Consider the following 144,179-nt stretch of genomic DNA (forward strand, 5'->3'; position numbering starts at 1 on the left):
GGAAACCATATATATGCATTGTCTAAATATGTAAATATGTACTGCAAAAATTTGTGGTACTTAATGTAATCCTCCACTTAGCCGGATAGAATTTAGTTTAAAAGGGCGTGGTCACGATTTACAAAATTTATTTTTCCGATTTTAATATTTACAATGCTTCAGTAAGGCATTTTTAATACGCAACCAAAATTTGAGTATTATTTGTTAATTTAGGAAGTAATTTATTCAAGTATATAGATACATTGAAATGGATTGAACAGCAGGCATAATGCCTATTTATGTTCTTTCCTGTAGTCAAGGTACATGTATAATATGAGTAATTATATATATAATTCTATATAAGATATATATACATATATATTGCAACTGAATTTTGTATAATAGATTAATATTATAAATAGCATTGGAAGGAGGTACAGTGCAAAAAAAATAAACAAAACAAATAGCTTATGATAGGAAAATGAAAATCAAAAAATAGAAAAATAATGGTTTATTGCTAAGGTTGAAAAAAAAGTATATGTAGTGTAGGGAAAAAATGAGAAAGAAAAGAAAAAACATGTAATAAAAACAGGACAAAAATTGATAACAGAGTAGAAAAAAATGGAAAGATTGGGGGAGGGGGGTATGAGGGGGAGGGGGAGAAAAAATAAGCAATAAGTAAATGAAAGTAAGGAAAGTCAGTGGTATCCATTTTGATACATTTTTTATACAATGTGTACATTTTTACCTATTGACTTACTTAAATCTGTTTGTACTTTTTATGTAAAAATGAATTTTATCAAAAAATAGTAAGTTATTTTGAAATGTTAGTTTATCACTTCCAAAAAGTAGATTCTTAATTGTGATTGGTATGGAATTGTCGTTCATATAATCAAATAGAGATTTTCTTTGGGAGGCATATAATGAACTATAAGAAATAATGTTTAGAGTCTTCCACTTCAAGAAAGCACTTCTGACATAGTGGAGAAGCAATAAGGTGGTGCGAGTAAAGGTCAGCATTTAAGTTACTACTGTTATTTCTCAACTGACAATGCCAAATATTTTCTAATTTTTTGCCATGGTTAAATAATTTATGCATATTCAGTTTTTTACTATCAATATTTTTGAGGCTGTTCTTAAATGCTGAAACTGTAGTTAAATTTTTGTATTTTAAGGTAGATTGTTCCACAATATAATTGTAGATGGTATAATACAATTGAAGTTAGATGTTGTTCTTGCAACAGGAGTGCGATAGATGAAATTGTTACGAAGATTGTAGGTATTATGCGGGGGGAAACATTTACCAACAATATTAGATAAGTATTCAGGGGTATAATTGTTTAATATTTTGAACAATAATATTAATTTATGGTTATTTCTACGTTTCTTAAGTGTTTCCCAGCCTAATTCCTGATATAGGTATTGTTTAGATGAGTTTCGTCTAAGACCAGTAATTATTCGTGCAGCTTCAATCTATATACTTTCCAATAAATTACTTTGTTCATCTGTACAATTGTCCCAGACTACATCACCATACTCTAACACAGGGCGAATAAATGCAAAGTAAATTTTAATCAATGATTCCCTATTTATTTTATATTTAAGAATGCGTAGCATGTTCAATCTTTGGCATGCTTTTTCGTAGATATTTGATATATGATGTGACCATCACCCATTTGATTTCAAAGTAAGTCCTAAGTGACAATGATAATTGTTATGGATTATATTGTTTAAAGTGTTACCAAAAGAGACCTGGGGATGGGTTTTTTTCTTTCTAGAAAAGTTAACATTTATTGTTTTGTTTGGATTAAAATCCACCAGTCATTGATTAGACCACTGTTTGATTTTTTCAAGATCAGCTGTTAATGGTTTAGCTGAATTATTATCATTATCATCAACTACTACAAAAAGTGATGTGTCATCTGCAAAGAGTCTTATTTGGTTGCATATATTTTCAACAATATCGTTAATGTAAATAAGAAAGATGAAAGGTCCCTAACACTGACTTCTGGGGTACTCCTGCGTTAGTGGTTTCAATTCCATATAGCCCTCGATGACAACCTTTTGTGTTCTATCAGTAATATATCAGTAATATAGTTTTCTATCCATCCAAGGATTTCTCCTCTGATTCCATATTTTTGTAATTTATAGATGAGACCTTTATGCCAGACCTTATCAAATGCTTTTGATATATCACAAAATATAAACATATCTTTACCTTTATCAAGGTTAGATATTATAATATAAATTTCAGTAAGCTGATTAATAGTGGAATCAGAGGGCTGAAATCCTGATTGGTTTTTAAATAAAAGATTGTGGTCCCTCATATAATTGTGCAGGTTTTTGAAAAGAATTTTTTCCAGTATTTTGCATAAGGTGCATGTGAGTGCAATTGGTCTATAGTTTGAGGGGTCCTCTGGGTTGCCCTTGTTCTTATATAGGTGTAATATGTGACAATTTCCATATAAAAGGTAATTCTTGATTTTGAATTGTAAGGTTAAATAATTTAGCGATTGGATGCTTGATTGAAGGTGATATTTTTAAGAATCTTAGGTGAGATACCGTCTGGGCCTGGAGGTTTGGTGATATTTAGATTCGATAATTGATCAACAACATCTTGGGCTGTGATGTTAATTCTTTCTATGCTGTGAGGGGGCCCTGGGCCCTGAGGTGGAAGCCTGGGTTCATTAGTTGTTTCTATATGTGATATGCTTGCAAAATGTTTGTTAAGTTCTGATGCTTTATCTACTGGGTGTTTATATATTTTACCATTTGATTTTGTTTGTTGAGTTTTAATGCAATATATGAGCTGTATTTTTTAGAGTTTTATTTTGCTGCAAAAACCTAGTAGTATGATAAGTCAGCATGTAACTTAAACGTTCATTAGAAATAGGCTTGAAAAAAAAAATCATTAAATTTTGTCAGAAGAAATATTACTCGTTTAAAGAATATATAGATGATCAATTTTTGTACAAGATGACAATAATTCAATTTTGCTCCAACTAAGGCTTCTTAACGGCTTTTTCCACACACAAAAAAAGCTGACAGAAATTTAATAACCATGATATTTTTGGTCATTTTAGTAGAAAAAAAATTAATAGGAAAATTGCAGCTCATATTGCTTTAAGCGGGTTACAGAGTTTTCTACTCTTTGCTATGTAAACAACGTTTTTGTTTATATTTTGAATGTTGAAGTGAAAATTCCATTTCCATATCTAAAATGTATGTATTAAACGTAAGAAACTGATTATTTATTCTTCAAATGAATAAAAAGATAGACAAATCAGCTTGAATGATTTTAACTGGTATATTGAACCTATGTAATCAAAAACAGGGAACGAGCCTTTTACATGACAAAAGGTTGTGAGCGTTGTATCTTGCTCATATCACCAACCTCAACGACTGACTTTCAAATTTCACTTGATCATTAGAAATACATTCCTTATGTAAATATCAAAAAAAGCAAAATTGAATTTGACCGAAATCGTGACCATGCCTTTTAATCGAGGTGAATACACTCCGGATTGAAATGTTTCAAGGGAGAATACATACCGAGCGAGATAAATCACTAAGATTTTCGAAACACACAGTATTATAACTAATTAAGAAGTTCATACTTTTGGTATTATTCATCAACGCTTTAAGCGCAATATAACCATTATATAAGAGATAATATGATATCTATTTGCATGTAAGAGCATGTACAGATGAGCTCTTTGTAATGATAAATATATTTATAAAAGTTTCTGAAAACACGTGTGTTTGTTTTGAATGAAGTGGGCGTGTCGATATTACATATCGATTGGCTGTTTACGGGTGAATAGGGTGAATTATTCCGTGCTACGCATGAATTGTACACATATAAAGTAGAATTCGGGGTTTTTTAAGTTATTCGAAGTTCGATGCCACTTTGCAACAGACTATCCCCACCCACCCCTCCCAAATGATAACATTGAATTTCTGTCAGTTTTTTTGTATCTACATGATTTTTTCTTCTTTTGTAGAATGAGTATTCTTGTACTTGTTTATGAAAGTAAAGAGACTGAGAGTCGTTTACTTTGTACTATATTATACATTATACGATTATTAAAGTCTGTTGCATTCGCGCATGCGAGCTTATCCTATAAATTATGTGTTTGTGTTTTATTTTATAAATAATTTATGTTCGGTTGAACTGGTGAATAAGAACATAAATATAATACGTATACGTGTTATTTGCGCGAATTGCGTACCGTATTTTTTACCTGTGTTTGTTCTATTAATAGAGTTTCTGTTCAGCGCAAATTCGTTTTTTGCCAGTCTAATTACCGATATATATATATATATATATATATATATATATATATATATATATATATATATATATATATATATATATATATATATACATTCTGTGTAAATATAAATGCAAATAAATATTAAGTTATGGAGGAAATACCATTTATTTGTATATAAAAAGCATACAGATGATCTTATTTAGAACAATTTGATGTCGCTATGATACATGTTTTCAAATCCCTGATTTGATTGGTTAATTTGGATATTGAATCTCGAATTTCGAATTCGAAATCTCATATCTCGAATCTCGTATTTTGAATCTCGAACTCCGATGAAGCCTTCTGGGCTCTCGTACGAATGAGCCTTCTGGACTCCGTCTCATCTGTAAAACGTCAAATATTGGTTCCATAGGTCTATAGTCAACTTTCCTTACTTATGTAGCAATATACCTTCATCACCTGCATATTGTGTTTTTGTCTCTCAATTAATTCGATATACCAGGGCATGCTCTTCGTATGAACATTTTCTAAGGTGAGGCAAGCTACTGACAAACAAGTTGATAAATCAGGACAATTAGCAGACTCGGTTGAAGTCATCTTTTCGTTAGTTCTATGGTCGATACAACGACCTTGTCACCAAATACAATCTTCCACTGGGTTGCATGCTGACTGACGTTTTTCATACTACCTGTAATTTTTAGACCATAATTAATCACCTAATTGTCCATGGAATTTTCAGGTTTTTTTCCGATTACGACAGAGAGCTCACGGTGGGTGTGACCGGAGAGCAGAGGATGCTAACTCCTCCTTGGCACGTGGTCCTACCTCTATCTTTTCAGAGGTCCGTGTTGCTCTGCTTTGAATTTGTACATGTATTTCGTTTTATGGAGTTTTGAGATGGTTGACAGTTTGTTATTGTCATTTTTCATAGCACGTGATATTAAAGTCAAATGCATTTAATGTACGAAAGTACTTGCAACAAATGAGGGTTACAATAAAAAGTTGACTCTCTCCCTTTTACTCTGTTTTTGTTAGAGATGTTTTATCTACACACATCAATCAAACCATTTTTCTGACAATGTTGGTGAATCAATATTTGTGTAAAATATTACATATCAGTGCAGATTTCCTTTTCTCCCTTTTAAGGTGACTCGTGAAATGGAAACAGACAGACAATCCCTGGTATATCCGGTACGGAAGCAGACGACACTTCGAGAGAAAAAAAAGTTTCCTAGGAGCGATCATCGGTTTATGTTTTTCTGTCTCTTTATCATAAACCTTTTGACAGTGGCTGCTTTACTGAAGATCTACCAATCTAATCAGTATTTGAACGAACTCACTGTCATCACACAAAACCTCAGATCAGACGTGGAAAACACCGCCAATCTTCATCGACTGTTACTTACCAAGCTACAGGAAAGTGACAGGCGGGACAAACTAGTGGACGTTTGGAAAACCTTTAACTCTACCAGCAATAAAACCCGAATGAATTTGAGTGTACGTAACTGAGAGAAGTTGGAAACTACCGCTGGAATATCATGTAGTTCCATAAAAGACAATACCAGAGCTTGATTCCGAAATTCGTAAGGATTGCTCTTCCATCCAGATTGGTGCGGAAAACGACAGTTCGTCTTTCGTCATTCGTCTATGGTCGATACTTGTGAATATTTTTGTTTTGTCAATATTTAATATATGTATGAGTTGATGAGGAATTTCAAATTTCGACCACTGTACAACAGTTTGAAATGAATAGTGCAAGAAAATACATTTACTATGCCTATCCTTGAATTTGTATTACGCAAAATAAGAAAGTTTGTGATGAACTCATATTACTCATTTCTCAAGCATATCTTGACTGTGACTTCTTTGTTATCAATATCATTCATTGTGTCTGTAAAACAAAAATCATCATTAATTCCATATAATTAATAGAAATTTAAACCATTAAACTAAATTAGCAAACTAAGAACACGAATGAATGCCATTGTTGTGAACACGAACTTTCAGCTTCGGATTGGTGGTGTCAAAATACCAAAGAAATACATCTTCAAATCTCCCAATAAATGTGAACATGTGAATATTTTCAATTAAAGATATATTTTAATGACCCTGAAAATTTCATGCCACAAATATGAATTATAAATTTTGAATTGCGAACTGCGTTCTAGACACTGTTCAATTGCGAATTTCTTGGGGTTTTTGTCAGTGATAGCGCTCGAATTGAATCTGTAATGTATGGTCGAATACATTTCATCAATGGCTGTTTTAATATTTAATCGTACAAATGCTAGAAATTATATACATATAAGCAATAAAGAATCATTCTTTGTATACCATGAGGGGATTAAGGTATTCGATGTATAACGATTACCTTTTATAATATTATTATGAAGGTGTTATTAGATAAAGATATTCAATAAAAATATATTGCATCAAAAGCTTTGAGGAATCTAGAAGGATACTAAAGTAACAGTCACATCCACTTAACAATTTGAACTGTGATTTTCTATTCATGATGAATATTTTAATGACGTATCTGTTACAGGAGAAATACAGCTGACGTGTCGAAGTAGTTTGAAAATCAACTTTTACACAATGTTTGCAATACATTTCAGTCTTTGTCGGAAAAGGATAATAGAATACAAATGACAAAATAATACAATACAAATGAAATATGTACAATGCAAATGGAAAACTATACGATACAAAAACAATTTATAAAATACATAGACATCTTTAGAAATGTGATATTTAAGTAATGTAGGTCAAATTTTAAGCAGAAAAAGTTTTTCTGTGTTAATTGAAATATACATTAGTAGAACGATTTTGCGCATTGTTAAGCTGTAGCATACTAATTTTTGATGAACATGTTTTTTAAAAATATGCAAAAATATAAATCTATAGATTTGAAACTCAAACACAAGAAGCATGATTTGCATACAAGGCAAACATCTATCGGCACCAAAATGGTTCCCTCTTAGAACAATATATTTATGGGAAGATTGGAACGCAACGTGTTCAATATCATTTTGCTTAGGACTTTCACTGCGACTGAGAGAAGTTGTTGCAGTTCGAGAAATCTTCTTCTTTGGTAGCTTAACTATTTGGTCTGTTTTCCAGAAAGTTGATGCCTCTTTTGATTGACTGATTCCCATATCTTCTGTAAAATGTTTTTCCAGATGGAAAGTGTCCAGAGTTCCTTGGTCTTAAGAAACTCTGCATTAATCTGATCGATGCCTTTTGTTTTTCCATTCTATAGCCTTGCTGTTGCGATTTTACCCTCGTCTATACTTGGTGGATCTCTACTTACATGTATATCCAAAATGTTTACAGCTGATGTTATATCTGCTTCGTTTGGATCTTCCATATTAAACACCTCTTCGAAATGATCTTTCCATCCTTTTAAGGTGTCTCCTCTTTTGATAATACATTTCCAGTTATATCTTTAACTGGTAAATCTGATTGCTTGAATTTAGTGTTTTTGCTATTCAATAGAGGGTCTGCATATCTTGCATAGAAGCAGCTTGTACTGCTTTATTGGCTAGTTTTTCTGTATATGCCTTTTGTCTCATTGATTTAGTTGACATGATCAGACTGTCCAACCAAGCAATTTCAAATGCTGCGTTCCATTGTTCTAATACCTCTTTATGTAAAATAGATGAACATAAGGAATTCATCGAGAGAAATTGCCTCCTTATTTGATTAAATTTACGATTTTATCTTAAGGACGTTGTTTACTCAGGGTTTGAGTTCTCAAATTCGGATTGTTATAAAGTTCAATGTCATAAGTAAAATTTGTTCTAAACACTAAAATTATTTATGAAATGAATTATTGTTGACAAACCATTCGATATTTTTACTAAATTATGGAATTAGGCTCAAACAAAGTTGTACTTTTAGCAAAACAGAGGAAATTCGGAATAAAATTTTCAGATTTTGTTTTTCACTGCAATATTTTTGGTAGTATTGTAATATTCAAAGTCCAGATTTAATTTGTTAGTCAACACAGTTTTGCATATTTTATGTTGTTTTATCTCACTTTTTCGTTTAGATATTCGAATGGCACCCACTACAAAAATATTGAAAAATGCTTAAAAACGATAAAAGACACCATATCTCAAAATTTTGATCATTGACCTCATATAACTTTTATGCCTGCAGAGTAAGGTCAATATACCTAGTTTAATGCTATAAATGTTTTAGTATTATTATCATTCAGTTTTTTTGTAAACTTGAATCAAAAAAGGGTAAAATTGATACAGGAAATTCGGACTGGAATATTCATAAAATTGTGAATGAAAACTTAATGCTTTGTGTCTGTTTAGTGTCACTTCCTTTCATAACCTGTATTTCATTTTAAAAGAGTTTAGCAATTTGTATTTTCTTTTCACAATTAAGAAACTTTCAGTCATAGTGTAAAATTTTTTAGGGACTTCTCTTAAATTTTCAAAAAATATTCAATGGCCATTATCTCAAATGTAGGTCATTGACCTACTTTTTTGAAAGTGAAAAATAGCACTACCATGATAGGTCTTTAACACACAATAGATGATTTTTCATTATCATCAGTGGAATTTTTTTTCATTCTGGGTAAACATATTCCTTAACAAGACGTCCATGGGCCAGATCGCTCACCTGAAGAACAATAGGTATGATAAAATCAGCTTAATAGAGTCTTAATACAAACTATCTGGACAATGTTCAATAAAACATCTAGATCCTGTATAAATAAAATGCATTTTCCCCCTGGCTGATTAATTTCTGAGCAGAAGATTTTTTAAAGATTTACTCTATATATTCCTATGTAAATTCCTGGCTGATTTGTTTCTGAGAAGAAGATCTTTAAAGATTTACTCTATATATTCCTAGGTAAAACTTCGACCCCCCCCCCCCCCATTGTGGCCCCACTCTACCCCCGGAGGTCATGATTTTCACAACTTTGAATCTACACTACCTAAGGATGCTTCCACACAAGTTTCAGTTTTCCTGGCTGATTAATTTCTGAGAAGAAGATTTTTAAAGATTTACTCTATATATTCCTATGTAAAACTTTGACCCCCCATTGTGGCCCCACCCTACCCCCGTAGGTCATGATTTTCACAACTTTGAATCTACACTACCTGAGGATGCTTTCACACAAGTTCCAGCTTTCCTGGCTGGTTAGTTTTGGAGAAGAAGATCTTTAAAGATTTACTCTATATATTCCTATGTGAATTCCTGGCTGATTCGTTTCTGAGAAGATTTTTAAAGATTTACTCTATATATTTCTATGTAAAACTTCGACCCCCCCCCCCATTGTAGCCCAACCCTACCCCCGGAGGTCATGATTTTCACAACTTTGAATCTACACTACCTGAGGATGCTTTCACACAAGTTCCAGCTTTCCTGGCTGGTTAGTTTTTGAGAAGAAGATCTTACAAGATATACTCTATATATTCCTATGTAAAACTTCGACCCCCCCCCCCCATTGTGGCCCCACCCTACCCCGGGGGTCATGATTTTCACAACTTTGAATCTACACTACCTGAGAATGCTTCCACACAAGTTTCAGCTTTCCTGGCCAATTAGTTTCTGGGAAGAAGATTTTTAAAGATTTACTCTATATATTCCTATTTAAAACTTCGACCCCCCATTGTGGCCCCACCCTACCCCGGGAGGTCATGATTTTCACAACTTTGAATCTACACTACCTTAATTTCCCGCGATTCATTTAGAGGTGGATCAAGCATCTGTATTGGATGTGACGTGTAGGAAGTACTCATTATCAGTGTTAACGGTGACTCTTTGGCTGATTAGTTTTGTTTTGATAATTTTTTAGCTTAGTAAATACACATGCAAGTTCCATGCTAAATTTACTGTCATATTGATCCAATCATATATGCATACGTTAGGTAGGTGACAAAAATTATTAAAAAAGAAAAGTCCAATCATTATTAGATCTACGTATAGCCACGTCATTTTGAAATGAATAAATAAAATGAAAACAATTGAACTGTTAAAATATCTACATGTATTTGTTATAGTTGCATATGTGGTCAAACCTTTCAAAAATATTGGATATCATACACTAAAAAAGAGTGATGGCACATGTCTACAACGCATATAGAGCGTAAAAAATTGATGTCACTGAGGAAAATAATTAAAACACAGGTAACAGCAAGAAACAGAATGAGAAATAACACAGACACACAATTCATTGTTTACTGATTTTAATGATCATTATTAAAAGGTAAAGTAATGATAAAAATAATTGTATTTACATAAAAAAAACCAAACGGCTTTTTGTTTATTAAAATATTTTAGTAAGTCTGTTTAACATTGTATTAATGCTCAGTTGTAGTTTGTTAAGTGTAAAAGCCTAGGAAGGGACCATTGGAATAAAAGTTTGATAACTTCGGGTTCCTTGCAGTGGTAAAAGTTTTCGAGATAAAGCCAAAGTTTTTTGGTTAGGGCAAGTCCACGGGTTGCATTTAACAACGATGACAAATGTGTGGTTCCTTCTGCGCTCGCCCCAACGGTCACACCGTAAAACATATTATATTCATTAATACTGAAATAAACTTAAAATGTTAAAAAAGGAGTAACATCTTTAACAAGGGCACCGCTAAGCGGAGCATCCGCTCGCGATATGAGTTATTGTGTGGGGAATGCATTATTTAGGAATATATAGTAATGTAAATGAGGAGATCACATTCTACTTAAGAAATAAAGTACGAGTTTTCGTGAATGTTGCAGAATAACCTCCGAGGTCGAGAAATGTTGTTTTGAAATATAAAAGCCGAGGCGTTAGCCGAGGCTTTTATATTTCAAACAACATTTCGAGACCGAGGAGGTTATCCTGCAACATTCACGAAAACAAGAACTTTATTTCTATTCTACTAACAGCCCAGTATTTCAACAGATCGTTTCTCCTATAAAGAGACGATTTAGGTCATTTTGACGGCTGTTCCGTGTAACCCCAACGGTTTTGTTAGTAATGTTTACATGTGTATCGATCAAAGGAATCACATGCAGACGACATACTTTTTTCTTAGGATTTTAATACTCTTCACTTATTTATAAAATATCTTTGAATCACATTCCTAATATTTTAAAGGCAATTTAATACGATTATTACTACAACACGTTAAATATTTTATGTAAAAACACGCCGTGAAAATGTGCTAGGGAGGTTCTAGGAATAGCCGCATTGATCTCTTAAGAATAAAGATTTGAGGCAATACACATTGTTTTGACTGGTGAAATTGACATGGTTTTAAAACTTTTTACGGTTTGAAGTGGTACTTCCATGATCAGTGCGAGACAAATAGGTACTTCTGATCTGAAAATTTACTGATGACGTTCGTGGTATATTGGAGAATAATGTCCGCGGCATCTCTTTGATCTCGGCAATAACTGTAGTAGAATAACCCTCCATGACTACAAAAACAACTGTTTCTTTACCTATACTAGATCTAAATCCAAAAATATCAAGTTGTTAATTTGAAATGCTTACTTTCACTTTGGTTTCACAGAAGTGAAGCGGAAGTACATGTAGTTCTTCTTAAGTTTCTTTCTTCCCTCTTACCATTCGGATTGCCCTCTTACCATAGTCCAATGGAACAGACTGCCGGACAGTGTTGTCGCACTTCCAGATGTTGATCATTTCAAACTGGAGGTGGGCAAATTGAACCACCTTAGGCCTTAATTTTGCAAAAGTGTTTTTATGTCTTTTAATTGTAAATACTATTTATCTTATCTTTTATCTTCACTAAAATGTAATAATATTACTATCCCCTTTTCATTTTGTTGAAATCTTACTTTACTCACTTCTCTTTATCTTTTAACAAGCAGCGCACCCTACTCAGAATTGAGGGCGAGTAGTATCGAGAGATAGATAGATAGTTATTGTCAAGTAGTACATAAAATTGCTTAGTTATTTTACAGAAGTGTGCAATCTATGATAAATATTTTTAGTTTTGAACGAATTTTGTCATAAAGTATGCCCCCTCCTTTACAATGGTGTAATTTTATCGAAGTTTTTGCATAAAAATTTGACCAATTAATATGACATTGCATTTGTTTTAATCTTTTACAATGAGGCATATTTGTGCAAAGGATGAGGAAATTCTATTGAAAGGTTTTTTTTTAATTTACTAGAAAATTGAAATGGAGTGCACACACACATACGAACACACACACGCACGGTAGTGATGCTATATACCCTTCGCAACAAGTTGCGCGAGGGGATAATAAAATGCTTATAAAGTGTTCTAATGTATGTGTTTAATTCAGTAATTGTGTAATATCTGGCTTTTAGTATCTTCAGTACTTTGATTCTGATCTTTTTTTTTTAAATTTTACTAAAGACATACCAGTTTTTACTAGGCCTTTTGGCTACATTGCTCGCATAGGAAACAATAGCCACCAGACGTAACTCTAACGAAGGTACTTCATCGAAATCAAACGCAATACAAAACAAGAGTACATGTAAAAATAAATTTCATCCTTCTTCAAAGTGATTTGATTCACCCCCAAGTCATCATTTTCCACCCAAAAATGATCTTTTATTTCATTAATAAACTAAGATCTCATGGAGTCCAAAACAAAATTCTAAATGAGAAAATGAAAACTTATTTACAAGAAGGCATTTACGAGATATGATTAATATTGTTCTTCGTAATCAAATTTTTATACAGAATAATTTTTTTTGGAAATGAACCAAGGTTTTATCTTTGACTGTAACAACTGCTGTATCCCATCTTATCATCAAAAACGTTAATGTTTAAATATGTTTCCATGAAATGTGTTAAAAATATCTGTTTTATGGTATATATAAAATGAATAAACTTTTCTTGTTTAGTAATTTCATAACTTTAGATATCTCACAGCCAAATGTGCCTCGCAAGAAATTCCTGTGAAATTTTTTTTGAGATTTTCACTTAAACTTCATGAGAATTTCAAACTTCATGAGAATTTCCTGTGAAGTGAAATTCACAATAACACATGAAATATTTCATGTGAATTTCATGTGAAACTAATGTGAAATCATGTGAGACACAACTGCATGTCTATGTAAGGAACAAAAAAAAAAGCAACACTTTTTCATTATAAACATTTATTCGTTCACATACTTCTCCAGCATTTTTTGATTGTGCGACATTTTTTCTTGTCCACAAGATCATTAATTTTTATAATCATCATAAAATTCTTATAAATGCAAGAAAACTATTAAACTGGAACTGAAAGGGCATTGTGATAAGGAAATGTCCCTACGGGACTACCACTGTTGTACCAGCACTATAACATCTACTGTATTAAAAAAAAAAAAGAACATGAGTATTTCTCATTCATAAAAATATCAACATCCTGCCCAATATTTCACAGGGTTCGTTGTGGAACAGATAACTCTCTTATGCCTGTAATATAATTTGAAAAAAAAACATGCTCAATCAGAAAGCTAGTAAGTATTTACTTCTCTGTACAAACAAATCTGTTGTCTTTGGCAAGTGGTTCACAATTATTCTGCAGCAATACTGCGAATACAGTATAAGGCTAATATCTGTACCAGTTTCACATCAAACACATACACATTCACTATGACAGCCACTCACAACCATAATAAACAATTGGAAAATAAATATGAAGATGAAATCTAATATGATACTAAACTGATATGCATATTTATATTTGAATGAAGTATACTTTTTTCATTATCAAACAAAACAGAAATGTTGAACAGGTAGCCGATACATCTAGAACATCATAAAGCAGACTCTTACACATACTCTGTCCATTAAAGTAGCCACTTCATGTATCTCACAGAAAATGACTCGTTCACAAGTCAGGAATGTTCTTTTTCCATTATCACAAAAATGGAACCAAAGTTTTTTTTCCTTATTGCACATTTCCCTTAAAAGGAAACACTCTTTTGTAAAGAAAAGTTTGAGACTTATAAAACAAGTTCAAGACTTGTATGACAAGTCAGAGACTTGAAGGACAAGTTTTTGTGCTAAAACTTCCTCAGAACTGCAGTGCTCTGTCTATATTTGGTGAAGGACCCTCTATTGAGAGAACCCCCGTTGTCTGAAGGAACACTATGTTATCCTAGCTGCATTGTAATCACTCTCACTATCACATAATACTGGAATTCTGAATCATCACACAAGATGTCCTCGCATGTCGTCAGGCACAACGTTTGTCCGCGACGCATGCATCGGAGGTCCATCATAGTTTGGATTTGTGATCACATTGGGGTTGTTTGAAAATGATGCAATGGAACCTATAAAACAAAACAATATTTTTGCAAAAATTATTCTATAGGAAATAAATTCAATACTTTTAGTTTAGTTTAATATGTTCTGGGAAATAAGAGGACTTGTTATTAATAAAATTAATACAATAAGCACCAGTATATTTTACATGACCTGAATGATAAGTTGAATAACTAGATGAAATTGCATTGGTTTTATTGATTCAGATCATGTAAAATATAATCTATTTTACATGATCTGAATGATAAGTTGAATAACTTGATGAACAAACTCCTGCTAGCATTGGAACACTGAGATTAAATGGTATGTTTTAAATTTCATCATCTTTTAAAAGAAATTGCAGACATTCATTATCAATTTGAGTAGTATCTCTGGCTTTGTCCAGAACCACTAATATCAAGTGTACCTGGAGACGGCGTGTATCGAGGATTGTAGTTCTGCTGAACCTCCTCAGCGTCGTAGTTTCTGTCTGGCAGTGGTGGAGCTGTATGATTGACGTAATTCATGGCGGCACCCTTGCTTGATGATCGGACGGGGGGTGGGGGAGGGGGTGTGGTGCGGTAATTGACGCTACGACTGGGAGGTCGACTGGACCGTTCCGACAGGTCAGTTATACTCTATCATGAATAAAAATAATTCAATACCTTACATTCACATCATTGACAAGTGATAATGATATTTCTTCAATTAAAATAATTTTATGTCACATAACGGTAGTAACATGTTAGGGTGATATTTTGGGTGGGTACCTTTGGTCTGGTCTCCTCATAGTATCTGTCATTCTCTGTATCTAAGACAGTTTGTGATCCATGGTCATAAGCTGGGTCAAACGTTCCTTTTCGTCCTTTAATTCTATAAGGATCTAAAACGAAACAAGTTCATTATGTACATGACTGTTTTTATGCAGGAAGTGTTTTCCCTGCACAAAATAAATTATATTAAATGGACTGCGTACCCTCGTACTGCCAGCTGGTCTCCCTGTCATCGTCTATATATGAGCGCGAGTCTGATAAGTATGCTTTATGAGTGCTGAGATGAGGCGAGTCAAGTTTGTTGGGTGTGTATGGGCGGTAGGCAGGGGGAGGTAAAAACACTCGCTTAACATCTTCATCCTGTTTGAAAAAAAGAAATTAGTTTGAAATCGTAAAATTCCTAAGATTTTAAACAAAATATCCATCAATTTCAAATAAGTGAATTTGCTGTTATTGCAGTGCACACCTAAGCATAGTTGCTTAAAAAAGTTTAAAAAAAACAAAACACCCCATCAATATTATTATTAAATGTAACACTGCAGAATAACAGTGCATTCAAAAATTGTTAAGAAAATTAAGCTGTTTAGTGCATGTGCAACCTGAGCTTTAGAAGACAAAATACACAATTAAATTTTAAATATTTCTGGTTATTGTCAAACACAAATCCTTTGCTTGGATCCTGTGTCCATTTATCATTTAAAAATGGACAAAGAAAAGGATTTTCCGACACAACTTTGTATTAATTTTGTAGAATATTCTCCATGTTTTGCCCTTTGTAACCAAATTCTACCACACCGGCAATTAGTAACACCATGCTGCACTAACTGTCCTAATTACAGGAAACATCCATTTCACCAACACATGCAAAGCAGGCAGCATTTAGCAATATGATACATTGTTAAAAATTATATAGTGTTTAACGATTTAAAAGAAAGAAATGGCATATTTTTACAATCTAATTGGTTTCCTCAATGGTTTCCATTTTTAAAAAACTTTTTCCTTTCGCCATTGGTTGCTACAAAGAATAGGTTAAAGTGGTTACCAGTGTAGAAGTGAGGGTGATGGAGGACAGAGAGAGGGGGGAGGTGACCTACTTACCCCCGAGGAGCCCGACGACTCTGGCACCAGACAGCAGCTCCCTCTATTAACGCGGGAACTCACTCGCACCGTATAACAGTTGCATTGTATATTGGAGCTATGGGTACTTGTGCTTTTTTGGTCAATATGCTAAAACGGAACCAAACAAATGCAACAAAACTCAAACAAAGCATGCAAGGTATTCACACCCGGATCCCAAACTGACCTACATACCGTATTCTACCTACTGGGTGTCTCTGTGCTTCAAATATACAAGGGAGATCATTTAGGCAAAGAACTATTTATAGAAATGTGAGTAAGAAAGAAATGTGTTACACAAATCAAGCTATTATATAGAAGATGTGGCATTGTTTGATTTTTGCATGATATAAGTTTGAAAGTCAAGAAATTTTTAGTATAAAGTGCATGCTTTTAGAATGCTGGGATGAGAATAAAGCTAGATTTGAGTTATTTGAGGGGTATGAGGTTAGCACAGGTGCAGTAGAATACGGTACATATCATCACAGAATAATCTGCAATATCTCCACAACAACATCAGGAATTTCATCAATCAATACAAAACTCTAAGCTCAATCAAAAATGCAAAACATTAATTGATGCATCATCAAATTATAATAATTGATGCATCATCAAATTATAATATTCCATAACTGCAAATTTTATCAAAGTTCATGCATATGTCTAGGAATAAGAAATGTTTATGCTTTCCAGTTGTTGCAATACAAAATAATTTTCACAAACATTTTTGAGCTCAAAGTTTGTTCTACAACTATAAGCACAATTACCAGTATACTATCAAATGCAAATTTTCTTCCTCCGTCACCATAGAATAAACCTAATTTATCTGAGCTCACTCTAGCAGCCGTTTCCACACAAAAGATGGAGGAGAATGACTCTCTCTATTCCTATCTTCATTTTATATATCAATTTGATAACCATGCTACGAACTTCTATCAAAACATGCAGCCACAGCTTTGAGCAGGAAGACTCACAATACGGAAACATTGGGAGTTTATCATAGACACGACATACCTCATAGTTGCGGAAATCATCTGATAAGTCATCCATGTTCTTTTCGTAAGTTCCATAACTGTTGTACTCATCCGAGGGGGTCTTGGGGTACATGGGGTATGTGTTGTCTTTGCCTGGGGCATACAATTCTAAGGCATTAGTGTGGTTACTGGTACCATTGTGGCCTGCAAACCAAGTCAGGATTGTCATGTTGTTTTACTCATGAACATTCTTTTCATAGAACTTTTCAACACATCTAGAATTATTCCTGAATAATTAGGAACATCTTATCATTAATTCATTTTAAATCGTCTCAGACATACACACATTTCTTTGTACATCTCCTTTTGTTTAACATATATTTAACACTGAATAAGTCCTGAAACAGAAACGCTTACAGAAATTTCTTTGAAGTGTTATCACAAATCTATTAGGTAAAATCAAGCTACAAACTGAGTATTAACAAGTATTTGTTCTGGTTTAATAAAGCCTGACTTAAATAATACACACTGAGTCTCTTTCTCCTTCGCCTGACAAAGAAGAAGATGAGAGCGATGTTGAGAGCGAGGAGGCAGATTCCGACAATGCAGACGACGAGAATGATCATGACGGGGGTGTCGTCCCCACTCTGTCTGGTGGCTGGGGTCGCTGAGTCCCCAGTGTTCGACCCTGAGGACACTGTCAACAGAGAGATTGTACATAGCTTAGTGAAGGTAATGCCAAGTGGTTTTCTATAAGTATGTGTATAATCTTAACACAGAATGCAGATATAGAATACACAGATCAATATATGAACATTGAGCTCTGGGCCAGAAATGCTTAATGAATCTACTTTTTAAATTTCATTTCCCCGAAATACCAGACAATCCAACTGTAAAAGAAAAAGTAAGTTTTTTCCACTTTGTCCAAACAACTTTTTTTACATTTTGCGATGTTGATGAAATGAATATGACAAATTGTCTTAAAAAAAGGCCTAGGATGCCATCCAAGGAATAATATCCTGAACTTACCTGCTGTTTTGGCTGAGAATTGTTGCTCATCCCAAGTCTTTCCCAACTCATTAATTGCCAACACATCTATTTTGTATTCATGACCTAGCTCCAACCCTACAAAGACACGATATCATGACATTTCTGAATATTTGAACATCCCTTATATAGTAGCATAAGCTTTTTAGTTCGAACAGATCAAATGCTAAATTATTTCCCCACCCTTCATTTTCTGCACAATTGCCTAGGTGTTTAGGCCAAGGAATTAACAATGGCTGAATCCATTCTGTTTACCTTTGATTGTGTGAACGATTCTGTCCGCACTCTTGTCAACATCTATACTTGTTGTGGTGACAACCGTGGAACCCTTTCTCTGGTACTGAATTTGAAATTCCTGGTCAAGCCCACCATTAAATCCAGGCTTCCAGGAAAAAGTGATACTGTTCTTAGTGGAGTTCACAAACGTCATATCATAGGGGGGATCAGGTTTACCTAAAAAAACAAAATGCCAAAGTTATTCAAGAATTTAATCATTTGGTAATAAATACATGGGCTTATATTTTGTATTTCTTGTAATACACTGGTGTAAAGAAGTCCCCTGATGTGCACTTGTTACAATGAATAAGCACTGCTTAGTGTGTAAAGTACTGATAAAGTCGTACTTGTGCCGTTGAGTTGGATATTAAACTGGTCCTCCCCCCTGTCGTTTCGGGCTTTACAGGTGTATGTTCCGTAGTCTGCCTTGGAGATTCCCCTCACCGTCAGTTTACTCACAAAGTGAGTGTCGAAGATACTGGATGCTGAAGTCGATCTGATGGCAAACTTGCTGTCTGTCTGTAGCTGCTCCCCTTCCTGTGGAGAAATCATTTTAACATAGTAAACTCTGCTACTTGTCAATATTCGGATCATCTAATAGTCTAATCATTTGGTGATACATAAATATATCTTTGCAATTCTATATTAATCTTTAAAAATATTTCTTTTCCTTTTTTTTTATTTATCAAAGATTGAATTTCTTTTCTATTTTTATTTTGTTTTACACATGCAGAATATGATGCAGTGAATAATGTTTGGTAGATGCAAGAAGAAAGTGATGGCTGCTCTGACCCTTGACCAGGTGAAGGTCATGTCTGGGGTCCCCTCGGCTTTACAGGTTAGGGTCACTGTATCGCCATGTTTCCCGCCAGCCTTGGCATACTGTCTTGACTTGTCAATTCCAGCAAAATCTAAATATAAAATTGAAGTCTTATATAGAGGGGCTGCTTTTTAAACAGGTGTAAGCTATACCCTCAGGTATCAAGATTTGTATTTTTAAGTAGAACAGCTTTCTATTTTAAAAAAAGAGATTATCAAAAAGATTCTTTTCATGTATACTCATGTAAATAAGAAGAAATTTTGTAAATAATGATGAATGCTTTACAGTTATAATGACCTTGCAGAATTTTATCATAATTTCACTACCATGGATAGGATATGGAACTGTATAATTTAAAATCTCCTTACAGTACATTGCCCAGTAATCTGTACATGTCTTGCCTTAATAATAATCTTAACATCATGCATAAATTTTAGACTTTATGTGTTGCTTTACTGAGGTTGGAAACTGTTGACAATGAACCTTTTTAAACACTCACAGTGGACAACCTTAAAAAACCATAAAAGAGCTCTGCAGTTTTAATCTCAGTCCTATAATATCAAAAGAAATACATTTTGGAAAAGTAAGACTGAGGTCAAAATTGGGCTGGCTTAAGTTTTATGGCCCCTGGGTCTGGCCTTTAAATACTTACATCTGACCACAAGACTGGCCTCTCTGCGCTTGGGCGGTGACACTTTATTATCCGCCGTACAGATGAACTTCCCCGAGTCTGTTCGCAGCAAGTCATGTATTGTGATCTGGCTGAGTCTTTCTGAGTTACTATAAACCTGATTGGTCTTTGACATGTCGAACCCTGGTCGAGACCAGCTCGCCATATTGTCCACCACGGGATTTCCGTTAACCCCACAGATTATGGAGGCTGATTCTCCCTCATTGGCATACACTGTTCCTTGAAACCTTGTGATTTCAGCTGGGACTGCAATGCAAGAGTTATCTTTCATAGTCTATTATCAACTGCTTTAAACCTTTAACAAATGGGTTTCAAAAGGTACTGTGGTTTCATAAACATTCACTGAATACCTATTTTCATGTTTTTCGTTGTTGAGTGTATCCAAGAAATTAAAGCTTAATTGAAGTGCAATTTCTAATAATATATTGTACTGACAGTTTCATTATCCACAGATTTACTGAACTTAAAAACTGTGATTTTCATTTAATCCTTGGAAATAGATGCCCACGATAAATGAAACTACAGTACTCTATTTCTATCTACACTAGAACTGATCCTTCTGCCTTACACTTGACTTTGACTTGGAAGTGGTGGTACGCGCTGCCTATGGAGTTGGTAGCCTTCAGTGAGTAGTTTCCTGCTTCCTCTCTCCTGACATTACTGATTACCAGCTTGCCGTTATTTGGCGTGAAGCTACTGGACTGCTGGCCGCCCTTGTACAGTGTGTAGGTGATAGAGGTTGGGTTGGCCACTGCCCTCATCTCAAAGGTCTTGGATTCTTTTTCGATCATTTCTATCAGGGCAATTGACGGTTCAAACACCGGACCAACTGAAAAAATATTTCCGAATAAAAACACAAAATATACCACCATATATACCATAGAATGCATTTCATTTGAAAATTCATCCATCACTTGTTCTGACATGTGTGGACATATCTTATGCAAGTATAAAAAACTTTATACTGAATTCTGAGGCACAGTTGGACTTACTTGAAAACTTCATAAACATTCAATACTGACTGTTGAGTCCTTTATTTGCTGTCTTGAATACATGTACGTTTTGATAGACATGAACTTACACTGAATGCTGATGCGCAGTCCATCATTTGTTGATGTATTGTATGTTCTGATGAACATGGACTTACATTGAATGCTGATGCGCAGTCCATCACTTGCTGACTTGTTGATGTATTGTATGTTTTGATACACATGGACTTACATTGAATGCTGATGCGCAGTCCATCACTTGTTGACTTGTTGATGCATTGTATGTTTTGATACACATGGACTTACATTGAATGCTGATGCGCAGTCCATCACTTGTTGACTTGTTGATGTATTGTATGTTTTGATACACATGGACTTACATTGAATGCTGATGCGCAGTCCATCACTTGCTGACTTGTTGATGTATAGTATGTTTTGATACACATGGACTTACATTGAATGCTGATGCGCAGTCCATCACTTGTTGACTTGTTGATGTATTCATTCTTCGCCTTACAGTAGTATGTAGCATTGTGGTCGCTGGAGGAGGGCATGATCTCTAGACGACTGGTAGTACTGGAACCACCATTGGGGGCGGGGCGGGTTCCCTCCGTCACCCCACGGATCTCTCTCCTATAATTGTCAAACATCAGTCTATATATTCTATCTTGCAACACAGTGTATTTATTCTAATTATATTTGTAACTCCTTGTATTTCTCTTCAACAATCATTATACATGTCTAAATTTAAGCAACACATCCACTTTGATCTTTTAAAATCACAATAAAGGTTTTCCTCCTCATTTTCTGTTTCATACATCAAAATCATTCAGTGCTAGTAAAGTGCCCAGTGATTGCAGACTATGTAAAATACATCTATAGAAGCTCTCAGTGACACCAATCATCATACATACGTTTGGTCGTGATTTTTGATCCAGACAATGGTGGCGGGTGGGTTACTGGACTCCGATGTACAGTAGAGATTGAGGGGCTGGCCCGATACAGGCTGAGCAGGGTTCATAGACACATTCACACTCTTCGGAGCAACTGCAGGAAATAAACAAGACGTTTTTTATGAAAACACTAAAAAACCCTTACATGGCTAAGATATGGAGTGAACTAAGGTTTTTGGATATGGTATTTGATAATACAAGATTTAAGTTACCTATTGGGTATTATTTTTTAACAGGTGTCCAGAGTTTGGGATTATTTTGTGGTGTGGAACTTCCTACTTACAGTAAACATTGAGCTTGACCACGGCGGTCAGCGGCAGATTGATGGCAGAGTTGGTGGCCTCGCATCTGTAGATGGCATTGTTGTCGCCGGGAGTGGGCAGGAAGGATAACTCTGATGTCACCATGTTACCACTTGTGCTGGACACCGACACCAAAGGCTCATTACCTATATATAACATACATCGAGGCATTCAAAAATATCATTTATACTATACCAGTTTTTGCTATGTGGAATATCATTTCATATATTACAAGTAAATAAAAGTGCAATAACTGAATTTACAATATCTGGTTCTCTTTTGTTGTGTATTAAACCTGTTTTGGTGACTCAATTTTTCATTTCTTTCATTTGGTATAAAAATTAAAAGTTGAAGGAGCAGCGTTATATCTATCAGCTGCTGAATGCCAGCCAGTGTACAGCTGTTGGTCACTGACCATCTGAGTGATCTCCCTTACCCTTGAACCACCTGAGGGTGGCGGTGGGATTACCACCCACAGATTTACAGGTCATCCTCGCTGCCCGGTCCTCAACCACATGGTCACTGTCACTGTAGCCCTCTATTGTAGGGGCTCCAGGAGGGTCTGTAAAATAGTAACATAGTCTCAATACAACAAAATGATAACATAGTCTCAATACAACAAAATAGTAACATACTCTCAATGCAAGAAAATAATAACATACAGTAAAACATACTTATAACAAAGTCTGAGGGACAGGTAATCTTAATTCTTTATAAGTTCAACTCATTATATCTGTCAAGTTTACAACATGTAATAAAGTCATGGGGAATGAAGATCACTTCGCTGTAAGAGTCAATTCACCATAAGCGTGCTTGCTTTAACCGTGTTTTCTCAGATCTCATCATCTCAGTAACACAAAACAGTAGCATTTTATCAGATCTCAGTAAAACAAAACAGTAACAAAGTCTCAGATCTTCTGACAGTGTCATACCCACTCAGTAAGCAGTATAACAAGGTATGGGTGTGTCCAATGATTGTAGCTACTAAGCTTACATTCTAGTGGTGAATTTAATGTAGAAATTAATAGGAAATTCAGCGATCATGCAAAGTAAATTGGCCGGTCTCCGAAACTATGCTAACACCTTATTTTCCTTATTCCCATAAAAACTTAAATACCAAATGTAGTTTATAATATCAAAATTAAAATCTCTATGGGAAACCAAACAATATTGAAACACTTTAGTGAAAGCTCAGTGTAAGCCAGGCCTCAGACTTACCGGTACTGCTATAAGTGATAGCCCATGCATTCATCAATCTTGAAAGAATTTAATTTTTGCATAGTTTAGTAACTACGTGAATCGATTCACGAACCCAAGTGTCCCAATTCAGTCGTTCGAATTACAAAACAATACAATTCTGTATTGAATTATTGCAGAATCTGAGCTGCCACATCAATCAAAAATTATCTTTTTCAATTTTTCATCAAACACCTGACACAGGTGTATCTGTTTAGTGCACTGTTTGTTTTATATCACAAGCAAGAAACCATTCTCCCAATACAGAGAGATTTTATTTATGCAATTTGCCTCTACTTCTGTTGCACACAAAAAACTCTGATTATCAACAAAGAAATGGACTGATTAAAACGGAAACAAAAAGTACAAAGAAGATAAATTTACAGAAATGACAGGTGCTCTTTTATCACAGACATGATGTATACTTACACAATGAAATGAGAGTGACATTGGCGGTGGTTAGAGGTGCCCTGTTATCACTGACAGATAGACAGAAGATAGACTGGCAGAGACAGACAGACAGACATGGGTACTTACACAACACACTGAGGGTGACATTGGCGGTGGCTACAGGTGCCCTGTTATCACTGACAGCATTACAGATGTACATGGCATTGTTCTCCTGTTCCGACATAGTCACTGTGACAGAGGACCGCGAGGTGAATCCCCCATTGCTCCCCGGGGTGTACACTGTGTCACTGTTAGCAGTGATGATCTTCCCCCGACTGTACCAGGTTATCACAGCCTTGGGGTTGCTGAGGGAAGACTCACAGGTCAAGGTCACCTGCTGTCCAGCCTTCACTGGAATACCTCCTCCTCTTATTGTAGCTGACTGGGGAGGAACTGTAAGAAAGAGAGCAGAAATTACACAATTGCTAAATCATACCATTGCAAAGTCCTAAGAGAAAAAGCATTACTGCATCCAGGGTTATTTTTTCCCCACGTTATTTTTGCCTTTCTTCACTTGAAAATGGTTTCGCCCCGTCTTGAATTCGCCCAGACATAGCTGTTTCAAGAGAGATAATGTGAGACATTGAAATTTGCCTAGTCTTAAATTCGCCTGCTGGCAACAACGGTGTAAGGGGTGAAAATAAAACAAGGCGACTACTTCCCTGTATTCAGTATAAATGTTACAGCATTAAAGCATACAATTTTAGGCACCATTTTCAATGACGCATACAAATTTAAGCTTCAGTACTTACAATAGACATTGAGGGAGACCTCGGAGGTGAGAGGAGCCGCGCTGGCAGTGTTGGAGGCCTCACATCTGTAGACGGCGTCATTGTCCACCCTCCTGACAGAGAATGTGTACTCGTTCAGAGACCTGGCGTCCACTGAGTCAGTGGTATACGATATGTCAATCTGTTCACTGTTCCTGTACCACTTCACCTGAGGTAGTGGGTTTCCTCCCCTTGACACACACAGCAGCCTCACGGTGTCCCCCTCACGAATCACCTGACCTGACGAATAGCCTGTGATTTCTGGGGTGCCTGGGGGAGCTGAGGTATAAAACATTTTAAATATCTAAATTACAAGCTATCAAATCCATTTCTGGGTAAGTATACATTATTCAATCTAGCATTGTTGATTTATTTTTGTATATAAAAACAGATAGTTTTAGACAAACTCTTACACAGAACATTGAGTTTAACAAAGGTTTGCATCCAGTTGTTTCCCAATGCATCATTTTTGGCGCGACACATGTATATAGAGTTGTGGTGGTCTGCGATGTTGGAGATGGTAATGGTACTTCTGGCTGTCATCAGCTTACTTCCACTCGTTGTCGGCTCCGATGAGTAGCGAACATTTTCTACCACTAGATTACCGTTGCGGTACCACTCAATGGTGGCTGCTGGATGGCCATTCCGTACCTCACAAATCATGATCAGCTGATTGTCATCCGGACTGAGGGCAACTGTGCTTGCATTACGATACCCAAGAATTTCTGGTTGTTCAGGGGGTACTGTAAAAAGAGAAAAAGTCTACAATCCTTGTCATAGTTTGTATTGTAGTTTTGATAATATATCTAACAGCAACTGTAGATTGAGCTACATTCGGTTGGAGCACTGGGCATATACCTTGCACTGTGAGGTAGGCCTTTGCCTTCAGGGGTGGGTTCCCTCCAGCAGGAGAGGCCTGACACTCATAGTAAGAATCGTCGGACAGCCTGGAACTCTCTATCATTAAGTTGTACTGAGAGGGTGTGTTACTGATGATGGAATATCTGGCAAATCCAGGAAGATTAGGGTCCAAACCTGCAACAGAACACATTTCTTATGTTATATCTTGTTATCTGATCATTAAGGAAGTATGTAACTAAATAAAACATATTACCAGTATATAATTAGACAAGAATAAATTACAAAAAGGGATAATGTGTAATATTTTTGGGTTCTGCAAAGCTAAGATTGAGCTCTTCGTCAAAAAAAGTGTTCAAGTGCATCCGTTAATTAAATGAAATATGTGCTCTTATCTCTCAAATCAATCACAAAAAAGGACAAAACAGAAATGAAATATTATATAACTGACAACATTATTCTATTTTTTCAAAAAAACTTTCTATATAACAATGTTTCTTTTTCAAGATTCAGAGATTTATATATAGAAGAGTTTCTGTAATAAATGTGTCAGTCGTATCTACAAAGTCTGACTATTTACATTAAAATCACGGGGTGTTCTAAGCGGCATCTTTTTCTGACAACTCATTATTTAGAGCTACTCCTTGTCATGCTAGAGGCTTTTCATCTATTTCGTTGCTGCCTTTTTCTGCTGTTTTTTTTTTGTATGTCAAGCAGCATATATAAAATGAGTCGTCACCCTGGTTGGTCATTTATATTCCCCAACAGCGTATCACTCACTCCTGCTAAGACCTGTACCACTGAACTATGTACAGTAAACTGCAACTAAATGATGAGATGAAGGTTAGAAATTTCATGTCTTTACAGACGCTTTACAGGAACCTTCTGCCAAGAATAACTGGAGTATCAAAGATGTCAATGAGATACAAGCTAATACTCTGACATATCCAATACTTTCTGTGTATAGACCTTGAGAGATCATGCCAGGTTCTTGCAGTTCAGCTGCCAAAACCAAATGTACAACCAGGGAGCCGGGTGAGGACTAATTCCTTGCAATGCCAAGACCTCCATCGGTGACCCTGCAGTCTTACTGCTTCAGCCACTCCGGCCACAGTTAATCCAGAAAGACCAGCAATAATAGCCAGCACCAACCCACAAAAACAATGCTTTCTTGCCACTTCTCTGGAGTAAAATTAGGATTTATGGTGAAGGTTTCGACTGAGTGGCCAGTAATTCTGTCTGATTTACTTTTAGAGGCTGGGAAGGACAATGAAAAATGATGATTCCTGTCAGTTCTATGATCATCCAGACCCCTGATTATCCCTGTATCATATTGTCTCGGCCCCAATAGGCCAATAAAAGAAAGAGAAAAATCATAAACAGATTTAAGAACTTAAATCTTTACTCATAGCCAAAACAATGCATATTACTCTACTTTACCAGATAACACCAGTGACTAGCTTCTTAAACTATGGAGGATGTGTACAATGATGGTTACAATGTAAGTATATGCTGGCCAGTCCCTTCCTCCCTAGTATACAGTGATGGTTTACAATGTAAGTATATGATGCTGGCCAGTCCCTTCCTCCCTGTTCTGTGTGAGGTTATAAGCAATACCCCTTCTCCCTATACTGTGCCTGCATGCATGGTTATAATGTGCAGCAGCTTCCTGTGGCTGTCCGACTATGATACGCCCTGACTGTTGTGACATAGTCGGCATAGCTAACCTGGATGCCGTACCATTCCTGAGACAGTGCCAGCGTATTAAACCACTGGAGATCCTGTCTCTCATTATCTAATGTTATTTCCACACAGTTTTTGTCAAGTCTTGGTAAACGGAATACACATCTAATTCGGCTCTAATTACTACTGTGTGCAGGCATTGCTTTAGCATTAACACAGCAAAACCTTGAATGCCTAGAACATTAATCTGGAATCTAACAGAAATCTCAAAGCCTATTTACATGTCAGTGACACAAAACACTAAAATGTTCTATCCAGGGGCATACCAAGCTCATGTTAAACATTTGTCCAAACAAACTACACCCTTTCTAATCACAATATTTTTACTGGAAGATCATTTCCTGCCGAATTATCCCTTCTGAATACACAGCCCTATAAGACTTACAATGATTTAATTAAAGATCACAGACTAAGAAAAGCTATCTTGTGTGGTGGTTAAAAGACATGGTCTGAGCGGTGATAGGGTTTATCTGAACACCATCTACTCCAGAGTCGGCTGTGCTGGGTTCTTTGGTACCCCTGTCCCCTGTCCTATTAGACATGTTGCACATCCTTCTACATCTCTAACAATTCCAGTCAATGCTTCACATCTTCTAACTGCACACAGCACAACATACATGTCATAGTTGTGGCAAAAAATGCATGACATGCCGCAATCAGTTATGACAATGTGCAGAAAATTCTGCAATTCCTAAAGCTCTTGATGCCCACTGTTCCAGACATCTTACATGCACCAGGTACGGTCCAGGTTTTAGGCAGAGCAGATGATAAGGACAGCGTTTTTGTTCCACAATCCATTGTAACTCCAGACAAAGGCGCATTTTGACAGATTTAAACCATTTTTATTCAATCTCGGCTCCAAGTTGGTATTTTACCTAGTTTCTCCTTGATAGCAGTTATCTCTAATGTGTGATAAAATGATTCAATTCAATAAAATCCCCATTTTCAGTCTGTGGAATATATTATTTTTAAATTATCTTTGTTCTAAACTCAGAGGGAAAAACAATTACCTATGCTACTTTGTCTTTCTGATAAAGATATTGATTACATATACTTTGCCTTTAATCGTGATCTGCAAGTAAACTTTCTGAACCATAATCTAGAAGGTACTATGAAATAAAGGTTTTTAATGCAGATATTGTTACCGGCTGCCCTTTCTATGTAATAAGGGCTGTTAACTAGCTGCCCTTTTAAAATTTTTATGCAACTAGGGTAGTACAAGCCAATGAGTACCTATAAAGAATCAAATGAGAAACAACAGCATTTCTTTTTCATGGAGGATGATATTAAAATTCAAAAGCCCTGATTGGCCATTATCTCCAGCGTTAATTTTTTGTAGCTAAAAAATGTACAGATGATGCATGTTAGAAGAATGTGAGTGTGAGACCTAGCCAGATGGGGGATTGATGGGACATTAAGATGTATCTGTGAAGAGCTACACCTCCAGTGAGCACCCAGCCACTGCAACTGTTAACATCAACAAGTTTATCTAACACAGGCACAGCCAAAATGCTAGCGACCTGTTGAATTGTAAAGTTTTTGTTGTTATGACAAGATTTCGTTTATCTGATTAGCTTGATCTAATGAGCAGTGTGGCTCATCCCAACCTTAGCATTCAAACTCCTATCAATGAAGAAAAACCTTTCTCTGGGGAACATTGATCAGAAATTATTACCGAGCATGATTCCTCCTTTGGACCACTGAAGGGCTCCAGCCAAATCTCGGACAGAACACTCAAGCATGACATTCTGTCCCTCAATAACGCTCTTGTTCATTGGACGCTGCTCAAATTCTTGAACACAATCACCTGCAAAAATGATTACCATTATTGTCTTATAAATGAATGAAAAAAAATCTATTATCACAAAATCTACTCAAATCATGAAAATTTGGCAGATTTTACAAAGTTCTTTTCCAAATAATTTGTCAATTAAATGAAGTTTAAAGGACGTCCCTACAAATGTTACTATTCAGCTGTCAATGCAGCTTCTCGAGTTTCTGGAAGTTAGAAAATTATCAAACATTTCGACAGTTTTGGGTGACTAACTGTTATTATCACACAGTTTTGGCCTTTGTAAATGGTAATATAAACCATACAGTAATTCATCCTTCAAAATTAAAATCCACACAAAATGTCTAATCACCAACAATTAGAAAGGTCTTCCTTGACACACTTGGTAGTTGAGAAGTTTTGCACCAAGAACAATCTTAATTCAACAAAATCACATCTTTTCTAAATTGTCCACATTCAATATGAAATAATAGGAAAAAAATTAATTGTCAACAATTCTTAGGGATAATAATTGCACAGCGCTTTTAAGTGGGATTTAAAAAAATTCCAATTGTACAGATGAATGGATCACTGTAATGAAAATTTTATGACACATTCTAAAAACCAAAATGAGAGAGGTATGGTTTAATACCCTATTCAAATACAACATCTGAAATAATTTTACTGCATTTTATATCCACAATGCAGCAAGTTAAAGTAGAATTCAAAGAAACAAGTTGGATTTGATCATTAATGAATACCCAAATCTACAATTGAAATGTTGTACAAGAATTGCATGGAATATAACAGTGAATGGCACATATATAAGTTAAGATCTATTTTCAGAGCATTCATGACTTTTTAAAAAAAATTTCTGACTTTTTGGCTAAGTAACGAATCGGTCACTTACCGACTGGAATATAGAGGGCCAGGACTCCCAACAAGGCAGCTATTAATTCCTTCATCTCAGCTACAGGGCTCCTAGCCTGTAAATAGATCATCAAATAGATCATCAAACTGTCAGGGAGAGAACAGCTCCCCCATTCCTGTAGGCATTACACTCCTCCCCGTGTGAACCAGAATTACACACCTCTGATTGTGTGACTATTACCTGTTATACCTCCACCCCAATGCCTGCTGGGTGCACTAACACATCCACTTTCAAGTACTTTGTGTCCTCTCCCAAGACTATAATTAGTACTGTGTCACCTAGAGTAACTATTACCACCGTTTGGGACAGTCAATATCATTAAACCAGAGCCAGTGACAAATTACTGTTCCAAATCTTACAAGTTTCCAAAAAAACACTAATTGAATTCCAACCAGAATCCCGACATTACAACAGAAACATCACAGAACAGGGACACTGCGTAGGACATATATCTCACTTCTTCATTTTTTCCACTCCTTTTTTTTTATTTTCTGTCAATCTAAGGAAACAGGATCTGTTTGAGAGTGATGAAGGAATGATGGCGGTACAATATTACAGTTTACCATATACAACCCTACGATTATTACACAGAAGGCCCGGGCACCCTGCAGTTTATTGTTTCTTTGGAATAACAAGACAATTGATAATCTATGGTGGCTAAGTATTGGTCTGGAATGACAACTTTTTGCCTCTACGCTTCCAGATTTCATTTTTTATTCTCTCCCTCCTAATAATTTTGGCACCCTACCAATGGCAGCATCAATAATGCTACACTTAAAGTTATCAGAAATCTACAATAGTATAGTACATAGTCTGAATATTGTTTCAGAGTGTACATTAACATACTCCCGATTACAGCATACCGGTAATGATGACATTTAGCAACAAATATATGTACTAGATTTTCAAGTTTTTGTACAAGCCGAGTCTTGATAGATTCATTTGGTCTTACTGAAGAGTGAAGAGTGGTAAAAAACACTGAAACTTTTAAAAATAAACTCTCACCTGAGAAAACAGAACTTTCTGAATCCTGATAAATGATATCACATTCATATAACCCAGAAATTGGAGACAGAAGATAGAGGTTACTTTTGGTGGCAGCCATTGAAGAGAAAAACAATAGCTACAAAATGTTTACACCATGATGTATGATAAGGTAGGCTGAGATTTAGAATTACTCTCAGTGGAAAAAAAATCTTTGCCTGATAGTTATTTTGGGGGAACATCTCAAAAGCACCTCTTAATCATCTCTCCAAACCATTTCATTTTTTCAAGACATAAATACTTCACACAACTAAAATACAAGCTGCCTAATAAATAAGTGTATTCTACTAGCGTAAACATGATAATTTATCCCTACAAGCAAAGGTTTTAATGCACCTGGGAATAATCATTAAAAAAAAATGGGGAAATAAAAATAAACTTTTTACAGATTTTGTGCCAATCCATAGAATTTCTCATTTAATTAGAATATTCCACTTTCATTAATTCCCCCTTCTGTCTGCCTGACTGGTGCACACATTTTTTGGGGTGAGTTTCTTGTGATCTCACAGCATTTAATTGATTTTTTTCCTTCACTGCAAGACTACTCCAAAATAAGTTCATAAATTAGTTTCATTAAAACCTATCATAATCCAATCTCGTGTCAAACAAGAAAGTGCATCACACAATTAATGAGCATAAAATAATGATTTTAAAACATTAATTAAATATAATGGCCTCTTTTTTGGTACTTACAAATTAATTTAAATCAACACGAACACTGCATCTTCCTGGGTAGCTTCTTCGGCATTTTTCCTGTATTCTACACATATAAATATAGTCCCCGCTGTCCAGTAGCTTTGATTGGAAATGATTTCAACAGGGTCCTCGGATGCTGGCAATTCTCACACAAATCTAATACACAATAAATCCTGAACCACTGAATTTTCTCCTGGTTGCTTTAATTTCCCGTCTCTCGTTCCAGCATTACAGACATCCAAGGAACAGGTCTTCACTCATCCTAACCTGAAAGAATATATATGACAAGTCAAAAGAAGAAAACATTGTTTTTCACATAATGTCCATCAAAAGAGAAAGTTTAGACATTTAATTATGAGTGATAACAACTCCAATGACTGTCACTGTGCCCCCCTCGTAGTCCTCCCCTGTCACCGTGTACCTGGCTTACCATCAGACCGCTAACTGGCTGTCAGGCCGTGTATATAAGATACACACACATTTGTTTATTGTCATACAAATTAAAACAACCTGCCAGATAAACATCAAATATGCAAATTGGTGCCTCCCTCTGGACCCCAGCTCTCCTTCACTTAATACAGCTGTAACTGATGACAAGTTCGTCAAATTAAACTGACCATAAATAATTAATGCAGCATTAACTTTATCCACACCTCTGACCAAGCTATAGACCTACTGCCTAGTGTTCACCCCCAGAGACCAGACCCGGAGACCTAACCACACTGAGTCCTAGGCAGGAGAGACTACTCATTTAATTGCTTGCAATTGAAGCCCTTTGTCAGCTTGATTTATCTACTTATAACAATATTGCAGATAATTCTGTAATGGGCAGAGGTGATTAAATTAAGCCCTTGTAGATAAACTTCTCAGACTCTATAATTGGAGTGGAACCATTTCTTACATAGGCAAGCCATTAGTGACTGGCTATTTTTTATGGCTATGTCACTTCATTTGTATAAATAGTTACTCTCCAATATGCAAGGTATTCCATCTGTTTATACATTTACTCTAGAACACAAAAAAAATCATCAGAGAAATGCTGCCATGTTCCCAATGCATTTGCAGACAAGAGATAACAGAGTACGTAATACAACATTGTTTTACCAGACATTACAACATCTGTGAGGATAGCTAACTCAAGCAAGTATCAAAGTTCTCAGACAACTCACGTGTGTAATAATGCACTTCAATATCCAACAGAAAAAGAAGAAAATCTTTACAATAGCAACACAGGCATATCTGTGGATCACAGTTTCACACACAGGACAGATTCAAAAGACAGGAAGTTTGAAATCTGCGCTTTGATGACCCAATATATGAACAAATGACAGTTTCCCAGCACAATCAGATAGTAAAGCGAGACATTCTTAAAATATGAACTGCTCTTCAACAATTCACTTAAACAGAACTGATAAAATTCTATCTGAAATGATTTTATATGAAGGAAATTTAAAGCCCTTGAGACGAAATGAGTTGGTATAGAAGTTTTATGAGGCTGTAATGCAGGAGAAATATCTCAATTTAGGTAGGGTGTCATTTCTGAGGTGTTTGTGTAAAAATATTAATGACCTAGTTTCAAAGTCAACCATCAGGCTTTGATCTGCATCAATAGTTCAAATGATTTTAAAATTGAGTGTTCCTTCACAAAAATTGATTCTACACAATACGACCCCCTCAACTACTAAAGAGTTCCAAATGATTGGGTCCTCAAAGTAATAAGTGCATACAATTGTACAGAAGTGTGTCAGCAAGAATTTGATTTTAAAAGATTTTAAAAGATGACAAATCAAAAAAATAAACCTGCTCCAGGTAAAAAGGTAGGATGTAAGAACAAGTCCACACAGAAAGTTAGTCCACAGGTAAAGACAGGTATAACAGTGTTCAAGAACGAAGTCATGGATATTACCTGCACCAATGCATAGAATTATGCAATCCACAGATTAATTTATTTCATGTCCTTTGAAAGTTGTTTAGAGAGTGGGCAATTTATTTCTTGAAATATGTCAAACACCTGAATTCACCTGTTGTTTATGACTGTAGGTACACATGACATATCTTATATGACCAGTAACGCAAGATGGAGTGAATGCAATTTGTTATGCAATGCTGATACATCTGGTTTGATTGAGTGTTACATTTGACATGTTGGCATAATATTAATGATATGCAGAAAGAAAAAACACATTAATGAAGCAAAAATTCCAATGAGTTACACAAAAATTCCAATCTGTTTGCACAAATTCTCCATCCAAATTGAAATCATTATGCATGCATAATTAATACTCAGTTTGAGCCTGGATATGCTAATGAGCTGATAACCCAATCAGTTAATTAAATCAATAGATGTGACTATCAGGAGGCTCACACCTCTCTCCTAACTCAATGCAGCACTTTCTATGATATGTGTATGTATATATAGAAAACCTGGGTCATTTCCTAGGAGGGGGGTGCTCAAAGATAAACAGATATCAGAGACTGATGTAAATGAACAGATTAGCCTCAGGGTGGTACCACTGGATATGCCCCAACATGTACCAGTTCCCCCAACCATCCATTCAAGGTCACACTTCTACTACTTAAGAAACAACTGCAAATTGCTCATTAATTAAACAGCACTGAAAGCGAACATGCAGGTGAAATATACAAGTACTAGAATACTCATGGTTACCTCTTCATTAAAGATAAGTCACTGATGTGTGTTTCTCACAGACAAAATGAGCATCTTCAGGACACACTGCCAAATCATCCAAATAGACAGTTTCCATCAATACTCACATCTAGTCAAGCATTCCACAGAGCTCCCCCCACACACAACAAATGGCAGACTGGTAGGTGTAACACACTGCCTCCTTGTCTGCTGTTCTGTCTGATCAGACCTCCCCTGGGAACAACTAGCCACAGGTATATCCTCACCTCTGTCCTGTGGTACCAAACACTTCTGTATAAAAACACCCCTGAAAACGACCAAATAAACTCCCCGAAGAAGACCAATCACAAAAATCAATGTCACAAACACTGTCAAAAAAATTAACAGTTATGTGAAGCCAATTGTAGTTCACAAAAAACAACCCCCAAACTAAAGGGGTTTATGACCAATGCAGGCAATCATTTATCCATTCATTTTCATGAAAGATGACAATTAATGTTAACCAACACCCAAACACTGATGATAACCATGAAATTCCATTCAATCAACACGCGAACATTATAATGATCATTGTCAAGTAGGTGGTTTTAAAAACACTAAATGATTAGAAAGAATTTAGTATATTCATTCCAAAAATTATGGAATTTAAAATACTCAATCACTTACATTCAAAGGTATAGCTCCTCATAAAGATTCAATCTTGTCCAAAGGGAACAAGCCTTACATAAAAAAAGATTTCCTATGCAATTCAGTGAATACTTTTCATCAAACCACATGCTCCCCCTTATAATCTATGCACAAATGGCATCAATTACCAGCCAGCCCCTTCCAGATAGCAGCATCACATGGCCATGTGAACGGTTGGCATGGAAATGCAGCAGTATACACTTCCTGTCGAAAAACTGCTCACTGATTACCTATATCAAACATTTCTCAAGAATAGTATTAGGCTTTGTACATCCATCAAAATGTCCATTTCTAATGTGTACCCCTGCAATCTGGGCAGAGTGATCCCCAGTATCGCAGTACATCAATCTTCTTCATAAAAAAAGTGAGTAAGATAGACCTATAAATCAAAGTGATCCTCATTTCTTGTAGCCGGCATTACATCAGTAAATCTTAAGTGTTTGCAAGATGACATCATTCTCTGGAGATTATGATCAAACTTCACCATGTCACACAAAAACTCCATAAAAACAGGGAAGCTGTACCGAAAATTGCAGAGGGTGACCATTAACAGAAAACAGTCAGGAATCATCAATAGCAGAAAAAATTCTTACTAGTCCCTGTAGATGAAATATGGTATATTCTCTATTTCATGGGAAAGCTTTTAACAAGTGAAGTGTCAACGTAAGAAACAATTTGTTCAAATTTTTTTCACCTCAATAAACGAATGAAGCTATACAAGCAATATTTATAGCTTCCCATGACAATTAAAGTATTTTGTTACTAAATAAAAGTAAAGATTTCGGTGAAAAAAAAAAGAGTCTGACTTCTTAAATATCTATACATTTGACCGTTAAAGATAAATTAGCTAGAATACAGAAAAAAATTAAACATTCTGGAAATAAAATTGAATTAAAACTAGATTGATTACACTTGTTTAGTTATATCAAGTGTGTAATTGAATAGGAGAAATTTTACACTATCTGATATCAATGAAAAAGGAACAGAAGTCGGAGTTTTGACACAGAGGATCCATCTAACATTTCATTTTCTAGACCCCCCAAGCACCTTGATTCTAATCTACAGAAATCAGAGTAAATCTTAGAGAAACTCGACCAGTTCTTTATCTGTCAGAATCTGTCCACACTGTCGTTTGTCAGCACAAACCAACAACATGTTGTTTTTATGGCATATTAAAAGATCAAAAGGAAAAAACTATCTAGTCTTACCTTATAGTAGCAAGCAGCACTCCAAACACAATTATAGTCCAAGATATAAAAACTCAGAAAATTTGGGTCCAAAAAGGTAGAAAGATACACGTAATATTTAATGTCTGTTCATGTATTCAAACATTTTTACCTTACTTCCATTTAAATAAGCTCAAACAGAGAATTTTAGGCTTTTAACAATAAAAATTCAATGGCCCAATAAATAAATATTACATGAATAGATTTTTTTTACACCCGCAGCTTTGGGAAATATTTGTCGATCAGGATGGGTAAATATGTGGTCATTGATCGTTTACAAAAACCAGTACAGAGGTACACTCGGCACCTCAATGCAAAGTCAATACCCAAACTAACCAACTGGGTACCGAATTGTGCAAAACTGACAATGAATGTGATTTATAATATAAAGTTTGAACAATAAACACCCAAAATGGTATTGAGACAGTTTCCAGTCTAAACAGCTCACGCCGCGACTCCCACTAAATTACATTTCCTACTCCGCATCCCGTGTAAGGTCATGTGGGCCAGGGGTATGAATTGTCTGCAAATAACTTGCTTTTATATGAGTTTTTTCAAGAAGGGAAAACAAATAATAAGATATACAAATCAAACAACTTATCTTCGTTCTGTTGAAAATAATACAATTCAAAGAAAAATAGTATTGTCGGGATCTTTTATGTACCCAGCATTTTCATTCACAGAGTTAATTCTACCTTTACACATTGACTGTATGTACACTATACAAAAGGAAGCATGTTCATACAATGTCATTCTGGCTTTTATTAATCCTGAAAGAGTTTTTCCATGTATATTGACAGCATTGATTAACTATGACAAGACATATTTTATAATAAAAAAAAAAAAAGATTTCGGTAATAGGATCAAATTTCACAAAATATTCTCAAAATCTGGAAATATGAATAAAGAGCAGCGATTCTGCAGAGAGCCAACTTACCTATCTTATTTAAGCCCACTTACCAAACGAGGAGGTGAAATCTCAGTGCCACTGTGTCAACATGTAACACTGTACAAGGGCCATTTAAATATAATTTGTATGGGTTCCCCACTAAATAAGGCTTTTTATGGCTGATTATTGGCTACTCTCAAAAGCGGGATGTATCAATATTTTGGTAATGCGTTAACATGACACACAGGTCCACACAATAAATCGTGGAGAGGGATTAAGGAGTCAATTTGATCCCTGTCTCTGTCCCCTCTCTGTGATAAAGTCCAATACCATTTACTCTGGGCAAATACAATCTACCTGATCCTGCAATATATGATGACCCTCCACACACACCCAAATCAACCATTGTCAATCTTCTAGGAGATCTTCACTTTTATTACCCTTTCCCAGCATTTCATCTAGGAGAGGACACCATTGAGATGACCGTGAGGTACTTTTTACTGCATTTTGTTGATCAAGACTCCCTCTAATTAAGACATGCAGATCATCGCCATTTCATGGCCCACAGAAAATTTGTAAGACATTTGACGGTAATAAAGCCTGCACAAGACTGATGATGATGTTCTGATCAATGAGAACACAATAGAAATTTTATCTGTGAAAAAATCCATCAAACCATTATACTAGGCAATGCTGATCTCTCTCAATTCATTTGGTGAAACTCCCTGCAACATAAAACCCCAATAAAGGTGCAATAAACACCCTGTAAGTGTTCTCCCTTGAACATTACAGCTCCAATTTTATTTGCATGTTTCTAAAAAATTTCAAGACACTAAAACCTTGAAGGCACCAATTTGTAGAAATATGAAGCAGCAGAAACTCTATTTCCACCATTAAATTAATACCAACACTCAAAGCATACTTCTTATTAAAAGTGCTTAGAAATAAATTCTCCTTTTTTTTACAAGAAGAAACAACCGCATACCACAAACAATCATAATTGCCATCAGAGGTTCTTTGAATAGTGAACGTTATTTCTGGAGAAAGCCAAAAAGGAAACCCAGACTAAGCTCAAACAAATTGATTTCCATCCTGGCTGCTTGCAATTGAGCATTGGTTATACAGCAGACAGAAGGTGAAAAGACTTATAGATTAGCGTTTTCTGATCAGAGAGGTATTCAAAAGGCCAAGTTAGGCATCAATAGTTGTCACCATAATGTATTCTAGATCCTCTCGATAGTTTCACCAGATTCATTCTGCTCCTGGACAAGATCAATTTGTAGGCAGCAGTTGGCATCTCTACAGAATAGGAACACTTTCCCCAAAGTTGCTGTTATGATAAAGAGGCTTCCGCATTGTGATTTTGAGAAATGAACAAATGTTTTGCAAAGAAACCAAAAACAAATGAAATTGCTCCAAGTTTATTTAGAGTTGCTGGAGAATACAGAATATAATAGGTGTGCATCTTTGTGCACGCCATGGTTAACTGAAAAGAGGTTAACAAGAAGATAACGAATGACAGAATGAATTACTACACCTGGTGAGAGAGACAGATAGAGGATAGATTGGGCATAACAATTACACAGGCAGCTGTAAGAGAGCTGAGGAAGAATGTGTTGGAGCACTTATTGCAGGACAGAGAAAGTGTGCAATGCAATGAGTTGTTTGCTACAGACAGATAAATTGTCCTCTGCCTGAAGGTCTGCCTTTGAAGTCGCTGGGTCTGATGAATGTTATCACTGATGGTTGTAAACAGTGGCACTATAAAGAGGACAACAGTGTAAGAATGTGACAGTGGATTAGGCTTATCTTGGGGGATCTGGCCATCAGAAACACCTGTGAATTCACACTACAATCCAAGAATATGTACATCATTTGTACTGCAACATAAGCTACAAATGAAAATCACTTCAAGATATAATCCAGATCATGTACAATTTTTTGTACTGCAACATAAGCTACAAATAAAAATTAGGCTGTGAATTTCATTTAACGTAATTCCTTCTACAAGCATAAGGATAATTCCTGATTCTTATTTATTAGCAGAGAGCGGAAATTATTAGGTTAGGATTGTGTGAATCTGTATCAATGCCATATAGAAAATTCTAAAGAAATGAGGCTGAACAACAGAAGAAGCCAATCTCGTGAGGCCTCCATGGTTATTTAATTAAACTTAGAAAGGGTGCTTAGAGAAATCCATCTTTTGGGCAAGCCATGACGGACACTCATGAGAAAAGCAATTTGGTTTCTGTATGGCCAGAGAAGCAAACAAAAAATAAATGAGTGCAACAATGGCTGGGAAATTTTTCTGCATTGACTTCATCTCCTTTCTTCTCTCCCTTATTGACACAAAGGAACAAATTCTAGCTCTTTGTGATTGACAAGAAAATTTACAAAAAGATTTTGCAGAACGAGGGGTAATGATAAATCAAAATGTTCTCTAAAGATTCTGTTTAGCAGAGCACAGACCAATGAGCCCGAATCTCCACTGGACGAACAGACAGTGATTGCCTTGGTGTATTTGATGGGGTTCAAATCAACCATGGAACACCAATTTAGGCATTATCATATCTCCTAATGAGTAATGATTTGCCTTTTATTGCATTATCTTGAATCATAAAAGATGACATCTCGCTGGAATAAATTGGTCTTATTTTCTTTGCAATCTCCATCATTTGATGGAATCTGATGGATTTTGAATGTTTTCCCCTGTCTTTATTATGTAAAGAGACTAGTGTTGAAGTTCTGTGCAGTTGCACGAGACAGATTTATAAGCTTGTCACATCTTGTCGATCAGCTACAATTTCTTTTATATCTCTGCCTGTCTTAACTGCAATATTCTCATCACACTCCATAGTTCTTCAAAGTTTCAATTTCAATTAACACTGCAGCCAAGAAACTAGTATTATGCTTTAATTTAATTACACCGAATGGATGAAGAAACAAGATATATTTGAACACTAATTAAGAAGGCTAGTTCTGACGGATCTGGTGCAATGTTGCACCCCCAGACTTCACCGTCTCATTGAAATCTTTACGATCTCTGGCGGAAGCTTAGTGCATTATCCTTCCATACTGTAATAAAAATCTCAGAAATTCACCAATATGATGATCCTTAATCAACCCTCCGATAACATTTCATCTTTTGAAATAAAAAGTATCCGAGGATTAATAAACATACGCAGGATTTAGTTAGCCACTTCCATGTACAGATTCTGATAAATTGGTTCTCAATCGGCACAAGAGGCTCAGCATGTTAGATTTATACATAACCTTCAATATGATAATGCATCTTTCATCTTCCATTACATTGCCCTGATTAATAGATATACACAAACAGTATCTCTACAGACATGTTTCGGGAATTCCTCACTGACAAACAAACAGAGCACTCCTCTGTCTAATGGTCAGTAGCAGACAGGATAACGTAACAATCTGTACATGTTCTACTAAATACCTACATACAGATACAGACATATATAATTATATACTGTTTACAGAATCAGAGAATTCTAGCAAATACTTCTAATTTATTAAAATGTTGAGCACAAGATCTGATGGATATGTACATGTATTGTCCATCGTATATCTTTTATAAAGCTTGATGTAAACCATACAATGTGTAGAAAACATGCAATTTTATATAGATTTGCAGTTGTTGTAATAAAAAACAAAAACCTCTACATGGCAGCATCAAATCAGTAAAATCTTTGTATAATCTCTCAACACACATCTTGCTTTCAGAGGTCAGGAAAAAGAAAGATATCAATGAAAACGAAATGATGAACGACTGAATGTCTTCTAAAAGCTTGCATGCATGGGGAAGCCCTGGGGAAATCAAAGTTTCACCCGCTGTCTGTAGTAAATCAACAATTTTGTTTTGTACTGTTTTTTAAAAGACAAAAATAACAACCACTAATGAATGATCAGTTACGACATATCAGTGTCGCCACATTACCTAGCTGTCAGTTACTAGCGTGCTGAATATAAAATAATACGAAACTTACCACATGGCTCTCCGAAAGAATAGACTTCAAGATAAATCTCTTAACAAGATAAGAAAACAGAGTGGAAAAGATAGTTCTAAAGATTAATTTGTAGTTGCACCCATTACAAACTCATTCTAAAACCATGAGTCATCCTCCAAATTTCATTCATACAAGAAGAAAGACAAAGTCAGCTTCCGCCTGGATTTCTCTCTGTTCCGCTAAATGGACCAGTGCCCCCATCACAGATGTCCTTAGTTCAGGTTCATCCCCTTAATACGGTTTTCTCCTCTTTCCCCTCATCAACAAGAAAAATAACTTTTAATAGGTTCCCCACGATGGGAGTGTATCTCCATCTTGTAGCTTTCTACCACAATAGAGATAACTGAACTCCTATGGACAATTAAACTCCAGAGATAGAAGATTAATCATGTAATTCTTGTCCAGTTATAGGCTGGATTACAAAAAAATTCCTTCATTTGCACTTCCTTAATCCTTGCTTATATTGAGGTCTTATTCTATCTCAATCCTTGCTTATATTGAGGTCTTATTCTATCTCAATCCTTGCTTATATTGAGGTCTTATTCTATCTCAATCCTTGCTTATATTGAGGTCTTATTCTATCTCAATCCTTGCTTATATTGAGGTCTTATTCTATCTCAATCCTTGCTTATATTGAGGTCTTATTCTATCTCAATCCTTGCTTATATTGAGGTCTTATTCTATCTCCAATAGAAGTCACTGTTAAGAAAGGTCTTCTGTTGTGTAGAATTTGTGTTCTTACAGAATTATATTGTTACAGCCTACCAACTTCTGTACATGTTTACAAAATAACATTTGATAAAGAAAAAAATGATGAATAAACAAAAAGTTTTACATACTGGTGAATTTTAAAGAATTCCTGAAATCCATTTATATAAGTTGATCAAACGTATTTCAATGTCCAATGAAGATGTCTGCCATCAGAGTGTGTATGGGGTTAAGAAGCTATTAATATGATTGATAATTCCAGTCTGTGATGGATGGCCTCACTGCCACAGTCTGTCAGCTATACAAGTGAAACTTCAATTCTACCTAATCAAATTAAACTATCAGCCTCAAGTCAACAGGTTTTTATAACAAATATTAAGCGCATTCAATCAATTGATTTTGTCTTCATTTTTTGTCATGAATGATCAGTCAACAATGATTAAACAACTGGAAAATAGAAAATCAAAAAGCTTTCATAACTGCTTGAATTAAATACAAGCCAATATATCTATCATTTGGATAATTCTGACACAAATCTAAGTTATTTTACAAATTTTACAAACAAACAAAAAACCAAACAAACTGACCGAGACTAACCGCGAGTTGACCTGGGTACCAGTTCAGATTGATACTTGCCTAACTAGTCAAATGTGTCAATATATCGTGACTGTTTGCTGAACAAACAAATGACTGTACTGCTCAGGTACACACAATTTCACTTTGATCTTTTCCGCTTCAGCCTCAGTTTTTCATCAAGCAAGTAGAGAAGCAAATTGCTCCAGCAGCTCTACCATTTCTCAGTCGGTAGAGATTATCCGAACAGGAAGTGGCTGATTTCTGATACACACAGCTCCTTAATGAAAGTGACAGCCACTACAAACACTCTATTTGTTTCCAGAGTCAGCCTTTTGCCCTTTTTCTCTCCTGTAATAATATCCACTTACAAAGCAGCTCCTGAAGCTGAATTGATCGAATACACCTAGTAATATGTCCGTGAAGAAACTCCACCTGTGGGAATTACATAAAAAGATCTACATTGGTACAACAGAGTAAGTTCTTAGAGAATAGAAAATGATGCCTTTTACACCTGACAATTGAACGTACTGAAGTTGTTTACAATATACATAACCATTGCACTTTCATCTAAATTTCATTTGATTGTGAAATCATGAAATTTAAACTTAAGATAATATTACTAAAACCGATTTGGTTGGACTTTTCCGATGGCGTCGCGTTCAACTCTTTCAGCTACGTCATACATAAACAATACCCGCACCTTAACCACAATTTTTTATTGGTGGATTCAGCTCACCGCTGATTGGCTGCTGGTTAACTAAGACTAAATTATGCACGGACAGAACAACAACATATCAGAGAATGAAAAAGTCACATGGGTACTCGTGACTGTCGAAATTGGGCTATTTTTCGAAAGTGTACACTTGTGATAAAACAATACATAAGGTACATAGCATAATATAGCTGTAGCTCTATGTATAACTTTTGGGTTAGAACATATAAAGCTACAGTGCATACATTACTTACATGTACAAAAAAAACTTTACGGCAATTTGCCGCGTATAAAAATAACCCTGTTTTTAAAAAAGATTTACATCATACCATACCACATTTTGTGCAAATAATCCATTTTAATATTTCTTCATTTAGTTTACTACTGTTAATAATTGTATTTTACTTGCCCCAAACTTTCTCCTATTAAACAACCTTTAACCGTACTCGGAAAGCGGATCAAGAACTGTATTTTTTATGTATGTAAACAAACCAGTGTTCATGTATGGAGCTGGTGATCGGTGGTTCAGAGACAGGTAATTAAAATAAAGAAATCTGCAGTAAATGGTTTGTGGATATTGTATATATATTTACACCGAAAGTGATAGGGCAACAGAAGAGAAACGAATCGGACACTTGCCTAATGAAGACGCACATGTACAAACCCCCTTGCACTCTCCACTTCCGTCTTGTTCTTTCACACCATTGTTCAATTCTTTTATTGACTGTCGATTGCCGATCGAAAGGTGTAGAAATCGAGGAATTCATATCTATCACTTCGACTGGCAAGTTAGTAGGTAATACATGTACATTATACATTTATGGTATTTACATGAAATGAACGCTTAGCACATGCAACTTTTAAATATTATATTTATTATAACGCCGTACTCTGGACCGTAGCTTGAGGCTATGGTTTAACGCCCGTTTACACAGAGAGAGAGAGAGAGAGAGAGAGTTTTGCACAGAATTTAAACTTAGGGGATAGTCGATTTGAATGAATAATATTTAGGGGAAATGAACTGTTCTGAGAAATCCTTCAGCTCTGGCATTGCATAAGCGTGTACTGATATCTCCGCCTAAGAAAAGGAGTTAACCAATCATAAAGTTTTCACCAAGGCGGCGTGTATAATTTATGCATGACGTAGCTGACAGAAATGATCGTGACGCTATAGGAAAAGTCCAACCAAATCGGTTTTGATAATATATGTTGATCACTGGAATTTGTTAACTTGGCAATATTAGTAGAACACAAAATGTTAAAAAAGACAAAATATCTTTTCCTTTTACAAGTATTGTTCTTTTGTCAATTATCAAACTCCCAACAGTAAATATTTGCCAGATATCAAGAAAGACCTCAGCATTAAAAACTCAAAGTAATTTTAAAAATTGTTTTTTGAAGAGGGATCTTAGTGTGGCTGAAGATCTTTCTGTGTAGTAAGAGAGTAGAAAGGAACACATGTTTACTACAGCCAACATGCAATGTTTCCTTGTCAAGAATTTTCTTTGTTTGTCAATGCCCGAGAACAACTTCAATGCAGAAAAAATGTTGTAATCTAGCTACCACTTTGTGTACCTAAAGCACAGAGATGGAACAAAGCAGCGGCACGTGAGCCTCAGACTTATTGTCCATCAGACTCAATCACTCAACACACACTTCTTCGCACTCAACACTTGAACCAAATTTACAGATGTATTTTTGTAACATCCAACTTTCAAAGTCTCCTAATTACAGGATTTAGCAGTGTCTATATTGTTTGTATGTATGTTGTACGCATAAAACATTTGTTGAGGAGCATAACATTGCCAAAAAACCACCCATAATGCTTCAGAATAGCAAAGATTCTCCTAATTTGAAATTAGGTTTGAGGCAAGATTTTATCCTTATACTAATTAATAAACCAATTAATTATTTACACTATGGAAAAAAATTGATTTTTTAAGATGACACTTCCAAGAAATTTTTTGAACCCAAAGCAATTAAAATCAAGTGTCTGGGTGACTTTCATGTTACTTCTCAATAATAACATTTCATCTCTTCATTATAAGCAAATCACTACTGCAGATGGGTACCAAACCAAAACTATTCAATTGCTAATGGACAAATATGAAACGAGCAAATGACAAATGAAATATAATAAGGGGGAGAAAGCTCCAGTGGGGTTGAACAAATCCAAATAAATTCCTGTCTCGCAATTCCTCGCAGATTGCCTTGATCATCGTCTAATAGAGACAAAATTATGGAAGATTCCAAACCATTCCTGGAAGCTTCCTCTGTGTCTACAATGGCCGGAGGACAGAACTGCCCAGCCAATTGCTCCCAAATGCCCGATCAAGTGTGAAATTAACACCATTAGTTTTTCTTGCCGCTCTGTCTTCCAGCGAGACGTTGTGACAGGGGTATGAAGTGTATGTCAGGTGCTCTCAGCGACTATCATCTTTTCTACACTTCCTTATTCTGTATCATTAACTAGTTCATGACTAACTGTCTTAAGACTGAACACAAGTTTGCAAAAACTGTTGGCATTCAATTTAACAATGAAGTTTATATAAGCATTCTCAAAATTCTCTGACACCAATGATTCTGCCAGATTGGCTTTAAACATCATGTCATTACATCCTAATTCTATTTTATACGACAACAACTTTGATACCTCCCATCTCTTAACAAGAACCTCACTGTGTTGTTGGAAGCGTCCTGTGATATTTCTCTTGCCCTACATTTTGTTAAGATAAGAAAATCATTTAAAACTTTTCATTAAAAAATCATTTTGTTAAAGTTACATGAACCTTGCCTATCATCTTTAATCAGATGAACTTGGATGGTGCATCATGTCCCAATTTGTTTGTAATAGACACAGCTTGTACCAGCTTCCTTCATTGAAGGTAAACAGATACTGGGTTCTTTTAAATCACATCATCCCTCTTTAACAATATCATGTATCATTGTGTATATCATCGTAACACCAGTTTAACTCAATTCCGTTTCTCTGAGCGTCTGGTGTCAAGGAATCAGTTACCAATACAAGTTTTATCATATCATCTTGGAAACACGTTATTTTGTAAACATATTCAAATTACATGTATGTTTGACTCTTGATTCTAAAATTGATTACAGTTGTCAATCTTCCTTTAGAAAATAGCGTAATAATTACCAAGTAAACCAAAATCATTTGTTCACTACATTTGATGTTCTGTAAATATATCTTACACCAAGGGTTAGTGCATAGCATATACTATGAATATCAAAGAGAAACACAATATTCCATCAACTACATGTACAAGTCCTGACAGAAATTATTGCTGCTTTATTCATTATCACATTTTCTTGTTTTTTCACCCTTAGGTGTAATGATTTACACCTTTTTAATTGATATGTCTGTTTATATAAGCAAGAAATATGACTCTTAGTAAGACATCGTTTTTCTCTGAGTCATGCGTTAGACTAATTATGAGTTATATAGTTTAGACAAATTTCAAAGGAAATGCTACAAAGCTAAGGAACATAAATGGAGCTCAATCCATGATTTCTTCAGTCCTTCAAGATACCGATCTACATCTGATGGTATATATAGAATCAAAGCAAGTTTCCATTAACATTCACATTTTTTCTCGGTTTAATTATCCCCTAATAAAATTAAACCCACGTGCAAGTCTAAAGAGAGAAGTATTTCTTCCATTAACTGAATATTTTTACTCTTTTCATCATGAAGAAACTTTTATGTCTATAACCACACTCAATAATCAATAAAATTGCACTTAAATTATTCAAAATAAAATCTCTATAGACTTCATATAAAATATATATTTGATTTCATTTATATCTTTTCATTCTTTTCGAGGGCTTGTTTTTGTTTGCTTTGGTGCATCACCTACGTAAACTTAGTTGGATCCAATATTTCTGGTTTCAATTATAGCTGTTTAATTAGTCTACATTTTGTCATTCTTGTTTTTTCAGACTATTTTTCTTCCCTGTCACCGATCTAGTTTGAAGTCCTTCTCCTCAAGAATCTAAATAACCACTTCAAAGTTTCTTAAAATGTCGGCAACATTTTTCACTTTACAAATATTGTGTAACATCGACATCAAACGCATTTTAATGTCCCTGGTAATTTGTATAGATGCTGAGAGGGCCACATAAAAAGAGCTATCTGTTTTACTGACCAGACTGTTGTGGGATTAACTAAGTATACCTTTTTACCTTGCTTGACAGTTTCTTTCAAATCAAAGCTACCAGTAATAAGGTGTCAATTTACTATCATGTGCATACAGTTTCAACTGTAATAGTTTCATTGGAGGCTGACTGCATCATTTAAATAAGATGAAAAATTGATCAAAAATTTTTTAAAAAAATATTTTTTACAATATTTTGTTTTTAGAAAAAAAAATTATACATGAAATTACAGCAATATGTTGATATTGAAATATCTTCATTAAAGTTTCAAATTTTAACTCTGTGCAACATTTATTGTTTAAGATAGTTTTAAATAATATGAATTTTAAAACTTTAATGTTACATTATCTTATTAACTGAATTACTTGTTGCCTGGACACAAATGGAACAAGCCAAGCACTTCTTTACTCATCTCCTTTAAGTTTGATCTATGAAGATCTTTCAGCACAAAGACTTTGACTTTACAACTATTATCTGTAACCTGAAAGAAGCTTTCCAAGATTACCAAAAGAATAATAAAACATCTACCAAGGGATACAAAGAATTCAGGGGGGCTGCACCACAAATAGTTCTATTGTGATGAAGACTGGTGCAGAAGAGGTTTATCTAAGATCAATGCCTCTGTCCTGATTTATTGAATTTGGGCTTTTCAATAATTAAGTGTAGCACAAAAGTTCACATCCCAGAAAAAAAAACAGGGCACCCTCCCCATGCAGTGGTAAGTATACATACATTGCAGATTCAAACTGTATAGGAAGCCTGCTGATTCATTTACACATCACTTTAAGTTGCATTTAAAAATTTTTTCGTAAAAGCCATACAAGAATTTGATAAATACGAATAAAATGACACATTAATGGGCTATAACAATTTTATTTTCCTAATTTTTCCATTTAGGTTAAACCAATAAATGTCTGGTCATGCAACAATAGCTCCCGAATTTAAACAGTTTTCTCTCTCTCTGAACTCTGATTTGTGGGCTATTTTCGTTTTTAACTTTTAAAACGATGAAAAATCAATAGGATGTATATCTACGGAAGTAGATAAAGCCAACAAAACTCAGACATTATACGCTTCATACTCATCTATAGGACACTTACCTGATTTATGAAGTACAAGATTTAGTCTTCTTTTATGAAAATTTGGTCAGTAGCTGCCAATTACTTTTTATATTTGCCTAGGGATTGTAAAATTGTTTTTGAAATGTGTTCATCAAAAGATAGGATCCATCTCTAGATTTCTAATTATGACCTTTGAAATCTGCACCTTATCTCTGATTAAACAAATATCACTCTAAATCAATATTTTGGGGATTTATGGGGCTTCCAACTATTTTGCCCTGCTAACAAAAAAATACCCATAATCTTGGACGGCAAAGAATGATTTTTTCATGTACAAACAAATCAATCCTTTCTGTTACCCTCTAAAAAGAATTCAAACAAATATTTTATTTTGGATTGAAATCAATAGGGATTTATTCTCACACGATCTGGATCCCGATTCTTGAGCATTCACACTTTCCTAAATCCCCTCCAAGATGTCCTAGTGTCTGCCTCGTCTTGTTTGTAATGACACCACAAAAGACGTCTAATAGGATTGTCCATCTGAACGCTGCCAAAAACACAGATTTCTACGGAGTCCGTCATCATCTCGCACTACAGAAATGTCTGTCGCCGTGTCATCTTTACAGTGGACACCAAAAGTATGAAATCAAAAGGTCACTACCAATACTTTTTAAACCCAAATACCCGGTGTAAAACTTGATAAATGACACCGTATGAATCAACTGTGACAGAGAAGATATCAATGTGATACTGCACCCAGGGGTGTCTGTAACATTTATATAGCGTGATAATTCTTTTTCTTCATGTTTATATTTTAAAATAGAAAGTATTAAAGAATCCCCTGTTGCTCTCTATTTACCCAGAGAATGTTGAACATTGTTAATGATTTTCACAAACCACTGAGTATAATATTGCTGCGTAAAATTCTGTACATCACCTAAAACCATCATAAGCCGTCGGAATAGTTATATCATATCATTCTGTTGCATGATGAGGAGATTTTAAGGTATCTTTATTACAGGTAACAAAGGGGCAGGCTTCAGGAACAGAAATTAGTAAACATAATTAGCTAATATTGAGCAATTAGACCCCGGTAATTCACTGTCAGCATTCTACACCATCCAGTGATGGATGGAGTTTCCACATGCTCCAAAATACCCGACAAAACAGGGCCACAGATCAATACCCTCCAAACATAGACACAGACTACTGCTACCTACATCAGGTGAAACAAGTCAAGGTACGCCAGGGGCTTTGAACATTTTCCCAGACTCGAATTTACATTTTTTGTTGCTATAAAAATACGGGATCACAAAAAGCTATCAGAACTCACACCAGTGAACAAAGTAGCAAGACAGTAATCCCCAGGTATAAATAAATATTATCCTACTATTTATTGTCAGAGTAAGCTTCAAACTTGAGCAATTACTGTATCCAATGTGAGGGCTTCCCCCTCACCGATTTGTTTGCCTGTTTACTGAACACACACTACTCAGTCTTTCTCTGCCACTCCATGAGAATCCAATTCTTCTTGACCCCCCAATCCACCTCTCTCAAAAGTGACAACATTTAAACATTGTAAAACAAATTTTACACAATTAGCTCTTCATTAAATATCAAGTTACAAGAAGATTTATCTCAAACTCTTGTGGTTGCAGAGGTACCTGGTACATGCAATGTAGAATCACCACATTAAATAATTGCTAAGGAAAAATAATTTGTTGAAATTTTTTTTACTTATCAGGGCTAAGATTATAGTAATATTATGATAACTACTGCAAACCAATTTTAAGCTAGCTGGAACACAAACTTCATTTTCTTTTAAAATACATGTACTAGTATTAGCTTTGCAATGAGTCTAAAAATTCAGCATCTTTTACATTATCACAAAAAAATAAATTGAAAGAAAAATTCTTGGAATTTTTTCTTTAAAAAAAATGTTTTAAATTAAAACAAATAAAGTAATCAGGATCTAAATTTTAAACCTATTTCTTTTTTTAAAAAAACTATTCTTAAAGTCTGTGAAATTGAAAATTCTTTCCTTATAAACTAGATAAAAATTCACTTGCCTGAAAATTGGATGAACCAAGCAAAAGAAATCATTACTATCTTTGAGGATGTTGCAAGAACAAAGAAGTGAAAAATAAAAAAAAACCAGCCAGGAGTAAAAGTAAATGGATGAAGTGTTAAAGTGGAGTATTGATTAATGCTCTAGAAACAGCACGCAGGTAGATCGGGCTGACTTCAATAAGCCACGGTGTGTTATTAAAGGTATCGCCTGGCGCTGGGTTATAATACCCGAGTCGCCAGCAGGCTATCCGAGAGATCACAGGTCCCTGTCACCTTTCGATAGCGTTGGATTTTAAATATTAACATTGGGATCCTTTTTTTTCAATTCAGTTTGTTTTAATTTATTAATTGCTTCATATCCGTATCTGTGACAGCCTCAAGTACTCAATAAAATGCATACCTTGATTAAAACATTGGGAAATCTATGTAAGGGAGACAAAATAGTTATTGCTCTGCACTTACCTTTCCAAGAACTTCTTTCTGTGAGATGCCTTTTGATGCAAGCTTCGAGAGCAAGGGTTTGTTGTACACTTTCCTCTTGCCACACAGCAATATTCCTATACAATTACAGCGCACGTCCTAAAAAATATGTGTAGAATTTTACAGATCTAATCAAGAATCAATTGCCATAGATTACACATATGAATTTGTCCACACACTATCAAGAAAAAATCCACTCAATTAAGATTAGGAAAACATCTTTAAATCTGTGCTATACGGACCCGGGTCTTGGCAAATGAAGTGCGACCAACCTGATTGATTCACTCAGGCGTGATTCTAATATCCAGCATTACCTGTAAAGTTCTTCTCATCTCTCCATGGTTGGGATGAGTTATCAGAAATATCTCACAAATAAAATAAAGACTGTTATTCCACCAAATCTGATAGAAAGCTCACAGCGTACCTGTAATTTGTATTACACCAAGAGGGAGGAATGTTACCCAGTACAATCCTACTGCAGTGGTGTAGATACACAAAATACGGCGAGCATGAGGGAGAGCACACTTCTACACTCGTCTTTTTTTTATCAATTGATATATTTAAACAGAAGATAGCGTATATGATTTTTGGCAGATACTTGTATTGGATTGCCACTGATTTAAAGTTAGTGCAAGTGGAGATTACAGACAGTAATGTTTACCCACAATCCTTCAATTGTACTCTAGTACACATGTGAAAAAAAAGAAAATATCCAGAAAAAAGATAACAATTATGAGAACAATTACAATACTCAATCCAGATGAAGAAAAGTTACGCAATTAAAAAGAAATTATAAAATATGATTCATCCTGTCAGAGAACTCCTTGGAGCAATTAATATCTGAGAATACATGTAACATCTTCCCACACTTTTGAAACTTTTATGCAAAACTTAATTATAATCCATTAAAACCACTCTGTCTTTCATCAGATTTGAAAAATTAGTTTATTTCAAAAGAAGCATAGCATATTTTAATATGACTTTCGCAGACTGATTTTTTGACAAATTAAAAGGCCATGCAGTGTTACCAGCATTTTGCACTGATACCCTGGACTGGGATACCATACAAAAAGAACACACTAAAAATGAGAAAGATATTGGATGCTTTCTACCAACATTTTATGAAATTTACAATAAACTTACATAAAGTTGGAGACTAGGGGCTTCCTCCTCCGCTCCTACTGTGTTCACACATCCGTAAAGAGCGTTTAATTAACACAGACCTGTTCATTAACTCAGCACTGAGTGCGATTAGTGGACAGTGGGCATGGAGGGGAATACATTAGGACTCCATTCACATCAATGTGTGACATCTAGCCACGGGCAGCCTCTTTCACTTTAATTATAAGGTAGTTTTACATCACATTAAATTCCAGCAGTCCACCTAGCCTTCCTATGTTAGGTGGTCACTCACGGCCCCACTGGCATAAGGTTAAAGGATTTCCAACAGAGACCCATGTTAATGTTTTGTTCTGAACACACCCTAAACTTAATGGCCAAAATTAACTTTGACCTTCACAAAAGGATACACAATTTCATGGCTTCAATTGAATCATTTAATGTGGTCAGTCTGTTACAATGGACATGAGTGGCAAATCTGTCGATTCTTGGGTAATACTGTGTAAGTTACAGAAAGATTTTGACTTTCTATTAACCAACCCATGATTCAATTATTGGCAGAGTCCAAAAACTGTCTTAATGCTTTAATGGCAAAATCTTAAGATCATCAAATTAGATATAACTATCTTTAAAAAGGATGTAAGGGCTCATTTTTATGTATGAAAAAGGGTAGCGCAAATGCTCCTGCTCAATATAATACAATGACAAGATTTTTAAGCAAACTGAACGATCAAACATTTTCATAAAGTAATCTATGTACAAGAGTAGAAAAAGGCAGGAAAAATCAATACACTTGACTCAACTTTAAAAGCTTTCAGTCCCTTATATAACCCAAAGCACCCTACTGTTGTTACATTATCACCAGGCCTGTTCCCTAGGGTCTGAGGAGACAGGGGCCGAAAGCTCAAGGTGTCACAAACATTACCTTCTATGGAAGGAAGCCAGCGGGCCGCCATTCATTATGTATGTCCTCAATAGCAGAAACAAACACATGAACAATATCAACCTTAAGGATGTAATCAGAGGTAATTAGCACCTTGCCTTTGGAACAGACACCGAGAGAGAGGGCTCTGTAAGCGAGATGAATGTAGGACTGCTCCTTAAGAAACTGTTGGGATTGGTAAAAAGACTGCTTTAGCTGTGGTTAAAGAAAACCAATAGAACAAGTCTGCCTCAACTGACATGAGCTGATGGACGTGCATCAGAGGGAGCAGTAACCATAAGTACCTATAGTGTCTCCCGGTCTATCCATAAAAAAAGTCCATCTACTTACCGATTGATCCTCTATGTATTAATAGGCCCATCTACTGTCCTAACTCCTTCTATGTATTAATTGTTGTGCAATAACCATTTGTAAAAGGCAACTATTGATTAAGATACAAGACCTTTATTTTACGTCTTCTACTTTGTTAAAACATAAACCAGATGAACACTTTACTGCACGTATATTTTACAGGGAAAAATTTTTGTCCTGGAAATCATACTTCTGGATTGTAAAATTTTTTAAAATGTCCTCATTTCTCAGGGTTTTTGCGATACTAAGGGGATCATCATGTAGTGATGTCACATTGCCAGTCAGTGCCCAGCAGGAATGCCCGTCTCATTTATTACACTTAAAACTTGATGAATGTGGGTGACAAATTATGAACAAGAAATATCTTAACCTGCATAGCAATCTCATTTTATTATGAACATGGACAATTTTAACATTATTTTTAAAAACTAAATTAATTTTCTTTGTTCAAATAGCCAGTAGCCATTGCCTACAATTCTACTTAAAATAACACTTAATGATTAAATAAATACAACTACTGTCTAAATAGAAATAAAACAATACTGATATTGCACACATAAAATTTCCTAAAATATCTGTTTATTTCTAATACATGTATCATTTTATGTATATAGGGTATAAACAGGTTTCTTTTTTACCTTCAGTGGGTTACAACATGCAGTTTCATTTGGTTCAATTTAGAAATCAAATTTTTTTTTCAGCCTTAGTAGCTTCCTCAGAAAGGAAAATTAATATTTCAAAGAACTTGAAAGATGAGACTGTTTTCTGCTCAAGTAAACAAGCTATGTACACAGTACCATATTTCTTTAATATCTAAAAACAACATATTCAATGGATAATAATAATTTCATATCTGAAGGAAAGGCAAAGTTTATGATTTAGCAGTATAGATTTAATAAATCTTCCATTACTAACAATCAAACAATTTGAATATCTGGGTCATTAATTTTGCATTCAATACCTCACCCTTTCAAAAGTTGATAAATGACTTTTGGATGGTTTAAAATCATGAGTTCAATTTAGAAAAAAAAATGAACACTAAATGTCGAAATTATTACCATCTCCCATTGATTGTAATCTCTGTTATATAGATTTTGTGGAGGAAATCAAAGTTAACTTCAAACAAGCACACACCCGGGCTCTAGCAGATTTCAAAAAGCATCAAGTTGAATCAGATGATACTTGTTCATGGGACATTTAATCATTCCCTAATATCAGAGGGAATTTCTATAACCACCAGAATGCTAAAAACATTTATTGAGGACAAGCCGAATTAGGAGTTAGCGGAGTGACCACAATGTGAAAGCATTTGAGCCCCGACTAAGTAATCGAGACCACTGCTATGTTTTCCCGTTTTTTACTATAATCTCCCGTTTTTTTTTGCCGATGATGCCAAGAGATAGGGTACACGTAATCCCCATCATTATACACCTTGATTAACATTTTCACCCAAACGCCTCCACTAAGACTCCATAAATTGTTACCTGTAGGGTGAGTCTTTTTTACCCGACATTCAGACATCTAAATAACCCTTCATTACCTACATATCCTATGTCAGGACCAGACTCTTGGGGCCAAAGGTCATCATTTTCTCATGCCAGTGTGAAAAATATCTCCCTTCTTTCTATTCACTAAAATCACAAGTACAAATTGAGTCTTATTAAATCCGTCATCCCCTATGCTTCTAATCAGAGTTCTAAACTGAGTTATACCTCTATCTACCTGTACATGTCTATGGCTTTATCTATATGTGTGGCATAATGACACTATTGAATATATATTCTTCCAAACAATTTCTAACAAGAAATAGCTATGCTTATGTGCAGATGGTACAAAGATCTGCAGTCTGACTTTATTTTTTCTAACAACCCAAGTTTGCAATATGGTTTCTTGGCATTAATAAAATTCTGTCAATTTCCAAGTACGGTCATATTTGACATCTCTGTAGGAGAATTGTTTAATACCACAAAGAGACTTGCAGTGGTGCATGCCATTGGTTTCGTGACCAAAATGAGTCACTTTCTGTCAGATAAAGTTTTTTTACACTTTCTATATAATGTAATACTGTTTGGGTAAAAAATCACTTTATCACATTGATATTTGATTCATTTCAACTTATTTTTAACTCAATGCATGCTTATTTTAACTGTGCTTCACAGAGAGGAAATCTGGTCATGACATGAAATGTAATGTCATCTTTCGTATACACATGAACTGAACCTTGACCTATTCTTGCATTCCACCCGAAATGAATGGCATATTTTTCTAAAAAAAAATGAAATTAATGCTGGCTTAAAATAATCTAGAGGAAGATTTCCTTGTTAAATTCATTCCACTAATGTCTAAAATGAGTCAACTGCTTACGGTACCACTTTGTTCAATCCTACAGTTGGTACCAGAAGCCTTGCTTTATATCAGTCAATAGTGTCACTGTTTTTGTTTGTACAACGTATTATTCTGGGGCATCACCACATTGCTTTTGGTAAAGTTTGATGGTTTTTGATTTCTGATTCACCAGGTGATGATAAAAGGTACACACTACATCTTTATACTCCTTTTTCAGATGACCTTGTAATTTAAATTATCATGACCTTGTTTCTGATTATTTTGAGAAAAATCAATCAGATGCAACATTGAGCCCCAGAAAGAAAGTCATTATAATCATAAAATAGTTTTTACTTCCTATTTCATTTTATTACCATAATGTAATATTGTTTAAATACAAACACATGAAATTAATATAAATTTCACACATTGCCTTTGATCCTACTGAATGAAAATGTATATAGTGATTTTGAAAAGATTCATAAATAATTCATGTCCTGGATAATGATTTAACAATCTACTGGCTAACTTTGTACCTGCTAGCTTTGTTCATAAAATTGCTGTGTCTGCTAGGAGAAACGATAGTTCATATTCTTTGATAAGAAAATAATAGGGAAATTCCTATAGAAAAATTAAATGGATTGTCACCAGGCAGCAAAGAATGAGAGAGGTAAATTAGCGTGCAAATAAATTGCCAACATTAAACATGAATGAGCTTTGCACTTATTACCAACAGTAAATTCAGAAATCATAAACTGTGCATTGTTCAGTCCAAAGAGATTTGTCAGCTTACTCAAAACAACTCCTAATGTAATCAGTCAAAGGATATAGTTCTACCAATTTCCGAACCATTTTCCCTGTTAAAAAATCGGAGTGGTCGATTTAATCAGATGACAATCACGATAGAGGCGCAAGCAGACTATGTACCATTTCCTTGTCACTCGAGTCAAATAAAACACCGAAAAAGCACTGGCCACGGACAATAGGGCGGATCATTTTCTGGTCTAGAATTACCTGATACAGCGAATTATTAAACTCCAGTCAAACTACAGGCAGATAAGATTCTGTGCTAGTGACACCTTGTTAGCCTTGCCTTATCTAATTATATAATGAGTTTTTTTCAAAGCCTGATAACATTTATCTGTATAAACATTCTCAACCTGTGTAAGGAAATTATTTTCAGTTCAGAACGATGTCTGCGAGTCACATGTAATTAGAAATTAAGTTGAGCAAGCATGGAACAATATGTGCACTGGAATAGATGAACTATGCAAATATCTGGAACACTTCATGGGCTCTTTTCACAGTATCTAGAATGTTAAATTTGTGATAGCAAATTATAAAATCAATAAAAAATACCTCAGCTGCGATCAATTTTATTGCAATTCACTGACAAAATCAAGACAATCAGTTCAACGCCTAACAATTACAAGATTGTCAAACATTTTCGTCAATCAGTTCCATCACAAAACTGACAATATTACAATGCTTTTCTTAACTCATTTTATCTACTTCAGCACTGTCAGACAAACTTCTTACAAAAATTTAGCTTAATTGTGCTACTATTTCAAATTTAATTTCCAAAGTTTAAATGAAGCAAACTAGCAACTATTTCAAATAATCTAAGTATCTTGTAATGAACAGATTTTTTTTTTTAAACTAGGGTGTTAGATACCAGAAGGCCAGAAGATTGGAAGACCGATCATACATGTAACACTGTATGCCCTGGCAATGCATTCTTCTTTCCCCAACTCACCAAATTTTTAAGTTTTGTAATCATCTATAGTGATGTTCCATGTCCTTCATACATTAAATATGTAAATTGTGATAAAAAAGCAATTTCACTTAAGTATCCAGGATTTCTCAAAAGTTAAAGCATATTTGTTCGTTCAATTATGATGAATTACATACGAAAATTCCAGATTTTGATCAGGACATCATACGGTTGTCATCCATGATGTATCATTGGACTTCATAATACTTGAAGAGCCAAGGTTAATTCTGACTGCCAATATCCAATATTTATGAACAACATATCATGATTATTATACAATTTTGAAAAAAGACACATTTATGATATGAACATATAACTTCAAAATATCTAGGAGTGATCTGACAAACAAGACAATACATGTATAGTTAAAACAAAAACACATTCCTTTAGACCTTAATATTATTTATTTGGAATTTTTATCCTACACACAAACACAACAATGAAGTTATGCAGAAAATTATACATAATAAGGTACTAAAGTTAAAACTCGGAAACTTTATAGCTTAATACACAGAAAAATAACCTTGATTACAGTCTTTAAATGAAATCTGAAATTTACCTTATTCTTGTCGCTTGGGTACGTGAGAGAGAAACTCAGACAGAGATTTACTTCTACTGCATTCACATCATAAAAATGAAATCTGAATTTTATATCCACAGTCCTCCAACCTGTAAAATCAGAAAAAGCACCGAGGGATAAGCTTATTCATTCTGCTAGGACTAAGAAACAGAAAGGCTGCATTGAAGAGCTAGCTTCGTCATTGACGGAGGTATACAATGCAGGATGAATGGGGATCTCTTGGATTCTTGTTATTACCAACAAACACCCCATGTGAAATCGGGGTGCAATTACCACAAGCACAAACAGACTACCTGCAAATTCCCATTTAAATATGCACAAAATCTCCATAAATATGACATAACTGTAAAGTGACGTTCATTTACTTTTGTATGATTTATGACTTTACAATCCCCAGTGTCTGTTTATCAATAGACTCCTAATCTTACACTTGCTTGCATCTAGCTATCAACAAAACCAAATAGTTTTTCTATGACTTAAATTGGTTCTTGCCCATACATTTTTATAGTCCGTCTACACATGCAGAACAAACAAATTGCATATGTTTACAACATTTAGTGTCAAAAAACCTGTTTGCCTGTTTTACATCATTTTTATCTGGATTATGGCTCCTAAAACAAATGCCTTGAGTTGAAGAGGATGCTTCTGATTTTAACATATGCAAATTAATAAATGTAAACTGCTTACCTATATAGTATATCACTCACAGACATTTACAAGAAGGTAAAATGCATTAATTTCTCACTTACCACTCAAACTCCAGATATAATCCTATAAATGGGAAAGCGACAAAAAAAGCCACTTACAGTATATTGATGTATATGTAATTTTTTACATTAAATAAAATTCCACATATCAACTCATCCGAATAAAGACATGAAATATTGAGAAACCATTTGTGATTTGATAAAAATTCAATACACCTTTCAATGGTGTAAAATATTAACACTTATTGAATTCTATAATAATCCATACACGCTTGCTGCTAAACGTGTCAGATTCATATTTCTGTTCTTTGTTACAGATTTCCCATATAATTATTTCAACTCAAATTTATTCACACATAGAAAAGATATCAGACTTTTAATCAATAAAGTAAACATGCATTGTTACAGAGAATACAACATAGTAGTATTTGTGTATCATTCTAAATTCCATGTCAAAGATGAGGCGTGAATAGATTGCATAAAAGTCCGACCCTGGAGATCCTCGAACTCCAACAGAACAAAACACTTGAAGGGACAAGAGGGAGGGCTTATTCGCCTCCCGTTTCCATTCAGAGCACCGCTTCCTTTATGTTAAGCACACAAGGGCTGGATCCCAAGGATTTGATGGCTTTTATATATGCTATCATCAAAAAATTCAATTACAGAATTTCTGTTTACATTCGTGTTAGTTTGTCATTAAATTTTTAAAAAATCTTTCAAGGCCTCTACCTAAGAGTATCTACAAGGAAAATTTACTTTGCTAGTGTGACAATTAGCAAGAGAATTTCATGTATGAACAAATATAAATTTCATCATATGATTTACTAAAAATCCATTGAATAGGTGCCAAATAGAGCTGAAAAATTCTAATATTTAGTACATGTACCGGTATTGGAGATATAAACTTTGGGAGAAAAAGATAATTTTGTGCTTGAATTCTGGGCCTGATATTTATTTACATGTATAAATAAATTATTATATAAGCACTAAATCCTGTAGAGTGACAGCACCTTCATCCTTCCATTCCTATATCTATATAAAAAAAATTATATAGATATAAGTTTATAACATTGCTATAATAATGCTTAATGACTAAAGAAAAGAGCTGGCCCCAGGATCACAAATCAGTATTAGACTATGTCAAAACTTTTCTATTATAATTAAGAGCATTGAAAAAATGAAATGCTATCATGATGTGTCTCTATATTTTGTTCATAGATACAAATTTCAAGCATAATATTATAATAAATATTCATGTTACGTTAGATGATCGATATTTGGATGGGGGAATCTGAAAATGAAACCATGCTAATTAAAAGAGGTCGAATTTTTAAGGGAGAGGGGTTAGACCCTTTCAACACCCAATCCCCCTTTAGAATTATAATTATCTATGATGTCAACTTTTTTGCAGCTTCAGTGTCTAACTCAGGCATTAGGCCCATAAATGTAGCCTTAAAGCTTATGTCTAGGTGAATTCTAAGCCAATGGTATGGTGAATAAATTTTTCTCGTATCATCAGCTGAAAATCACATGATCGCCCAACACTGGTATTGGACTGCGGAGCAGTCACATTGTCAATAAGTGTTTGTTGGCCAACTTTTAAAAAAAATTCTAATGCCTAAATGTTGACCAATCTACAACAGACATAACAAACTATCTTCCAATGGTCGGACGATGACCGAGTGTTGCTCGACAAACTATTTAACGACTGCTTTAACTGAAGAGTCAACTACCGACGCAGAAAAAATTATAACTTGGACTGATGGACACAAAATTGGTCAGCTGACAAAAAAAAAGGTCGATATCGGCGGGGACTAGGCTGATGAACTGCTGACTGTCGCCTCAATAATCCTATTTTAGCCTCAAAAACCGTCAGCCATTCATATGTGTTTGAGGTATTAAATCTATAGTTTGACTGATCATGCTTGTAAGTTGTGTATATGTCCCAGGTATGATTTATCAAATATAAATCATAATTTTAAAACTATCCCCAAAAAATATCTTACAGTGATAAATTTTGAGAACAGCGTTAAAATTTCGCGTTTGAGACAGTTCGAGTAATACGACTCCTCGTTGCAAGATCAACGTGGGCATGCATTCATCAACAAGCTAAAAAAACCCAGGTATTTCTTGTTATAACTAATCTAATACATGATACCAAACCTACAAAATATGCATGGCTTTTACCTATATAATTGCATGACAACTCATATTTTTCTAGACACGAAAAATACGCCTCCGTTAAAAAATGTTCCTTCGACAGTTTTCCAAACCCGACATTAATAAATTTTCGCGCGCTTTTCCCCTGGATGGAACGGTGTAGGAGATAACAGTTCTATGTGACGGTTCTTTCGAGCAATAAGAAACGGCTTTGGAAAAAAAAATATCTGCTTTTAAAGCAAGGCGGCGGTGTCAGTGACAAAAATTGTTACCATTTTAGTATATAAACGTTGCAAGATAACGGCTGAAGAGAGATAACTGGGATGTATTTCAGATATTTTTTTTACAAGATCAAAGAGCGACAACTCTAGAATTCAATCTGACAGGCTTTGTTTCTTGAAACTTGTAAATATTCGATCAAATGCCACAATTTAATTTTTATTGCAGTATCTCTAATTCTGTAAGAGACTGGTCCTGTGCACAGTACATAGCTGATAATAATTTATAAATGTTTAGATTAATATGTATAATAAATGTATTGTAACGGGGAGAAACAATGACGGACTCGATCGGCCGGTAATCAAACCCTCTAGTCAGGTGCTTTACTCACTGAGCTATCTGGCGCCAGTATTCGAACCAATCTGACCGTCACATTTCTCCCCTTAAAATGATCTTCGTCCTCAAAAATCATCCCAGGCTCTTGCCGCAGAAGTTATCATGGCATCTAGAAGATGGTCACAAAACTGGTTTGATTTATATTATTTGTTAAAAAGGAATATAAAAAGAAGTGGTACATGTGTATGTATCAAAATGATAAATTTGATTTAATTTTCAATTCAAATCTTATAGTATTATGTAATTTTAAGTATGATGACATCTAGAGACCCCATTATTTTTTTCTCATAGAAAGAATGATCTGTACAGGCATACAACAAATGATTAATATATATATATATATATATATATATATATATATATATATATATATATATATATATATATATATATATATATATATATATATATATATATATATATATATATATATATTTTAGAAATGATATGGGTGAAATAAATGTAATTCATATTTAATAATTGCTGTTTTTATGCTACCAGTGGATTAATATTTATTAAAAATGTTTATGCTGTTTAAAAGTGTACTGATGCTTTGTATACAACATGTCAGGCTCATGAACTCTGCAGCAGATCGACTTACAGAAAAAAAAAATTCAATTATTGAAACTCTATATGATATAATAATTGGTAAACTTGTCTATTTGCAGTGCTAGGTTTTGCTGCTTACAGTAGATGATCTTGAGCTGTATAGCCTCTGCAGACTATATGTCGGAAAGTGGTCGGTGTACATGTCCTAATGAAGCAGTCCCCCCTCACTGAGCATGCTGACGACTGCGGCTTGTACCAGTATTGGATTTGTCCCCAGGTCTTCTTGGGGTCTGTGCTTATCTGTGTTAACCATCAAGACCTCTGCCATTAGTGGAACCACTGAAGTGGAGCTTTTAGAAGAGATGAATAATTAACACTTGTAAGATAAAAAGTGTCTGATCAGAGATACAGAGAAAAATGGGCAATTTGAATTTAATTATCTTTTAAATAATTAATAAAAAAAAAAGTGTATTAGAAATTGAAGTACAGTAAAACTTGGTTATAGCGAAGTCCTAGGGATCAATGGATTTACTTCGTTATATTCATAATTTGTTATATCCGTATAATGAATTCGTAATAATATCTTTAGCGAATTCACTACATACATGTTTTCTTTCACCAGACTATAATTTTTGCTAATTGAGGCTTAATATATAAAAAAACATTACTTTGATACCTTTAATAATCGGATTGTGAATTGAAAAATTTATATGAAAATGAATTCATTCAAACTATTATGCTAAATGGTTGTGCAAACTTTTAAATTTGTAAAGAAGTTTGTTATAAAATAGTTAAATTTCGTTCTTATTCACCTCTACGGGACTCATAATCAGTTTGCTGTATCCATAAATTCATTTGTAACAATCAGTTTTACTCCTTTTTGATTCTGATTTTTATCTTTGGATCAACCCACTAGTTTTTCACTTATCATTTTTTTCAAGATTGCATAACCTGGACTATTGATTAAAAATATACCGCTACAGATCAGGATCAATTGATGGTGCATGGTGATTCAATCATGAAGTTTTTACAGAACGACAATGATACCATGGCATACTTCAACAAGATACTGAGTTTGAACTTTTTTATTTTTTTTTTATTCCCTGTTAATTACCCTACAGATGATGATAAATTGATTTGTTATTTCACAGTCGAAGATCAAAAAGGCATAGTTTGTATTGGGTCAGAATAAAAACTGGCACTAGAATCCACAAATCAAATTCAATACCAATAGAACCTCCCCACAAAACACGTGGGCCTGTGTGGAAAAGTTATTAGATACTTTGTATAGATTAACCATTCTTCTGGGAGAAAATATGGTCAATGTTGAGAGAAGATGATGTTTTTATGGCCTTTTTATTCATACTTGTTATTGCTTTTGGTTTTTTCTCTCCAGATCTTGGAAGATTGTGTGATGTTTTTCACTCACCCATCCATCCTACCCCCCATTCTAAACAAATACAGGTAATGTGCATCCACAAACATAGATGTCAGTCATGCAGAATTAACGAACTGATCTATGATGTATAATTATGAATTTGTCCTTGTGAATATATATGTCCAAAGGCTATCAACAGTTATGTTTTTGTTGGCCTGTGCAGTACTTGTCTCATATATATACAGTGTATTAACACACTTTGAGTACACTGTACAGTAGATTTGATGTTTTGTATGGTACATGTACCTGGTATTTTTATTAACAGGTAGGTCAATAGAATGTTGCATTATCGAAATCAAACAAGGAACCTAAAGATCTCTAATTAATCACATTGCTAAAAACTCTCCATTTTCTCCAATCCCAGCTTTCCCACTTCCTGGTATTGATCTGTTAGTTAAGTTACTACCTGATATTGACGACTATGTTTATTTCTCCGAAGGAAGACCAAAACTACTTGGGATTGTTACGTGATAATTAGGTTATCTTATGAATTACTAATGCTGAATTTGTACATCTTAAGGTATACACCGACTAATGGCAGGGTAGCATGCAAAGAGAGAGAGGAAACAGGAGAAGACTGCAGAAAAACAATAGGATTTTGAGGATGGTGACTGTATTCAGAGTATATAACCCCACAGGAATAGGACTAACGGAGTGCTTTGATATCTTAAGGATGTGAACAGGACAATTGAATGTTTAAAGTAAGAAAACTTGAACTGGTCTTAAACATGGGTTATTAAATCACCCTGACTAACATTCAAAACCAGTCAAATTATTTGACTGGTTTTGAATGTTAGTCAGAGTGAAAAAGTTTATTTCAAGTACTGGTAAGTATACTTGGGTGCTATCAGTTTCTGAATCTGGGTTAATATTGTTAATGCACAAAGTGAAATCTCTCAAGAGTCACCAGTCTTCTGATTTATATATGAATGAAAACCTGTAATTAAATTTCCTCTAATGTAACATTCATATATAATCCAATAGGTAGATTTATCAATAATAAATTCGTTGGATGTCATACTGTGTAATAAGACAAAATTCTGTCCCACTGAGCCAACTGTCTTAGATCTGTCATATGTCTGTATTACCAGCAGAAAGATAACTATATAATTCAGTGGGCAAAGGAAAGTGAATAGGAAATGTGAAAAAAAATAAATAAGGAAAATCTAAGTCATAATATTTTGTGCATTAGATATTACTCATTCTCAGATCTTTATTTTATTATGAGAATACAAGCAGCAAGCTAAATATTAACCCCCCTTCCCCCCCCCCCCCCCCCCACTCTTTCCACCCAAAAAGAAGTTGAAATGTCATCTTTTCCTTTTTACTTCAAAAAGAACTTTTTTTTCTCTTTTTACTCTGCAACATGTCTTGTTAAGATGTCTCAGTAAATTTTTTTATTTCTTTCGATATTCTGTTTTATTTTACAGAGTGTTTGAAGTTATGTAATTTTTTGTGATCATTATTTGTTTTAACCGATACAGGAAGTGAAATGTGTTTATCATCAGCCTCAATGTGAGGTTGTGTATTCATTGGAAGAACTGACATTCCCCGGCATCTACATGGTTAAAATGTTACGTTTTGCCGCTGCGTTATGTTCCGTTATTTGCATTGTTTAACATTTCACCATCAGCCTGATGATTCCACAGGAGTAGAATTAGTAAGCTCAGTAGGCAGGTAATAAAAGAAGGAAAGGATTTCATTTTGACATGTTTATTAAGTCAAGTTATTTCTTCTGTTAATTTGAGCATCAGTCACAGTTGATGCTCTGTTTGAACTGTCTTTACAGTGCTGAGATTTAGCAATATGACTGTTGACTGAGTCTTCAGAAATTGACCCCCTTAAGGTTTGGTAAGGTAGCAGTGTGGGGATTATGTGGTATTGTTTCATGGTGACACTGGATAAGGAAAGGCTAAGGAAATCCTTACCCTATCAGAGGCCATCTGTTGGCTTATTTTCACATGGATTTCCTTAAAATTTTATTATTATTTGCAATTAACTACTATATAGCTACCTATTGGTACAAATTGCTGTAAATATTTGATGATCAGCATTTGTCAGTAGATAAAGAGAACAAACTGCAAATGCTTTTCATTGAACATTGATGTTTATTTTTGATTGATGAACAAAGATAAAATAAATACACCATTAAAAAACTTGATTCTTTTTATCAAATCTATTTTATTTACACATCAATTTGTGAGTCCAACATTATCTAGCTGGTCAGTATATACATGTACTTTTACTAGGTCTGATCTGCATCTGAAGTTTAAACTTTCTGTCTCTGCTGCATAATTCTTGTTTGATTTTCCAATGGATTTTCAATGTATTAACTTTGATTTTGAACTAATGTGTGTTTGTACTTAATATTGTGTTGAGTGGATGGAAATAGACATAAATTGGGTATTTGCATGATGTGGAGATGTCCTTTTCTGACCCAGCCGATTCATCTCATTAAGTCCCAAGTTTTAAGCAATTGCTCTCCAGTGATTGGCTATTTATTACATAAGCAAGCTTTTCAAGTACTATAATGAGAATTTCAAATTGATTTGGTGTCAATTTGACTCTGAGATTTCTGTGTTTAATGATCTGTGAATTTTCAGTGAGGAGTGATCAGTGAAGATCATACAAGAGAAATCAAGCAGATTGACTTGAGAGCCCAAAATATCCCCAATTACTGATGTGCCTTCCTTCACCATAGCAACTGATTGCTGCTTAATTACTTATTGAAGGTATATTACATATTTTGGAACTAAAGAAATTTTGTTAGTCTTCCTTATTGGGAGTAATGTATATTAGGTATTAGCAGGGGTTCATACATTGATAATATTTCTCTGCATGCTTGATAGGAAAGCAGAAATATTGTAGTATCCTTCAGTTTATAGCTCTGATTTTTGTTTAAATCATGAAACATCTGCAATTTACTGTGGTACCTGTTGAAAAATTAATTTAACCAAGGGCCTTTATAGAACAATGTTTGAAGAGAGCCCCTCGTGATCTGGAACCATCTTCATGGAGAGAGAGAATCACTAAATTAAGTAATTCTCCTGTCAGTTACCATTTCATAAAGCCCCTTAATTCTCCACTCTTGCCTTCCTTTTGAGGAGATAAGTACTCGATAGTGATGTCAATCATTTTAATGTTGAAAATTATTGTGAACTCTTTTATGTCTAAAACAGAAAATTGCTTGCTATTCTTTGACTTTAAACTTCCATAAAATGATTTGCGTATAATTGCACTTTGGTAGGGGGTTTAATAATGATTCTCTTTTGTTCTCCCTTTCTTGGGAGCAAGGTTATGTGAAGGAATCAAAATGGAGAAAATTAATTAGCATTTCTGTACATGGGAGCGTGAGATTTTATGTAGTTGCTTGATGTACTACAGTGTGCTCAATATCAGTAATGGTTTGCCAATACAATTCACAAGACGCATGGAGTCTTCCAGCTCAGCTAATTAAATTGTTCTGATAATTGTATAGCCACTATGGACAAAATATATGACGAGAAAATACACAAAACGCACAGATGAAAAGGAGGTTCATTTTCCCTGGAAAAAATTGATTAGCCACTTCAGGTACAGTGGGAGATTGGGCTATATCAATATGAAACGCCAGCAAGTCAACAACGCAAAATTAAAGGAGCTGTCACCTGTTTGGTGTTTATAATGAAGCTGATACACAAAGTCATTTGTTTGACTCTGTAAACTAAGTTCCTGTATTGAGTGATCATATACTTTACAGGTTTGACTAAAGACGGCTCTCTGTCCAACACGCCAATAGACGGAGTATTGATACGGACGCTGCCGATTGATGACAGAAGCCACGGATCATTTCTGATGAGGTAAGTTAATGATTAAATAAACAAATGCATCCTTCACTTTGTGATCAAGGATTTCATTATACAGCAAAAATGGGATCATTTTACAGTCTTTCCTATACTTGGTATCAGCTGTTACATTAGCCTGACACTTGCTGGATCAGGGAATGTTTCTATCTTTTTGTATGATGATGCATGCTTTGTTACTTGTATTATGAAGATTTGGGAAACACCAACTGGTTTGTGCATAGACATTATCTTGTTTTAATTTAGATTCTCACCATATTTAAGAATCTGAAAAGGCATATTTGGGGTTTTTATTTAAAATTCATCAAGTTGTTAACTATGAATTGATCTAAATATTTTGAAAGTGAATTAAAAATGGAAAAACAGCAATGTTTTTTTTAATTTTATTGTTTGCTTTTTTATTTCCTCCAATAGATTACATTATCATAAAAGCGTATGTGAGATATTGCAAGTTTTAAAGAACTGTAATTACGTACATTGTTTGCTGATTTATATAGTACATTATGTACTTCTGTTGTTGTGAAATTTAAATTGATAGGGGGTTAATGAGAAATCAATGAGAAATCCATTCAGGGAGCGGGTTGGAAGAGTTTTGATATTTAAAGATAATACATTATAGTTTAAGGTTAAGCAAAAAGAAGTAGTAGATCATGTTTATGATATGTAACTGGACTTTTGTGAACACACTGCCCACAAGTTGCAAGTCCAAAACCAGCAGGCATATAAGACATTGACTATGAAATATAGTTTGGCAGTTTCATAAACACACTGCCCACATGTTAAAGTCCGAAACCATCAACTTCAATTCAGTGCACACACATTGTCAGTTTGGTACTATAGCAGCTCTCTCTGATCTTTCTATCTACATACATCAAAGTTGGTCTCGAGACATGGCCGTTGGTAATAATTCCCCTCGGACACCTTTTTCTCTGATATGTACCAACTCCTGTGTCTGTATTATAAGGAACAGTGGCAGGCATAACCCCCTGGAAGCCATATTTAGTCATTTGCTTATTGATTTAGACTTACTCTGGAGAGGGTACTAGGAGATGCCTTATTTTTGTGGGAGGCCTCATCACGATTATCGTGCATGACTGGACGTCTTTTTAATAACACCTGACTTGCCGAAGGAAATTGACATACTGCTTAATTTACTGACAATATGATAAACCATTGAATACCCCAATATAAAAAAAATGTGTGGAAGGGAAAATTTATGATTATAGTCAAATGTGATGGCCGAGCTAGCTCCCCTTTTTCTCTAACTATCGGTATTACATTTACTTTTGTTGTCTTTTGTTGGCAATAACACACACAGCAGCTGAATTACTCTAGACATCATCTGTAGAAGCTACTGATGGATTTTTCAATACATTGTTTCTGAAACAATTAAAAAAAAAAATTCTTGCCATCATCGTGAAGAAATTAAACAGTCAGTACAAGCATTTTCATACATCATCACAACATTCAGATATTAAATAATACATTTAACACCTGTCAGAGTCTCATACTATTTTAGTGGACGGAAGGTTCTTTAAATTTTAGGGATAATTCATAGAATGCAATGTTAATGATATTTTGAATTTCTATGCATTTCTATTTAGGTTCACTAAATATTGACAGTCGACTAAATTTTTCCAATTGAATTTAGTCCTGCTGTATTATGGGAGCTTGTGGGACAGAAACAGTCTGTTTTCCTTGTTCCGTCTTTTGGATCAAGGTCACTTTCTGTATTTGTTAGCACCTTGATGAAGTCTCCAGAAAAAGTTACAACAAAAGCAGGATTACTGAGCAAACAGTATTTAACTTTTAATGTGTTTCTCTAGTAACAGCTGCCGCATGGGGCTGGGCTGTCCATTATTTAATCCCCTCCCAGTCCACAATGACAGGGTTCCCGGTCACCATTGCCCATCTATTTCAGTTTATTAGCTCTTCTGGAAAATCCCTTCAATGGAATTTTTTCCCACTTTCTCCCTAATTTGTTTGAGGTTCTCATTTTTTTCTGCTATATTTGTTCCTCTGAATTTAATTTGAATGGTGGGTGCTCTTTGTTCTCGCGGACTGGAGGTTTTCTGACTCCTTGTTTACGCCATTTACGGAAGAGAATTTCATGAGAGAAACTCAATACAATATTAAGGAAATGATATTGAAGATTGCATGAAAGAATTATGCACTTATGACACACTTAAAATGTGAAGAAGAAAGATATTCAGATGGATTTATGAGTGGATCAACATCAACAAATACATGCATTTGTAAGTTTTCTTAAATCTTTGCTAGAATTGATCAAGAAAAGAAAGAAAAGGGGAGAAATAGCCAGCATATATTGGATGAAAAGGAGGGAATTTTATGGCTGATAAGTTCGGAAAGAAGCTCAGGATGATGAATGAGCCTGATATCAAAGTCTTAATTTGTGGGGAAATCATTAATTTGGAGGGAATCAGACGTGCTAGGGTAATAGACATGTTATCATAGCTTTTTGTCATCGATTTTGGACTGTCTTTCCATTCCAGAAGTTGATCAAATATAAGAGATCAGCAGCTGGGAGTAGGAGAGGGCCATGACCTTTGAAAGAAGATTTGAAATCCCCAAACATTGTCCTGGGTTTTTGTATTTGTATATAGTGTGTGTTATATTGAAATCAATTGTCTGTCGGTAACATCTTGTCCCCCCAGTCTGTGCCCTGATTGTTTCCACACCACTTCATCATTTAATCACAAATGATCCTGAGTGGAGGAAATGTGTCGTTCCCAGAAAAGTGATCATTATCCAGGTAGATTTATATTGCTCAGGATCAACTTTCCATTGTTGGAACTACCTTGTGAGAATTATCATGGACTCGTGCACTGCAGTTAGGTATTGTATTACTGCACAATACAGAAGTCTTAATTAACCCCCAAAATCTCCCGAAATGATTTATTTACATCAATTTTAATGACATAATGAAAGAAAACATTTAATTATTTCCGTTTCAGGGGGATTTTTTCCTAATTGGTGGTGGAAAAATCCTTTTCTTGACTGACATTTATTTCCACTACGTGTCAAAATTTCAGTTGCGATGGTTCCATAAACCTCAATTTATCATGCAAAACAGCACTCTTAATGATCATTAAAGAGGAAGCCTTTGTTTCCAGAATAACAACAGAAACAGAATCAGAAAAGAAACAATAATTGTGACATAACAGCAAGATGTGACAGAAAAGATCTGATTTTTCTCATTCTCCGCAACTAATTAGTCACTTAAATTTTGAAAATCTGTCACATGACTTCAGAAACAATACCATTTTGTTCCATCTTGTGTCTCTTGTAATCAAGGTATAATCTGATTTTGAATTGCACCTTCTTAATTGAGAAGGGTAGCTTTATCCATTGACATCCTGAACAGCAAGTACAGAGGTGAATTGGTTTTTTCATGGAGACTTTACATGCAAAAGGGCCATGTCGGGAGGATCTGCTGGCTAATTAACTGACTCTCATTGTAATTAAGTTAATGACAAAGAGAGGCTAACATGGCCCCACAATTCCCTGCTAATTGGACACTGATGAAGCATGTGACACTAAACACCTGGTACTTCCCCAAGACTTTATGGCTTTTTTGGAATCGTTAAGTCAACACTGAAAAAAATACATTGATCAAAAATTGCTTAAGTTTCATCCAAATTAGAATGTCAAGTTCAATTTATTTGAAGTTTCTGGTATTGATATTTTTTTGCAACAGTGAAATGAAAATCTGAGGTAAATATTTTCTGATGATTGACTGATTCAAAGAGGAACAGGTAAACAGTAAGAGGTCCAAACTTTTAGATATATAATAGCAGATGTATACAACATTATCCTATTGATGTACATATCCTTAAATCTGCAGATGTACATATTGGGGTCCATTAGCAAAGGAACATCCCAAAGACCCCTCCCAAATTATAGAAATCATCTGGTCAAGGATGACTTTAATTGACATCTGCCCCTTCACCTTAAAACCTATTAGGGCATGGCACCCAGCACACAATCCCAGATAACAAAAGACCCCCTGCAATGCGACTTGAGCCCCAGAGGGGCAGGAAATTATTTTCAATGATTGGTTATGGAGATGCTTTAATGCTTTATTGAAGGAAATCATATGGGCTTACTTGCTTAAGTATGGTCTTTTGTGGAAAAGTGAATTTGGTGAAGGGATTTCTCCACTGGTTTCTGACAAAGCTGATTTTTCATGTAAGATGAAGAGGATTTGATGTTGCTCCAAATTAAATGAAGTGTGGAAGTTTGATTTATTGACAGTTATACAGATCATTCAATGTGTGAAGATGTGGTAAGATTTTCAGTCATGGATTGATTAATTTTTAATGTTTGTATCTCAAAATGGAAAAGATATTCTAGAACACATGCAGTAAGAGTAAAGCTGATGACTTGCAAATATTTTATTTTAAAGCTGATTATATATACCACATTATCTATAATGTATTCATTGGATATTTTTTTCATGGTTTTTTTTATTGTACATGCAGGCAATTAATAAGGCAAGTAATCTAGGGTGTAAATATTAAAGGATTTGTTTTAACTTAATCATGTGTTCATAATGTATGCATACATCTTAAACTACAGTTGAGCAATGGAATGAAAGTATTTTTTCTGATGAATTTTACACAAAAAATTTCCCTCCAAAGCCATTTAGTGGCCCCATTGGGAAATTTTCTATTAGTTTTGTAACCAAGCATTAATAAGTCGTAGCATGAAGGTAATGAAAAGATGCAAATCCCGGCTCATTATTGCCGTCACAAAAATTTACTATAATAACAGGCTGTTGGAGCAGAAACATTTGTAGTAGAAGCTGAGAAGCAGTGCTGGTAAGGGAATGCCTGGAGCTCAGAGACAGCCCAATAAATGGAGATTCGATTCACCCCATGATGGGTATTTGAGTGAAATGGTACAAAATAATAATACATTATGGGCATGTTAGACAAAGTTACACACAGCTAATCTTTATGCAAGTTTAATTCAAATTATTTCTTACACATATACTTCTATGTTTAATATTTATAATTATTTTGAAAAAAAAAAATTGTTATAAATTTTCCATGTCATACATGTATATACAATTTCCTGTAAAGGAAGACATTTTACTTCTGGTGAACTTTAATTTTGTTTTAAATGAATTGAGTTTACTTGGGGATTAACTAATTAAATGAATTTGTTCACCTCTTCATAGCAGTAATTCACGATCATATCAGCATAGTTATATTCTGAATGATGGTGAGATTTGGGCCCTCGAATTATCAATAATTGTATAATGAATTTGCAACATCCTGTAACTAAGTTATCGATTGATTAATTTATCATTGTTGAACTGTGATATTTTGGGTTGTTAAGTACAGCAGCACAATTCGGATATCTGTGTAAGAACTGACAGTTTGTTTACTATCAGTAATATCTAATTTGATTGATGAGGATTTCTTCCTCAGGAGCCAGGCCAACTTGATGAATTTGATCAGTTTTTGTTTGAGTTCACACAGCGTCCACTTAATATTACATGGCCCTAGTGCAAGGACCACTGGCCAAGGAGAGAAAATTATCTCTGTTCCTTGATAACAATTCACAGCAGCCCGAGACAGGTGAGGAATAAGGTGGCGTGCCAGGTATTTTTACCTGTATACCTGTCCTCAGGTGCTTCCCTCCAAATTCTGCCCCACTCCATTGGTTGTTGGTTTGATTGAGCCATATGGTTTCCACAGTTGCATTTTATTGCTCTTTTAATATTTTTCTTAAAGCACTTTGTGTAAAGAGAGCAATTTTAGTATTAATCCAACCATATACCCAGGAAAGTTGCAAGATGGTTGGACAAATTTTGAAATGTATAACAAAGGATGTAGTGTGAACTGAGAAGTGAACTTTTGATATATGGAAGTAATGAAACGGGAGAGAGAGAGAAGCGTGTGGCAGACTCCTTGGGTTACCATGGTTAAGTTCGGGAACTCCATTATCAAGGTTAATTTTCTCTAGCCTTGTTACCAGGTCTTTATTGAATTCTATAACCGTTTTTTGTTGTGTCAATAAAAACAGCTACCGGCGCGGGGCTTGGATACTTTTTTATATTAAGAAGAAATATTGATTGTGGAATTGTATTGATTGTGACATCTGTTGATTTTCCGGAGTGCGTAAGTCTTAGACAGGTAATAATTAATCTGACATAATAATACCCATAGTTATATGCTCACAAATGGCTCCACCTTTAAGCAAGGGTCGGCTTTGACCAGCACAAAGAGAATCAATTTTCCTCGGCAGTCAAAGCCGTGTGTGCCGGGAAATATGATCTTTGTGATTCTGATAATTTTCTTCATGAAAACCTCAGGTAGAAGCTGATGGAAGTCAGATATTCTGGCTTAGAATCAATTGTAAAGAAAATTAAACATAATATGACTTAAATAAGAAAACATTCAAATGAGAGCATTTATAATCATTAAAAATAAAATATGGGCATACTAAATTGGTTGTTACTTGGGAAAACTTGACAAGTACAATTTACCGGTGCATGTATGTAATGATTTAAAATTGAAATTTTCATCAAATTTTGGCTATGGTACTAAATAAAGGTGGTATGGAATGCTGTTGCGTTAACAAGAATGAGAGTACATCACATTCAAAGTGTAATCACTATTTTAAAATTTTACAGATTATGTTACCACAAAATGCATTTTTGATTCCTCACAAAGCTAAAAATTGTAATAACTGTAACTGGTTTCATTCTCATGCATGACTGCAGGTTTGAAGGTGTAACCATGCAATTGCAATACATGTGCATGTATTATACACCAGTGCATAATTTATCTGAGTATTTGGTACTTCAGGAAAAAATGCAATACCTAGATTGTTTCATTTGTTTAATGATCATAAGAGCTAAATAAGTTAAACTCAATCACTTACATTTTGAATTGTTTCCTCTTTTTTTTTAAAAACTGAACTTTATTTATTTTACAACGATTGATAAGCAAGTTCTACAACTTATATTAATATCTCTCGTTGGCACGGATGTTAGCGCGAGGGGGTCATTGGTGTGGGAAGAAGCCGGAGTACCCGGAGAGAACCCACATGTCCAAGCGGGCGACCACCATACCCTATCACATACCACAACTGTCGATCACGGGGATCGAACTCGGGTCGCAGCGGTGACAAGCGAGTGCATTGTTTCCTCTTATTTTATTGGTTGCCAATTTGCTGGTTCAATGAGGATGATTATAAGTTTTTATTGCTGATGTCTGTAATATGAATATGCCTGGACAAAAATTTCAAGACCTTTCACTGCAAAAAGATTTAATCTTGTAATAAATTAATGTGAAAACAATTAGATAATAGATATCACATCCATAAAACGTTTATTTTATCCAATTTTTACTCGTCCAATCATTGGGATTTCAAAGTAGCATAATCGTGAAAGAAGTCAGTGTTTAGGCTGTACAAGAAGTTCCCATGGTTTGGATGCTCCAAGTAGGAAATCAATCTGGCTTTAGGCTCTCTGCTTCCTCTGATACTGAAGTCCTACAACTCAGGTCTGCCAATACCTATTAAGAAGTCCTCAGTCAGGATTTGTTTTGATTATAGGCACAGTGTCAAGCACTCATTTTTTTTTCCAGGCGACCAGGACCTCGATACATTTCCTCCCTGGTCTCAGATTCAGCCCCCTCTTCTGTCTGAAGACTATGTTCAGTAGTAAAATTAGATGGCTCTTTGTTACAGAAATGTCTTGGAGGAAGATTTTGCATTTTTCATGACTGTTTAATGTTTGAGATTGTACTTGATCATGGGGGTCAGTCCCTTTGGCAAAGCTTAATGAAAAAGACGTTTGCCGATTACTTGGGAACAAAAATTGGATTTTCATTAGCTTCTGTGTAGACACCAAGCATTTTCACCATTTTCGTTGATTAGATTGTAGGTTGTTTGAGGAATAATTGAAGTGACATTGTAGTAGTATTGCTAGATCGAGGTATATGCATGGCCATGACAAAAATATAGTAATCCTGTTGGTAAATTTGTGAAAAGATTTGTATGTTCTCGGCTAATTGAGAGAAATTAAAGGAATTATAAGATATCTAATTCTTATCGCATACACTGTATTTTTTTAAAGACTCAGATTCTCTCAACTTACTATCGTTGCATTAGATTTTAAAATGTGCTGGAAAATATATGAATTAAACACCAGAATTATCAGTTTTTCAGATGCAAATTCAATATATCAAAGTAATTAATGCCTAAGTGTATAAGTGGGTAAGTCTGTTTTAAATACAAATTATTTTTGTACATGTAATGATATAAATATCACCAGCTGTTCTTCGTGACTGTCAGATGTAATGCAATACACAAGCTGTTTCACTCCTACTTAAATAACACAGAAATATCGAAATAAAAACCATTCAGTAATTTTAATCAACATATTGTTTTTCCATTAACTTTTTAGGAACATTTAGAACAATTTCAAAAAGCTGTGTGACAAATTTCAAATTAAAAAAAAAAATTTGAGTAGGGAATTGTGACTTAGAATAATATTGTCAATGTACACATAAACAAAAAAGGTTAAAAGGTGTTAAACTGTGCACATCTTTAGTAAATGCTTCCCAGCAAACAAGATGTGTAAGCATTACCACATGCTTTGTTTGTTTTCTTGATTAACACAGAGGATGTAATTCTCTCAGTTTGAAGCTGTCAATTAGACCTAGGTTAGCAAATACCATCAGGCACGGTTCTACCCAGAGTTCAATACTAGCTCCTAGAAGTTCAATCAAATGGAAACCTACGAGACAACTCAATCGTGCTATTGGATTTTCTGTCAAATCCTTGATCGAGTTTTTTGTCTCTGTTTGGGCTAAAAAACCTATATTTTCCCAATGAATTATTAATTCTTAAAATTGACAGAAGTATAGGGATAGATAATGCGTCCTGTATGGCGTCTTCCATCCCATGCTAACTGCATTTTAGTTTCATTCTGGGAATAATTCACCAGCACTTTGTAAGTTTTTTTTTCATTTATTTCTTGATTCTCTGTGATTTTTCTGGATTAAGACTTGCTTTTTAGTGTTATCTTTATTTCCTTTCTTGCCGCCGAGCAGGGAGTTTGGGAGATAGGTACTAATGTCATGGTCTCAGTGAGAGGGTGATCAACTCTATCATTGTCATTGCTCTGTATTGATCAGAGGATGTGGGGCCATTACCTAGGGTACTTATAATCCACACCCTAGGTGTCTTTGTTGACTTTTGATCTAATCAAATAAAGAGCTGATTGACTGGGATAATTGTGCTCCAAGGACCGGTGATTGTTACAAACATTAGATCTGTATCAACAATTGTTACAGCTCTAATCTTTGACTCGAGCTAATTTCAAACCTCTTACCATACTTATGTCCAGGAAACAAGTATAACTATTATCAGTAATAGTGCAATGCACAAGCTGAAGTGTCTCAAAACTTCACGTCAAGTGCTGATCAAGTGCTGTTACTTAACTTGCATATGATATCAAGCCTCGGACCCTATCGGTATTTATCGTAAGATTCTCAAAAACTCATTTAAATAGAACTTTAAGTTGCTAAAATCTGGCATTGCAAGACTATTCTTGTATGCACTTAATCGTCTTTGTAATGGCAAAATGAAGAAGAAAGTTTTAGAAGAAAAATTATTATGAAGGATAACTAAATGGTGAGAATTTCGATTTTATCTAAATTACTCTCACAAGATTACATGAAACTAAAATTTTTAGAATTATGAAATGATTTACAGAATGACAACTGTTACCAAAACCCAGTGGGTGCTTGTAAATGGAATTATTTTCCATGAAAATTACACCAAATGGCTTTATTTTGGGGATTGATAATGTCAGGAGAATATTCTTTAAAAAAAAATATATGACTTTACATTTGATAACTCAAGGTAAAGATACCAGTATCTATCTATTGATCAAGATACAAGGAAATGCATAGTACAGGAGATATCAATTCACTAAGCATATAAACTTCTATACTGCTGAGAGACCAAGGTATAAGACTTGAGAATCAATGATACACTGCCGAGTATCTGTGATGGATTGCAGACCTACTCTAGAGTTATGGTGATACACAGTAGATGTGTGTACTGATCCCTACACCTACACTGTCAATGAACCAGCGACAAAAAACCTATACAAGTACAATGTAAGCCAATCAATTTAACACACTAGATTCTACTACGCCTGTCGTGTCACTGAATCGTCTCAACCATGGATCACTGACGACTTAGACCAGTTTGCACTTCCTCAGAGCACTGAGTTTTAGAGAGCTAGCACTCTCTGATCATTACCGAGAGGAAGTTTGTCACTGGTTCGATCATAGATTGGAAGCTAGGATCAGTAAAAATTTTCTTGGATTTCATTTATTATTACTATGTACCACTGAGTTTGATCAGTTGGATGCTGGGATTTGTGAAATTTTGTTGGACTACATTCCACTATTACATGTACAATGGACCACTGAGCCGTAATCCAAGTGAACGTTGGAGAAACTGTGTGGTCAGGTGAATGAGATAAGTTACTTCTCCTCTACCTGGCAAGCAGTACCTGTAACTCTGACATCTATTGTCCACTTCATCTTGTACCACACTCCGTATAGTCTCACAATCCCTGGGGCAATTTCACAGACAATGAAGTGAAATCTCTCGTAGCGAGATACTTATCACTTACGGGATAATATTTACACTGATGAGACTCATTATTGAACATCATAGAAAACTTGTTTATGTGTTTATCTTAGCTTTGTTGATCTTTCAGGTAAGCTATTGACCAGCTTCAGGAGATAGGATTAGAGTTTTCACTCCAAAAATCACAATTGCCAATGAAAATTCTCCGGGATTGATGGTTTGTTTGGAAATATAGTAGATCCAGTGGATGAAGGATAGTTCTCTCAATGTTTTCACGTACTACATGTCACACAGACCTAGTGATACACGATACCGAGGATTTATCATTCTAAGGGATTTATTCGTAACAGCAGGTAAGTTGTGTGGATTCAGTTGTTAAAAATATCAAATGACTGTACTGTATATGCAAATGCACTATTTAAAAGAGATTTTTTAAGCCCATTAAATGAGTCTGCATTCTTATTGTTATAACATGTATGATTCCCAATTGGAACAACTGGTATATTGATTCAATCAAATAACGGGCATTTGATGCATATTTCTCTGAGCCAAGGAATACGATTTCAGATTCTATCTTCTTATCTGTCATCAAATTTGTAAATTTTCTATATTGGCATTCACACAGAATTAACTTGATTAAACTGTGAAATGCAGTGTTCATTTGATGCAGTGATTAATTGGAAAGCAGAGGCAGAATATCGACAGATTTCTATTTTCAACTTGACAATCAACTCAGCACTTTAAAGAGCCGCAAACACTGGCAGGGGAAGCAACCCATGTGGAAAATTCTCATTTGATAATTTAATAGTTTTGATTGGCTGCAGCAGTTTGCCACGAGTTTATGACAAAATCACTCAAAATGTAATTGCATGTTTTGGATTGGACATGAAATTGAAAAGTGAGCTCAAACTTTTTGTGCAATGAAGCTCAACAAATCAAAGCTAGATTCTGACAGTGAGTCACTTTCATTGCAAAAATATCAGAATCTGCACAATGAAGTTGAAATAATGTGTTTTGACCCGAAGCGCTTTGTACAGCGGCTATATGGAACCTTTATTCCAGCGTGAGGCAGTCTCTCTGGGAGGTAACTATACCTCTGCGGTGGACAGTAAAAACGATACGCTGAAACGTCTACATATTAGCTGGTCTGTCCACTGTCAGTTTTAATTAATTCTACAGCCTATATTGATTTTCTTGCAATGTCACCTACATAAAACAAATTTCTTTGTGGACAGAATGCCTCAGTTTATTAAATTTTCTGTTGCCACTTTAAAATAATTTTTTCACACAGCTTTAGAAAATGCGTAATACAATAGGAGAGGATAAAAAATAAGGATGTACCAGGAAGTCCATTTGGACAAATGTCTAGGCTTTAATTCAGTCAATGTAGATGAAAAAATGTTGAGTTAAACAATTAATGAACAAGCTACATTAGTATAAACAAAAACCTAAAAAACTATTAATTTTTTTTATATTAAGATATGCACTACTATTAATCAAACATTTTCAACACTGTGATCTGATCCTTTTGAAGTGTAAATTTCACAAATTAAGTGCATCAATTTCTGTTCCTTGAAATTTCAGAATATTAATGTAAAAGACACCATAATCTGATGGTACGAACCTTGCAAATGAATATATATATGAAACTTTTTAATCATCATATCAGTATGTGGAGAATGCTTAAGTTAAAGATGTTGCTATGAATTGAAGTTCAAATTTTAAAAGTAAGAAAGGAGATTACAGGGAAATTGTGTTTTCGATAAAAACATTAAAAATTACATGAAAAAACTATCAACTAGTAAGAGGAAAAATGAGATTGGATTCAATTTAGATATCCAGCCAGAACATTAAGCTGTAATAAATCGAGGGGAAATGTTACATCAATCAACATATTTTTTCATCTTGCAAGAAGCAGGGTGAACATCGGATAACTTGATTGTAACTCTGATTCCTACAAGAGACGGACATTTGTCAATATAATCACACAAATACAATTAACGGTTCCAAAGAAATGTCCTTTTTTTCTCTGTTGACATGGACTGCATTTTTTTAGGGATAATTTCTTCCAATTCAGCAATTTCTTCATTAAATCTGAAGCAGCTTGTTGGAGCCTTTGATTTTGCAGTCTAATGGATTCTGTTCTAATGGATTCTGTCTGACAATTTTATTCAAATACGGGTATTGTCTGTATTCCATGCAGCTTGAATCTTAAAGGAGAGGACATTTTTTCTTCAGAAATTCTAGAGAAGATTGGAATAAAAAATGGGTCAAGTTTTCATAAATATGTCACTTTATTGTAGGAGAAATTACAATTCTATATATAAACGTGGTTATTCAATATTGGCCAGATTAAGAGGACTGGATGGTCATGGCCATTTTTTTACCATATAAATCTCCTTCAATAAAAGAGCTCTGTATTTAGCTATAGGAAAAAATTCAAATTTTAAAGTTAAGATTTTAAAAATTAGTTTATAGACTAACAGATTATTTTTAATTCAAGGTAGGTTCATTTGTTAATTTTGTAGACCACCCTGAGCCTCTTTTTGAAAAAATATATCTTTCTTTATAACAAAAACAAAATTTAGGACATCAATAAAGTTGAGGAGGAGGCGTAAATTTATTGTTCATCGTGAAAGATAAATGCACATCTTTGATATCTTTTCCCCAGCAAAATATCCATCATAAATAGGTATTACTGGTCTATAAATAAGTTCTAACAGTTACATATAAAGTGCATAAAGCAATCAAATAATTTAGCTATCTGCATGATGATGTGTACAAATGACTTACGTTACTATATTTGTAAACTCTTTTGATGAGGCCAAAGGAAACAAAGTGGACAAGCGGTCTTGGAGGAAGCTGTTATAATTAACTCCCCCCTGGGGCACAGCGTCACTCTCTGGATGTGACGCATAAGACTTCATTATCACCTACATTTTAAAAAACTTAGAAGAAAGAGCTTTCTCTGGTTCTCTCCTCACATGCGAACAGAAAACAGAGGAATTTACTCAATAAGGATAAAGTTCTTGGTGTCTGCAAAAAGAGGACATCAAAGAATCTAGTGAGTCAGTTGGGAAAAAAGTGGTGAAATTTAAACCAAAAACACTAAAAAAAAGTGAGAACTGTTTTGTGCAACTTGAGTCCATTGAATGAAAAAATATTGAGTGGGTAAAAATACTGACACATTGATTTAACAACAATTAGCTAAATTGTGGTCGGTGCTGTGGGATGCATGGAATGGAGATTTCAATATCCTGCAGCCACTTAAATTAATGCATTAGAAAGGTAACCTTTCCAAGGAGAAAAACTCAACACTGCAACTGCTCTTTTTGATAGAACTATAGTGGGAATATTGATTCCGGGGTGTTTTAATTGTAAAAGAAGTGACATGCGTAACAGTAAATATAGAAAACACAATTCTGTTTCATGGTGGGACACTTTATACATACAGCTTAAGTGAACCGTATATTGGTATGAATTATTAAATTTATTTCTATTTTGCTCTAGGTAATGAAGAAAATAAGAGGAAAAAAACAATTAATGTATCTGTGTCTGTCACTGGCTTGGAAGTGTGGGGGTTAAGTAAAACTTTATAAGAAAATGGAGCGGCTTGGTTCTATCAGTTCTAGGGTATATAAGTAAGGATGCGTCAACTTGAAAGTAAATGATTTCAGAGAACTCTTACTGAATGCATTAAGATGAGTGACATCTTGTGTAGATGTTCATCTTTGGAGGATTATTAGAAATAATTCACTAGGTAAGGAAATTGGTTACCGTGGAATCAAATTGATTTGAAAATATTGTGTAAAACTTTTGAAATGCACTGGAGCAAAGCATTGAGAAAAGCTATGGCTAATGTGTAAAAAAAAAAAAAAAAGAAAGAAAAGAAAAAAGAAGAAAAAACCCTTCTGTGGGTTGAGTGTTCCAGCTGGTGGTGAATCATATTGAATATAAATGTGTAGGTATTATTTACTTGATAAATTGCCTGATGTCGGCCTAATGATATCACAATACATGTAACAGGCTCTTGGAAGGACGGTAACCATTGTTATGTAAGCGGTTTTATTGGACAGAGGCTGAAGTGATTTGATTAATGGACCATTTCATTTATGATTTGATTTTTTGGGGGGAGTATTAGTTGCTATATTCTCTTAAGGAAAGGTGAGTTTAAGGTGGTATGGGACACCTTCATGTTGTGACGTATTATTTATCGAAATAAACAATAAAATCAAGTATAATTTTATAAATAGTTTCTTTCCCAATATAGTCATCTAACAGAGCAGTGCAGTGGGTTAGAGGATTCACTACTGATCTACAAGTCATGAGTTCGAATCCAGCTGGGAATTTTACAAATTTTACATTTTCAGAAATTTTTAAAACATAAATTTTGGTTAAATATTGTAAACTTTGAAAATTCTAAACATGTTCAAGAATTTTAATTATAATGTACTTTTGTCCACATAAATATTGACGGTTGTCCCATACCACCTTAAATGTGTGTTCCTCAAAGAACGGAAGCAAGAAAAAATACACAATGTATATATAAAAAAAGATTTTTACCACCATATTTGTAAAGCTGTGCTGAATTGTTTTGCCATAGATTCTTTTAAGATAATCATATACATTGATGTTTTCAGAAGTACTGGTTTGAACATAAAAGGTCATTAAGAAATAGATATTTGAAAAACCAATTAGCTTCTTTATAATGCAGTTTGTAGGATCAATTTCTGTTTGGTGTAAATTGTTATGAAAATTGAAAATGATTTTATAGGTGAAGTGTCTTATCTAGCATGAGTCACAGAGACTGCTGAATTCCCCAGTAGATCACAAGCGGAGAGATGGGATCCAAGATAGCTCGCTTATTTTTTACATAAATACACCAAGAGAGATAACTCAATATTGGATTTGTTTTTGCAATTTGTGTACTTAAATTTATAAATCTTGTATGAGTAAGAAATAGCCAAACAATGGGTTTTAATTTGCTTTCAATGTGAATTTCTTGACGAAACAATGTGATTGGTTAATTTACAGCTGGGAGTCATTGCGATATTTAATTGCTGAGTTCACAATTCTCTTGATGCTGGCTTAGGAGGTCGCGATGAACTTAATGTCTTTTGTTTTAACAATCAGCAAAACCCAGCACTTCATTACAATTTTTTAAAAATTCATTCATTTCCCAGTGGAGTGAAAGTAGAGTAATTTTGCGGAGAATGTTAAATTTATGAGGAGGAAATGCTGTGACTCGCAGTGAACCAGATTCGACAATGATATCGAAAGATGATCATCTTAATGATTATTTTCTATGGGAGAAGCCATGCTTAAGGATTTAATTGAGTCGGTTCTTCCAGGCAAAGACAATGCCACAGTGAACACTGGCTGCAGATTCTGTAGGCTATTCCTCGTCCAAATTATATACATCAACTATGAAGTATATGATCAATACATCTTTGGGATATGGTCCATCATGATTATTTTTTGCCAATTTGTCAGATTGCTTTTTGTGAATCATAGTCTTTGGTAGGTGACATATTAGATGGGGTACAATATTCGCAGACAGATTGTAACAGGTTTAGTTTCTGAGAAAAAAATACAGTATATAAATAAGTCCATAAATATTATATTAACAAAATGTTGGGACACAATTTTATTTCAATCCATAAATCAAATAAGTGCTGACAAAAATCAAGTGGTTGGGATTGTTAGCTGTTGGTTTAGGTACAATCTCTGCCAGTTACATAATTTGTATCAGTTTTATCCACTATGTGTTGTAATTGTCATTGCCTGTCATCACTTTTACATTAATTAACATGTACAATTTTTTTTTACAAGTCTAAAGGCAAAAGGTCAAGGCCCTTACCTGGGTCTTTCATTTTTTCCACAATTTAATCATAGGTTACTTTGTATATCAATTATAATTGAATTGTATATACTTTATAATTACATATTTAAATGATTAGTTATCATTTGTTAAATGTGTTTGAATAACAGCATACATGCAACTACCTACTTGAACTTATCCCCTTTAAAAAAAGTAAAAATAAATATATATATCTATAAAGGAGTTCATTAAAAAAAAAAGAAGCTCCCAAAAATCACATTGATACAGGTGTATATTAGATCAACACAGGAGGAGAGGCAAGAATTGATAAAGTAAAGAAAAAATACAGTGTTTTATTACATAAAAAACTGATACTGTCAGAACAGATAGTGATCTAGGGGAATCCTGTCTATGGAAACTGAAATTGGAAAACTCTTAGAGATAGGTGTGTTTATTTTAACAATGTTTAAATGTCGTTTTGGTCTTTGCATATCCTGTGTTTTATAGTTAAAACTGTATCTGTGGTTACTCTTTCATCTTTACAACAGAGAATAAACATGGTGCATACAGATGTTAAAAAAACCTTACATTGAGGCAGGTCAAATGCCAAAATTCACAGCAGGTCATATATTTGAATGCTGGGCACTGATTGGTTGATAATCCTGCCACAGTATCTGTTGCTACAGGCAACTATGATTTGGGAAGGCACCTCTCTGCATAGAGTGTTGTGTATTACTCACTGTAGCCCTGTGCTAAAACATTGTTATCATTTTCTCATTATTGAATTACCTAGTCGTTAATACTGACCCCAAGTCTGGAATGTTTTAATCAGGGACTTCATTAAAGATTTGTACTCACACCTAATTGTAGAGACTTCTGCTTGGTGTGGTGAGATTGCAATGGTGGTGAGAGGAACATGGGATATGTGAACAGACAAACAGAGTGAGGGAATCAGAGGACAGACAGTTTCAAAGTGTATCTCTTTGCAAAGGAACACCAGCCGAGCTGCTGAAAGGTACCATTTTATTATCCATTAGTAAGGAGAAGTTTACATGTGTTTCTTAAAGTTTCAAATGATGGGGTTTTTTTGTGAAATTTTCTTTGCCCACAATCTGTGTACATTTGTTTAGTGTTGGAGTATAGGCACATATCTGTCTTTGATTGTATTGTAAATTGTTTACGTTTTGTAAGGGTTTTTTCGCTTGACATGAAGTTTTTTGAAAGTAGCAGATGCTGAAGCTGCAGCTGTAGACTTTATGTGCTAGCTACCCCTATAAACTGGTCTCTACAGACTTTTCACCGGTCTCACAGACCTACATCAGGGGGAGACCTCAAACATAAGCAAATAGTTTGACAGAACTTTGGCCAGCTTGCTGGAATGTTGGCTATCAATGGTTTCCTATGACTGAGTTGTGGTCAGAATAATGAGTCTGTGATGACAGAGAAGCCAGAGCGTGATGAGAGTAAATGGCTATTTGTCATCCATCGCCTCTACAAAGGTAATCAGCTCTAGGATGGGATGATCTTCAGCAATCTGTGATCGGATGTGTCTTCACAGTATATAGCTTTTTGAATTGTATCTGATAAAGTTACCCTGATAGGCAGCAAGACTAATGGTCATTTTCTAAAACATCCTGTCCTAAATTGTTCACCTAATTTTTTTTACCTGACAAGTAACCGATTTTAACCATTCATGCCAACTTTGGAGTTTTGCTTTTTGATTTGGCATCATGCATCTGCAGTTGGGAGTAGATTGATCAAGCTTATTGATAACAAATTATACAAACAGGAAATCTTCTGCTATTTTGATTGAATGCAAAAAGTGTTTTAATAGCTTGAAAGAGATCCATTCTGTGTGGAAAAGGCTGCCAACATTGACACCTGAGGGAGATGGCAGAACACACTATCATGTTAACAGATCTCTATTTGCAGCTAATTGCTGCTATCATCAGCTATTGTTTTCCATTTTTTGTAAGTTTTTGTCTCACAGAAATAGAAAAAGGAAATCTGTCAGTTGGAGTACTAATGGATCGTTTATCCCCTGTGGTATCCGGGTATTTGGATTCCCGGATATTGATTTCTGTCATTGTGTGTACCTCTAATAATTTGTTTGCTTTCTCTTTCACACAGTCCTATAAATATATATATAGACACTTATAAAAAAATAATAGCTCTTTAAAATTCAATTCCCTCAAAGGAGTTTGATTTATTTCATGATTTGACTTCAATTGTTGAGTAGTGCAGGTGCATCATACTACAGTTATATAGATAAAACAAAATCTGGCATTGAAAAGTAAGTACATAAATTTTGTATTATAAAATGGGACAGCTGCATTACATTACGATGTCGAGTGTTTATCGTACATTGTTGTTCTCTTTTTTTTTAATGATTAATAAAAACCTGTGGTGGGCTTTAAGGTGAAAAGGGATATGTTATCTTCTGACGGAGAGACAAGACAACTATTGGTGATCATCTCAGTAGGTTGAGGAGGGGGTTACTATTAATTCATGCTCAGGACCTGACCCCCTGTCCCGATTCGGTTAATTATGAGATGGGCTGAGAACATGCTTGTCATCACCTTGTACTGTAGCAACATAATAAATCGGCCCAGCTACAACTCAGTCAATGGACTAATTGTTGTTATATACCTCTAACCCAATGACAAATGTTAAAGAGGGCTTTCTTTTTTGTGCGTTTGATGAACATTGGGGGCTGGATTGATGACTTTCAGACTGGAGTAGATAGTAGGCTGACAGTTCAAAGACTCAGTAAGGAATCTGGGCAGGTCTGCTGTTATTTTTGGCAGTACTTGGTGACATGACCAGACTTGGGATATCAGAGTTTGATGTAAATGACCTGATTTCTGAATAAAACAATAGACTCAGACATCTCCACGGGTGTTCCTGTCTGCTAAATTCTGAATTTTTTTCTAAATTAGTGCTGTATTATCTACATTTTTATCCCTAATCTTATCCCGAAGTTTATTTGATGCCGAAACTTATATTGTTTTATTTCCAATTTGCCCCCTCTCTCCTACTTGAATAATACCCAATAAGATTTTTTGGATTTGTTTAAGAAATCTCTGGCAAGTACCCAGAATTCTCTTCAAATATTTACTGAAAGGGATAGAAAATATTATCAGCAACATCTCCAGTGATGCTTTGATGGTTTCCAGTCACAGAAAGAGAAATCTGTCAAACTCTTTTTTAGGAATCTGTCCTCTTTGTGTACTCTAAGCAGGTTTATATGAAAACATTTACTAGTTGTCTGTCTTAGAAATCTTTCAATTTTCATATCTTCTGTGGTGATGTTTATCAGATCGGCTTTGGATGCTCCTTGTAAACAGATGTAAACATGGAAAATTAATTCTCTTTGAGCATGTTTTAACTTTGTCAGTGATATTTGGGTGTAATATGTCAGTAAAGTTGAAATTTGATTTTGATTTGTTATGGATAAAATTAGTTTATGATACAGAATCAACGTCTGATGTTTAGACTTCCTAATATATATTGAGGGATCGTGGATTCGTCAGGTTAGAACTTTGGGGAGAAGCCAAGATCAAGGAAGAGTCTGAGAGTGATGATCAGTTCAATGTCTCATTAGAGCTTGAAGCTGTTACTATATTAACCCAAGCAAGCCTTTGTTAAATTATTTCTACATCATTGCACTAGATTTTGACATGGTAATTCATAGTTCAAATTTTTAACAAAGAAAGTTCATTCACAAAATAGGAAATGAGAATAATGGAAGAACATGCCAGAATGATAAAAGAGACTATTTCATATATTTGGAGACTGAACCACTTTACTATTGGATGTTAAACTACTAGTATTTAGTATAAGTAGTGATTTAAAACAATGCATCAGCTGTTGAGACTGAAGCAGTTCAAACAGAAACCAACTTAGGCAACTCAAGATGGAGTGTCCACAGAATCACAAGCATTACAAACAAACAGTCCTGACTGAGCTGTGAACCAGGCACTTAATTGGTCATTAACCAGGGGTCGCAGCCAGGGTCAAGGTTACTATGTTAGGGACATATGGATCCAAGAATCATGGCACTTAATGAATTAGCACATGTTGCACCTGTGCCATTACAGCAACTTCTCGGAATGTTTGGACATCTTGGTATCTGAGTGAGTAGCATTTAGGGGACTCTAGCTATCACATGACCACAGTGTTGATCCCACTGGGGACATGGGATGGGAATACCAGTGTATCCTTAATAGCTAAGGCATACCTGCTTAATGTGTTTTAAATCTGTAGTGAAATATACAACAGAAAAACATATCATTAGAATCAGTGCCAAATTATTAGACAAATTACTGTTTTACGTCAATCATTCAAAATATTTTTAAAGCATAATGAATTATTTACTCAAAATATGAACTGTGGGAAAGGGGTAGAATTATCTTGGAGTTCTAATGAGCCATACTCTCTACATAATCTGCAGAGTTCTATGCAGCCTGTACTCTAACTACTTAGATAAGAGACATTTTCTGCCAGCATCTTGAGTTTAATTGCCAGCTAGGAGATATACCAATATGGCGACAACTTTGTGGGCAAATTTATCATAAAGATACGTACATGTCTGATAGTTCTGCATATCTTAATTACCTTCTAAATTCAGACCCCCCTAGACCTATAACTTTTAAACCCTTGATTGCATGTGCCAATGAATTAAGATAGTCAAATCAGCTCTAATTTTTGACTTTATTTGAACAACAGGTGATGAAAGCATTAATTTTGTTATTGGAATGCTGGGGATATTTATGTAAATTGGCTTGATAAGTGCATTAATTCGGGTTAAGTCACATTTGATGATGTTAATTAGCTAAATCTGAACTCTGTGATCTCCATTTCCAATTTTCTTCATGTTGATGACTTCGTGGATAGGCCACATTAAACCTCTCCACTCGGATTACAGCCCTGGTTTTGGTTCTGGTGTAAAAATAAGTTTGAACTGAAATGATGCTCTATTAATGTCAGCTTTCACAAATCTTCAAATCTGTAGAAAACTCTAATGTGTAAGCGGGCTTTGTGTATAAAGTAGTTTATGTGAAACAAATCTTCCTCCAGTTGAGGCCGTGGATTATCTGTGCACCTGTTTATTTATCTGCATGCTTCGTACAGGTGAACTTCCACATCGATGAGGAAATATATATCATATATCTAGTCTTCTGAATCACTTCCTTGATATAAAGATATAGAGACTGCACGATGTTGATAACAAAGAGTGCCTCATTAATTCCCTTAAATCAGAAGCACATGCACAACCATTGTCTGGGGGGAAACTTGATACAGTTGAGTGTAGTCTACAATTGGAAGTACATCCTCCTCCATATCCTCAGCAAGATCATGTTTTCCCCATAGAGCTCAGTGTATGTCCTCACTAGTACACATTGTGTATTATTGTGTATTATCATAGGAAGCAAGGTTAGGTTAGCTGGGGGGTCCAAGGTACCTGACATCGTTATCTTTTGCTCAGGTGTTAGTCTGATAGCGAAAACAGTGGTTTATGAAAAAACAACAGTTTGCTTTATTGCACTGTCATACTGTTTGTATGTTTTAGCCTCCAATATGAGCAAGAAGAGCCGGGTTGTAAAAATATGGGAGACAGTGATGTATACCAGTTGTAAAATGTAGCTTTCTCCTCACCAGATTTCTTTTTTTTATCTTTTGAATTCCCCTTGCACTTTACAATCATGTTTTTATCATTAAAATGTTTCTCCTTTCTTTGTCGGTGTTATGTAATCATTCAGTTCTGTAATCTCTTTGATGAAGGTGTTTTTTCTTCTGATAATTTGCCAGGCGTGATATGAGTAGCCCCAATAATGACTTCATTGTCTTTGTATCCAAGATAAAGTTTTTTGATAAACCTGAATTTAATTATGAATAAAATTTTGTATAATGTACATTTAATCAGTAAATAATGGAGGTAAAAATGCATGTTATGCAACATATTTTCCTTTGAAATATGTCAATTATCTGACAGAGTTTTATTATTAATAATTACCCATATACTATTCAGAAAGTGGTGTTTATAGATATACCTGTATACTTTTGGAACTCTTTTGTCTTCTCTGTTTTGTTTTTCTCAATTATTTAAATTCCACAATTTAATAAAAAAAATTCTAGATTTCTAACAAACTACCAATAGTGATGGTTTTAATTTCATGCTTCAGAAAAATCAACTTATTAATAACTATGACATGGGACATCACCTCCTAGTAAAGGAGAAACAGCATTTACGATGAATTTATAAATGTTGCTGAAAAATGGTAAATTGCAAACATAGTGAAATTAAAACGTCTTGTTAATTTCCAACTGTACAGTTTATGTTTGTTCTGTATCAGGGTTTTGTGGAGTGACATAATGGTGACTGGCAGCCTTTCATTACTCAGGTTCTTGTCTGCTAGATGGATTAACACTTCTAACTGGCACCAAGCAGGGATTATGTGGCTGCTGATGTACGCAGTGACAGATATTTGTAATATGTTTCTTTTGATTGTCTGCAAACCTCCATGACTTGAAGATGATCCTTACATACACTCTACGGCATTTCTCAATCAGTCTCTGTCACATTAATATAATTTATGAACCAATTCCTCTTTCATACAATGGTCAGACATAACAATTTCGCAGATGAAGGTGAGAAATGCTGGAAAATTATGAAGAAAATTATAATTTTCTGAAAGAAGGATGAGGTAATGGGATAGAACATGTTAGCTTTCCTATGATTCCAATGGTAAAGCTATCAAGGCCGATTCGCATGGCTTGCAGATTTTGATTTTGGGTGTACAAGAAGACGATGTACCTATGATTGAAAACCTTGAGAAGGTGCATTGCTGACTGTGGGCATGGGGTTGTTTTGACATCAAGAGTAGCTGAAGCTTGTCCACACAAATTGAATACGAATCCTTCTTTTGCCAGATAGTGTGTTCACTTGGTATCTTCAGCAGTTTACACCAAGAAGGATACTGTTTATCTTCTTTATCTGATAAAACTGAAGATGTTGTCCTACATTTGTAGACCAGACTGAACAAACAGCTGATTCAGTAATCAAATTATTGAAATCACAAGAGAATTATCAACTCTGACTCTCAAACCAGTAGATCAGGTCATTCATGTATAAACCTGATCAGGTGAGACAGAGCGAAGCATCGAAAGCTCACAACAGCTTCTAACTTTTGGAGGAGGAAGAAGTCTCTGTTATGGGTGATATGAAATGGTCATTAATAATAAGGAGGGAATGTAATCATTGGATGCACATGTCTGTGATTTGAAATGCTTGTAAGTAGATAAGGTAAACAGATTGTTGTCAGCTGCCATATTGAAAAGTGACAGTGAAAAATTGATGGGTTATACATCCCATGTTGATCTCTCCTCACAGCCCCCAAATTATCCAAACCTTTTGATGCATAATGAGACATTCACTGATCCAGGTGAGCCCAATTCTGGACATGTGTGATTCATTCCTAAACAACACCATTACTAGAACTGCAGAATTCAATGTCTGCTACTGGCTGGGGAAGACACAATGCTGTGATGTTTTTCTTGGAGTTTGTTCCTACAAGACCCATTGATGCAGAATTAGTGTGTTATATTTCTTTCTCAGTGGGGAGTTGTTAGTGTACTAAATAAGTGTATTACAGAATAATATCATTAAATGAACACTGCAAAATTGGCTGAAAGGTTCTACATGCGAACTGTTTGTGGTGAATTTCTTTTATCTGGATGTATAGGTCTTTTATCCTGAACTCAAACTGGTTCTTATCATGCTGATCTAATGCGATGCAAACAGAGTTGGATAATGCAGTGTGATGTTAAACTATTTTCTTCGCATTCCAAAAGTTCTTTGTCTTCATGGTACCATAGAGTAAACTGTTTCTTGTAAAATAATGTGGTATAGATTTCAAAGTAATGGCTGCACTGTGCAGGTGCTCTAAATGAGGTGAATAGCGTAAGAGAGGAGCTGGTCCTGCAAAGTAATTCACTGTAACGACTCGATAGTGCTTCTTGGTTTTCTTCTCTAATAAAAATCATATGTCCACATATTTGGCACATTTTGTCTGAACTTTGTTTTTAATTTAATCAGACACAATAGAGAAAATCAATTATTTTCAAATGTCATTATATAGAATAGTAAGTATTTTGACAATAAAGTAAAAATTCAATTTCATAAACGAAATTGTTTGTAATGTGTAAAAGGTTAATTCAAAGTAAGTTTGAGTACTTTAATTATAAGAGCTTGAATTTTTATCAGTACATTGATACCTGTTGTCTTAATTAACTTGAAGAAACTTGTCCAAAAAGTTGAGCTTTGTGAATCTGAAGACATTTCAAATACATGTATTTGCAATAGTTTCCACCATCCAAACATTTCCACCTTAACAATTAACGAATGTCATTGAACAATTCTTAAGGTGGAATAACACACCTGGAAAAAGTCACACAAATTAACAGGAAATTGTTTGATAATGAAAGATATATTGATAAATAAACCGTACAAATGTCAAATAAGCGAAAAATTTACACTTTGGGGATAAAAAATGAATATCTAAAATAATTATTCCAGTAAGTAACAACAAAAGCCCCTGCGGGATTCGAACTCAGGATGTACGGATCACAAGTCCGATACTGTATCCACTCGTCTATGGAGTAAGTTATATTTCAGTCCATAAAATCCTTTTAATAGAACGAAATGTTGTTTCGATCAGCGGTCAGCCATTTTGTGATGATGTGTTATTCCACCTTAAAAGTAAAGAGCTGAGAACTGTGTGTCGTGATTGTGCCTACCTTGTGATGATTTAGGAACTCTGACCTTTGCTAATCGTAGCATTTAATTATAGGAGAGAAACTATTTCTATATTTATACAATGCATTTGATAAAAACACTTCTGACACATTTATATACTTTTTGTGCCTTTTAATGAAGCAAACAGGAAATTTTTAAAGTTTTTCTTCAAAGACAATTTCTCAAGCTTCCATCAGAAGTCCTGTGGGGGGTGTGTCTGTGTTGGGGGGTTTATGCCCCTCCCCTGGTTCACAGATACCGGTCACACCATTACCCACAGTAAACAAGTGGAACCATCTGTTGAAGAACGGTCACACAGAGGTGTAGGGGCAACAGTTTGACTCTCCACGGTTATAAAAATATTGCTATTGGAGAGTTCAGAGCTATCAGGGCTCTGTGAATCCATGCTTGATGAGGATTTGAGGGATTCAGTGTGTGGCCCCAGAAGATCTGATTCTATTTCTTTGTTAAATATCAGTAGCTCTGCAGCATCTGCTAACAAAGCATGCTTCAAACACACGCACCCACCAAAAAATGATCTTTATTGTGTGTAAACATGAGATATGGGATTTGTTAATCTTTCTATAAACAATACAGGCGAGTGGTAAATAATACAGACTCTTTGTGTATCTCTCTGTATGTTGTCACCTGTAGATACCAAAGAAACAACCTGTTTTGGATGAATTGAATGTTTCATTAGCAATATAAAACTAAATGCAAGGGAGACATTACTGCAATAGTAAAGCAGAAATATTATTGAAGCATGAACATTTTCTTTTGTTGAGGATACATTGTTTCAATTGGAAAATTCAAGCCTTTATAATTTCAAAAAGTAGCTAGAAGGTTCTCCTCTTTATTTGAAGATTGCTGCTGCAAAATTGTAGCATATTCCTGGTTTATTCCGACGTTTGTTGCTGTGGGGTTGAGATAACTTCTGGTGACTTATCATTGTAGTATTTCTACGAGTTTGTTTGCCTCTGCTCATATGTTGAGGCTGCAAACAAGAACTGACGCCAAAAAACAAGTTGGATCATCAGCCACAAGAATAAAAAAAGAACAATGGTCGTGTGTGTGTGAGGGTGGGTGACACAGATTTACATGTGGTAGTATTGTTGAAGACTGTTACCATTAAGCCATAAGGATCAGCGCCAATTTCGTGCATGAAGTGCCATGTGTCTAGACAAATAGTTTGTACTCTTTTTTTGATGCAATCTACATGCTGCCGGATTAGCCTCATAATCAGCAAAATTGTCTTCTGTTGCCTGTAGAGTTAGATAAATTGGTAGCTTGAAACATTTTCAAAACTGCACTTTCAGAACAAAAATCTGATAATTTTGTTTATGGCAACTGCTACAGATGCTGTAACTCTTTCTTAAAGCTCATTGTAAGCAAATTGAAGAATATACACACTGTCAGTATGCTGTTCAAGAAATGAAGTGTCTAGTGCATCGAAGTTTGAATTCACTGTATCAGAAAATAGTGAATTTGCCGCATTCTAAATAATGGATGAAGTATTGCATGTTTCGAAAAAGGTGATCAAAGGAAATAGTGATTATTCTGAGTTTTAATGTTTAATTGAATCTCTAATGAGAAATTAAGTTCTGTTGGAAACATTTTGTAACTGGGAGCCATGTTTCAATTTCCGATTAACACTTTGATTAAGTGAAGTTTTTCCGTCGACATCTTTCTGCGCCCCAATACAAGGGGCCATGTGCCAGCTCCTGTGTTTATATGTTGTTGATATACTCAAAGATTATGCAGGAGATAACTTTAATGAAGCAGGTGCTCCAAGACTCATTGCAGCAAACTTGGTCTTTTTTGCTATTTCTTTTTTTTACTATTTACGTAGTCTTTGGCACGAGGAAGCACATTGCTTTACCTGAACAAAACAATAGAATTTTATTGTGCTAATCTCTTTTGGCTCAGAATGCCTTCCAGTGACGACTAATTTCACTTTGTCTCACTGACTTTTTTCACATCTTGGTCCAAATCTTGTTTGGCTCAGAATGTTCTTTTGTGACGACTAATTTACTTTGTCTTACTGATTGTTTTGCTATTTCAGACCACACTGTAGATGAATGCCATGGCCCGCTGTATCTCCCCACTGGTTCACAGTCTGGTGTTAGTAATCCTGTGTCAGCAAGGTAATGTATCCACTGCTACAGACACCTATTGGTGTCCACTACTCAGTCATTCAATTTATGCACCATGAGTACCATTAGTCCATTCATTCATTTGATTTACCAGTAGTTTATTGTATCACTTTTGTTTAACCATTTAAGAGATATTAAAATTAATCTTTGATCCATTATTTTTATTTTTTGAAAAGTGCTGATGTTGTAAGTTGTCTAAAAAATTAAAAATTCCAACTCCTTTATATATCAGTGATGGATAAGATAGTTTTGTTAGAGGGCAATGCCCCAAAAATATATAAAGAATACATGAATGCATCTCTGTTGATAATATTGCTCAAGCAATTTTTCTCTTGCAAAAAGTTAATGCTTTATATAATGTCAAATCTTCTATTGATTGCATTGACTGCTCCCAGAGTGTCTCTGATAAAATATCAAATAAAAGTTGAAATGTGACTTGGTACATGTGTTTTTTGAAATGCTAGCTGAGGGGTATTTCTCAGACGAGCATGAAGCGGCCCCACCAATTGTAATTAGGCCCTCACTGTGCGATAACTGCCTCCCTGCTCATAACATGTGATTTACACTCCTATTCTGCTAATTGATCTTGCTCAAAATTTCATTAGCCAACATCAAGTTTTACAAATTTTCAAGAGCCTAATGTAATTTTTGTATATTTAGAGCAAATCATTGCAGAGTTTTAAAATTTATGTGATGTTTGAGTACTTTCTGTAAGTGTAATGCCATCATATCACAACTTAAGGTGCTTCTGCATCAATTATCCTGATAGCTTTAATCAACAGATATATTCCCCCTAAGTTATTTAAACATTTCAAATCTCATAATTTACATGGTTTGTAGCCATAGCAATGATTGTATATGATATTACATCAATTGTGTAATGTTGTGACTCAATGAGTTTGTTGAATCATCAATGTTTCAAAAGATAAGAACATTTAGGCACTAATTGTATGTTTTCACACAACAGTAATGATACGTACCGATGCTCTATGTTATATGTATAATGAAAAATCTTATATCAAAACCATGAAATTTTGCACAAGGTAAAATCATAATGAATTCAAAATCTATATAGAAAATTCATATTTGCTATTTTTACAAGAGATACTGTATTCACATAAGTTTTGCATGACGATCAATACATTGAGATTCACATCTGGTAAAATATCTATACATAAATAAAAAACTTTCACAAGGCATTTATGTGTTTGTTCATATACCGTATACTTGTATTTCACATGAAATTCCTGTGTGGTACTGGCTGGCACAACTTGACCCGGTACAAGTTCAGATTTGCCTGCAGTTTTGACACTCTAAGGCTGGGGGGGGGGGCCCTGCCTGAAAGTCTTTGGGGAGCTGATCTGCAAGTGCTGTATAGACAATACAGAGCTGTTTTCCATATCAGCTCATAAATCGCGGTCCATGGCACTGCCATGCTTACTGACCCTTGTCAAGGCTACAAGAGTTTGATGCAAAACACAGCCACAGAGCACATGTTTTCTTTGAATTTAACACCAGTCCTGTTCTTTGACAGGCATGTGAGCTGAAGTACAGAGGCATGTTGTGGTAACATGATAGACTAATGAGAAAGCTTTGTAGGAATGTTAGAGACTTTCACCATGGGGTAGGGGTAATTAAAAGTGCACCCTATGTATGATTACTTTGTCATATTTATTGCAAAATATGAAACAAAATATGCAACCTTGATTAAAGACATGCAGTAATGTTTATTCAGAATATTTAAAACACATTGCTGCTTTCATCCGTTGCTGCGTTCCCATGCATAAAGACACGAAATAAACAAACTCAAAAGGTTCATGCTATGGTAATTATTGAAATTATCCAGACATAGACTTAATGTAACTGGAATTAAATTGTTTTCTCCTTGGGGTTTTGAAGATATAGCAAAATAAGAGAATTTTACTTTGCATATCTGTATTTTTTTTTCAATGTTCTTTTAATGTATTTTTTTTAATGGCTTTATGGCCAGGATAACCAAAAATAAAAATGGATCACTGGTCAATTTAAGTTCTTCTGTAGAATTTGATTAGTCTGCATGATTAAAAGATAAGAAGCATTAATTCTATTTGGCCAGTGTAAATTATTGTATTATATTGATATACATCCAAGCATAGTGCATAATGTCCAGTAGGATGATATTGAGGTAACGCATATGTATAAGTTTTTTGTCTTATTTTCAGTATTCGGAGGCCAAGATTTGGTGGAAGGACCAGAGAGTGTAAAGTCCACCATTGGAGGCCGAATATTACTGAAGTGTATTGTAAAGAATCGCTCCGGGATCGTACAGTGGACTCAGAATGGATTTGGTATGGGGAACGATAGAGACTTGCCACCTTACCCCCGCTACAGAATGGTAGGGGAAAGGACAGAGGTCAACAATGATGTCATAGGTAGGTGGAAGTTCCAGTGATAAGTAAAAACTAAAATGCTGCGATCACTGCATGTGGTAATCATTGCAGATAGGAAAAAGTACTTAATGTAGATTTATTTGATGAAATGAGATGTCTTGGTTGTTACCATTTACTTAGCTTACGGTGATGCTATTGATAGCTGTCTTCTGTGGAAACTGTTTTGATGCTTTGTTTCACTGATTGACTTGGACTGAGTCATTCAATACCCAGAATGCCTCAGTAATTCCCTACACCTGTCTGGCGTGTCGCTGAGGAGAGAAGGCTCTCCTGAGTGACTGCCAGACATCTCACTGTGTGTGTGTTGTCATTCCCGTGATGCTGATCGCCTGCGTCAGCTCCTATAGGGCAGGAATCGTTGTCATAATCCCTCGAATACCATGGTACTCAGAATAAACAGAAATTAACTGTCATCTAACAGGGAGGGGGCCTTTGTATGTCAGATTATGAGATATCAGAGTGGATTATTATACTTACCTCAAAGTCTGCTACTCACCTCAACAGCCACTTACTACAGAGTCAGAAGGGAAACAATTATTGCTGGGTTTTCAATATGCTTGCATGTTGCAGAAAAACATTTTGCTGTGTATAAAAGAATTGTTAATGAAAGATTGATTGATGATTGTTGACATAACATAAATTCCCTGTTAGTGGGTGTATTTTAGAAAAAAAAACACCCTATTACATGGGAATATAATTCAAATATGCTCATCTTCCTAATTATTCTAGTGCTAACTCCTACAGATAAAAAAGCACCTGGTACAAAATGCTTTGCAAACACTGGCTTTATGCTTTTGTAAATTAATCATACTGTTTGATCCTACAAATTAACCATCACTCATTTGTTACAGAGGAGTTCAGTCTGGAGATTACAGACGTCCAACTAGAGGATGATGGGAAATATAATTGTCAGGTGACTCCGACAGATGATGACCCCAGAGTGTTGCTGAGTGATGAGGTCACTGTCACAGTCATAGGTAAGTCAATTATAGGTGTGGTGGTGTGTAGACAAGTGTAGACAAAGACATTTGTAAGTGTGGGGGTGTGTAGACAAAGACATAGGTGTGGTGGTGTGTAGACAAATTGAAGACAAAGTCATTTATAAGTGTGGTGGTATGTAGACAAATTGAAGACAGTCATTTATATGTGTGGTGGTGTGTAGACAAATGGAGACAAAGTCATTTATAAGACTAGTGGTGTGTAGACAAAGTTATAAGTGTGGTGGTGTGTAGACAAGTTGGAGACAAAGTCATTTATAAATGTGGTAGTGTGGAGACAAAGTCATTTATGAGTGTGGTAGTGTGTAAACAAAGTCATTTATAGGTGTGGTGGTGTTTAGACAAGTGTAGACAAAGTCATTTATAAGAGTGGTGGTGTGTAGACAAAGTCATTTATATGTGTGGTGGTGTGGAACAAGTGTTGACAAAGTCATTTATAAGTGTAGAAGTTTGTAGACCAAGGAATTTGAAAGAAGAGAGGTTTACCTTTTATGATGGAATAGATATGATAACACCTTGGTGTGCTGGTATGTTATTTATCTTCTCTCTTTCTTTTGTTCAGCTCCTCCAAACCAGGTGCTGATAGACGGGGGAGACATCAAGTCCCTGGTGCTGGGGGTCCCCACCAACATCACATGTAGAGCGGACGGAGGGAAGCCGGCCCCTGAGATGCTGTGGTAGGTCCATCCTTCATGTCCTCAATGTATTAGCAGTGGTACCAGTAGCTCTTAATGTTTCTGTAATGTCCTTCTGTCATGCAGTCGAGCATGGGAATTCATTTATGACATGTACTGTGGTTTCATTAAAATTCGTTTACCAGTAATACCAATTTTTCAATGGGAGTTTGTTGTTGAGCTGATCCACATAACTAAATGTTCATTGGAATGCAAAGTATATCATATTGCATTGAAGGGATCTATCTATCCAGAAAATTATGATTTATGTATTATATTCAAAAATTTGTTGACTGTTTTAAAGTATTCCAAGCAGCATGGACCTATATACTCAGAGGGATGATTATGAACGTGTTTGTATTGTAGGTATAAGGAAGGGACTGGAAGGATTACAAACAATACATATACGATAGCCACGACCAATGAATCCACCAAGGTTACAGATGTTATCAGCATTGTGACCTTGAAAGCAACCAATGCTGACCATGAGAAGAGAATTGAGTGTCGGGCCAAAAATGAAGCTCTGCGAGAACCATTGAGCACCTATGTGACTTTAAACGTGCAATGTAAGATGTTTTATCACTTGTGAATACAAAACTTTATAAACTCTACAATAAAAAAAAAGGTGTTCAGTCTTCAGAACCCTGAAGCACTTACATGACTTTTAACAAACAACGTAGGAAGTTTTAACACACTTATGTATATATATTAACCTGGATAAAATCCATAATGCCAAAAAACCCAAACTCCGTCTTGATGTGGTGTACTAGTACTGTGGTGCAGAGTGTAATGAGACGTGACAGAGAATTTTGAGTTTTGCTTTGATTTGCAGATAAACCCAGAATCAACATGAGTCATAACATAAGTCGACCAATGAGAGAGAACGACTATGTCAGGTTCTCCTGCGACGGTGACGCCAACCCGCGAGAAGTCCACTGGAGGTATGTTTGTGGTCCTTAATGTCCAACTCCATTCATCACAGCAGCCTACACAATGTCGATACATATTACATAACACTGCAGCTATTGTTTTCTGATAAAGTGCACATTATTATCATCACTTTAAAAAAAAATTGTGCTTGTTTAAACACTAATATAAAATGAGAATGTTTGTGTATAAGTTCGATATGAAAACTTCATTATGGATTTTATTTAAAACAATGTCATGTTGAAACTTCACATGAATTCACCTGAGACACATTTTGCATTTAGTGACTAAGTAAGTTTATGATTGTGTGTTTTAGGTGGTTGAGGAATGGACACACGATCGGAGGACAGACACGCAGCTATCTGGACATTGCCCAGATTTCCAGCGACTATCATCAGAACACTATAACCTGTGAGGCAACTAACATCATCGGCAGCACTGTGGCGGAAATCACGCTGGACATTCTCTGTGAGTCGCAATCTTTCTGATATATGAACCAGGTTCTCCCTATACTGCTCCCTGACGCCATGCACTCTCTGTTACTGAAATATATCAGACCTTCAAATTAATCTAATCCTCAATACACTGGATATAGCTGAGTGTGTGTTATCTAGGTTTCTGGGAATTTGACGGGTTCTCCATGTCAGGCTGATCAGTGACTCATGGCTGATGGTCATCGGAGACCGGTATCTAGATCACTGTTACAGTCCTACATTTATGTTCCTCAGGATACCGCCACCTCCACAGATAGTATCGGAGGAAATCAGACCAGACTAAAGCATGCACACTCTGCATCTAGAATCTGTTTTCACACATATTTTACGAGTCCCTTATCAATGCTTTCTATTTTGATCTGTCATAAGATATTTGCTGTGTTTTGGATGCATTGTAATGGAGGCTTTGTTTTTTGTGTTTTGAAACATGCTGACCATAGCCAATGAATTACTTCACAGCTATTATTCTGTCAGCCCATGCTGTGCCTGATGTTGTCATTTATGTACAACAAGCAATTACATGGCACTAAAAATGGACCCAACTTCCTCTCCATAGTTAGTTTTGTTGTTCCTGAAATGATGCATACAAAATGCTAATTAGTTTTGATGGAGATAAGGATTGGTGCAGGCCTATCAACCGATTGACAAGACCATAAAGGCTTGGAAACTCAGCAGTTGGGCTGCCCAAGGAGTGTTAACTTTTTATGACACTTCCAATGCATTCTCGGAACTTGAAACAATCACCAAGATTAAAGCAACCAGTTACTTTAAGTCAATAACATTTTTTAGACTAATTTGAAGTGTATTTATAAATCTCCTGCATTCAAGGGAGTTATTTTATGGAGACGTTAATCCCTTTGTCTTTTGTTGTAAATCTTCCCACTCAGTGAATTGATTAAGCAGTTGATTTTGAATACTTGTACTAACATTATTTTTATCTCCTACAGATGAACCAAAGTTTATCGGGGTCAACCAGTACATTCCTGTTGACCTGAATAAATCTGTGACCTTGACCTGTAATGCAACTGGTAACCCCCAACCTCAGATCCGCTGGCGGAGGTCTGACAGCCAGGCCCCCCTCAGTGAGACCACGACCCTCACCCTCTCTAGGATCGGCAAGGAAGACCTTGGCATGTATATCTGTGAGGCCAGCGCTCTGTATGGGGCTTTCACTACCAAGAAACTTGATGTCTATCTTCTTCTCAAAGGTACGCCCAGCTTAATGGAATATGTCAATTGATTTTACTCCCTCTCACCAGGAGATTACATTGTTGCTTTTTAACCTTGCTGAATTACAACAAACAAAAACATCTCAAAACCTTTCTTCCTCTATTTTTTAAACACTAATTAACAAAAAAAAATGAAAGAATGGGAGCCTTCTTGTTACTATTTCTGGTTTGTTTCATGTGATAATAAGCTATTGTAATTGAGTTACTTATCAATCAAGACAATTATAATTTTCAGATGTAAAGGAAAGTTTTTTTTTTTCAAAGATGTTTGAAGAGATATTAATAACAAAACACAGTTGGAACATAACATGAAACCTTAATCTTTAAAAATAATAACTTTGCCCATCAGAATATTTTTTGTTTAGAACTTGAATAACTTTTTTTGTATCGATGCTCACTGTATGTTTACTCTTCCTTGATCATTTTGGTAAAAAAAATCACTCATATCACACAGCTGTGATTGAAATATCCTAAATCCCCACATCACACTGATTAAAATTGATTATTTTAGGTCCCCCTGAAATTAAAAGTAAGCTCAAACAGTTTGCTGAGCCGGACCTTGATGGGAAGGTCTCCTGTCTAGTCCGCTCTGTTCCTTACCCCGACCAAATTCTGTGGATCCGGAACAAGAAGATCATTGACTACGCCCAGTCCGGGCGATACTCCATCACCCAGACACAGATGGCGGACGGGGTGGAGAATATCCTCCACATATCTCACCTGACCCCAAGCGACTTTGGGGAGTACATCTGCACCGTGTTTAATGGCTACGGGAATGACACAAAGACCATTGTGCTAGCAGAGACAGGTCAGTTTCACCAAACCCAGATACAAGTTATAGTCACATAGAAATATTGCTCTTTAGTGAAAGTGCAAAGTTCTTTTTCTGTTTACAAAATATATGTATGTTTCTTTATTTGATAAACATTGCAAAAAGCACATTAAAACATTGCTTATAGATTAAAGTACAAAGTTCTTGTTCTGTTTTTTATATACCGGTATGTGTATTCTCTTGCTTTAGAAACAGAAAAACAAGTTTGATTGTCTGTAGATAAGCAGGAAAGTATGACTATAGATGGTCAGGTCTCCCAGTACTCAGTTAATGGACCTATTTTCTTTATTACAGAGAGCCTCCATCTGAGTTACATCATCGGTGCAGTCTGTGGTGGTGTGGCCGTCCTTCTGTTTATCGCCGGAGCCTGCATTCTGTATCACCGATTTAAATCCTCTGACAATGGTATAAACACTTGTCTGTTTGCAGCAGAAATGCTCCTCTTTTCTGTTTAATTTGCTGAGATTTGTTCCTGTAAATTTTAGGTGAAAACAAAGATATCATTAAGGAAGGTGTTGAAACCGATAGTAAGCATGCATCATCACTCTCCTCACTGTTACACAATCTCTGGGTGCAGGCTTAGTTTCCTCTCTTTCATGTTCACCGGGTTTTAACTGTGCAGATTCTCACACTTGATAGTATTCCTTTAAATAGACTTCATTTATTTGTGATTTCAGAATCTTATGCAGAAACCGACAGCCACACAGAATTCAAGAAACGAGAAAAGTCAGATTCGCCGTCAGATTTCACAAAATCCACGTTAATGGATGAATGGAGACAGAATCTAAACTATCACTGCCCCACAGAATTTGATGAAATAAACAACATCAATAATGTTTATAATGTAAGTTTTTCAAATATAATCCACTCAACTGAAGAGAGATAACTCTAACACACCTTTAAGTAATGCTCTCTACGGTTACACATTTTACTTCATTCATTGAACTGAAGAAAGATAACTCTTACATACCCTAGTACATGCTTAGTTGTTCACTTTAACTCTCTTTAATTATAGGACCCCAGACTAAACACCAGTGGGTATGGTACGTTGAAGTCGGACAATATCATCAATGGGTATGAGAATCACAACGGGCACCTGTTCAGTGACTATACCCACCGCAGTGATGAGTCATTCCCTGTGGAAAAGTGAGTGACACAAAAACACAGTTATTTTTTGTTAATGAGTACTTTTGGAGAGTTTTGTAAATTCTTTAATTTACTCAGGTTATTAATTCTGTGATTTGACTGTTTTGCATAAGATCGCCAGAGTATAAAATCGCGAACGCCGAATCATTTTGATAATTCCAAAAGATAAAAGTGAGATTTTAAAATCAGCGAGATGTGCTTCACGCGATTTTACGCGGATGTTAATTCCTTGCGTTAATGAGGAATTTACAGTATTATGTGTGCCAAAATATTTCTTCAAAATTCTTATTATAAAATTAAGTTAATCTAAAATTATAATGTTGGACTTAAAATATTATCTTATTGGCATAAAATTGGAATTAGAATTAGTATTAGAATTAGAATACATGTACACATCTATTCAAATGCAACTGTGATTTTTTTACTAGAGGCCCTGAGAGAAATCTAAATTGTTGAATTTATACATGGACAAGTTTTTACATTGATTGTAGATTCAAATATTAATTAACAATTAATTTAATTTTTTTTTTAAATTACTGTAGGATTTCTTCCCAAAAATCCAGACTACATTATATATGTTCTTGTAACCTCATACTGTTTATCATAAATAGACATTAAAACATCTGACTGCATTGTTTTTTAGTATGAATGGCTACAACACCACAAACTATGGAACCAGTACGTTTCGAAGTGGATCTCGGACGGACTTCATGAAGCCTGATTACAGTGGCGACCCCTACCGGCTACCACCAGCCAATCTGTCAACCACACAGCTTGCCACAAATGTATGAGAGCGGTAACACCGCAGATAATACCTTATCATCTGTCATACACCACAGCTCATAGATATCCAGGATGGCTGGTCCATTAGTATACATACAATGCAAGTACTTCATCTGCTTTCCATTTACGTGCCGAAGATGAAGAAATGACTTCTACTGTGTAGATGTGAAAGTGCGTGAGAAATCTTGACTCATTAGATGCTCTGGTTATAGTGATGTTGGGAAGAAATAATTTCCAAATGAACTGGATGAAATCCTTAACTCTGACCATAAAAAAGTCAAGGGGTTATTGACAAGAAACAGACTTGTAAATTGCCTGTTGCTTTGTGTGTGTGATATTTGATGGTGTGTGTTGTAGGCTGTACATTATAAATGCAGTCTCTGATACATAGGAAGATCAACGGTTCAGTCAGAAGCATGCTGTCTGCAGTCTCCGATACACTGAGAGATCAACGGTTCAGTCAGAAGCATGCTGTCTGCAGTCACTGTTACGCAGAGAGATCAACGGTTCAGTCAGAAGCATGCTGTCTTGGTCATGTTTTGTTATTCTATTGTTTTCAGAAAGAAAAAAAACACTTTAGTGCTATCTCATGTCCTTATGTGTGTTTTTATTTTGCAGATGCTCTAATTCAGTAGAAAGTTTACATCTATTTTTGCCAAGCAAATTCATTTGATTTGAATCAAAAGTTGATTTTTTTGTCATAGGAAATCCAGGTGCTTTGTGGCCTGTTGTATTTGATCTCTGATCTGCCAAGAACCAATAGTCAGACAGCACAGACATTGGTTGTAGAACTTGTAAAACATTCCAGTTATTTTACAGTTTAGTGCCCTTTTTAGGTGGAATTATTTTAATTTGTATCCCATCTTCATCTTGTATTCAGATCAGCTATATGTGTGATATGCATGAACTCTTGTTTTAATATTATGTTGAAACAAACTGCTGAACTCCATAGAGATATAGGATCACAGTTCACAGGACACAGGCATTGCTCACATCAACACAAAATGGTGACAAGACCACACAAAAACTGACCACATTGTCATAAACAGCGGCCATACTATCTTACACACAGAAAGAATTACATCACAAATATAGGCTCATCATCATGCACACAAATTGTGGCTATATCAACTAAGAATCTACGCATAAGGTATATATAGTTATTTTAAAATATTGTTAATGAACAGAGTTTGGTCCCAAAACAAGGGTGAACTCTAAACACGCACATCCCTACCAATATCGTGACACACGCAGATATTACCACTCACGTCACCTAACTTTACATGATGCCATATGTCACACTTCTTTCACCATATGTCACTACACACACATTGTGAAGTTGATCCTGTCATAGTGTGTTCTAATTTGATGCTTGATCAGTGTTTTACATGTACTCTATGCATATATAAATGTACCAACCCTGAATGGACACAAAATCACCGGTGATTATACCACAAGTGGTGAGAGGAATTCAGAAACAACTCACAATTCTAGTCAAACTACTCACTGATAACAAGGAAACATTCTACCTAGATGTATGTACTTTCAGTTGTAAAAAATTTAGAAAACATTTCTTGAATGCATGAAAAATTTTTTCTCTGTTTAGTCAATGGCGGTGTGCAATTCTCGTTACTTTCTGTTTTGTGAATGGTATTACTAACCGTGTTCATGGAGTTGAGTTCAGTCCCATTTGTTTTTATTTTATTTGTTTAAATGTGTTATAGTCATTTGAAGAGAGAGAGAGAGAGAGAGAGAGAGAGAGAGAGAGAGAGAGAGAGAGAGAGAGAGAGAGAGAGAGAGAGAGAGGAATTAAAAGGTCACAAATTTTTACTGTCTTTTTTATTACCTTTTTGAAGAACAAAAGAGATGTCCATATTCATGTATGTAGGCGTATTTAAATCAATGATCTATTTAATTAACTATGTTTCATTCTCACTTGTCTAGAATGTTTGAGATCACAAAATCAAATGATATATAAACAAGATTGAGAAGAAATAAAATCTTGTCTAAAGAATAATTGTACGCTTCCTCTGTAATTTTTCTACCCCCGCTCCGAAGGAGAAGGGGGTATACTGTTTACCCTTGTGTGTTGTCTGTCCTTCTGTCTGTCTGTAACAAAAATTTCTGTTGCATTTTTCTCAGCAACTATTAATTGCAGATGCTTTCATCAAAGATTTCTCAGCAACTATTTATCGCAGATGCTTGAAATTTTAACACAATATTTGTTTAGGCATGCCACATTGTGGGATATAATTTTGAACCAATCAGATGCCAACTCTCTGTTGAATGTCGACTTTGATTATTTTGCATATTCACATCAGAGCAGGGGTATCACTAGTGAGCATTGGCTCACAGATATCTTGTTATTATTCCTGTCCTGGCAAAGAACTAATGGTAGTAACAATAAAATAAATAAAATAAGAGGCATAGGGTTCATATTACATAAACAACAATAACCACAACTCTTTTTATCTTATTATTCCAAACTTGGAATCATGATCTAAATGAACTTGAATCTACATTACCTGAGGCAGCATCACCATAAATATATTTTAATCATTATAAATGGTCTCACTTTGAAAAGGATTTTTTTAGCTCACCTTAGCTGAAAGCTCAAGCTTTTCTGATCACATTATGTCTGTTGTCCATCTGTCTGTAAACTTTTCATGTTTATTTTAACATCTCCAGAACCACTTGGCAAATTTCAACCAAACTTGGCACAAAGCACCCTTAGGCATAAGGGATTTAAAATTGTGAAAATTCTAGGCCACACCCTTTTTCAAAGGGAGACAAATAGGAATTATTGAAAACTTTTGGGAAATTATCAAGAATCTTCTTTATAACAACCATTTGGCCAGGAAAACTGAAAGTTGTGTGAAAGCATTCTCGGGTAGGGTAAATTCAATGTTGTGAAAATCATGACCCCTGGGGTTAGGATGGGACCAAAATGGAGGGTCAAACTTTTACATTGGAATATATTAGGTAAATCTTTAAAAGTCTTCCTCTCAGAAACTATTCGACCAGGAAAGCTGAAATTTATATGGAAGCATCCTTAGGTAGTGTAAATTCAAAATGTGAAAAACATTTCCCTCAGGGGGTAGGGTGGGGACCACAATGGGGGATTGAATTTTTACATAGGAACGCATGTATATAGAGAATTTTTTTTCTCAGAACCTTATTCACCAGAAAAGCTGAAACTTGTGTGGAAGCACACTAAGGTAGGGTAGATTCAAAGTTTGTTCAAATCACGATCACCAGGGGTAGGATGGAGTCACAACATGGAGGGGGGGGGGGGGGGAAAATTACATAGGAATAAATATTGTTAAATCTTTTTAAAAAACACTTGCCCAGAAAAGCTGCAAATTTAATGAAAGCAAACTCTGATTCAAATTCGTTCAAATCAATATTTTGGGGAGTAGGGTGGGGCCATTTGGGGATCCAGTTTTACATAGGAAAACATTTTAATTTTCACAAACTGAATTATTATAATATATGATTTTACTGATATGCAAGTATTTTCACATATTGCTGATTCTTTAATTGTCTAGACTTTGGCCCCTGGACGATTCTTGGGCCTCACAAGGGGTTCAGAGTTTTGTGTAGGTTTATATTTCATATTTTAACAAATGTTTAGGATCTTTCTGAGAACTGCAATGCTGAACATGTGATATGACCACTAAATCATCAAAAGGGACTTGATATCATTTTCAACAGAAAAATATTTAAAAGGGAAAATGGATTTTATTTTATACAGTACCTACATGTATTGTACTACATAGTCCAGATAATTTGTATTATGACTCCATTAAGCTGTTTTTATCATGCCTATTGTTCCTCTGATGAGCGATGTGGCCCATTGCCCTCGTTTTATTTATTCCCATGTTAAAATCAACCCCTGTTCATTGTGGCATCATCCAACCTGGGGATCATATTGTGAACAAACTTGAAACTACACTAACTGAGGATGATTCAACACTAGTTTCATGCAGCTTTTCTGAAAAAATGATTTTTGAGAAGAGTCTTTAAAATGCCAACAAAGTTTCAACAATTCTAAAATATCTCGATCTCCTTGAAAAAGGATGTGGCTCTTTATTCGACAGACTTTGATATTTTGAATACTTTGTGCAAAGTTTGGTTAAAATTGGCTCTCTAACTTGAAGAAGATAAAAAAAAAAATCAATAAATCTTATTCATCTTTCCCTGATAGAGGGTGTGGCCCTTTATAACAAACTTAAATTACCTGCACCCAAGGATGCTTTGTGCAAATATTTATTGAAATTGGTCCTGTGGTTCTGGAGAATAAGTGGAAAAATAATGTATATAGACAGATTGACACTGGACAAAAGGTGATTAGAAGAGATCAATTTAGCTTTCAGCTCAGGTGTGATTGACTTGGCTTGCTTTAAAGGAGCATGGTCACGATTTTGGTCAAAAATTATTTTTCCGATTTTAATATCTACGATGCTTCAGAAAGGCATTTAAATAGTCAACCGAAAGTATCTGGGGAAATAAGCCGAGGCAAAAAACCACATAGGTTCATTAAAAAAACTAACATTTTTTTTCCTAACAAATTTTACTTTTGTTACATTTATTAAACATATGTAATCATATACATTCAGTGCTGCCATAACCCACAAAAAGTAACTTCACATTTAATTGTTATTAAGACAACAAAATAGTTATATGCTAATTTGGCAACAAAATGATATAGAAATCGGATGTTCAAATTATATTTTTTCATAGAGTGGGTCATCGTACCATTTTTTAAAGAACGAATATTGATTACACATATTAACGTCTATCTTTTTCGATTTTCCAAAAAAAATGGTACGAAAACCCACTCTATGGTAAAAAGTAAGTTTTCTTCTTTTAATTTTTAAGATTGGTCTTTAAATGGGTAAGTCCTGTTGTTTGCGTAATACTGATAACAATACAATCAGCTATATTATTACCTCTAAACAAGCGAATCGCGGTGTAGTGGTAAGCGAGGAGTTCTTTGAACAAATGTCATTGTAAAAGCGGGTGTTCGAATCGTACGCGTTTTGGTTTTTTTTTTGTTTATCTTTTTGTTTACATTGTTAAAATGTAATCTTTTTATACTTAATAATATACATTGTTAAAATGTATTTTTCTTTTCTTTTCTTAATAATTAAAGATTTGCTAATAATAACTTGAAATTATTTGATATGCGTTTTCTACTACTTTTAATGAATATGAAATGTATGTTATTCTCTTTAAGATTGCACGATTTCATATTGTAAACAGATGGTTGTTGTGCATGCAAGAAACTATTAAATGGCAAGATAAAACGTTCCATCTCTGAATCCTTGAGAGTCTTGTTAACACAACAGGGATATACGCTGGACAAAAGCATGTAATTGTGCTCAAACTGAGAATACAAGCTAAGTCAAACGTAAAGTGTGCGCCTAATGAAAATTCAACGATTAACTAGGCATGTACATGTATTTCACTTCCAATTGTATCGGCAGGAAAATATCACATTACAAATGCGTGTTTTGTTGTGAAAGAAAAAGCATAGTAGTTGTACCAGAAGACACATAGACCACTCGGACCAATGACCAACACAAAGTATGACCAGTGACGAATAACAAGTCCCCTTGTTATACGTTAGTGGTTTGAGTACCGCTGTCTTCCGTGTGGTATATATCATAGGCGTCGGAACCGGGGGGGGGGGGCGCTTACTTTTTTTTGCAAATTTATACATACCAAAGACCTTTTTTTGCTTGTCAATATTTTGTACAAGTTTAGCCCCCCCCCCCCCCCCCCCACTTTCAATTTGATTCCGACGCCACTCATTTTCTTTTTTTTTGGAAAAACTTGTTTTAAATACCTACAAAAGGTGTTACCTAAATTCCTCCTGTTTCCGAAGCGAAAAAAATCGACTACTACAAATGGTGGAATCGACTCCCCCAAACTCTTTGTCGACTCCCCTGCGTTAGGGGTTGTATATAATGACTGAGGTAAATTAGTAAATAAAATATTTTTTAGAAAGTAATCAACATTTTTGTATTCAAACTCTTTAAATGAGTACGTGATCGTCACTTCAAATTTGCCAGTTTAAAGAAAATGTAAATACTATAAAATTTAAGCACAGTTACGCCTTTTTGGACATTTTCATTTGGACAATACTGTCCACCGTTTAAATGCCCAATTAACTCGTACGTTTATTACTTCTTATTAGAGGTATGAGAAGGTCGTGGGCATTTGCAACGGCTTATTCCCCCAGATTCTTTGAGTGTCCTTTGTTGAGTTATAAGCGAGTTACAGAGCATGAAATTCTTCGCTATGTAAACAAAGCGTTTGTTTACATTTTGAACGTTGAAGTAAAAATTTCAGTTTTAAACCTAAAACGAATGTGTTAAACGTTAGGACCTGTCTATCTATGCTTAAAATAAATAAAAAGATAGACAAATAAGCTGGAACAGGATTTTTTACTGGTATATTGAACCTATGTAAACAAAAACAGGACACGAGCCTTCTTTACATGACAAAGAATTGTGAGCCCTGTGTCTTGCTTATAACTACGAATGACTCTCAAATTTTATTTGATCATTCGAAATGCATTTCTAAAGCATGGTAAATAATAAAAACATAAAAATAGAATTAGATCAAAATCGTGACCATCCCCCTTAAAATCTATTTAGCAAGCATGTTGGATTTTCTGTTCATTCTTGTTACACTCTGTTTAGATGATCTACATGCTTTAAGCTTCATTTTAATGACCTTGTATATTTTACAGTGTATTTAGTACTAATCCATACTCGTTCAAATGATGAATCACAAAGTTCATTTCAATATTTCCACTTACCTGCTTCCTTAACTATTTGCAATTTCCCTCAAGTTCCCCATAAAATGCGTCGATATAATTTTTAGTGTGACTACGGTATTACCTCCAGTTATCCCCCTTAACTATAACTCTTCAGTTTTCTCTCGACGCCATTTTAGACATGCGGTTTTCCTCATACAGTGCAAATAAATTTTGATTTTGGCGTTTTTGGATGTAATTATCGCGTCTGGAAGATGGATAATGAGTTTAAAGATTGTTCTAAATGTTCTGGTAAGATGAACGTACTAGACGATCACGTTTTTTGTTACAAACATCGTCTTTGTAACGAGGCCTTTCCTTGCGACACGTGTAGAACGTGGTCCTAAGAACGGCGGGACAAGATTACGAAAATGATCGGTATAAGTCTACAGAAGACGATTAAAATGAACAACAAAGTGCCTCAATCCGTCTGTGGAGACGGTACGGCAGTTCAGGACACAAGTCCGTCTGTGGAGGCGGCAGTCCGCGGGACGAGTAACATTGAAGAGTCCCATGTCGGGAATTTCAACATTGATGGATCAGTCTCGGAGGTCGTAAATTTATCAGACATTATTCAAGACCAAGTAAGGCAACATCTTGAATTATTGCTAAAGCGTAAAGACGTTGATATAAATTTTAATGATCAACTTACAGTCACTGCAAACGCGATAAGGACGACCGGTAAAAATGAGAGCGCCATTTCCAAAATGGCGACCATAGACAGAACTCATTTTGACAAGTTTAAGGGTTACGATGAACAAATGTCGTCCTTTGAGTCCAGTGCTGCAGACGTTTTGTCAGTTAATGCACAAGACAATGACTTTGAGGATATTGATTCTAATGCATCTATGGCAGGTATGTGTACTATTTCAGATGCACCGGCAGAGGTGCCTTTTGGTGCACCTGATTCTTCTGATCTTCTGCAGTGGAACTGTTTTGTATCCAAGATGGCAAAAGTTCTCAATATTGACATTGAAGCTGAGGATCCCTTGGAGAATGAAAGGAAATCGTTTATTTCTTCACGATTGAAGGGAGACAAGAGTGACAAGAAAAAGTCTCTTGTTAAAATGCATATTGAAGGTACACTTATTGACATGATCAAGACAGTTGAAAAAGAGGCAACCTCTGGGCATTTGAAAAATAGGTCTGTACGTGGTAGAGATGACAAAACATTTATGGTTAAGAAAGATGACTTTGATGCATTTTGTAATCCTCCCAAATTGGATGACAATATTGAGGAGGGGTTAGTTGCAGGTCAGAAAGGTAATTTTGGGAAATCAAAAGTTTCTCTCTCGCCTTTTCATAAGGAGTTAGACAATGATTTTCGTCGAATTGACAATTCAGCAAGAGCCTTATTCAGAGCCAATTCATATGGTACTATGATAGCGGCATTTTTAGATGAGGCAGAATGCGAGGATGATAAAATTGAAGGACGCAAAGCTCTTATCATTTGTTTCAGAAGTATGGCTGATTTGACAGCAAGAGTTATGGCGAATTCAGTCCTGAGTAGAAGGAAAGTTTTTCTTAAAAACGTAGATTTTATCAGCAAAGCAACAGAGAAAAAATTGCTGAAACTTCCTATTTTTGGCAGCCAGTTGTTTAATGGACAATACTTTGAATCTCTCCATACATCGGCAGAGAATTTACGAGATGCAAGAGAAACTCAAAACGTTTACAATACGTCAAAGGGGTTTTATAAGAATTACAAGGGTAGAGATAATAGGAACTCTACTGAATTTGGAAGGAAGAGAAAAGCAGATGTAGCTGAGACTCAGAAATCTGCAAAGATCAGCAAATTAAATGACGCAAGTTTTACTTTGACTGATCAGGGAAAAGATACTTTTCGTACTGGACAAGAACGCAGAAGATATCCTTTTTCCAGGAAAACTTTCGGGGGTCCAAAAGGGTTTCCACCTCCAAGGAAGTAAAGATTCCACTCAGTTACAGTCAGTCTGTAAATATGTTTCCCCAAGTAGGGGCACGCTTGTTAGCATTCCACAGGAAGTGGACTTGTATCACTCAGGATCAATGGGTGTTAGAAACCCTAATGGAAGGGTTAAAATTGGAGTTCTTAATTCAACCCGGATAAAGATCAGGGAAACAAGTGTACCAAGGTATGGTATTCGTGAGTCAGTTATTTTAACAGAAATAAACACATTATTAGGAAAAGATGTTATAGAACCTGTACCTGCCAGTCAAGAAAACGCAGGATTTTACAGCACCATTTTTGTGGTGCCAAAGAAGCAAGGAGGGCTTCGGACAATCTTAAATTTGAAACCTCTAAATCAGTTAGTTGTGCCTCGACATTTCAAAATGGAGACGCTGTGTTCAATTATGAAAGCATTAAAAAAAGGGGACTTTGCTATCTCCCTGGATCTGACAGATGCCTATTTTCACATTCCAATTCACATAGATTTCCAGAAATATCTACGATTCCGATTTCTAGGCCAGAGTAACCAGTTTCGAGCGATGCCGTTTGGACTTCGTTCAGCTCCAAGGGTTTTCACAAAAATATTGGCAGTTCTTGCAGCACATTTATGGAAAATGGTAATCCGAGTTTTCATGTACCTAGACGATTGGTTGCTGGTCAGTGCAGACAAAACAACTCTCATAAGTCAGAGGAACTATGTTTTACAGCTGGTTCAAGAACTGGGATTGTTAGTGAATTGGGAAAAATCGTCTCTAGTGCCGTCCCAACATATAGAGTATCTGGGGGCACATTTTCAGTCTAGTAGAAGGCAATGCGACACCCACGGAAACCAGATTTCAGAGTATCCTAGACAATGTGCAGTCTCTATTTACAAGTCAACATACTCAAGCAATCGTGATTCTCAAATTATTGGGACTGATGGCTTCGTGCATTTATCTGGTTCCGCTGGGAAGGTTACACATGCGCCCTATACAGTTATACCTACTAGCATTGTGGAGACCGAAGATTCATCCTCTTACTCATATGATTGTGATTCGTCCAATTCTACTTCAGCACCTACAATGGTGGATGAAGCGAGAAAATTTCTTCAAAGGAATGCCCTTACAGGACCCTCCAAGTCAACTAACATTGATAACAGATGCATCAGAACACGGTTGGGGAGCACATATAGAGAACTGGGAGACAGCAGGGATCTGGCCTCATCAATATCAGCAGAAACACATCAATTGGCTAGAATTGAAGGCTGTACAATTAGCTCTTCAAGAAGCTCTATATTTGATAAAGGGGAAAGTCATCCTTATACGATCAGACAACACAACAGTGATAAGTTATATCAACAAGCAAGGGGGGACACATTCACCAGAACTGTGTTATCTAACTTGGGAGTTGTTCCAGTGGTGCATTCAGTACAAAATCACAATACGTGCTGTTCACATTCCAGGGAAGAAGAATTTTCTGGCCGATGCACTTTCTCGGGGGAAAGTAGTAAGAATGACGGAATGGTCACTCAACAACACTGTGGTAAATTTGTTGTTTCAACAAATGGGAACCCCATGCATAGACTTGTTTGCAACTGCAGAAAACAAGAAGTTACCAGTCTATTGTTGTTGAAAGCATTTCAAGTAGATGCTTTAACAATCAGTTGGAAAGGGATGTATGCTTATGCATTTCCACCCCATATTCTTGTACCCAAAGTTCTGCACAAACTAAGGGAAGAGACAAGTGTTGTACTTCTCATTGCTCCAATGTGGCCCAGGCAGTCGTGGTACCCTCAGATATTAGATCTTCTGATCGATATACCAGTCAAGTTACCACTGTGGCCAGACCTTCTGTCTCAAAATCACAATCAGAATTTTCATCAAAATCTAGAGACTCTCAATCTTGTAGCATGGAAACTGTCAAATTGCGGCACAAGTCAAAGGGATTTTCTGAAGAAATTGCAGAAATTATGGCAAATGCCAGAAAGACTTCTACACAGACAGTTTATGATGCAAGACTCAGAATATATAACGGTTGGTGTAAAGAACAGGGTGTCAATCCCATTACAACATCTATACCAGAATTAGCAGAATTTTTTATGTACTTCTTCAATGTTAGAAAGTGCAAACCTCAAACAATAGCTGGATATAAGTCAGCAATTGCAATTATACATCAGAATGGAAGCAGTATTGGTATAAATTCAGAGCTATCGTCATTGTTGAAAGGTCTGTTTAATAAATACCCATCAACACGTCAATTAACACCAAATTGGAATTTACCATTGGTTTTGTTAGCTCTAACAAAACATCCATTTGAACCCCTAGAGTCAGCAGATCTAAAGTTTTTGACTCTGAAGACGGTTTTCCTGGTCGCCATTGCCTCTGCTTCCAGAGTAAGTGAGATTCATAGTCTTTCCTTAGATGATGGTCATTTTAGATTGGAGAGAAAAGGGATAAAAATGTTACCAAATATGGAATTTTTGGCAAAGACGCAAACAATGAATAGACCATGGGAGCCTATCTATATTCCTGCTTTCGATTCATACGCTACAGACTCTGAAGATTTGAAACTATGCCCTTGTCGTGCTTTGAAGATTTATATCAATCGAACAAAATCTATTCGAAAATCAAATAGATTATTTGTGACTTACCAACAAAATAATCATAAGGAAGCCTCGAAAGACTCTATTGCAAGATGGATAGTTATTATGGTTCGTTTTGCATATGATAATGCAGAATCAGAAACATTAAAAAATAGTCAGAGCACACGACACCAGGCGATTATCAACTTCATGGGCCTTGTTTTGTGGTGCATCAGCTAATGACATTTTAAGAGCGGCACACTGGGCATCTGAAACGACGTTTACTTCGTTTTATCTGAAGGATGTTCCAGATCACCAGTCCATTTTTGCCAAGACAGCAATTCTGGATTCATCCAAGAGAGGGAAGCAGAAATAGGTAATTATATTATTTTGATCACTTGGTTTCCTCTCCCACCTCCAAAATTGGGCTGCAAATTCCTTTGCAAATAGTTAAGGAGGCAGGTAAGTGGAAATATTGAAATGAACTTGGATTTTTGGGGGTAAAATCCGTGTTCATGAGATATTTACACTTACCTGCCTCACCCGCCCACCTCCCCTCTCGATGAAATGATAATGTTAATAATTTTAGTTCGTCGAGAAAACTGAAGAGTTATAGTTAAGGGGGATAACTGGAGGTAATACCGTAGTCACTCTAAAAATTATATCGACGCATTGTATGGGGAACTAGAGGGAAATTGCAAATAGTTAAGGAGGCAGGTAAGTGTAAATATCTCAAGAACACGGATTTTACCCCAAAAAATCCAATTTTCCAGTAATTTCTTTAGTGTAGAACAAGCGATATTTCTGTTGCAAAATACGTTTTTCCTGTTACAGGCGTGCACGGTCAGTACAAAAAATTCTTGATTTAGATTGAATGTTTAATGCTATTTGTAATTTAATGTGCACAAAATGTTTTTACGAAAGCCCATTTGACTCAATTTTTAGAAATTTTTTTTTTTAACTCCTTGTAACAAGTTAGTATCTCGTTATAACGAGTTTGTATATCAGTACAGAGAATTATTTCGTTATAACGAGTTTATTATCTTGCTATAACGAATAAATATCTCGTTATAATGAATTAGTTATGTCATTGTAACGAGTAAGTTCCTCATTATAAGGAGTAAGGATCACGTTATTATAACAAATTAGTATCCGAATCTCTACAGCAAGAACATTGTAAGTGTAATAACGAAAAAAATCCTCTTATTAAATCGAGTAAGTTTTCTTGTTAAAGTGAAATAGCTATCTCGTTGTAATGAGAAAGTAAAATTGTTTTAACGACAAACTTAACTTGTTTTAATGAGATATTACAAGATAACTAACTTGTTATAACGATAAATCTAATTCATTATAACAAGAAAACTTGTTTGCTTCAACAAGAACACTAACTCGTTTTAACATGATCGGAACTCGATAAAATGAGATAATTTCTCATCATTATACAATACATTATTATCATATAAAACGAGACAATTAACTCGTTATTATAAGATAATTAAATCGTTAAAACAATATAATTATCTCGTAATAATAAGACAATTGAATCGTTATTACGGGATAATTAAGACATAATTACGAGATGTGAACTGGAAAACACGAGATATTAATTCGCTAAAACAAAAAAAAAAAAAAGTCGTTATAACAAGACGATTCTCTTTCTATAACAAAATTTTGAAAAATGAGCCTAACAGGCAGTCGTAATTTTGAATCTCAGTACGTTATATTTCCGTTTGTTTGAAAATATATCAATTGCCGTATCTTAATTTGAAATATTTTTTTCATTCCCGTCTGAACAAATATTGAAACTATTTTATTTCTCAATGTTAAACTTGATTTTGAACTAAAACAGGAAGGACAAAATTGTAAGACTATGAATCGTATAGTCACCTCTTACTCTGATAGCAGATAATTTCTAAGTTCTTAACTTGCATGTTTATTTATATACATTTTATAATAATAGATATATCATTTTTTTAATAATCCATGAACATTTTGTGATTTCCCTAAATTTCATATTTCCGTTTTTAATAAAGCAGGATACCAGCATTTTCCTCAGATATATGATTTTATCAAAATGGAGTCTTTCCTACCACAAATGTAAGTGAATTAAATTGGTATCCTTAATTTTATTGTCAATTGTGCTAAATATGCTTACATGTGTTTGTGTGTGTGTGTATATATATATTTATATATATATATATATATATATATATATATATATATATATATATATATATATATATATAACACTGTGCCGGATAATTATGCCAGTGCCAAGGTGGCATTTTTGCACCCGCTTAAGATGCAGTTTCGGAAAAATCCATATATACCAAATAATATTGTCTAGAGAGTATTTATAACCAAGTTTGTTTTTAGTGTGTTTCACCTGACAGGTGAGATATTTACCTTTAAAAATTAATCCCATAGGAAAATGATAATTCCTATAGGAGAATTGATTCTCCTACAGGAAATTTTGACAATTCTATAGGATTTTTAAAAAGTCCTATAGGAATTATTTTTCCTATAGGAGAATGGTATTTCCTGTAGGAATTTGATTCAGACAGGTAGCTTTCCTATAGGATGTTCGCTTTTCCCATCGGATTTTATCAAATCTTATCGGAATTGAAATTCCTATAGGAAGTTCTTGTATTCCGATAGGAAATTTCAAATTACCTATAGGAATATTGTTTTCCCTATGGGAAAAATTATTTTCCTATAGGAATTTATTTTTGAAAGGTAAATATCTCACCTGACAGGTAATGATAACAAAGGTGGTTGTTAACTCTTTAAGCAATGGTCTATCATATGGCATATTTGAATTTTTCATTATATGCAGCTTAGACGGGTGCAAAAATGCCACCTTGGCACTGGCATAATTATCCGGCACAGTGTTATATATATATATATATATATATATATATATATATATATATATATATATATATATATGTATATATTGTATGTGCAAATGAAATTAATAGAATGTAGGCAATAATGAGATATTACAAGATAACTAACTTGTTATAACGATAAATCTAATTCATTATAACAAGAAAACTTGTTTGCTTCAACAAGAACACTAACTCGTTTTAACATGATCGGAACTCGATAAAATGAGATAATTTCTCATCATTATACAATACATTATTATCATATAAAACGAGACAATTAACTCGTTATTATAAGATAATTAAATCGTTAAAACAATATAATTATCTCGTAATAACAAGACAATTGAATCGTTATTACGGGATAATTAAGACATAATTACGAGATGTGAACTGGAAAACACGAGATATTAATTCGCTAAAACAAAAAAAAAAACTCGTTATAACAAGACGATTCTCTTTCTATAACAAAATTTTGAAAAATGAGCCTAACAGGCAGTCGTAATTTTGAATCTCAGTACGTTATATTTCCGTTTGTTTGAAAATATATCAATTGCCGTATCTTAATTTGAAATATTTTTTTCATTTCCGTTTGAACAAATATTGAAACTATTTTATTTCTCAATGTTAAACTTGATTTTGAACTAAAACAGGAAGGACAAAATTGTAAGACTATGAATCGTATAGTCACCTCTTACTCTGATAGCAGATAATTTCTAAGTTCTTAACTTGCATGTTTATTTATATACATTTTATAATAATAGATATATCATTTTTTTAATAATCCATGAACATTTTGTGATTTCCCTAAATTTCATATTTCCGTTTTTAATAAAGCAGGATACCAGCATTTTCCTCAGATATATGATTTTATCAAAATGGAGTCTTTCCTACCACAAATGTAAGTGAATTAAATTGGTATCCTTAATTTTATTGTCAATTGTGCTAAATATGCTTACATGTGTTTGTGTGTGTATATATATATATATATATATATATATATATATATATATATATATATAAAGCACAAAGAAATTCACCTTGTTGGAGCTCCACCTCCGCCCCGGCCGGGGCTTGAACTCACGACCTCTGGAACCCATTCTCCTAGCAGTGAGCGGCCACCGCGCTAACCACTGGGCCATCTAGGCAAGACAAAAAATCTTGCTTTCGATGACGAAGGGAACCTAGCGCGCTGGTCGCTCACTACACGGTCGTTTGAGATACAGGTGGAATGCAGTTAAACGACAATTTGAGAGGATCGGGACGATACACATTGCATAGATATATACATATAATAAGCACAAACATTGCAATAACTCTCAAATTGACATATACCTGCCCATAGTGAATGATAAAGATATACATAAAGCACAAAGAAATTTCTTTGTGCTTTATGTATATCTTTATCATTCACTATGGGCAGGTATATGTCAATTTGAGAGTTATTGCAATGTTTGTGCTTATTATATATATATATATATATATATATATATATATATATATATATATATATATATATATATATATATATATATAACACTGTGCCGGATAATTATGCCAGTGCCAAGGTGGCATTTTTGCACCCGCTTAAGATGCAGTTTCGGAAAAAATCCATATATACCAAATAATATTGTCTAGAGAGTATTTATAACCAAGTTTGTTTTTAGTGTGTTTCACCTGACAGGTGAGATATTTACCTTTAAAAATTAATCCCATAGGAAAATGATAATTCCTATAGGAGAATTGATTCTCCTACAGGAAATTTTGACAATTCTATAGGATTTTTAAAAAGTCCTATAGGAATTATTTTTCCTATAGGAGAATGGTATTTCCTGTAGGAATTTGATTCAGACATGTAGCTTTCCTATAGGATGTTCGCTTTCCCCATCGGATTTTATCAAATCCTATCGGAATTGAAATTCCTATAGGAAGTTCTTGTATTCCGATAGGAAATTTCAAATTACCTATAGGAATATTGTTTTCCCTATGGGAAAAATTATTTTCCTATAGGAATTTATTTTTGAAAGGTAAATATCTCACCTGACAGGTAATGATAACAAAGGTGGTTGTTAACTCTTTAAGCAATGGTCTATCATATGGCATATTTGAATTTTTCATTATATGCAGCTTAGACGGGTGCAAAAATGCCACCTTGGCACTGGCATAATTATCCGGCACAGTGTTATATATATATATATATATATATATATATATATATATATATATATATATATATATATATATATATATATTGTATGTGCAAATGAAATTAATATCATAATAAAAAAAATTCCTTGATTTTATTGAATGTAGGCAATAAGAGTTATAACTTTTAGCTTTTATTTGATAACATGTCAATATTATGAAACTTGTAAATGAGAAGCAGAAATATAAATTTAATTTCCATTATATAAATTTAAATAACAACAGATGTGATGGAATGCAGCACATGTCAGAGGCAGTGTTTGTGGTACTGTGCCAGATAGTGGGGACCTCACAACAGGTGAGCATTAGGAGGGAGATACAGGACTTCGTTGAGATGGTGATGAGACGAACGATAACTAATATAAATGTGTCCAATGGGATGCTGAGTGGAAGCTATAGAGAAGGATTCCGACTGAAGGGATCAGATGTAGACTATATGTACTGGCCAAACCGCCACCGAGTGATCATGGACATGTCTCAGTATTACAACACAGCCAATACAACCTTCACTGACTCGTGCCAGATTCTCTCTGATAGTTCTGATAGTCCACCAGGATTCACTTTACTTCATTTATGACAACACCAGTAAACACACTAGTTGAATTATCATGTGTTAGAATGAACGACAGAGTCTATATATCTAGTTCTATATGGAGAGAGATAATGTGTTCTGCAATAATTCCCCATTCTACTGTACATGGACCATGTGGTAGTGGTGTACTAGGAAGTACAGAATATGACACTGCCGTTTGTTTTGTTTGTGACTTTTGGCCTGCCTCTGCCTCCTCATGGATAGACAGAAATCATTCATGGCCTGATCCTGTAGTTGTTGATGAAATTGTCAGAAATGGGTGTCACTTTGTAGCAATAGGACATCCATTCGGACCTCATGAAAATGAAGAATGGAGAATTTCTTTTTCTCGGGCAGAATATAAACTTGTGTCATCAATGAACCACTGCCAGTTTTTGACATACGGGTTGTTAAAACTTTTCTTAAAAGAAGTTGTTAATCAACAATCAGAAGACACCAATAAACTGCTGTGTTCCTATCATATGAAGACAACAATTTTCTGGGCCATTCAACAAAACACACTACCATACTGGTGTCCACAAAATCTCCTGGCCAGTTTCTGGATCTGCTTTAAACTCCTCCTTAAATGGGTATATGAGGGAATCTGTCCCAACTTTTTCATCCCACAAAACAATCTGTTTCTGACAAAGGTTCATGGCCCAACACAAAACAGATTGTTCCTACAGTTACATGAACTGTATAACAAAGGTCTGGCCTGTCTGTTACAAAGTTCCTCTATCAGGTCGTACATCGTTGATGTCCTGTACAATCCTAGACTTTCTATTTGTACAGATGAGAGTACGATGGTGTCTGAAATTGCTTTTGATGTAGAACTTTTCGGAGAATTCGGAAAAGCTCAAAATGTTACACTAAGTCGGTGTCATGCTACCAAAATGATACATGTGATGGAACAGTTAGTAGAGTTGCCAATGATACACTATCAAGTTGTACTGTTCCAGGCATATACAACCTCCGTCCTTCAGAGAACTTCTTTTGTATTACAAAACATGTACACTAACACAGGTGTCAACAAACATATGTATATTGCAGACAAACTATCCTGTCACATGCTGAAACTAACAGCAAAGTTTGGGCCCGTTTCTGACATGTTGTACATTGCCATGTATTATTACAAGACACTCAGATACAGGGAAGCTTTATCTGTTGTAGAGATGACAAGGGTCATTTTAACACAGCCATGTCTGATGTATTTGGGACATGTAGATATAGAAAGGTATACTGAAGCTGTAGGGGGACAGTCCTCGTCTACAAAGATGAGAAAGGCTGTAGCATCGAATATTTTACTTGACAACAAAATCTGTTATATCAGTGAACTAATACCAGAACAACTGTCTGCTTCACGGAACAGGAAAATTATATTAGAAATCCCGCCGTTTGTAATGTTACACTTTCTAGAGTTCTTGTGTTACAGACACATTGATACAAAATTATCACAACCAGCTCTAGATGAGCTACAGGTCCTGATCCACCATGATCAGGGACTGTATGTAGATGTACATCACAGAGACATCTCCTGGGAGATCCTGGGGATCTGTCAACAGATCACAGGGAACCTCCAGGCTGCTCTTTACTCATACCAACAGTCACTGATCACACGGTATCGATTGAACTTTATACAAACTGCTACACAGAGGAGAATACAGGATGTGGTTCAGTTAATACCACACCAGTAAATACGAGAGTCAATAAAAAAAAAAATGCGAAGACAATGCGGCTATCTGTCATATATATTTTTTCATTAAAATCATGACTAACATTCATTTATGCAACAACATTTATTTTAATGATATTAGAGGTTTCGTTCCATTTGATGAAAAGATATTTTTTTAACCCGAGTTTAAAATTAACATGTTTTGTCATCACGGAGCACGCACGATAACGTTGATAACATAACGTTAAGATGACGCAAGCACAGATAAAAGAAATCTCAAATCATTTTTTTCACCCTGAGTCATTTGTGCTTTTCACCATACACTTTATATTATCACTATATCCCTTGACATTTAATTTGTTCGAATATCATAAGTAAGTTCCTTGACGTTTTCTTATTTTTTATGCATTTCTCTTCCTTTACAGTAAGAAAATAGCTGAATATCTGACGACGTTGTTTATTCTTTTGATCAAATATTTACAGATATTCTTCTGTCACTCGTACTGTTTGATATTGCAAATACATTTACCACAACCCCCACAAAATGGGTTAGAGTAAAACACAAATGAGCAAATGATTCCTAACTTAATTTTTCAACCACTGAGACCACTGAGTATTTTCATTGTTTAATTGGCTTTAACCCGAGATAAATCCATACTTTTTATAATTGTCGTTACGCCGTGACATTCGGCGACGGCGATGCTTTTAATCAATTTTAAAGAGGACTATATTTCTTAAGTCACTGATATCTGGTCAACAAATCTATATATACCTTCATTATTTGGTACATAAATTTTCATGACAATTTTTAAGTTAAGGTTTTAATATTATTTGGTTTTAAGCCCAATTTATGGAGATATTACTATCAACATAATATGATTAATTTTTGACAGAACCCAAAGTTTGACCGTGCGCCTTGACCTCATTTTTACAGGATTAGATTTTCAATATTTCCTAAAAATAAAGAGATATCTGAATTTTTTTTATTTTAAATTGTTTGAAACAATTGTTAAATTATGTCTACTAAATTTAGTAATAATACGACGCGACATAACATGGCTATGGCAAAAGTCTTCGCATTTTTTTAACCTCATAGATCAGTCGTTTGGAATATAACTGTCTTAGAATAAAAAAAACAAAGTGATATTGATACAATCTATGACAAACTTTGCAATATAATAACTACTGAAATGGAAAAAGTTATACTTTTCTATGATGCATCCAAAAATACCCGAAAACGTATGAAATACACAAATCCCTACTGGAATCAAGAACTCTCAGCCCTATGGAAGAAGTTGCACACAACTGAAAAACGTTTACGTAAAGTTGTAGGCCGAACTGGCAGACAAGAAGCACGATTACAATTTCTAGCTACACAGAGACATTTTGATAAACAGCTTAGATATTATGAGAGGAAATACAGACTTGATTTAGCCTTAAACATTGAAACATTGAACACAGAGAATCCAAGCGCCTTCTGGAAGGAACTGCAGAAACTAGGACCGAGACGAAATGTTAACATTCCTATGGAGTATGAAGATGATGACGGAAATATTATTTACGATGAAGATTAAATTTTACAGAATTGGGAGTCTGCTTTCAAGAATTTGTATACCAATCCAAATGGAAACTTTGATGACGTTTTCTATAATCAAGCTATCCTTCATAAGAAAATCAATGGGTCCTTTATTTATACCAAACGATACGTTCAACAAATCTATTTCAATAGAAGAGGTGCGTAAAGTTATCTCCAATTTAAAGAACGGAAAGAGCCCCGGTATCAACCTTATATATAACGAAGTCCTAAGAAACAACCCTGTTATTGAAGTTCTACATGTGTTATTTATGTTTTGTTTTGAAACAGGAAAATTCCTACCATATGGAGGAAAGCCTTAATTCGTCCAATTCCAAAAGTTGCTTCAATTGACACAAGAATACCTTTAAATTACAGAGAAATCAGCTTGTTATCTGCCGTTGCAAAATGTTATAATTCTGTTTTGAATAATAGAGTTCAACAATACCCAGAAGAAAATTAAATACTCTCCGATGCACAGAATGGATTCCGGCGCGATAGATCATGTGAGGACCATATATTTACCCTCACAAACCTTATTCAAAATCGCAAGTCTACATTTGTTACATTTGTTGATCTCCAAAAAGCCTTTGATCTTGTGAACAGAGACCTTTTACAGTACAAACTTCAACTTAATGGAATCAATGGTCCAATATATGATGCCATCTCCAGTTTTTATGAAGAAACATTCTCGTGTGTATGTGTAAACGACCTCCTTACTAATTGGTTTCTTTGTTTAAATGGTGTACGCCAAGGAGACAGCTTATCTCCTACCTTATTTTCTTTATTTATCAATGATTTAGCATCTAAAATCTCACAACTAAATGTTGGAATTCCTATTGGTGACGAAAAAATTGGTCATCTGTTATATGCCGACGACATTGCCATTCTTAGTGAAAATGAACTTGAAATGCAAAGATGTCTCGATATTCTTACAGATTGGTGTATGCGATGGAGGTTAAATGTGAACAATGCCAAATCAAATATAATGCATTTTAGAAAACGAAACATTCCCCGAAGTAAATTCAATTTTAGAATAGGAAATGAAGAGTTACAGTACGTTAATCAGTATCGATATCTTGGTGTTATTTTCCACAAGAAGATGGACTTCAATACAGCGGCGGAGGTTTTAGATAAATCCGGAGGGCAAGCAAGCATTAGGGGCGATGATTTTCAAAATTCATAACTATAAAGGTGTTGGATTAAATACCTATGAAAAACTATTTCATTCTTATGTTGTACCAATTTTAGATTATTGTTCCGGAGTTTGGGGATTCAAAACATACCACTCCATAGAAATTGTTCAAAACCGTGCTATCCGATACTTCTTAGGTTTACACAGATGCGCGCCGGCAATTACATTAAATAGTGAAGTAGGATGGTAAGCACCGACAGAGGCGCTGGATATGCATGTTAAAGAGACGGAACAGAGTAATCCAAATGGATGATGACCGTCTTACCAAAAAAGTTTTCCTGTGGAGTTATCGTAACAACAGCACATGGTGCTCACAAGTGAAAGAAATTCTATATAAATTAGATTTGTGTTCCTATTTTGATTTTATCCGTATTTGTGATATAAACAAAGTGAAATCTAAATTGTTTAAATACTATGAAGACGAATGGAAATTGAAAATAAGGTCTCTACTGAAACTTGTGACATACGTAACGTTTAAACAAAACGTCCAATTAGAACCCTACATATTGTATGTAACAATGAACATAACCAAACAGAAACGGTCTTTGATGGCACAATTTAGATTTGGAATCCTTACTCTCAGAGTCGAAACTGGTCGTTATCGAAATGGACCTCTTCATGAACGTTATTGTGTTCTGTGTAAAAACTTTCATAGTGTAAACATAGATAAAAATCTAGATGAAACTGTCAACTTAAATATCATTATGGAAAAAAATCAAAGACAAACTGCCAAATATCTCAATTTGATTTATTCAGTTAGACAAAGTTATCTGTACAAAACAAAGTAAACTCATGTGCTCAAATCAGATGTATATACTATATTTGTATATTACAAGATTTCAAAGTGACATATAGGTCCAATGGGCCGGGTGTAATTCGATAATGTATAATATTGTATTGTACTATACTCATGACATACACATGTCACTATAATAAAATATTTACTTACTTACTCAGAATGAAAAGTTTGGATTACCAAAATCATATGTGTGTATTTCTCTATATATTTCTACTCAGTTAAACACATGTACAAAGTTACATCCCCACTCCAATCTACAGTCCCTAGATCAAAACTATATATACCTGCATGTGCGTTGGAGTGAAGTAACTCAGATGTGATTTTTGTTTATATGCATTCATTCTTTTTAATAATTGGAATAAAAGAAATGTGTACTTCCCTGAAGTTGTTTTATTTGGGTTGTTTGTTACCAATAAGTAAAAATGGATGAAGGAAGAAGGCATACTCTGATAAGTTTAATTAATATAATTTTCTTTTTAAGGATTAAAGTTAATCACCAATTTAAATGATTTGAAAATTTTGGTGACGGTGGGGCCTGGATAAAAGAAGGTGGATAAATAAGGCGTTTAAAAAAAAACCTGTATAAAGACGGTTAAGATTCTAAAAAACTTATAACATCAACGAATCTAATATTATTTTAAATCTTTTAATAAATTTTTAATTAATTTAATTAATGAATATTGAAGAGAACATCGATTTGAAACCCTTAAATATGTTCAATAGTTAGAATATGTCGATTTAAACTGGGGTAAGCGTATCAAAACTCCCAAATAGTGTCCTTTTTTCAGAACTTCAATGCCTCTTCTTTTATAGAATGGGTCTTTGCTTCATATTTTTGTCATAGTCCAGTTAAGGTCTAATGGAAAACAAATCGATTCCAGTCAACTTAAATGCGGAGAAATGATCCAACATATATTGAAAATGTCATTTTGCATCCCAACAATTGAACATTTTAAACAAATATCGCAAGTCCGTAAATTCGTTGCTAAAGTCGGATATAGCGCATCTTAACAACGCACTTTGTTGTGACTGAAATGGCTCAGTGTAAGAACACCAGTCATTAGGTAACCTTATATAACTAGGCTTTGTTGGTTGTGAGTTCGATACCAACAAATCAAAACTAATTTTTTTCTTATCATTTGTTAAAAAAGTTAAAACTAAACATATTGTTATAAATCGTGCTTTTGAAAACATTACGTCACATTTCAAGTTTTAAATCTAGCATCTGGTAATTATGGTGGCATATCTCTGCCTCTTGTGTGCAAGTTATTTTTCTATTAATTATGAGGAGAATACAGGATGTGGTACAGTCAATACAACACCAGTGAATAAATCAGTAGTTTTGAATATAACTGTCTTAGAATGAAAAGCTTGGATAACAAAATCATATGTGTGTATTTATGTATAGATTTCTACCGAGTTAAAAAACATGTACAAAGTTACATCCCCAATCCCATCTTCAGTCCCTAGATCAAAACTTTATATACATGCATGTGCGTTGGAGTGCAGTAACTCAGATGTGATGTTTGTTTATATGCTTTAATTCTTTGTAATATTTGGAATAAAAGAAATGTGTACTTTCCTGAAGTTGTTATATTTGGGTTGTTTGTTACCAATAAGTAAAAATAGATGAAGGAAAAGGCATACTCTGATAAGTTAAGTTCATTTAGAACCATTTTAACAAGAACTTGGACTTTGGGTAGTTGAGTCAAACTGCAATGTGACGTAGGCCTGTCTATTCCATTGTAGGCCTCTCAGGCATGGCTCTTTGAAATCAACACGATTTGTCTGGCTTTTGAGCAAAGACTACGCAATCGGTGTATATTTCACTTGAAACCAGCGTCATTTTAACTTGTTTTGACGCAAGAAATAGATCGTTATATCCTGCTGAAAGTCCAAGGTCTTGTTAAAATGGTTCTAAGATCTATTTCATACCTTTCATACGCTTCACTAATGTTTAGTAACAGATAGGGGATGTGCTATGTTTTGATGTTCCAGTTTTGAATATCCGATTCTGTTTTGTAAAACAAATTATATTGCTTCAATCAAAAATCCCTTATATTTTACTTTATAACAAATTATGAATTTGTAAACATTAAAAAAATCAATATTTAATTGCAGAAAAACCCTACTTCTATTTACCATGTACTTCAAATCAGTATAGTCCTGTCAAAGGATTTTAATCAAGAGGCACAGGAGCCACATCTCTCACCTTGGCAACAATAGCCAACAAAAGCTTTAGACCGCGTTAAAGGTTAATTTTTATTTTTCTGTTTTGATTATTTGCAATGCTTTGGGAATGCATTTCTAATGACCAAATGATATTTGAGACTCAGAGTCAGTCGTAGAGTTATCAGCAAGATACAGGGCTCGCAATTCTTTGTCATGTAAACAAGGCTCTGTTTTTGTTTTAATAGGTTTGGTATACAAGTAAAATATCTTTTGCAGCCTAATTTGTCTATCTTTTTATTCATTTTAAGCATAAAAAAATGTTCCTAATGTTCAGAAGATTCATTTTATGTCTACAACTGGAATTTTCACTTCAACATTCAAAATGTAAACAAAAGATTTGTTTACATAGCAAAGAATTGTAAGATTTGTAACTCGCTTATAATTCAACACATGAAACTAAATTTTGGTTGCCTATTAAAATTGCCATAATGAAGTACTGTAAAAAAAAAAGGACCAAAAATCGTTTTCATGCCCCTTTAAGAGTATCAAGTACAAAATCTTTAGACCTCTAGTAGAGTATACCTTGATTTTCAAAATCATGATTTGTACAAACTTACATATACATAAAATTTTTTTTTTTTTTTGAAAAGTTATCCTTGACTTAAAAGACGGATCCAGATTTTTTTCCAGAGAGAAGGGAAAAGGTTAGGTTTCGAGGGATATTTAGGTTTGCCAGGGTTGGAGTGGTGGGGGTTGGAGGGTCCGAGGCATATGTTAAGTGAATTTGCTATGTAAATCTAAGAAATTTGATTTTTTTCACTGGACGGGGGGACCTTACTTTATCTACATATCAAAGCTTTGTATTTCGTTTGTAACTTTACATTTGACTCCCAAAGTATTGTAAAGCATAAAAAAGCACCACTTCAAAATAAGAAAAAATAATATGTACTACTTTTTCCCGCAGCAAACATTTTTCTTAGATTTAAATAAAAAGAAACGAAATATCGAGCAGTTGAACCCAACTTTTCCCTTATTTTATAATATTATAACGTATTATAAGAAAAAGAAGTGTATTATATAATACAATATTGTATAACATGATATTGTATAATAAAATATATCATTGTATCACATAAAATTGTATCATTGATAATGTTAAATATAATATTGTATCGTATGATATTTTATGATATGATATTGTGTAAGATAAAATACAATTTTATCACTTCATATTGTGTAATATGATATGCTATAGTTATCTAACGTGATATAATATTATACAAAACAATATCATGTGATACAATATCATAATTTATAAGATGAAATCATATTATATGATCATACACCAATATATCATATATTACAATATTTTGATGCATAATGTGGTGTGATATTTTATCATGTGATACTATACTATATTAAAATGTTATGGTGTTGTATTATATGATAAAATGTAATTATTGTTAACACAATATTTAAGCATTGAATCATTTTTAAAAAGATAAAGTCTCATAGCTGCAGCGGTGTGTGCATACAGATTGAGTAACGCGTGTTTGCGTTTTTGCTACATTTTTGCCTTGTCTGCAAATGTGATTCATAGTGGGAAAGAAGATTGAATATGCAAATATAATGCCATATCATATTTTAGGATACAATATCATATCTTGATACACTGTAATATATAACAAAAACATTTCATTTCATTATATATTACAGTATTATATTGTATCATATGATATATCCTATGACACAATATTGTAAAGTATCATAGGATGAAATATCGTATTTCATATTACTTTGTAGAATTATAAGTGTTTACATCAATATCTATACTTACCTGCATCAACTTTTTGCATTTTCCCCGAGCTGCCTACGATCATGCCTGAACTTTTGAGACCACCCCTGTGGTATCATCTAGTGTTTACCCATAATGCACAAGCATACTTCCGTTTCAGTTTTGTTCGGGCATTCGAGAAGAAAAGCCGCGTGTTTTTCTTCGATTAAAATTTCTTAAGCCTGCGGTCTTAAAATGTCTGATTCATTTAAAATTTGCGTAAAATGTAATAGAGAAATGACCGTTTTTGATGACCACGCAGAGTGCTATAGACAGAGTTTGCAACGAAGCATTTCCATGCGAAGTTTGCAGTAAGTGGTCAGAGGAAAAACGGACGTTGATCAGAAAGATGATCGAGCGAAAGAAATCTGAAGCGGGAAGAAAGTCAGCTACATTGCCAAAATCCTGAAATTCCCTCTGTGGGGAATAGTGGCAATCGTTCTGATAGTCAAGTTTCCTCTGCGGGAAACGTAGCTGCATCAGAAATTCTTTCTCCGACAGAAATGAGTCAAAATGGCGGCGACTTGACGCAGGGTTCAGTCCCACCTCAAGTAGGTAATTTTCCGCCTTTCGTGTTGGGAAATTTCGAAGCCCAACGACAGCAATATCAAGAGAATTGCATGAAAAGGTTGATTGACGCTAGTAGAATTAAAGAGTTAGTCCAGGATTCGAATAAACAACCGACTATTGCTATTACGTCTGACGTTCGTTCAGACAGGGCGTGTAACAGGTTCGATAGATTTCGACCGTCAGATGATCAACGCTCCAGAGAATCGGATGACGATGTTCTAGTAAGCCACATAGGTGAAACTGATCAAGTCTTAAGCAATTCACTTGATGATGTTATTGATGTTCACGAGGATAATCGTTCAGAGTTTGATAACTCTGTCTTGGGTTCAGTACATATGCATGACACAGACTCTAATGGTTCATGCATGGTAGACTGGAAAAATTTTGTTAAAAAAGTGTCTACAGAACTGAACATCAACTCAGTTGATGCCTCTGAAACTCTGAGCCAATACTTCAAATCATACATGTCAAATCGTTTGATTGGGACAAAATCATCTACCCCACAACAGTCTTTGCCTATGGATGGGTACATTTTAAACACATTAACAGATGTTGATGAAGAATTCCAGCGAAAAGGTGCGATGCGGACTTATAAAGCATCAGATGATGAAAAATACCGAGTCACTTCTTCCGACTTTGACAAGTACTGCACAACGCCGCGCCTTGATGACAACATTGAGGACAGCAGTTTTACAACAGGGAGAAAAGGAAACAAAAATTCTTACCGTTTCCGCAACCATATGTTGCATTCACGCAACAATGAGTTATGGAAGACAGATCAAGGATCTCGACTTCCTCTAAGAGAGTTGACATATGCCTTTTTAATTACGTCCTACGTTGATAACGTTGTATCTGATGAGGACAAAACAGAGGCCCTACAAGCACTCATGCAGGTGTTCAAGTCAATGGCTGATGTTACTTCCCGCATGTTAGTGGGTGCAGTTGCAGCCCGCAGTGCCATTCACATTGAGGATTTGGCTTTTAAAAACAAAGCAAGTGAAAACAAACTCCTTGTACAGACAACTCTGAATCCTAAGCTCTTTTGTGGGAAGTATTTTGATATTCTTCACGCAAGTGCAGAAAGTATGCGCGATGCTAAAGAAACACAGCACCTGAGGGGTTCAAAGCAGAGAAATAATTCAGCCCTCAGTTCTGCAAGGAAAAGAAAGAGAGATGATTCAGTGGGCACATCGGAACCGAAAGAACAGCAGTCATCCTTTGCAAAGAAGGGAAAGTTTGCTGCAGAAAAGAATCAAAAGACTACTATAGGAAGAGGACGAAATTTCAATTCAAAAGGTTCCTTCAGAGGTCAAACTCGTGGCTCTGCACAAGATTGTTTTGGGTTTCGCCCACCAAAGTAAATTTGATGGATCAATCAGAGACTCGACTCGAGTTGCAGAAATCAGCCAAAGTAGGCTGTCGGATCATTTCGTACCACAGGGAGTGGATGAAAATTACATCCGACGATTGGATTAAAAATAGTCCAGGAAGGACTCAAACTTGTGTTCATAAAACACCCTCCAAATACAGGAGTAAGAATAACAAATGTACAAGATGTCGTCCAAAGACAATATATTTTAGAAGAAATAGAAAGTTAATTAGAAAAGCATGCCATAGAGATTCAGAAGGTCAGGGGTTTATTAGCACCTTTTTTGTTGTTCCAAAACGAGACGGAGGTTACCGTCCGATTCTCAATTTGAAACCGTTAAATATATTTCTCCAAAATCAACATTTCAAGATGGAATCTCTAAAGTCAATAATACAGGCTCTGAATGTAGGAGACTGGGTGGCATCAATAGATCTAAAGGATGCATATCTACATGTTCCAATTTATCCAGAAGACAGGAAATACCTCAGGCTTTGCATAGACACTATCCATTATCAATTCAGGTCAATGCCCGTCGGTCTAGCAACAGCCCCAAGAGTGTTTACGAAATTAATGGGGGCAATAGGTGCACATCTAAGAAGTCAACAGATTTCCATTTATATGTACCTGGACGATTGGCTTCTCAAAAATGCAGATCGAATGACATTAGTTCATCAACTAAGGAGAACTTTGTTTCTGCTGATGGACTTGGGCCTGGTAATAAATCAATCCAAGTCAATTCTGCAACCAACGCACCAGATAACTTATCTTGGAGCACTATTCAACCTCCAACAGGGTTAATGGTCTACCCCAGTTTGGACCGTTTTCTCAGTCTGCGTGGGGCAATTTCTACCATGGTTATGGAATCTTTTATCCCAGCACGTACATTCCTCAGAGTCCTTGGTTTAATGGCAGCCTGTATAGATTTGGTACCTCTTGCCAGACTCAAGATGCGTCCCATTCAGTTCTGCCTTCATTCCCAGTGGCGTCCACAGGTGGACGAACTGGATCATATGATTCAAATCGACAGTTTCCTCATCCCACATCTTCTCTGGTGGATAGAGATATGGAATGTTCTGGCAGGGACGTCTATTCTGAGCTTCAGAGCAGACCTAACCTTGTGGATGGATGCATCAACTTACGGGTGGGGAGCCCACCTAGAGGATCGCAATGTGTCGGGGAAATGGACGGTGATAGAACAGTCATCACATAAAAATCTGTTGGAAATCAGTGCAGTGGAGAATGCACTTCATCACTTCAGGGACAATGTCAAACACAGGCAAGTCTTGCTGAGGACAGACAATTCAACAGTAGTGTCTTACATCAATCGCAGGGGGGACAAAGTCTGCAGCCCTATGCGTGATGACATGGAGGATTCTGCATTGGTGTCACCTTCTCGGGATACAGCTCAACGCAGCTCACATTCCAGGGAAAAAGAATGTAATAGCGGATCAGTTGTCCAGAGGGTGACAAATTCCCAAGATGACAGAATGGAGTCTCAACCAAGAAATAGTTCAGCAGATTTTTCGAGTTTTTCCCACTCCAAACATAGATTTATTCGCAACAAGGGAAAACCGGAAACTAGCAGTGTTTTGTTCTCCGTTTCCAGACCCCTTGGCATGGGAATGCGATGCGCTAGCTATAGATTGGACAGGAATGTTTGCATATGCATTTCCGCCTCCCATATTAATTCCGAAAGTACTCAGGAAAGTGGAACAGGAGTCGTGTGTTCTTCTCCTCATCGCTCCGTTTTCACCAAGACAGTCATGGTTTCCAGACCTACTACATCTATTGGTAGACATTCCAAGGGAACTTCCAATAATAAGAGACATGTTGACTCAAAGAAGAGGGCAGTTCATTCATCCAAGTCCAGAAAGTCTGCTCATCCAAGTCCAGAAAGTCTGCATCTGGCGGTTTGGAAAATTTCAAACAACAAAGAACAGAGAATAGATTTTCTGAGAAAGCTAAGTCATTTATCTTCAACTCCCAAAGACAGTCAACAAGAAAAATGTATGATGCTAGAATACGAATCTACAAGGAATGGTGTGCCAAGAACCAAAAGGATTCAGTTGAGGTCATGTAGCTGATTTAGCAGACTTCTTCATCTATTTGCATGAAGAACGTAATTGTAAGCCAAATACTTTAATGGGTTATAGGTCAGCGATAGCATCTATGCATAAGGGTTGGAGCAATAGTTCTGTCAGTAACAACACTGATCTGTCAAAGTTAATAAAAGGAATATACAATTCTGAACCTAATGTACGACCATTACTTCCAAATTGGGATTTGCCGACTGTCCTTTGGAAGTTATGTGACTCCCCATTTGAACCGATGAATTCATGCGATATGAAGTACCTTACATGGAAGACAGTGTTCCTTGTAGCTCTGGCAACAGCATCAAGAGTAAGCGAAATTCAAGCTCTTTCAATTGGAGAGTCACATTTACGTCTTGAGCAGAATGGAATACGTTTATTACCAATTATACAGTTTTTAGCCAAAACTCAGAGATTAGGAAAGCCATGGAAACCAATATCCATACCAGAGTTTAATAGCTTTGCAACAGACAGTAGAGACTTGCTTTTGTGTCCTTGTAGAGCACTTAAAATGTACCTAAAAAGGACAGAGTTTTCTCGTGGTGATGAAAAGTGTTTATTCTTGACTTACAAATCGGACTCAAAAACACCAGCATCCAAGAATTCAATTTCAAGATGGATTGTGTCACTAGTAAAGTTTGTGTATAAACACAGTGAGATGTGCGTGCACATGATGCAAGATGATTGGCAACTTCATGGGCCCTTTTCAATGGTGCAACTCTAGAAGAAATTCTACAGACAGCTCATTGGGCAACAGAAAACACCTTTATCTCATTCTATATGAGAGATGTTCCTCAAGGAGAAGCTCGCTTTGCCAAGTCATCAGTTCTTGATACATCGAGATGGGCAAAAGAAAAAGAACAAAAATAGAATATCTGTTTGGGTGAGTGTATTCTTTATTTTACTATTATATGATAGTGATTGTAATCTCCCGCCCAATATTTCTGCTACAAATTCTGCAAAAAGTTGATGCAGGTAAGTATAGATATTGATGTAAACTGGAGGTTTTTAAAGGTAAAACCCTGTTAACGAGATATCTATACTTACCTGCATCACCCACCCCTGTTCATTGGGTCCTAGTTGTGTAGGCCCTCACAAAACTGAAACGGAGGTATGCTTGTACATTATGGGTAAACACTAGATGATACCACAGGGGTGGTCTCAAAAGTTCAGGCATGATCGTAGACAGCTCGGGGAAAATGCAAAAAGTTGATGCAGGTAAGTATAGATAACTCGTAAACAGGGGTTTAACCTTTAAAAACCTCCAATCTAAAATACCGTATGAAATTAAATTTTGAGTATCATTTTTTTAACAAGATACACGACATTGTGTCAAATCACACTACAGTATCCATGAATATCAAGGAAGATTAACTTTCATTTTCATAAATTAAGATAAAGATTGTCTCATAAGGGTGATGCCCCGTCTCAATGAGCTTCGTAGTCTGTGATTACGTCTGTTTCATTATTCCTGTCGAAGAACTAATGGTTATAACAATAAGAAAGAGTCCTAGAGGCCATATTACTCACCTGAAAAACAAAAATCACACTCTTTTTATCTATTTATTCCTATGTAAAATTCACCCCCACCCCAAGTTGTCAGGTCCCACCCTACGCCTTGGGATCATGATTTGAACAAACTTGAATCTACATTAAATGAGACTGCTTCATCAAATTTTTAAATCTAAATTGTCTCACTTTGAAAGGGATTTCAGAACATTTACTCCCGTGTAAATATTAAACCCTGTCGATTCTGGCCTCACCCAATCCGAGGAACATGCTTTGAGCAATCTTGAATCTACCTACAAGTTTTATGCAGCTTTTCTGGACAAATGATTTTTGAGACGACTTTTAAAAATGCCAACAAAGTTTTAATAATTCTAAAATATCTCTCCTTAAAAAAGGGTATTGCTCTTCATTTGAACGAACTTTGATACCTTCACCTAAGGATACTTTGTGCCCAGTTTAGTCTATATCGGCGCTGTGGGTTTGAAGAAGATAACAATTTTCAAAAAATCTTAATTATTTTTCCCTGAAAGAGGGTGTGTCCCTTTATTTTAACAAACATTACAAGCATCCAAAGATGCTTTGTACAAACGCTTATTGAAAGTGGTACTGTGGTTCTGGAGAATAAGTCAGAATCTGAATATATATACATATACAGACAGATGGACACTGAACAAAAGGTGATCGGAAAAGCTCAATTTAGCTTTCAGCTTAGGTGTGATTGACTTGGCTTGGCTTTAAATTTATTTAGCTCCTATTCTGGATTTTCTGTTCTTTCTTGTTACAATCTGTTTAGATTATCTAAATACTTTTAGCTTCATTTTAATGAACTTGCATATTTAACAGTGTATTTAGTACAAATCCATACTCCTTAAAATGATGAATCAGAAATTTTCCAATATTCTCGTTAGTGTTAAACAAGCGATATTTCTGTTGCAAAATATGTTTTTCCTGTTACAGGCTTGCACGGTAAGTACAAAAATACTTGATTTAGATTAGATTTTCAATGCTATTTGTAATTTAATGTCCTCAGACTGTTTTTACGAAAGCCTATTTGACACAATTTAAAAAAAAGAAAAAGATTTTTACTCGTAGTAAAAAGTTATTAGAGAAGTTTAGCAAACTAACGTGTACGAAAAGAAAATGTGCGCGTTACGTCATCACTTGTGCAATGACGAATTTCTATACTATGTACCCGAATGAACAAACGTGTAAATTGCAATGTACCCGTAAGGTCGACTTTTAGCTTCTGTTTCCCTGTTGGCTTTTTTTTTAAACAAATATATTTTTCTTAAGCCTGAGTATTTAATGCGAATACTGATATCATTAAACATAAATTATTAAAATTTACTATGTTATTGGAATTTTGATACGCGAAACTCTTCCTCCAAAACATGTGATTGCTCTTATATTTTTTTTATCTGTGATAAATAAAAATATACATATATAAACAATGATGTATAATAAAATTAACGTGCAGAATTCTCAATTTTCAAATGTGACTTATATTCTTAGCTTAGTAAGAAATGATATCCAGAATTACATTAAACGTTTACACGCATTGGTACACGTTACAACTGCTAAACAAGAAAAGTAATGTGAGCTGGTACGCGTAGTTCTAGCTTGTAAACTACACGTACAAGTACGCATACCCGTTTGTCTGCTAAACCTCTCTAGTATCTCGTAATAACGAGTTGGTATCTCATGAAAATAACAAATAAATATCTCGTTATATTGAGTTTGTATATCAGTATAGAGAATTAATTATTACGTTATTACGAGTTAATTTCTAAGTTTGAGTGTAGCATTTTTGTACTCTTAACTTGCATGTTTCTTTATATACATTTTATTATACTAGATATGTCATTTTTATTATAATCCATGAACATTTTTTATTTCCTTCAATTTCATGTTTCCGTTTTTAATAAAGCAGGAAAACAACGTCCAGCCTCTAAAATAAAATACCTGAATTAAATTCCTCATATATATATATATATATATATATATATATATATATATATATATATATATATATATATATATATATATATATATGATTTTATCAAAATGGAGTCTTTCCTCCCACAAATGTAAATGCATTAAATTGCTATCCTTGATTTTATTAAATGTAGGCAATAAAAGTTTTAAGTTCTGAACTTTATTTGATGATTTGTCAATATTTTGTAAAATGTAAATGAGAAACAAAAACATAATTTTAATATACATTACATCCATTTAAAAAACAACAGATGTGATGGAATCCAGCACATATCAGAGGCAATGTTTTTGGTATGTCTCAGTACTACAACACAGCCAATACAAACTTCATTGGCTCTTGCCAGATTCTCCCTGATAGTTCTGACAGTCCACCAGGATTCACTTTACTTCATTTACTGACACCTCAAAGATACAGACAAGTTTAATTATCATGTGTTAGAATGAATGACATAGTCTATATATCTAATTCTATATGGAGACAGAAAATGTGTTCTGCAGCATTTCCTAGTTCTAAACTACATGGACCTTGTGGTAGTGGCTTATTTGCAGAAATACAAGCATATGACACTGTCTTCTGTTTTGTTTGTGACTTTTGCCCTCCCTCTGCCTCCTCATGGATAGACAGATATCATTTATGACATGATCCTGAAGTAACTGTTGTGTTCCTATCACATGAAGACAACAATTTTCTGGGCCATTCAACAAAACACATTACCTCACTGGTGTCCACAAAATCTTTTAGCCAATTTCTGGATCTGCTCTAAACTCCTCCTTAAATGGGTATATGAGGGAATTTGTCCCAACTTTTTCATCCCACAAAACTATCTGTTTCTGACAAAAGTCCATGGGTCAGCACAAAACATATTCTTCCAACAGTTCCATGAATTGTACGAGAAAGGTATAGCTTGTCTGTTACAGAGTTCCTCTATCACGTCCTACATCACTGATGTCCTGTACAATCCTAGGCTTTCTATTTGTACAGATGAGAGTATGATGATGTCTGAAGTTGATTATGATAGATCTTGTCAGAGAGTCTTCAGATATTCTATTTGAAATTAGGGATCAGTGTAATGCAACCAAGATCATACAAATGATAGAACAGCTTGTGGATTCACCATTGACACACTATCAAGTTGTACATTTACCGGCATTTACAACCTCCATCCTTCAGAGAACTGCTTTTGTATTACAAAACATGTACACTAACATATATGTCAACAAACATGTGTATATTGCAGACAAACTATCCTGTCACACGCTAAAATTAACAGCAGAGTTTGGCTATGTTTCTAACCTATTGAACATTGTCATGTATTATTACAAGACACTCAGATACAGAGAAGCTTTATCTGTTAAAGAAATGACAAAGTTAAAGTTAACACAGCCATGTCTGATGTATAAGGAACATGTAGACAGAGAGATGTATACTGAAGCTGTAGGTGGACAGTCCTGGTCTACAAAGATCAGAAAGGCTGTAACATAGTATATAATACTTGAGAACGAAATCTGTTATATCAGTGAACTAATACCAGAACAACAGTCTGCTTCACAGAAAATATATGTCTATATTAACAATCTCGGTATTTGTAATGTTACACTTTCTAGAGTTCTTGTGTTACAGACACATTGATTCAACATTATCACAAGCAGCTCTAGATGAGATAAAGGTCCTAGTTCACCATGATCAGGGACTGTATCTAAAAGAAGTATACAGAGACATCTCCTGGGAGATCCTGGGGATCTGTCAACAGATCACAGGGAACCTCCAGGCTGCTCTATACTCATACCAACAGTCACTGATCACACGGTATCCAAGGAACGTAATACAAACTGCTACACAGAGGAGAATACAGGGTATTGTTCAGTCAATAGCACACCAGTGAATAAATCAGTAGTTTGGAATATAACTGTCTTAGAATGAAAAGCTTGGATTAACAAAAGCATATGTGTGTATTTATGTATAGATTTCTTCTCAGTTAAAAAACATGTACAAAGTTACATCCCCACTCCCATCCACAGTCCCTAGATCAAAACTATATATACCTGCATGTGCGTTGGGGTGCAGTAACTCAGATGTGATGTTTGTTTATATGCTTTAATTCTTTGTAATATATGGAATAAAAGAAATGTGTTCTTTCCTGAAGTTGTTTTATTTGGGTTGTTTAAATTTGTTGCCAATAAGTAAGAATAGATGAAAGAAAAGGCATACTCTGATAAGTTAAGTTCATTAAAGATCTATTTCATACCTTTTATACGCTTGACTAATGTTTAGTAACAGATAGGGGATGTGCTATGTTTTGATGTTCCAGTTTTGAATAGCCGATTCTGTTTTGTAAAACAAATTATATTGCTTTAATAAAACATGCCTTATATTTTACTTTATAACCAATTATGAATTTGTAAACATAAAAAAAATCAATATTTAATTGCTAAAAACCCTACTTCTATTTACCATGTACTTCAAATCAAACTTTTTGAAATTCATACAATTTTTTTCTCTGACGCCCTTCACTCATCTTGCCATCAGTATAGTCTTGTCAAAGGATTTTAAACAAGAGGCATAGGAGCCACATCGCTTACCCTGGCAACATTAGCCAACAAAAGCTTTAGACCGTCTTTAAGCGGCATGGCCATGATTTTAGTCAATTTTTATTTTTCTGATTTGATTATTTACAATGCTTTTGGAATTCATTTCTAATGACCAAATGATATTTGAGACTCAGAATCAGTCGTAGAGTTATCAGCAAGATACAGAGCTCGCAATTCTTTGTCATGTAAACAAGGCTCGTGCCCTGTTTTTGTTTAAATAGGTTCGGTATACCAGTAAAATATCTTTTGTAGGATAATTTGCCTATCTTTTTATTCATTTTAAGCATTAATAAACTGTTCCTAACGTTCAGAACATTCATTTTAGGTCTTAACTGTAATTTTCACTACACCATTCAAAATGTAAGCAAAAGTTTTGTTTACATAGCAAAGAATTGTAAGCTCTGTAACTTGCTTATAATACAACAAATGACACTAAATTTTGGTTGCCTATGAAAATTACCTTAAGGTAGAACTGTGAAAAAAACCCCGACCAAAATCGTTTCCATGCCCCTTTAAGAGTATCAATAAAATTTCTTTTAGACTACTAGTATATGGAGGGTAATCGTGTTTAAAAATCAAGACATGTAAACTTGTAAATCCGAATATGTAATCGTGTTGGTGTGTGAGTCTGAGTATGAATATGTGTAATTCTGATCGTGTAACCTATAAAACTCAGGGATGAACACTTTAGAGTTGACCCCGCAGGCCTTCAATCTAATTTTTCCTGCAGATGCTAATTGCAGCTGTAAAATGCTGTTTGTTATTTACATGTAACTTGCCACTATAATACTAACTTTCTCTCTGTAGTCTCTTCATTTGTATTTCCGTTTTGTGAAATATTATGTCTGACATGCTGCAAATCAACAAATGTAAAGTGTACAAGTTTGTCGAATTTTGACATGACCATAAATGGAAACAGTGACGTCACCGATAGAAAAAGTCTAGCTGCAGGTAAAGGCATGCCGTAATCGCCGGAATAGGGACGGAATAAATAAAAAAAATATAAGGATGATCTATAATCATAATATCTGTTGATAACAACTGTTCTTAGAAAGTACTATTTTTCGGAAAGTTATCGATAAGATGGCGTCGGTAACCGAGTGGTTAAGGTGCTGGACTCATGACCGAAAGGTTGTGGGTTCGAATCCTGGCCGCGGCAGGTCGACGTTGTGTCCTTGGGAAAGACACTTTAGATGTATTTCCTCACCCCACCCAAGCTTAAAATGGGTACCTGGCTATAGACAGTGAAAGATATTTTCAGAATGTGAGTGTCTGAGCGCCTTAACGGCTGCCGTACTGAAAAGGCTCTGGAATGCTTTAAGGTCTGCTGGGGTAATAATTGTGAAAGCGCTTTGAGAAATGCATTGCAATTTAAAAGCACTATATAAAAACTTGCAATTATTAATTATTAGAGAGGTTTAGCAGACCAACGTGTACGTGTACTTGTATGTGTAGGTTACAAGTTAGAACTACCCGTACCAGCTCAATTAATTTTCTTGTTTAGCAGTTGTAACGTGTACTTGTACGTTTAAATGTTTTAATGTTTATTATGGATATCCTCTCCTACTAAGCTGAGAATGTTGGTTATAAACGAAAAGTAGAAATTCTGCATGTGTTAATTTTATTAAACATCATTTATTATCTATGCACATTTTTATTTATCGCAAATTAATAAGATAACGGAGCCATTGCATGTTTTGGAGGAAGAGATGCGTGAAATATAACTCCAATAACATATTAAACGCTAATGAAAATTTATGTTGGTAGATATCAGTATTCGCATTGAATATTCAGGCTTAAGAAAAGTTGATATATTTTTTAAAATTAATAGACAACAGGGAAACAGAGGCTACAAGTTCGACCTTACGGGTACTTTGCAATTTACACGTATGTTCATTCGGGTACATACGTGTAGAAATTCGTCATTTCACAAACTGATGACGTAATGCACATATTTTCCGTTCTACACGTACACGTACGCGTACACGTTGATTTGCCAAACCTCTCTATTAATTATTATAAAAACAAAGAATATAAAGACATATATTGGTTTGGAGATTTTGATTAATATGAGACATAAGAAGCGCCCTTTAAAAATAAATAAATAAAAATTCCAAAGATAAGATTAACTGTCGTGAAATTAAAATGTGTATAAATTATTTTTAAAAATGTTTCATTTTGCATTGTCAGCAATATGTAGAGAAAAAAGCCTATCATGCAGGTGAAAATTGGCCTTTTTTTTTAAATTTCAAGCAATTATTACGGAATATGAGCATGACTTCCTGAATGTCGGTTCAATACAGACTCACTTTGAGAAATTGGTTGATAAAAAAATCCCGGAGAATTATTATAATACAATAATCTGTCCCAAGATATTTATGCAGCACATTTGGACGATTTTTTAATTAAACTACACATACCTGTGAAAGAAGTGCAATTGAAATAGTTGAATGGGATAATTTCCAAGATAATTTCATTGACACATTATCATCTTTCACTCGGAAAAACTCACAGGATTAAAAACAGATTCCTTACGAAAATGTATAATGGGGAATGTTTACATCTTTTCTCCATTTGGAATACTCTCGGAATACATCGCACAATTTTTCAACGTTATCATCCGGGCTTGCTGCAAAACAAAATCTCCATAGACATCACATTTTTTAGCATTGTATTGAAACCTGATAAGCTAACAGGGGTGTTTCGACTGAGAAATCTTGGAAATAATTTTCCAAAAAAGTATAAATACATGTATAAAAATAACAAGAGAAAAGCTGTCAATGTAACAGCAAACCGGGTTTTCTTTTGTGTGAACACTATCCATATTATAATCCATTTGTCAATCTTGAATTGATAAATACTACCTATCCAAAGAAATGGGGTACTCTATATGCAATGTATTTGCCATAAAATGACTAAGTTCAACAGCTGATATTTTTGGACAAATTATCAGAAATCAAAATCCCAGCAATTTGCAAACCTCTGATTTATGTATAAGTGTTATGCAAAAGAACAATTTCCTATCTCAAAAACTGTACGAGGAGTTATCGGTAGAATAAGGATACCTTTTTGGCAGCCACTGACCCGCCCGCCATTTGCACTTTTTCGATAATCGAAAAACCCGGTTAAAATTCTCTCTCTCATGCCGCTCAAAATATATTTACCCCCTTAAGAAATTTCTTGATCCGTCTCATTTCTAGAAAAGAGTATGCATGTACTTATATTCCAGTTTAAATTACATGTCAAATTATTTTAGAGAAACAAGATATTAGGCATTTCTTTTTAGCCCTTATCATACAATACCATGAGAA

General features: G+C 35.0%; 2 protein-coding genes and 1 pseudogene across 24 annotated transcripts; 2 read left to right on the plus strand and 1 right to left on the minus strand.

Moving 5' to 3' along the window:
* Nucleotides 1–13,336: 13,336 nt before the first annotated feature.
* On the minus strand, nucleotides 13,337–61,272 carry LOC128192460 (nephrin-like). Of its 13 annotated transcripts, XM_052865135.1 has the most exons (27): nucleotides 61,175–61,269; nucleotides 58,260–58,369; nucleotides 51,171–51,287; nucleotides 31,926–32,195; nucleotides 30,168–30,243; nucleotides 29,162–29,293; nucleotides 25,744–25,920; nucleotides 25,299–25,628; nucleotides 24,868–25,164; nucleotides 24,203–24,508; nucleotides 22,866–22,991; nucleotides 22,411–22,575; nucleotides 22,089–22,221; nucleotides 21,629–21,807; nucleotides 20,754–21,014; nucleotides 20,147–20,431; nucleotides 19,467–19,585; nucleotides 19,022–19,211; nucleotides 18,654–18,851; nucleotides 18,381–18,476; nucleotides 17,881–18,048; nucleotides 17,392–17,555; nucleotides 16,360–16,488; nucleotides 15,465–15,621; nucleotides 15,259–15,371; nucleotides 14,916–15,126; nucleotides 13,337–14,517 (listed from the first exon to the last, which is right to left on the minus strand). In XM_052865135.1, exons 5-27 carry the CDS (start codon nucleotides 30,220–30,222, stop codon nucleotides 14,396–14,398), a joined length of 4,113 nt encoding a protein of 1,370 aa, XP_052721095.1. In that variant the 5' UTR covers nucleotides 30,223–30,243; nucleotides 31,926–32,195; nucleotides 51,171–51,287; nucleotides 58,260–58,369; nucleotides 61,175–61,269; the 3' UTR covers nucleotides 13,337–14,395. The 13 variants fall into 13 exon arrangements, with proteins under 13 accessions (XP_052721095.1, XP_052721106.1, XP_052721097.1 ...); XM_052865146.1 differs by lacking the exon at nucleotides 16,360–16,488 and having other exon boundaries at nucleotides 61,175–61,270; XM_052865137.1 differs by lacking the exons at nucleotides 58,260–58,369; nucleotides 61,175–61,269 and adding an exon at nucleotides 55,142–55,206.
* A 2,294-nt stretch (nucleotides 61,273–63,566) lies between these two features.
* LOC128191775 (kin of IRRE-like protein 1) lies at nucleotides 63,567–106,538 on the plus strand. 11 transcript variants are annotated; one of them, XM_052864059.1, is made up of 20 exons: nucleotides 63,567–63,775; nucleotides 64,270–64,450; nucleotides 66,353–66,481; nucleotides 67,489–67,588; nucleotides 78,369–78,591; nucleotides 84,930–85,074; nucleotides 94,919–95,000; nucleotides 97,211–97,420; nucleotides 98,290–98,415; nucleotides 98,999–99,113; nucleotides 99,477–99,676; nucleotides 99,943–100,051; nucleotides 100,354–100,505; nucleotides 101,479–101,739; nucleotides 102,272–102,568; nucleotides 102,887–102,997; nucleotides 103,078–103,119; nucleotides 103,270–103,436; nucleotides 103,608–103,738; nucleotides 104,382–106,538. In XM_052864059.1, exons 7-20 carry the CDS (start codon nucleotides 94,931–94,933, stop codon nucleotides 104,527–104,529), a joined length of 2,139 nt encoding a protein of 712 aa, XP_052720019.1. In that variant the 5' UTR covers nucleotides 63,567–63,775; nucleotides 64,270–64,450; nucleotides 66,353–66,481; nucleotides 67,489–67,588; nucleotides 78,369–78,591; nucleotides 84,930–85,074; nucleotides 94,919–94,930; the 3' UTR covers nucleotides 104,530–106,538. The 11 variants fall into 11 exon arrangements, with proteins under 11 accessions (XP_052720019.1, XP_052720030.1, XP_052720028.1 ...); XM_052864070.1 differs by lacking the exon at nucleotides 103,078–103,119; XM_052864068.1 differs by lacking the exon at nucleotides 84,930–85,074.
* Nucleotides 106,539–130,730: 24,192 nt separating this feature from the next.
* Nucleotides 130,731–132,677, plus strand: LOC128191405 (uncharacterized; annotated as a pseudogene).
* Nucleotides 132,678–144,179: the final 11,502 nt, after the last annotated feature.

Source organism: Crassostrea angulata, chromosome 7 (genome assembly GCF_025612915.1).
Source record: "Crassostrea angulata isolate pt1a10 chromosome 7, ASM2561291v2, whole genome shotgun sequence".
NCBI classification, from domain to species: domain Eukaryota; kingdom Metazoa; phylum Mollusca; class Bivalvia; order Ostreida; family Ostreidae; genus Magallana; species Magallana angulata.

Excerpts from the sequence above, each read along its gene's own strand:
- LOC128192460 (XM_052865135.1), bottom strand. The coding sequence starts at position 30,222 with ATGAAGGAATTAATAGCTGCCTTGTTGGGAGTCCTGGCCCTCTATATT. Across the intron at positions 21,015-21,628 it reads ACTGCGCATCAGCATTCAAT|TTGGTCCGGTGTTTGAACCG; the intron begins GTAAGTCCATGT and ends ATATTTTTTCAG. Across the intron at positions 17,556-17,880 it reads GCGAAGGAGAAAGAGACTCA|GCCACAATGGTACCAGTAAC; the intron begins GTGTGTATTATT and ends CTTGGTTTGCAG.
- LOC128191775 (XM_052864059.1), top strand. The coding sequence starts at position 94,931 with ATGAATGCCATGGCCCGCTGTATCTCCCCACTGGTTCACAGTCTGGTG. Across the intron at positions 100,052-100,353 it reads CCGCGAGAAGTCCACTGGAG|GTGGTTGAGGAATGGACACA; the intron begins GTATGTTTGTGG and ends TGTGTGTTTTAG. Across the intron at positions 101,740-102,271 it reads TGTCTATCTTCTTCTCAAAG|GTCCCCCTGAAATTAAAAGT; the intron begins GTACGCCCAGCT and ends TGATTATTTTAG.